The sequence below is a fragment of the Saccopteryx bilineata genome, chromosome 1 (assembly GCF_036850765.1).
Source record: "Saccopteryx bilineata isolate mSacBil1 chromosome 1, mSacBil1_pri_phased_curated, whole genome shotgun sequence".
Lineage (NCBI taxonomy): Eukaryota > Metazoa > Chordata > Mammalia > Chiroptera > Emballonuridae > Saccopteryx > Saccopteryx bilineata.
The window spans coordinates 110,058,569-110,176,079 of record NC_089490.1 but is presented as its reverse complement, the minus strand read 5'-3'; the positions used below and the strand labels follow the sequence as shown (position 1 = coordinate 110,176,079).

At 35.8% G+C, this 117,511-nt stretch overlaps 1 protein-coding gene, 1 long non-coding RNA gene and 2 pseudogenes across 2 annotated transcripts; 2 read left to right on the top strand and 2 right to left on the bottom strand.

Moving 5' to 3' along the window:
* The first annotated feature begins 11,103 nt into the window (after positions 1 to 11,103).
* Positions 11,104 to 19,349, top strand: LOC136320017 (NKG2-A/NKG2-B type II integral membrane protein-like). The gene is made up of 6 exons (XM_066253169.1): positions 11,104 to 11,290; positions 11,641 to 11,736; positions 12,255 to 12,320; positions 12,809 to 12,960; positions 17,689 to 17,792; positions 18,023 to 19,349. Exons 1-6 carry the CDS (start codon positions 11,104 to 11,106, stop codon positions 18,150 to 18,152), a joined length of 735 nt encoding a protein of 244 aa, XP_066109266.1. The 3' UTR covers positions 18,153 to 19,349.
* A 19,833-nt stretch (positions 19,350 to 39,182) lies between these two features.
* Positions 39,183 to 54,498, bottom strand: LOC136319294 (syntaxin-7 pseudogene; annotated as a pseudogene).
* An 18,482-nt stretch (positions 54,499 to 72,980) lies between these two features.
* Positions 72,981 to 85,958, bottom strand: LOC136319293 (syntaxin-7 pseudogene; annotated as a pseudogene).
* A 1,727-nt stretch (positions 85,959 to 87,685) lies between these two features.
* LOC136320019 (uncharacterized) lies at positions 87,686 to 89,794 on the top strand. The gene is made up of 4 exons (XR_010728251.1): positions 87,686 to 87,787; positions 88,475 to 88,573; positions 89,118 to 89,171; positions 89,672 to 89,794. It is a non-coding gene; the product is annotated as an uncharacterized lncRNA (long non-coding RNA).
* The last annotated feature ends 27,717 nt before the right edge of the window (positions 89,795 to 117,511 follow it).

Sequence of the window (117,511 nt, the reverse complement as noted above, 5' to 3'; positions counted from 1 at the left end):
GGGTCGGAAATCTATGCAGATATGGCTCTTTTGATGGCTGCATTTGGCTCGCAGACAAATCTTTAATAAAAAAAATAACGTTAAAAATATAAAACATTCTCACGTATTACAATCCATTCATTTTCTACTGCTCAGGTTCATGGTTGTGGGTGGCTGGAGCCAATCACAGCTGTCCTATGGGACAATACCAAATTTTTATTGTATAATACGTAACATATATGGGTTGTTGTATAATTTTCACAGAATTACATTTAAAAATATGTGGCGTTCATGGCTCTCTCAGCCAAAAAGTTTCCTGACTCCTGTTTTACACCAATATGACCTCATATCAACTTGATTACATTAACAAAAGTCTTATATTCAATTAAGGTCATATTCACTGGATCTAGTAGATATTAATTTGAGTTTTGGAGGAGTGTGGGCATGTGATACTAGAAAATGACTAAAAATAGCAAGTTAATGTCTATAGCTTTTGCCTGAGTATCACTGGAACTGGAAATAATATTTGGTTTGGTGTATGTTTTAAGTTTTTCAACATTCTAAACACTTTTAATTATAACAACCAAAAAAACCCCCCACAAATAAACTGGTTTTATTAGAGAATAATGATAATCATTTTAAAATAATTACCTTCTGCACAGGCACAGTTATATATATATAACATTTTGTGTGACACTTCAATTTCTTAATATTACCAACATTGCATTTTTTATTCTTTCCACAATTTAAACTCTTCCATCCCTTCCAGTGTCATTAAACAGAGTGCATAAAATTTAAATGACACAAATTAATATATAAAGTATCAAAAAATAAATGGTAATAGAGACCAGTTAACTGGATTTTCTACTATAGAGTGGTGAGAAAATTTCCAATCCAAAGGATATTTGATAATGAAAAATTGCGGGATCTCATCTGCACGTAGGTTATCTGGTTGTTTTACGGTTAACACAAAAACTGCAGTATTGTTTCCTTATGCATACTGTATTTACTTAACCAACATCAATATCAGATTAGAAATTGTCAAAATCTTAACTTGATTTAGAGGCAAATCTTATCTTTAATATACTTCATTTTTCAAAGACACAGACTCATAATTTTTATAGTTGACAATGTGTTTGTTTTATTATCTACCTAAGATGACTAAATACTCTTTTTGTAGTTTCTTCAGAACACTCAGCACCCGTCAATTCTAAGATTTGATAAAAGATACTTTTCTACTATCCCCATAAGTAAAGAGACTAGACTAAATGATGACTTATCACCTATTTATGCTTCAGAGGATAAAACACCATGTTTTCAGTATTCTGACAGTCTAAGGACAGAGTAAAAGAGCAGACAGAAAAAAATAATTACACAAAGATGGCAATATGTGTGATACCTGAAACTAGAAAAATTTTTGAGTGAATATTTCTAGTATAATTTACTTTAGACTAATTTACACAGTTAAGCCAAATTATTTCATAGTAAAAACATGTAAAGCCAGTAGCCACAGCCACCGTCACAGCCACCTGGCCTGTGCAGGTCCACATTTGATTCAAAAAGATGGTAATAACACAACAGAGCCAAAAACTGGTGAGCCATCATCTTTAATCCTAGCTTGCACCTGGTGGGCAAGAAATACACACAGTGGGAAAACATTTCACTTTCCATTCAGGGCTCCCAAAACCACTGACTTATCTGAGTTTTCTAGAATCAAAGGTTTTACCCCACCAGCCTTATTCACCTCTGTTCCCCATCTCCTTCTCTCTGCACAAACTGTGCACAAACTGGTTTCTCCTTTAGCATTCCACCATCTTGGCTGCTTCTCCTCCCCTCCACATCACCTCTCTCTGCTCTCTCTTCTCTGCTTTCTTCCTGCCTGGGCTCCTCTGCCCTATATTATAGTGTAGAAATCAAAACATTTACTCCAATAGACAAACAAGGAAGTCTCTGATACAAAGTCACTTATCTAAGGCATAGTGAAATTCCTCATGAGACAGCACCACCCTCTATCATGCAACAGTAAAGGGTGTGGGGAGACACTTAGTGTTGAGAAGATCTTAGTATTAAAAGGGTAGGAAAGGCTTAGTCTTAAAACTTAGCCTTAGGATATAGGGACCCTGACTGCTTACAGCTTGTCCCTCACATTCAATGCAAACTATAAGTGAGCAAACTTATATATTATATTTACAAACTTATTTGACCAACAGTTGGCCATTACCTTTAATCCTATCCCACACCCAGTGGGCAAGAAAATACACACAGTGGGAAAACATTTTCCTTTCTATTCAGGGCTCCCAAAGCCACTGACTTATCTGAGTTTCCTAGAATCAAAGGCTCCTACCTCACCAGCCTTATTCACCTCTATTTCCCATCTCCTTCTCTCTGCACAAACTCTGCACAAACTGGCTTCTCCTTCAGCACTCTGCCATCTTGGCTGGCCTCTCCTCTGCAATGTTAATTTCAGGAACCATGGAAAGAGCTCCTGTTCTCCCTTATTTTATATTGTAGAAATTAAAGCCTTTAAGCCAATGTACAAATAAGGAAGTCTCTGATACAAAGCCACCTATCTGAGGCATAAATAGGGTTCCTTATAAGAGTGTGCCACCCTACATCATGCAACAGTTAAGGGTGTGGGGAAAAGCTTAGTGTTGAAAAAATCTTAGTATTAAAAGAGTGAGAATGGCTTAGTCTTAAAACTAAGCCTTAGGCTATAAAGACCTGCTGATTTACAACCTGTCTCCCACACCCAATGCAAAGTATAAGCAAGCAAATTTATACATCTTATTTACAAACTTATTTGACTGATAGATGGCATAAAAATTAAGCTCAAAACTTTAAATAATTTAGCCAAGAAAGGCAAAGAAGACCTCCTCAATTTCTTTCTCTCTTAACTATTATTGATCAGAAGCAGAATAGAGAAAACAGGATTACAAGGAAGGGAGGCCCGGGGATACAGGGAAAGAATGACTAACGGCCATTTTACTGACATGAAGAAAGGGCTAATTTGAGTCAGTACATTCTTTTGCTAATTAACAAGCACAAAGGAAGGGCAATCTAAAACCTCTAGACTAATTTTTTAAAGCCTGTTCACATGCATTCCTTTCTGTCTGCACAAAGGTTACTCACTCACACAGTTTCTTGGATATTTATATTCAAGAGATATTCAGTCAGGCTTTTAACTAAAGTTCCCCAATCCAAGTCATAGAGGGTTCAAGGTTAGATGGATGATTCCCTACAGTATTCTATATTCTGATGATTGATGCTTCTCATCTCTCTCTGTTCCTGTCTGTCCATATCTATCCCTCCTTCTGACTCTCTCTATGTCTCTGTAAAAAAAAAAAAAAAAGTATTCTATATTCTTATATCACTAATGCACATTTGCTAATTTCAGTTTTGCTTTACATAGAAAATTTGTGCTTCTCTAAATACTTGGTTTTTAAAATAAATTTTTCTATATAATTTTACCTTTTGGTAAGGAAACCACACATACTGTAATTGGGCAGATTGATTACAAGAGGAATGAGATAATCCAATGACAAATCTGGTCACAGATAGAGTTTCCTGTCCTCCATGGCCTGCTACTGTGTATTCTCTCACCACACCTCCTTCCTTATCACTTTCCACTGTGCGGACTTTTAATATTACAGTCTATTTGTATTTTGAACCTCACATAAATAAAAATATGCAGTATTCCTTTTCCTTTCTGTCTCATCCTGATGTGCAGATATTGCTAGTTGATCCTCAATCAGAGCACATGTCAATAAATGCCCACATTAAAAAGAAAGAAAGATCCCAAACAAACAACCTAACTATGTCTTAAGAAAGCAAAACAACAAACTGAACCCAAAGTCAGCAGAAGAAAAAAATACAGATTAGAGCAGATATAAATGAAATAAAGAACTGAAAAAAAATAGATAGGATTAAGCAAAATAAGAGCTGGTTCTTTGAAAAAATAAACAAAATTGACAAATTCTTAACTAGACTAACCAAGTTAAAAAAGGTAGGACCCAAATCAACAAAATTTTAAAGGAAAAAGGGAAACCACAGAAATTCAAAAAATTTAAAACAGGCTACTACGAACAATTATATGTCAACAAACTGGAAAACTTAGAAGAAATGGAAATATTTTAGAAATATTCAACTTACTAAGACTTAAGAAAAAACAGAAAGTCTAAATAGGCCAATTATTATTATGGAGATTGAAACAGTAATCAAAAACTACCAATGAAGGAAAACCCAGGACCATATGGCTTCACTGAAAATTTTACCAAATATTTTTAAAGTTATTTATATTCTTTACAACTGAATTGATTGGGATGACATTGGGTCCCCAAAACACATAGATTCCAAGCGTACAACTCAAAAAACTATCATCTACACACAACATTGTGCACTCATCACCCAAAGTAGTCTCCAACTACAGCTCTGCCAATAACATTGTGCACTTGGTTTAGGTTGGGTGCAGCCAGCAGACCCTCCAACCCCCCGCACGAGTAACATTTGGGCAGATCTGCAGGTCTCAGGAGGACAAATCAAAAGAGTCTTTCATCGGGGGTTGTGCTTGCCAAGCCTATAGGAGGTGTTCAATCTCTTTATTCCAGGACCATAAAATATAATAGATTCAAGGGACACACATTCTGAATACTGCAGTTCCGAGCAAAACTCCCTTCCCCATGCTGAGCTCAGCTCCATAAAGAAGCGTATCTGGGAATTGGAAGGGCAGATCCAAACAGCCTCCTGCTGTGGGTGGTGGCCACAGGTCTGTAGGAGCAGGGCACACACTTCTTCCATTTCCCAGGGTAGTACAAGCTGAGCTCACAGGGAAATATGAGTGTTCCCCCACACTCGTGACATGTAGCCACACAACCCAGCACCTGCTCACCAGATTCCCAGACAAAACTCTTCCCAGGAGACATTCTTCAAATTCTGAGCTCTGTGTGACACTCTGATTTCCCTACCTGACTGAACTCAGCAGGACAGGCTGCCCAAGTGATTCAGCAGGAGAGAGGAGGGTACTTACTGGCTGTGCACTCAAGGTGAGGAAGACCGGTCCCCTTCCTAAAGCCACATGGTTCAGTCATTGTCTGAGTCTCTTCCAAGACCCCAAAGGTCATTGCTGGGTACATCCAGCAGACCACTCTGCAGCACCCGAGCATGGCAGAGTGGCATCACCAGCAGTCAGGCAGTGCACTCCCCAGGCTGGTGCTGTAACAATAGGAGTGCTCATCTTTGGGAAGGTGGTGTCTGGGTCTCTGGTAGGCTCTCTTCTCTCCCAGGCAGGATGGATGTCCACTGATTTTCATCACCAGATGCTATGTGGGCTCCTCCTCATATCTCTGTTGCTCTGAGTTGGGGATCCCTGTGAGCTTGAGACCCCACACCCTGACCAGAGGAAGTTTTGCAACCCAATAGTCCTCCAGCTTCTCAGATATTGCATGTGGGTGTGGAGCCAGCTCTTTCTGTGTCTCCACCCTTCTTATCAGACTCTTTGCAGGCTTCTTCTGCAAATCCTTGGTTATATCAGTTAACCATAATCAAATAGAACTTAAACCTGGGATGCAAGAATGGTTTAACACAGTGGTCCCCAACCTTTTTTGGGCCATGGACCGGTTTAATGTCAGAAAATATTTTCACGGACTGGCCTTTAAGGTGGGATAGATAAATGTATCACATGACCGAGACAAGCATCAGGAGTGAATCTTAGACGGATGTAACAGAGGGAATCTGGTCATTTTTTAAAAATAAAACATTGTTCAGACTTAAATATAAATAAAATGGAAATAATGTAAGTTATTTATTCTTTCTCTGTGGACTGGTACCAAATGAACCATGGACCGGTACTGGTCCGTGGCCCAGGAGTTGGGGACCACTGGTTTAACATACACAAATCAATCAATGTAATACATCAAATTAACAGAATGAAAGGAAAAACAACTAATTATCTCAATAAATGTAAAGGATTTAATGAAATTGCCATGATAAAAACTCCAAAAATTGGTCATAGAAGTAACATATCTCAACAAAATCTGTAGGATTTCTACACACTAACAACAAAACTTCTGATACAGAAGTAAAAAATTAACCCAATTTACAATAACAAGAACAATAAAATACTTAGAAATACATTTAACTGAGGAGATAAAAGATCTCTATGCAGAAAACTACAAGACACTGTTGAACAAAACTGAAGACATATAAAGGGAAAGGTATTTCAAGTTCATGTATTGGAAGAATTAATATTGCTAAATTGCCAATACTACCAAAAACCATTACATAGTCAATGTAATAACTATCAAGATTCCAACAGTATATTTTTTAGAAGTAGAAAAAACACTCTTACATATATACAACCATGAAAAGCCTTGAAATGTCAAAGAAATCTGAGAAAGAAGAATAAAGCAGGAGGTATCACATGTCCTAATTACAATTAACACTATACAGCTTGAGTCATCAAATACTGTATGATCTCATATGTAGAATCTAAAAACAGTAACAATAACAAAAACAAATTTATAGAAAAAAGTTCAGACTTGTGGTTGTAGAAGATGAGGGGTTGGGAGAGAGAACAAATGAAAGGAAGATGGTGAAAAAGTACAAAGTTAGCTGTAAGATAAAGAAGTATTAGGGATGTAATGTACAACATGACTACAGATGTATAGATAACACTTCTATAGGATGTATAGTAGTTTTCCCTGTGTCTGCAGGGGACACATTGCAACAATCCCAGTGGATGACTGAAACCATAAATAGTATCATACTCTGCATATACTATGTTTTTTCCCAACATACTTATGATAAAATTTCATTTATAAATTAGACACAGTAAGAGATTAACAACATTAACAAGTAATAAAATAGAACAATTATAACAATATACTGTCATATAAGTTTTGTGATTATGGTCTCTTTTTCTCTCACACACACAATATCTTACTGCACTGTACCCACTCTCTTTTTCGTTGATGATGTGAGATAATAAAATACGTATGTAGTTACATGAAGTGATGTGAAAGACATAGGTATTGTGACATTGCAGTAAGCTACGGTTAACTTTCTATCAATATGTCAGATAAAATTCTCTGTCCAGGATGATGCTGGATCATCAAGTTATGACAATGTCAATGGTTCAAAGTCAGGAGCAGACCAATCAATAGTTAGGAATCAATAGATGAAGGAGTTATTTTGCTGAATAATTTTGGGAGAACACTGTTACTGGAAGTGGTGTTGTCTTTCTTTTTGACTCATCATTGTGTTGCTGCAAAGGTTATAATTCTTGGTGATCATATGGATAACTTTAAGGCTGCATTCCATTTGATCAGGGGAGTCAAGTTTTTTATACCTATCACCCACTTTTGTATCTCTGTTAGTAGTAAAATTTTCTAACCGCCCACCAGTTCCACAGTAATGCTGTTTTATAAAGTAGGGAAGTAACTTTACTTTATAAAATTTATAAAGCAGAGTTGCAGCAAGTTAAAGCATATAATAATAATTACTTACCAAGTACTTTATGTCAGATTTTTGCTAAGTTTAGCAGAATAAATCTTTATAGAACAACTTACTATAATTAAATCTATCTTTTTATTTATACTTTGGTTGCTCTGCTACCGCCCACCATGAAAGTTGGAATGCCCACTAGTGGGCGGTAGGGAGCAGGTTGACTACCATTGCATTAGATAATCTTACTCCATAAATTTTGTAAAATTGGGGTTACTTAAACACAAACACTGTGATGCCACCATGGTCTATCTAATAACCTGGGTAGCTACTATGTGATTAATAGACTGGTAACATTTATTGTGTTAATATGCTGTATCCTATTTATTTTCTTTTAGTGTATCTGTATGAGAATATGGATGTTAGCTCAGCGTATTGTGGTAATCATTTAGCAATATATGTAAATAATAGCATTATGGAGTAAAGTTATGTTTGTTTTGATGCTCATGTATATATAATATAACGAGTCTTTTATAAGTCTACATTTTCAGCCTTTCTATGTTTTTAAATAAGAGAGAACATATTAAGTTACTTTTGTTTTCCATTACATGAATAGGGCTTGTCATTTACAACAAATATTTCTATAAAAATACAATGAGTTATGACTGAAAAATAAATCAACAAAAATATAATTAGTAGTTATGTAATAATTTAATCTTTGTCATAGTGATAATAGTTCAATATTGTTTAATGTTTTATCCTTCTCAGAGACATTTTTTTACCAAGGGAAATCTAAATAACATTTAACAATAATAAAATAAATGAAAACATTTTAAGAACTAAGGCAGAGAAATTAAGGAGACAAGTTAGGAAATTAATGATTGGTATGAGTGTTACCATAAAGGTGAATATGTAGTAATTCTTCAGACTACTGGTGACAAATACCACTAAATACAGAGTGTGATGGGATTATGATTTTTGAAGTTTTCCATGATAGTATAAATGACATAATTGCAATATAAGAAAAAGTGGTATGTAATTCCAAGTTTAGAAACCCTGCCTAAGAGTAGAATTTTAACATCTAAGATACTTTGAACAGGCCTAAGATTTCAGAGTTTGTGAATAAGATGAAAGTAAATTAACAATATGGATGGTCAAGTCTCTTATCCCCTGATATCCTTTGGAATAAGAAAACAATATTTCAGGGCATTTACCAAAAAACAGAGTAAATGGCACACTACCAGTGCAACATATACTGTATCCTGGAGGTGTTTGATGAGGTAAACAGTCTTTAAATAGTCCAAGTGCAAGAATTTCCTGTTCAAACTTTAAGTGACACATTAATGAGAAATCTACATTTTCCACTCATACTTCACTCTGAGCCTTCACGGGCAGCCTGTGAACCACAGATATTGTTTGTTTACAAGGGTAACCTGGTCTCCCACTAAAGGATGCACGGCTTTCTGGCTACAGAAGGTATGTGTCTCTACTCTCCTGTCTGTTAGCCTATCTCATGTGGTAGGAGATTACAGATGTTAGATGTGATGCAGGAGAGGTACAATTAATATACAACAAAGTCAAGGAGATGCTGTTATCTTTATTGAAATAATTCAAGTGAGAAAAATATAAAATATGAAGTGTTTTCTAGAATATTTAAAATTTCACATTCATGCCTGTGGAGAATTATTCTATCTAGTTCACACACACATGTATAATTGAGTGTGTTAATCAAAACAATTTAAAGTAAAATTCTATAAGAATTATGACAAGGAAGATTTATTCTTTTATTTTATAATCAATATAGGTATAATTATATATGTTATTTCATTTTAGCCCAACCTTTAAAATAGATTCAAAAAAATAAATTCTTTGAATTATGGAGTTCAAATATAATACCTTTTAAATTTACTTAAATTAAATTTTAGGCAGGTGACTTTTAATAAAATCAGAATAAAGTCATTCTTATAAAATGCTAATGTAATCTTAATTATAAAAAATTAAAGACTTTAAAAATTTTTTTACAAACATTGCAAGTAAAGGAACCACACTGATAAAGAGACTCTTGCTTAATGAATTATGTTATAGCATTTAACTGATATAAATTAATTAGAAATAACATGGAAAATGTGTTCATATAAGAATTAGCATAACATATTCTTGAGCACTTATAAAAACAATATTAAATGTTCTATATATATTATATCTACATATTTTATTATATCTACATATTTTATTAATATATATAGTTCTATATATATTATATCTTCATATTAGTAAGTTAAGCTGCGAGATATGATACTAAGTACCTTTTGTAAAGATCAATTTTAAATTTCAAATCCAGAATATTAATTCTGTATTTCGCTGGCCACAGAGTCCATTTACTAAATTATTGTTACATTATTTGATTACTGTTGCTTACACAACTAAAAGTACCCTCACTGACAGCCATAGAAACTTTTTGGAAGTTTGAGAAAAATAGTGTTCTAATATAAATGATCTACACATTTGTTTATCATATTATGTGTTTTATATCTCTTCCATTAACTCAATTGCCAATTTCTTAGTGTTACATTATTATTTTAAAAAATTTCATTGTTTTTTTGTTGCAATATCGTTTAGGTGTTTAATAAGTTCAATGTGATTGTAAGATGTTTCAAAATATAAAACATTTTTTAATTGTAATAATTTTTTTAAACACCATAACCATTAAAAATAAAATATTATTTGATAACAACTTATCACCTGAAATGCTGAGATCACCATTCAAAACCCCAGACTTGCCTGGTCAAGGCACATACAGGACTTGATAGTAATTTATCACCTTTTATAAATAAATGTATATCACTAAATTAAATTGTCTTTTAATTATTTTTATTTATTTATTCATTTTAGAAGAGAGAGAGGGAGAGGGAGAGAGAGCGAGAAGTGGGGGGGGGGAGCAGAAAGCATCAACTCCCATATGTGCCTTGACCGGGCAAGCCCAGGGTTTCGAACCGGCGACCTCAGCATTTCCAGGTCGACGCTTTATCCACTGCGCCACCACAGGTCAAGCAAATTGTCTTAGTTTAGAAAATTACTATATGTGCCAATACAACTAATGCCCCACCATAAGAACATTCAGTCTGTAATAATTTTATGACCTCATATTTATTATAAATATTGTGTCTCTTTTTCCAAGATAGCAGATTAATTTTTTAGTGAGAGAGAGAGTAGTTTAATTTTTTAGCGAGAGAAAGAGAGAGAGAGATAAGAAAGGAGAGAGATGAGATGCAACATCTCGTAGTTGCAGCCCTTTGGTTGTTCATTGATTGCTTCTCATAAGTAGCCCTTTTAGTTTTTAATACAAACATAGTAAGGGTGTTAAAATACTTCTGTGGAATCCGACTTTAAATTAACACAGATATTATTATTTATGATATACTTTATTCCTCAATAATTTATTGCTTTCTTTTTTTCTCCAATAAATTATATATAGACTATCTTAAAAATTGCATCTATCATGAAGTACTTTTTAAAGATCTAAGAAATTTAAAACCAGAACTTTAGTTTCCTCAACTGGGAAATAAGCCCTAATATCCTCTAACCCGCCCAGTTTTTCTGCACTAGGATCTCTTTACTGCATATGTCATTTACTTGTAAGCACAGTTATCTTCAACCACAGTCTCCAGACACTGCTCAGCTACAGAGATGAACAACCAAGGAGTAACCTATGCAGACCTGAATCTGGTTAAATATTCAAAGAGACAGCAAGTACAACGTAAGGGCACCAGACGCTCCATTTCAGTAACTGAGCAGGAAATAACCTATGCAGACTTAAATCTTCAAAATGCTTCTCAGGATCTTCAAGGGAATGACAAGAATGACCACTGCAAAGGTAACACATTTAATAGACATACAGTATAATATACAGATGTGCAGCTGGGCTGCAGACATGTGGGGAACAGTAGAAAATGAACTCACTTATTTTTCATCTTTACGAATCAGAACTAGAAGTTGGAATATGGTATTCAAGATGAAAACTGAAGGCTAATTATATTCAGGCATTGTTGTAGGTTTGACCAATAATTTATGGAGTATTATATTTTCTGAAAATGCTTTGGTATATTCTAAAAGATTACAGTGGTAGGTGTGAATTTGAGGTCTGGTGTCTGTATGTGATTCTCTGTGTGTAAACTAACATTTGTCTTCTCTCCTTTCCTGGTGTTTCCTTTTCTCTCCCTGCAGATTCCCCATCACCTCCAGAGAAGCTCATTGCTGGGGTGCTGGGAGTCATCTGCCTTGTCTTGATGTCCACTGTGGTAACTGTAGCTGTTATTCCCTGTAAGTAAATTTTTGTAAGATTATACAAAACTTTTCACTTTAATGATCATCAGTGCTTCTAAACACTTCTAATATTATAGAATAGAACTTGTTTTATGATATGCATTTAGACTAAGTGAGTAATAGTTATTCTGAATTTATCTAAGGTATAAATATTAGAATAATTTTAGAGAATAGTTTATGCATACATGTCCATATATATCCACATATATCTATCTATATATATTTATTGATTTTATAACTCAAGGCATGCTTTAAGACACATTATTAGAAATACAAATTAATTCTTGAAATTGGTTAATCCAAATGCTGTAAGAGAAGGTAAAATTAGTTGGGTTTTTTCTTTTTTGCTTTTGTATTAATTTTTTTCTAAATTACATTGCTTCATTCATTTTTTATAAAAACCATTTTATTCCAAGTTATTCTAATCCTAAACAATACATCATATTTCAATGTAGAAAAAAGTATTATGATTTTATTTAGATCAATATTTTTTATAAGAATTATTTTTTTTCTAGCTAATGAAAACCAGAAGAATAACTCTTCCTTGATAACCACGACCCAGACAGGGACAACAGTAGTTTGTAAGTTGCGATATTAGTACAATTCAAACCTTATATCTGATATAAAAGAAGTAAAAAGCTCATAGTTTTTGAGGAGATCATTAATTATAATACTGGGCAATAAATGTTCATAATTAGTGAGTATAGAAAAGTGTTTTCTTATGCAGCACTATGAGGAAACATTTATTTTAAATAGTCATAACTACTGTTGCCTATTTGCTCAAAATAATTTTTGTATTCTACAAAAGTGGTTTTGTTCATTGACATTCAGGTTATGTAGACAGTGGACATTTTTTGTGTCTGTTTGCTTCACATGGGCACATAGATTAGAGAAGAAAAGGCTGACCCTTCTCTGTGAGTGATTGTGAATGTGTTTTCTTTTATATGGACCAGCCGATGAGGGTGTATACATATGTTCTGTATACTAATGTATCTATATATATGCAAATTAATTTAAATATTTTAAAATTTGACATGTTTTTAGATAATAACTCATAATCTTTCTTCAGCATATCACTGTGGTCGATGTCCAAAGGAGTGGTTACTGTATTCCAACAACTGCTATTACATTAGTTTTGAAAAAAAGGACTGGAATGAGAGTCTGACGGCCTGTGCTTCTAAGAACTCTAGCCTGCTCTACATAGATAGTGAAGAAGAAGTGGTAAGATTTTAAATGTTTCCAACATTTAACTTAGCAGCTTAACTTGCAATATTTTTGTAGAATTCATTCTTATTTCATATATATTTGTAGTTGATTTCTTTCTCTCTCTCTCTCTCTCTGTCTTTTTTTTTTTTTTTTTTTGTATTTTTCTGAAGTGAAAAGTGGGAAGGCAGAGAGACAGACTTGCACCTCACACATGCTCCCGACTGGGATGCCAGCATGCCTACTAGGGGGTGATGCTCTGCCCATCTGAGGCATTGCTCTGTTATAACCGGAGCTATTCTAGCACCTGGGGTGATGGCTATAGAGCAATCCTCAGCACCCAGGCTAACATTGCTCCAATGGATCCTTGGCTGCGGGAAGGGAAGAGAGAGATAAAGTGAAAGGAGAGGGGGAGGTGTGGAGAAGCAGATGGGTGCTTCTCCTGTGTGCCCTTACTGGGAATCAAACCTAGATATCCACACATGAGGCCAATGCTCTACTACTGAGCCAACTGGCCAGGCTAGTTGGTTTCTTTTAAAGGCTGCTAATATTACATTGTTTGACTCTCATATTTTATTCATATTTTATGCTATTAATACTCATTTGGTAATTTTCAATTCTCGCTTTTCAGAGACAACCATGCTTCTATGTTTTTTTTATTTCTAACATAAACATTGCTACTTAATTTTGTGATATCTCATGGAAAGTAAATATATCATGGTTATGCAGATTAAGTACAAACTACAAAGCCCCATGTAATTACAAATCAGATCATGAAGTAGAAGTTGCCAGTCCACAGTGGCCCCACTTCTATGCACCTCATAGCTTCTCCTCCTCCTCGCTTAACAATTATTCTGATTTTTTATATTACAAATTGTTTTTTTATTAACCTTCTCATAACTTCACCCCTCCTCACTTAACAATTATTCTGATTTTTTATATTACAAATTATCTTTGCTTAATGTTGAACTTTATATAAAAGGAGTCACTCATTATGCATTTTATATGTCTCCTTTAACTCCCATATGATATTTTTTTAATTTATCTATATTACTGTATTTCTCTTTATTTATTTTCACTGCTGTATTGTAGATACATGACATTTTAAATCTATTGTACTTAAAATATACATTTCATTTAATGTGTAGGTATTATAAGTATTTTATAAAAATTTTGTGTATGTTTTTTCCAAATATATTACATTTAAAATAATTTATATATGATATATAAATGTTACATAAGACATATCTATTTATATAAGATAAATATTATATTGGTAACTATATAATAATTTATAAACACGATTATATTATTATAATTGTATATGTGTATAATTATAATTTATTATCCTCTATGTGTCAGAATGAAATAGCAGCATCATAAATATTGGTTTATCCCAGCATTTTCTAGTTTACTGTTGAAATACACATTTTACCCAATAATTTCATGATCCAAAACTTAGGCATTATCATGCCATAAATTCTGATCATTATATAAAACTGTCATTATGACATTAATAGGCATTTTACTGATTACTGATAGATTGAATACAACTTTCTAGGCAGTAATCATAAAGAAATTCTCTACAGTAAAAATGAGAAGTGACTGTTCAAGTTTCTTGAGCATTTCTCTTTTATGTTACCTATTTTTTTCTTCCAGGAAGTTGTTATATTTTGAATATGAGCTCTTTTTTAATTTATAAGATGGAAATTGCTATATTTACCATTAATTACACTTCTATTCTCTTATTGAAATCTTTTTTTTATTTTGTCAAGATAGAGAACTTTAGAGAGACACAGAGAGAGAGAGACAGAGGTAGACAAGAAGAAAGAGAGAAGAGATCATCAACTCATAGTTGCAGCACTTTAGTTGTTTATTGATTGCTTTATCATATGTGCCTTGACTAGGGGGCTTCAGCAGAGCCAGTGACTTCTTGCTCAAACCAGCAACCATGGGTCACGTCTATGCTCTTAATTCAAGCTGGCAACCCCGTTCTCAAGCTGGATGAGCCTGCTCTCGAGCCAATGAACTCAGAGTTTCAAATCTGGGTCCTCAGCATCCCAGGTCAATACTTATTTTACTGCACCAGCAATGGGTTAGGGTCATATTGAAGTCTTTTAATGATCAGAATTTATTAATGTTACCATAGTCCAATATCTCATTTTGGTTTTTAGTGATAAATTTGGACCTATTTCAGAAATTAGTTTAAGTTCATGAAGATAATCTCCTACATTACTCCTTAGTGTTTATCTTTTTATTTATTGATTAACTTATACATTTAAATCTATAATACAGAAAGAATTTATATCCTGCGCAGGTATATTTGTGATGCTCTTAGCAGAAATGAAGTTCATACTTTTCTACATAACATCTAATTAATTCAACTTAATTTATAGCAGGTGGTCTTTTCTTCATAACTAACTTAATATACATGACTATATATTTTTAACATAAAGTTTAATAATTTGCTCATTTATTATTTCTTTCAAGTTATTTTTCTGGCCTTTTTTATCACTCTTCATATTCTCATACAAATATTACACTAATGTAGATTCCCTGATAGAGTTTCTAAAAGTCCCTGAGGCTACATTAATTTTTCGCGTCTTTTCTCTCTAGCTTCAGAAGTGAATAATTTCTTTACTCCATCTTTAATTTCATCAATTCTTTCTTCTGAATCTCAAATTTTATGTAAATGTAGTGAATGTTTCAATGCTGGTAATGTTCTTTCAAACCCGAATTTTTATTTGATTTATTTATATAGTTTTGATTTTTCTAATCATTCTGTCACTGCCATCGTATTTTTATATACAGTAGTTATTTAAACATAGTTTTTATAATTCATGTATAAATACAAATTTATAATGATTATTTAAAAATATTTTTCTAATAAAACCAACATCTTATCCTAGTAATATACTGCTCACAAGAGTTAAGGGATATTTCAAAATGAATATGAAGCTATAAAAATTCCCCTAATTTTTCTTAGCAGTGTAGTAAGATTCTGTTGACTGATTTTCCCCCTGAAAGTATGAAAAACATTTTCCAAGTTCTTTACATGTTTCTTAATTTTCTGTATGTACATATTGTTTAAAATGTGGTATAGTATAAATTCTCCTACAACCTTAGTAGTTTTCTTCTTTTGTAACTTGAATAAGTTTTTAATGTAGAATGTTCCATTTTTAGTGTGTTTATTCCATTTTTAAAATTCTTGTTTGTTTTTTTAGCCTGGCTTACCCAGAATTTCCCTTGAGTATACCTTGCTTGACAAGCAAAGTTTTTTTTTTTTTTAATGTATTCAAATGCCTCATGTCAGTATAACTTCCGCCTTCTGCTATTTTATGTACTTTTGTGAGTGTGTGTGTAAAGGAGTATTAATAACTTTAAAATCAGTCCTCAAAGTCTCCTTTGGCTTTTATTTTTTACTGGATCATCATCTACACATGAGCACAAATTTTTCCATTAGCCAAACATGTAGAAAGCTGGTATCATCTCTCCTATTGTACCCTCATTTTCAGTATCTCCTGTTATATTTCTGGCTGGTACTGTGCTTGACACCATGGAGAGCACAAGTTCAGACTAGGAAATGAATGGTTTTCCTCATTTATAACCTAGTGCATTAAGCACTCAACAGAAAATGTAGCAGGCAATATACCAACCTCTTCCACTGCTAATCAAGTCTACCCTGTGGCAACAACATCATTAATATTTGCAGCTTCCTCAAACTGTACAAATTGCAATTCTTACTCTCTGAGCTAAGCTAGGGATTGGAGGAGACATGGGAGCATCCTAGACAAGAAGACTCATATATGCTCTTGAATCCTTAGCAGCTTTTCCCATAATAAATCTTATAAGTTTTTATTAGTTTCTGATCACCTTTCAGAGCTGTGAAATTGCTAATGTTGTCCATTTGTCCTTCCTACTTAATCATACCAATACATTTTCTTAATGTGTCCAATGTATAAAAATATAAATTGAAAGACTATAAATTAGAAAGAATTAGCTTTATTTGTTTTTCTTATTTTTATAATTATCTTTATTTTGGCTGCTAATACATGATTTACATAGCTACTTAATATTTTATTTGTTCACCTATGAATTCTTGAGATTGTCATATACAACATTACCTTTGTTATGAAACTGCTAATAAGAATATTATTAGCAACAACCAGTTTTCTTTTTTCAGCAACTTGTTCTGGAACTTTGGAAAGTTTGTCAGTGATTTGATCTCAGCTACTTAGTGACACTTTTGTATTTTTAATTGACTCTATTTAGTAGGGTGGAGGGCAGTGATCCAAACCCTTTTATGTATTGAATACTTATGTGTTTCTTTGGAAACTGGTTAAGACACTGCTGTTTATGTGGCAGCTGTGGATTCCATTCCAGTGAACCTTGAGGTATTCATGTATCTTCAGAGTCCTCTGTTTTTCTACAGAAGATTGTGTGATCATCTGGACTTTGAATATGCTGGGCGAGCTGGGTGGGTCACCAACAATTCTTGGATGTAAGACTTGAATGATTTGATAACTCACCAACTTAATCAGATGTGGCTTGATTTTCCTTTTTTAAAACTTTTTATTTTTTACTAATTTCACAAGATGCTGATAGATTGTGTGCAGTTTGTTTAGCAATCACCCTGACCTCATGGGTTTCCTCCGCCGCATCCATTTTAGGCCTATTTTTTGTTTGCAAATTCAAATCCATATGCAAGCGTTTACTTAATTTCTCATAAAATTTGTTTTCTCATAGAATTTTTTGAGCATTTTCAGAATATTACCATGGCTTGGACTCTCCCAGAGAAACAATAATAATTTGTGGGTACAGGCAAATGACTCAACTCTCTCTTCCAAACTGTAAGTTTCTTGAGACTCATGTTTTATGCCTACATGCTTTCTAGGTTAGGAATTAATCTTAGAAAGAAAAAAACAATGTGGGAAAAATTATGTAAATAAACTAAGCTTTTCTGTAGAGAAATTGTGAGAAATATTCAGATTTAGATATGTAACTATTTCTCTAAATAAATTTATTAATTACATTAAGTTATATTTTACCAGGTTAATGATATATTATCTCTGTATTTCAGATTCTCAAAAACTTCACATTTGAATAAGAATTGTACATATATGGGATTTCAGAGACCCATGCTCTCTTCTAAACCTTGTTCAGAAAAAGGAAAATACATTTGTAAGCATCAAGCACGTTATATTACGTAAAGTTGGTACAATGATATTCTCACCAGCTCTGAATAGCAGTGTTAGTTTCTTCAAAAACTATGTGATTATTTTTGTAAAACTATTTTTAAGACATCACTTTGAGATGATTTTCAGGTTCACAACAAAACTAAAAGAAACTATTGTGATTTCCTGTGTTCCCTGTCACCACACAGGCAGAGCCTCCCTGTTATCAGCATCACTCACCTGAGTGGTATATTTGTTCCTGAGAATGAATCTACTTGAAACATCATCATCACTTAAAGCTCATAGTTTGTCTCATTCTTCACCCTTGACATTGTAGAATATTATTAAATCTATATTTATATTACTTTTAAAAAAATATCTATCCTGGTACATGTTATACATTTCTAAAACTTCTGCTAAAAATTAAAATTAATCATGTATAAATTATGAATTATAACATCAAGAACTTTTATTTTTTTAGTATATAATAACTGAATAATATTACATATATTTCCAAATTAATTGATTTGACCTAGCCCTTATGTGTTGAAAATGAGGACGGAACATTCCAAAGTGATAATGTGTATAAATTCATAGAGTGAAGAGAGAAACCAAGAAATATTTGATTTAAAGAAGTATTAACTATTTCTGAGGATAACCTACAAAGAAGGCATAGTAGAAAATTATAAAATGTACCATAGGTCAATAAGTGTACAAAAAGTGGAGTCACATGGAAGCCAGGTCCACTTCTTCAGCATGGGTGTTAGACTTCACAGAAGACAGTTCACTATGGAAAACTATACAGTAGACCTGTTTTCTTGGAGCAGTTCCAAGTCTGTGGCCGATATTGGAAGGATGGATCTGAAGCTGTGCTTGACAAACAGGAAGACCTCCTGCTAATGTCAGAAGGCAGGGGTGGAGGAGAAGGAGCTCTGACTGTGACTAGCTGCAGAAACTTGGTGAGGGGTGGACACCACAAGCACTTCCTGCATGCAGGCAGCTGTCCACCACCCCACTGTAGCCACAGGAGAGAAAACTCTTTGAAACAAGGAAGAAGAGCCCTTTATCTGACATGTCTCTCCATTGCCATTGCCTTTTACTGGTAAAATGTAAAGTGAGCAGACAGAGGAAAAAGTTTATAGGACCCACATTGTTGTCTCAAAAAAGGAAATAAAGATATCTTTGGAGCTGACAGTAATAAATTCTTAATTGACATTTAAGTTACTATGCAAAGAATCCCAAAGCTTCTATAAAAATCTATTTGAATATGTCTCACTCAGAGAAAGGAACTATCATATATAGCTTCTGAGTCTATTTGGGTGCAGCTTTATCAATGATTGGATTCATTGTTTTAACTCTATTGGATATGAGACATTTTGATGTTACTTTATTAATATTTCTGCCTCCTCCTTAGTCACTATGCTTAGAGACATACTTTGATAGAAAAATATATTTAAATTATAAATAAAATAAAAATTAAACAGATAAACTATTTGTGAGGGTTAAATAGTTAATTATTGACATATTTTGGGATAACTTTAGTAATTAGGCAATCATTCAGAGATATTTTTACCATAATTCAATTTCAATTGGGAGAAATGCTACACTTGCTTAAAATCTGAAAAATACATTAATAGTTCATATATATTTATCTCTTTGAATACAGTTCTTACCTTTGTACTTTATATAAAATATATTCCTTATGTTCACAGTAAGAAAATATGTCAGTATTCAAAATTACTTTCATATAATAGGTACATATAGCTATATCTAATTGCCGAAGCTGTGTTATAAGCAATAGAGTTGCATTGACATATAAAACCAAACATTTATTTTGTTCATTTTTCTGATTTACCCATTTGTGGTTTGGTTGGTTACCAGGCATGTGTGTGCTTAGTTCAAAACCGCAGATTTAGAACCAGTCATTTTTATGTATTTCATTCTCTGAACAGTGGGTTACTTGGAACATGACATTCTAGTAGCAGAGATTAGCAACTCTCAGTGGGTCTAAAGAAATGTGCTTCTTAATGCTTGAGCTCAGACCTCAAAAACTGTTACTTTCCTGATCACATGATTTTATCAGAGAAGTCACATAGCCAACCTTATTGATGGTCTGCAAAGTGTACTCTTCTCATAGTAGTCAAAGGGAAGAAATGTGGATTCACTACCAAAATACCTAAGCTACTATTATAGCAATAGGAACATGTGGCAAGGAAGGTAGTGTACCTGGAGTTAGGACCATCTTATATAAGATAATTTATAATTCCAAAATTCAATATATAAAATATCCACATTTGTTTTACATTCACATGATTTCTCACACAATTACACCTTTTCCAGACATAATTTTTTTGTATTTAATTGTATTAACAAGTTAATAAAAATATTATAAAGATTTCCTCAATATTATAAAACCAGTTATCATTATAGAGAAACAAAAAAGAACCATCAAACTTTGGAGAAGTCACCAAATTAAATGATCAGGAGAATAAATCTGAATAAGTTATTAGTAAACCGAAGCCAATATTTCTAATAAGAGTAATTAAACTTTCTGAGATGGATTTGGGAAAGGGTAATTTTTGTGCATATAAGTATATCTCTGTTCATCTCAACAGCTACTTCTCTGATGTAAAATAACTATGACAAGCAGCATCATAGTGATTGAAGAGTTTGTCTGATCTGCTCTACCCTTCACAGATATTCAGCATAAATAACAAAAAGAGAAATAAAAATAAGGTGTGAAAAATGGGAAATCTCCTTGAGACCATAACAAAGACTGATATTGTAATGATTAGGAGCAAATTTGTAGACATTGCTGGTTTACACAACAACTTTATGTCTCTGTCCTAATATACCATTTGCAATGGATCCCAGTGAAATTAAAGTTTCCTGTAACAGTAGATTATAATCCGAACTTCTCATACTTTATTCAAAATGTCTTTATGCAACATTTATTACCTCCTAACATGATTTAGTTTAGATTTTTTGGTGTACACCAAAAATATTTACTCTATTACAGTTCTGGAGGCTTGAAGTCTAAAAGGAAGGTATGAACAGGGCTGGCTTCACTTTGAAGACTCCAGGGGAAACTGTCTCATGCATTTCTCTTAGTTTGGGATGTAGCTCTGTGTCCTTGGCATTCCTTGGCTTATAGACATATTGCTTCACTCTTTGCCTCTATCATCTCATTCTTCTCCCTGTGTTTCTCTGTCTCTGTGTCCAAATGTCCCTCTTCTGGACATCATAGGTATTCATTAAAGCCCAACTTCAACAGTATGAGCTCATCTTAACTTGATTACATTTGCAAAGGTCCAATTCCTAATTAATGTCATATTCACTGGCTATAGTAGACATTAATTTGGGGTTTTTAGGGTTATGGGTATGTGATTCTAGAAAATGAGTTAAAAAAAGAGGCTAATGTCCAAATCTTTTGTCTGAGTATCATTGTAACTGGAAATAATGCACTTGGGTGTTTGTGAAAACTCACTTCCAAACATATACATGTTAAATTTTGGCAGTGTGATGTGAAAGCTCTCAAAGAGACAGAAAAAATGTCCTGACATAAAATCAAAAGCAACCTAGAATTCATCTCTCCATGAGATTTCAAGTATTTCATCATTCTTAACACTTTACATTATAACTATCAAAATACCCAAGTAAACGTGTTATATCAGAGATTAATGATAATTATTTTTGAATACTTACCTCATACACAGTTACACGTATATCACTTTTTGCATGATACTTAAATTTGATCGACATTGAATATTTTATTCTTTCCAAAATTTAAAGTCTTTCATTCTTTTAGGTGTTAGTAAGACAGAGTTATAAAATTTAAACAACACAAACCGAGATATACAAGTATCAAAAAAGATGAATGATAAAGACGCCTGTTAACTGAAATTTCTACCATTAAAGGAATAGAAAAGTCCACAAACCATGTAAAAATCCACAAGGTATCTGATGATGTAAAATAATAGGATCTCATCTACATGTAGGTTATCCAATTGTTTTACAGTTAATACAGAGACTACAGTATGAATTTCCATAGTCAGACTGTGATTTCCTTAACCTGAGTCAGCATCAAATTTGGTAATGTCAAGATTTTAATTTGATTTAGAAGCAAATCTTACTTTTACCTTATTTTTCAAGACATAGACTCACAATTTACATAGTTGACAATGTGTTTGCTTTATAACTTGCTTAAAACTGGCCCAAAATGCTTTTCACAGTTACTTCACAACAATCAGCACTTGTCAATAACATTTGTTAAAAAAAAACAAAACCCAAACCACTGCTGTTTATTTTCATAAGAAGTGGAGACCAGACTGAATGATGAGGTTCAATTATTAAAAGGCCAAGGTTTTCTTTTTTTTTTTTTACTTTTTATTGAGTTTATTGGGGTCACATTGGTTAATAAAATTATGTAGGTTTCAGGTGTACAGCCCTATAACACATCATGTGCACATTGTATTGTGTGTTCACCAGTCAAGTCTCTTTCCCTCACCATTTCACCTCTTTACCCTCTTCTGCCTCACCCCACCCCCTTTCCCTGTTATAATCCCCATACTGCTATTTTTGTCCATGAGGTTTTTCTATGCTTTATCCTTTCAATTGTTTTTACCCAGCCTCCCAAACTCCGATCTCTCTGACAGCTGTCGATTTTTTCTTCATTTCTAAGAGTCTGTATCTATATTGTTGTATTTTGTACATTTGATACCACCTATAATGGGACATGTAGGGACAGACAGACAGGAAGTTAGAGAGATGAGAAGCATCAGTTATTTATTGTGTCACCTTAGATATTCATTGATTGCCTTCTCATATGTGCCTTGACCGGGGGGCTACAGCAGACCAGGTGACCCCTTGCTCAAGCCAGTGACCTTAGGCTCAAGCTGCTGAGCCTTGCTCAAACCAGATGAGCCTGTGCTCAAGCTGGTGACCTTAGAGTCTTGAACCTGGGTCCTGCACATCCCAATCCGATGTTCTATCCACTGTGCCACCGCCAGGCCAGGTCTCTCTTTCACTCTTGTAATCAACATATTGTTGTCTGTGTCTGTGAGTTGTTGTATTTTTTTTCCTTAAGTAATTTACCTTTTTCATCCAGCCACCAGCATCTTTCCTCTCTGACAGCTGTCAGTCTGTTCTCTGCATATATGAATCTGTTTCTATTTTATTTTATTTTTTAAATTTTTTTTATTTATTCATTTTTAGAGAGGAGAAAGGAAGATAGAGAGAGAGCCAGAGAGGGAGAGAGAGGAGAGAGAGACAGAGAGAGAGAGAGAAGGGGGGAGGAGCTAGAAGCATCAACTCCCATATGTGCCTTGACCAGGCAAGCCCAGGGTTTCAAACCGGCAACCTCAGCATTTCCAGGTTGACGCTTTATCCACTGCGCCACCACAGGTCAGGCTTCTGTTTCTATTTTAGTTCTTAGTTTATTTTATTCATTTGTCACCACATATTGTGACCCAGCCATGATAAGTATATACCAGGGTTCTGAACAGAAAAGGGTATGGAATTGAAATAAATAATAGACAGGTACTTAAAGATACACACACACACACACACACACACACACACACACACACACACACGGGTTCTGGAGGATGCCACGGCAAACAGTCTCTACTGTTCCTGAGCCATAATGTGGCTGCTCCCAGAAGCACATCCACTTTTATTCATACAACAAAATGTGGTCCATCAGCAATTCAATTAAGTTCCCAAGGCAACTCAAAGACAACCCCACCATACCATCCAAATCTACTTTACACTGATAAGAAACTAGCTTCCAGCCTCCTCCAGAGAGTATAGGTGAGGCAGATGGGAATCAGCTATAGCTCTTTGTTAACTAGGCAAATGAGGTGGAGTTTGAGCCTAGCACCTCTTTCCAGGTTGTAATACTACCCTGTTTATTTATTTGGTCCCCAACATAACCCCCTTTTTGTTTTTTTTATTTTTTTTAAAAAAATTTCAATTGTATGTTGTTGAGTTTTATGAGTTCTTTGTATATTTTGGATATTTGGCCCTTATTTGAGCTATTGTTTAAAATTTTCATCTCCCATTTAGTTGGCTGTCTGTTTGTTTTTGTTGTCAATTTCTCTGGCTGTGCAAAAACTTCTTAGTCTGATGTGGTCCCATTCATTTATCTTTTTAGGTATTTGATCTATGGGGGGGGGTGGGGAGGAAAGGGAGGGAGAGGGGGGAGAGGGGAGGGGCACAGAAAACTAGGTAGAAGCTGACAGAAGACAATTTGACTTTTGAGAGGGGTATGCAACATAATTAAATGTCAAAATAACCTGGAGATGTTTTCTCTGAACATATATACCCTGATTTATTAATGTCACCCCATTAAAATTAATAAAAAAGAAAAAAAAACCTTCAATTGGTGTGCTGTGATTTATACGTATATGAATTCCCATGTTCTGATTTGGAGGCAAACTGGAAAACTATAAAATAAACAACAAAATTGAAATAGACAATACTAACAGACACTATAACAAGTGTCCCAATACAATGAAGTGATTAAAGCCTATTAGATTATCAAGCAAAGTCTTAATTAATACAACAGGATCTAAAATAAAATTCTTATAGTCTTAAATGTCCTTAAAATATTTATATAATTTCTAACCCAAACCCACTTCAGTTTGAGAACTGTCCCAAGAAACAGGAGTCACAAACATTCAGGAAAAGCCCACAGGCACTGGAGTTGTGGTCACATTTTCACACTTTGCAGCTAGAATCCAAGTCCCAATGACCACTGCTTCTAGCTGATAATGATTGAGATAGACTGGTAAAGCCCTCTGCAGCATGTATGGAGACAGGACTTCCATTTCCTTTAAACTGGAGAGATGAACCCAGGGGGGCTTTCCTTGGAGCTCTGCAACCATGACGTGGTGAGGAGAACCTTTGGATACACTATGCTGGATGGCAGAGGTAAATTTGTCTGAATTAGGAGCAGGTCCCAGCCTAAAATAGGTATGGAGCATTAAAGTAGGAGAAATTAAAAACAAAAAAACAAAACACTATATATAAGGTCTACTGAAAAGTTCTGTCCGTTTATATCATAACAAGTTTTGACACGTAAACACATGTTTATTTGGCGCATGTGTGCCTCTCTATTTTTATCACTTAATGTATACATACTGACATAGCAAATTAACTAAAACAAAGTTGATTCACATTAGTCTTATGTGTGAAGCCATAGTGTACCCATGGCTACTGATAAAGTTTATTTATGCCACTGTAATTTTTACAAATTTCAACAAGGAAGAAATACCACAGAAGAATGTCTGTCACATCCACCATATTCTTTGGACTTAGCACCCTCCAACTATCACTTGTTTTTGTCCTTACAAAATTTTTTGAAGGGCAAAAAAATTCAAAAATGAAGAAGATATCAAACAAGCACTGGTTCAATTTTTTGTATCAAAAGATAAAACATTTATCAAAAATGGGATATACAAATTGCCCTCACACTGGCAAGAAATCATTAATAAAATGGCAATTATATTATTTAATAAAGTTTATTGACGGTAAGAAAAATTTGTATTTTGTTTCATTCAAAAAATGGACAGAACTTTCCAGTAGACCTTATATTAAACAAAGCAGCAGAAAATAAGACAATTAACACCCACAACAGAGATCTTCCAGGGATGAATAAAAACCCTCAAAGGGTATATTCAGGCAAGGCATAGTGAGTGGCCCTCATGTCCACAAGAAACAAGATCAGTTTACCTGCTACTTGGAAGAAATACCCTAGGCTTGTCCACAGTGACGTGAGATGAGGCTAACGGCTTTGGGCACCTTTAGCCTTCAGTGGCAAGACTCAGCAGGTTGGGCAAGGCCAGTTCACAGGTGGCTGGAGCAGGGCTGGAAGAGACTGAACACTCCCTTAGAGGAGTGAGGGGGCAGCTTACCTTCCAGTGTCCCTTCTTCTCACAGTAAAGGTATGGCCCTGGTGGGGGCTGAGAAGCTTATCAGGCTTTAGCTCAATGACCTTTCTTTCCACTCTTAAAGCAGGGCCCTGTTGGAGTCCTATGAAGCCCCTTTGGGGTGTTGGAGCCTTTAAGGGTATATGCCAAGTGCTAGCATTTTGCCTGATCTCTGTTGGGCTTTGTCTGACTTTTCTGTTCCTCTTTGTCATTATAGACCTTAAAAGCCATGCTCAGAAGATCTTGCTGAGGGGTTTGAGGGTCATCAACTGCCTATATAAACTTTTTCTCTGTATCTGGAACTATTTAGAAAAAGACAAAACAGTGTTATTAGCTGAATCAAATAAAAGAGGGTAGAAGTTTGCAAAAGAAAGAGGCCTTGTGTCTCCTGTACATCAGCATTCAAAAGAAATTCTTCAAAGTAAATAGATTTGCAAGAGTTCCAAAACATGACTCCCCCCACCTTTTTATATTATTTACAATTAACACTTAAGCATTTGTTGAGTATATGCCACAACACCTTGACCTCAAAAACTGCAAGAAACACCCATCTCATTGCCAACCTCCAACAAAATACAGCAAATGCACTTTCGAGCAACATTCCCACACCCATCAAAACACTTCTACCCAGGCAATTCAAAGAGTAAAAAAAAAATTTATACATTTGTTAAGCAAATCCACCTGCTTCAGACTTTGCAGCTGTAGAAACTTTAGCTTGGAGCAGTTTGGCCAAATTAGGCAGTCCTCAGGATCCACACTTCACTTCATCCAAATTTCAATGAGCATGCTTTACTTGTTCCAATTAAATTTTTTAATTTGTAGGGATGATATTTTATTTTTACAATATTAGAGCCAGCATTTCTAATTTTTGAATGCATAAACTTAATTTAGGCCTTGAAGACAGACACATTTAGACATTAAACAAAGGTTCACGTACAATTACACAAATCAAGAGTGAAACACAGGATTTTAGAGACTAAAATGTGGCCTGATTGATCTTACATAGGGCTATTTTAATAGGAACATGACAGGGATAAATGCTAAATGGAAATCCCTCTTGAAAAATCTCGAGAACGGCTATATGAGATTTTTGTTTAGACATATCCAAACAGGCTCTCTCTTCGCCGTCTTTCCAGGCATGGAACAGGAAAGAAATAAAATGATCCAAAACATAAAAGAAAATTAGATAATAATAAGAAAAAGCTGTAAATTTAAAGAGCATCTGAGTCTTCTAATCATTCTCAAATTCTATTAGCTGCTGCAACCGGCAGCCTAAATCTCTCCATTTCAATCCCAATCTAATGATAGATCTAGTTTACCTGAGAGGGCAATGCTTCTCTGCCACCACTTCCGGGGCTGGTCCTCCCAAGCCAGGCCACTCATATGAGGGTCAGCCTGACTTAGGGGCCTCTGGGGCACTTCCTCTGCTGCTGGGCCTTGAGCTTGCAGGGAGCGGCTCATTCCAGCACAGGAGATGCGCTGAGCACCTTTTGTATGCAGATTCCGAGCACCAGCCATAGCTCTCTACAGCCGCATCTGTGTCTTTTTCGCCATGCTGACCTGGAAAGCCACCGCTTCTGCCTCCACCATCACCTGCTCTCTTTACCTTGGAAGTATGGGGCAGGGCAAGTCGTGAGATTAGCTCAAACCCTAGTCCCTGCTGCTTTACTGGCTCTCGGCTCATGGCCCCTGCCTGGGGAGGCCAGCCTTTCGCTCTTTGGAGCCGGGATTTCCAAGGGCCTGAGACAAAGACTTTGGGATCAGAGGGCTACAGAGCCACAAAGTTTAAAATAGCCACAGCCGTTATATTCTGATCTCTCAAATTACTCTCAGACTCCAAGCTCTCATATCTACTGTTGAGCAGATATATTATGCTCACTTTGTTAAAGATGGCGCTGCCCACATGGAAGCTGTCTCCCAGGTGATATTAATGTGTGTTGGGGGCGGGCTGTGGGCAGGCAGGATCTTTGTAGCCTGGGGCTTGGTTTTAGGACTAAGCCTTTCCCACCCTTTTTGGTGTGTGGTGGTACAATCCCATCATGCTCAGATAAGTGATTTTGTATTAGAGACTTCCCTATTTTGTATATTGAATTAAAGGTTTTGATTTCTACACTATAAAATGGGGGCAGAATGGGAGCTTGCTCTCTCGGTTCCTGAGATTATCATTAGAGGAGAGAGTAGAGAGGAAAGCAGGGAAAGGCCACATGGAGAAGGTCAGAAGAAGCAGCCAAAATGGCGGAGTGTTGAGTGAGAAGCCAGTTTGTGCAGAGTTTGTGCAGGGAGAAGGAAGGAGATAGGGAACAGAGGTGAATAAGGCTGGTGAGCTAGAAGCCTTTGAGTCTAGGAAAACTCGATAAGTCAGTAGCTTTGTGAGCCCTGAATGAGTGGGTTTTGGAGCCCAGTGTGTGTTTTTACTTGCTCGCTGGGTGCAAGCTAGGATTAAAGATGATGGCCCACCAGTTTTTGGCTCCACTGTTTCTTTATCAACTGTCCGAATCCAATGCGAACCTGCATGGGGCAGGCTGCTGTGATGGTGGCCTTGGATACTGGCTTCACATCTACATTCCTCAATTTCTATCTCCTCAAACAAAAATATTTGTACAAAAAGAAAAATGTCCCTCACTTTTGATCCTAGAACTTCCATATTAATTTTCTCACGAATTATTTTTTATTATACTTTCCCTCCACATTCTACTTAAAAGCTTCACTCTCTACAAGCCTTATACTTACTTTGTGAACTCTACTTAAAAATTTCACTCTCAAAAAGCTTTATACTTACTTTGTGTGCACACTTCTGGGGGGTTCCATTACCTCTCTTCTTTCCCTTTGACGAGAGTGCAACACTTATGAGCACCAACTATCGAGGTCCAGCCACGACAAGTACATGTATACCGGGGTCCCAAAGGGAAAAGGTATGGAATTAAAATAAATAATAGACAGGGACTTAAAGATAAAGGTAACTAACTTCCAGCCTCCTCCGGAGAACATGAGTGAGACAGATGAAAATCAGGTGTAGCTCTTTGTTAACTAGGCAAATGAGGTGGGGTTTGGGCCCAGCACCTCTGTCCAGATTGCAAAACTATCCTGTTTATTTATTTGGTCCCCAATATCCACATATAAGTGAAACCACTTGTCTTTCTCTGACTGGCTTAGCGAACATTTTACTTATAATAATAATCTTTAGGTACATTGATACTTTCACAAAAGGTAAGATTTCCTTCTTTTTTATGGCTGAATAGTATTTCATTGTGTAAATGTGCCAAAACTTTGTTATTGATTCATCTACAGATGGGCACATGAGTTGCTTCTATGTCTGGGCTATTATGTATAATAATGCAATAAACATAGGAGTACATAAACTCTTTCAAATTAGAATTTGGGGTTTCTTTGGATATATTCCCAGAACAGGAATTGCTGGGCCATCATGCAACATAGGCAATAAAATATTGGGCATTTCCTTTAGAAATATTTTTCCTGATATCAACTTGTGCAGGGCAAACAAAAAAAATAAATAAACAAATGGGACTAAACCAAAACAAAAATGTTTTTGCACAGCAAAGGAAACTATTAACAAAATGAAAAGACAACCTACTGAATGGGAGAACGTACTTCCTGATATCTCTAAGTGCTTAACATCCAAAATTTATAAGGAACTTATGAAACTGAATACTAAATGTCAAACTGTTATAAAGTAGCATACCTTAATTCCGCAGGTTATGTAGAGACACCAAGGAAGGATATAGAAGAATTTTTAGGACAAGATTTATTAATAAACCAGCTACATATGACTTACATGGGGTATAGCTAACCCAAATAGTGTACTCCTCAAAATAGTCCTCAGACTACTTATGTAGACTTGATCACATACAGGTTGGGGGGAAAAGGAGGGAGAGCATGACACAATAATCAATCATTAACAACCTTACAACATAGGATCTATAAAAAATATTCCTACATATTAAAACTTACAAGGTAAGACAATAGGGATGTCCTTTTACATATCAAAGACACTCACAAATCTTTTAGTGTCTACCCCCCCATCCCTTTGTCTACAGGTATATTTTATTCTCAGGACTAGGGGGAGAAGAAGAGTTAAAATCAGTGTAGGATATGCAAACATTGTCTCCCAAAGGATCCCATCGAAGGGGAAAGGAAGTTCTTCAAATAACTTTTACTCTTTCAGAGAAATATATTTAAACTATGACTAGATGAACCAGTTGTCCTTGTAGCCAGCATGCTCCCACATTCTTCTCCCTCCATTCTCTAAAGAAAGGAGGGGGCAAGAAGCCTGACTTTTCCTCTTTAAAATGGTGTTGTCAATACTAAGTTTTACAGTTGTTGGGCACCTTATCACAAAACAACCTAATTAGAAAATGGATAAAAAACCGGAATAGACACTTCTCCAAAGAAAACATACAGATGGACAAGAGACATATGAAAAGATGTTCAATGTCACTAATCACCAGTGAAATACAAATTAAAATAACAATGAAATATCACCTCAAACCCATTAGAATGGCTATCATCAAAAAATCCACAAACAAGTGCTGGTGGGGATGTTGACAAGAAAGCTCTCATGCACTGCTGGTGGGAATGCAGATCTGTGAAGCCACTGTGGAAAGCAGTGTGGAGTTACCTCCCAAATTGAAAAGGGGAACTATCTAATTATCTAAAATACTCTAAACGAGGCCTAACTTTTCAGTGTGTGTGATTTGAAGATGGAAGTAAGTTAACAACAGTGGTTATGTCTTTTGTCCCAGGTAGCTTTCAGAATATAAAAATAATTTTTTCAGAGGCTATTATCAATGGACTAAATGATGCACTAGAACAGGGGTTGTCAACCTTTTTATACCTACTGCCCACTTTTGTATTTCTGTTAGCAGTAAAATTTTCTAACCATCTACCGATTCCACAGTAATGGTGAATTATAAAGTAGAGAAGTAACTTTACTTTATAAAATTTATAAAGCAGAGTTACAGGAAGTTAAGCATATAATAATAATTACTTACCAAGTACTTTATGTCATATTTTCACTAAGTTTGGCAGAATAAATCTTTAAAAGAAATTACTATAGTTAAATCTATCTTTTTATTTATATTTTGGTTGCTCTGCTATCACCCACCATGAAAGCAGGAACGCCCACTAGTGGGCGGTAGGGACCAGGTTGACTACCACTGCACTAGAAGCTCAAAGTTTCCTATATTCTGAAGGTGTGTATCAGATAAGCCAACTTCAAAATTGCCCAAGTGTAAGAATTTCCTGTCCAAACTTTAAATAAAACAGTAATGAGAAATCAACTTTTTTCTACTTTTGCTTCACTGTCAGTCTTCACAGGGCAGCCTCTGAACCACAGATTCTGATTTTTCACAGGAGCACCCTGGTCTCCCAGTAAAGGATGCCTGAGTTTCTGAATCTGTGTCTCTCCTCTCCTCTCTCACTGGCCCAATTCATTCAATGGGAAATTGCAAATGATAGATGTGATCCAACTGAAGTACTATTAATATACAATCAAACCAAATCAAATATTGGTGTCCTTATTTGTACAACTCACGGTTAAAAGAGTAAAATATGAAATATCTTGGAGGATATCTTAAAATATTTAAATATTTGCCTGTAAAATTACTAAAAAGCATGCACACAGGTGTTATTTGGGTTTGAGTATCAGTATAATTTAAATGAAATCCTGTAAGCATCAAGACAAGGAACAGGTAACTTTGGATTTTGTAGTTAATGGATATAATTATAAATGTGTACTATTTTATATTTAACCAGACTTTAAAAATAGATTCTTAACATGAATTCATTGAATAATGAAAGTCAAACATAATTCCTTATGCACACACTCTGATTAAATAAAGCTGTTCAATTGGTAATAAAAATCAGGATTTAGTAGTCTTTGTAAAATGTTTATTTAAACTTGAACATAAACAGTCAGGAGGTGTTTTAGATATTGAATAAACATTGTAGAAAGAGATGCCACACTGATAAGAGACTTTTGTGGAATGAATTATGTTGCATTGTCTCATGTGAATCAGAAATGGCAATTGTGTTAGAATAATACAAATGAGTAACATATTGATAGTTTATAAATGTCAGATTGTGAACAGTTTTATAGTCATGTATGTATTTTACATATTTTTATTTCCACTTTTGATTGGTAAACTAGGTTTCTGGAACTAAATAATACTAAAGGTCATACATTAAAAATTTTAAAGCCAGAATTTAATATAGATCTCACAGACTGCAGACCATTGATTAAATCTTTAAATTACGTTATCTAAAAATATATATCAACTTTAAAATTCCATTATCTGATTTATTACATCTTTCTACATACCAAAGTTACCTTTACTGACTTTGAAAGCCATAGGATCTTTCTGGAAGCTTATACTCACAGTGCTCCTCCATAAATGTTCCACACATTTATCATTTTATGGTTTCATATCTTAACCACTAAATAATTTACAAGTTACTTGTGTAAAATAAGTACTTTAAAAAATTCTTTCATGTTCTATTGCTTTTATTATTTATTCAGTTTTGGATGACTACTGCATCATGTAACATTTTTCAACATATAAAATACTTCATTAAATTTTAATGATTTCTCAGAACTCCACAATCATTCAAAATAAATATCATTTGATGACACCTCATCTGCTCTATTAAAAATAAGTGTAAGTGACTAAACAGAATTAGTTTATTGCATGAAATGACTATACAGTCCCCAGGTTACAAAACATAGTTTCCGTAGTTTGTTCTTCATTCGTATTTGTATGTAAGTTGGAACAGGTACTTTTTCTATTAAATTAAACTTGGACAGATGTTTGCCATAACATAGACTTTATTTTGACCTTTCATTGCATATATGTACCTAAATATTTTTAAACCTATAGAATCTATATTGTCCATAACTTGGGGAGCCTATTTGTGCTAAAACTACTATTCCTTGCTACTGTGGAACACTCAATCTTTAACCATTAGTGGATACCTAAATTGGTGGATTTTTTTTTATTTAATAGCATTGTAATTTTTGCAGTTATTATAACAGTGTTAAAATCTTTCAGTGGAATCTGACTTCAATAATGATATTATTATAATTATTTTGGCCTTTTTTATTATTTACTAACTTAAACTTCTCACTTCTTCAACCTCTAATTACATGTGAAACATAGAATATCATTATAAGAACAATTATTCTGTCATGAAACACTTATTTAAATCTCTAAAATACCAAACTTCACATTGGTCAGATGCGAAGCGAATACAGTTGCATATCTCAGACTCCACCCACATCGAATAGTCTAGACATAGTCATTATTCACATCATTTGTTAACTACTCTAAGTATTGTAATCATAGGCACCCTCCCTGATACTATTCAGCTGCAGAAATGGTAACTTTCTTTATTCAATGAGAAAACTACTCAGGACTAAATCTGGCTAAGAACACAAGGAGACAGCAAATGAAAGGTAAGGACATGAAAATTTTCATTTTACTAACTTTACACCAAATATCCTATGTGGGAATCCAGAATTCAGGATTCTGTTATGAAATCTAAGGACTAATTCTTTTCTTTTTCTTTTTTTGTCTTTTGAGAAAGAGAAAGAGCAAGAGAGAGAAAGACAGGAAGGGAGACAGATGAGAAACATCAACTCATAGTTGCGCCATTTTAGTTGTTCATTATTGCTTCTCATACGTGCCTTGACTGGGGTGCTCAAGCCAAGCTAGTGACCCTTTGCTTGAGCTGCAAGCCAGCGACCTTTGGGCTTTAGCCAGTGACCTTGGGACCATATTGATGATTTAATGCTCAAACCAGTGACCTTGGGGTTTTGCCCTGAGACCTCAGTGTCCTTGGTCGATGCTCTATCCACTGCACCAACACCAGCCTAGCTGTGGGAAATGACTTTCAAAATGTTCTCAAAATCTTCAATGGAGTGACAAGAATGACCACTGTAAATGTGAAACATTTAATAGACACACAGTATAATTGTTTTATGATATGCAGATGGTGTGAAGAGATGTGAGGAAAGAGTAGGGAATTAGCTCACATATTTTCATTTGTGAGGTTCAGAGGTTAAAGTCAGAATACAGGATTCTATTATGAAATCTAAGGACTAATTTTACTCAGGCATTATTGTAAGGTGCAGTCTTTGACCAGCAAGTCATGGAGCATTATATTTCCTGAAAATGTAATGGTATATTCCAGGAAAAGATTACAGTGGTAGGTAGTGTTTGAGATTCAAGATTATGTACAATATATGATTCCCTGTGCATGTGGGTTCTCTTGTACATAAACTGTCTAAACAATGTCTCCATCACCTCTCTTTCTCTCCCTGCAGGTTCACCATCGCCTCCAGAGAAGCTCATTGCTGGGATCCTGGGAGTTGTCTGCCTTGTCTTGTACACTATAGTAAGAATGATGCACTTTATGCCCTGTAAGTTTTCAAAAGATTTAACGAATATAGATTTAATTTATCTTAGTACCACTAAATTTCATAATATTATGGAACATAACTCTCATTTTGAAGTGTGCATTTAAATAAATGTAGAATGTTATTTAGACTTTATTTTAGGTATAAATATCAGGACAATAGTTAGAAAATAGTTTAAAAACATTATATCAGTATATATATTTACATATATTACAACTGTATAACTAAAGGCATGCTTTAGGCAAAGTATTGAGAAATATAAATTAATTCTTGAGATTGGTTAATTTAAATACTGTAAGAGAATATGAAGTTTGATTTTTTAGACTTTGAAGTATTTCCTCCCAAATTTTTGTTATTTCATTAATTTTTCTTGGCAAAATACATTTTATTCCAGATGATCTAATCCTAGACAATACACTGCATTTTAAAGAAACAAAAGTTATGATTTATTTAGATCATTATTAAATTTTTTATTAAAATTACTTTTTTTCTAGTTAATTTAATACTGGAGCAGAATAACTCTTCTTTGATAACCGGGATACACAAAGGTACATCATTATTTTTTAAGTTCTGATGTTAGTATAGTTTGTATTTCTCTTTAACATAGGGCAGTCAAAAATAATATTTTATTTTGGGGACATAATTATAATACCAGTCAATAAATGTTTGTAATTAGCCAGTATAGAAAAGTGTTTTCTTAAGCAGCAATATGAAGAAACATTTATTTAAAATCATTATAACCATTGTGGCCAATAGGCTTCAAGATAATTTTGGTATTCTACAAAGTGGTTTTGTTCATTGACGTTCAGGACATACTGAGAGTGGATATTCTTGTTTGTGCATTTGCTTCATATGGACACATTGATTAAGAACTGAAAGGCTGACCCTTCTCTGGAGTGTGTGTAAGTGTGTTTACTTTTACATGGACCAACTGGTGAGGGTGTATACATACGTTCTGCACAAATGTGTCTATGCCTGTGCAAATGTGGAGATTTATTTTCAACTCATTAGAATTTAAATGGTTTTTGGATAGTAACTCATAATCTTTCTTCAGCATATCACTGTGGTCGTTGTCCAAAGGAGTGGTTACGGTATTCCAACTGCTATTACATTAGTTCTGAAAAAAAACCCTGGACTGAGATTCTGATGGCCTGTGCTCCTGTGCACACTCTCATAGCTTCTTCCCCTCCTCACTTAGGCATGGTTCTGATTGTTTTATTACAAACTGTCTTTGTTTTATTTTGAACTTTATATAATGGAAATTATTCATTATAATTTTATGTATCTTCTTCAACTCTCATATGACATTTTTGCATTTTGTTTATAATACTGCATTTATCTTTAGTCATTAATTTTCACTGCTGTGCTGTATACACATGACATTTTAATCTATTCTACTCAGAATATAGTTGTTTTTTAATGTGTGGCATTAAAAATAATTATTTTATAAAAATCTATGTGTGTCTTTTTTACAAGTATTGTATTGTATTTTAAATAATTTACACTGTATATAAATGTCTCATATGTCTTATTTATATAGTATAAAGTAATATTTATAATAATATAATAATAATTACTAAATACAATTATGTTGTATATGTGTACCATTCTAATTTATTGTCTTCTATGCACAATGAAATTGTGTGGACATAAATATATGCATATGCCAAATTTATTAGATTATCGCAACATTTTTTACTTAATTGTGTAAATACACATTTTATCCAATAGTTTTATGATTTAAAACTCAGTACTCTCAGGAATTTTAATGCTATAAGTTCTGATCATTATATAAAAGTATCATTATCACACTAATGGACATTTTCCCGATTACTGATAGATGGAACACATCTTTCTCAGAACTCATCATTATGAAATTCTCTACTGTGAGACTCAGAAGTGACTATCTGTGTCTCTCAACCATTTCTCCTGTATGTGGCCTGTCATTTTTCTTCCTAGATGTAATTATATTTTGTGAATGAGCTCTTTTTTAATTTATAAGATGGAAATAACTCATTTGACTGTTACTTACATTTTTATTCTTATATTAGAGTCTTTAATCATCAAAATACATTAATGTTGTCATAGTACAATATTTTATTTTGTGTGTTAGTGATTACTTTGGACCTATTTCAAGAGTTAACCAAAGTTCATGAAGATAATCTCCTACCTTGCATTAGAGTTTATCTTTTCTCTTTATTGACTAACTTTCACACTGAGAACTATAATACATTGAAAATTTAAATTTTTGTGACACTGTATTTGTGTTGCTGTGTGGTAAAAGTGAAGGTTACATTTTCCTACATCATTGTTTAATTGATATATATATATAATTTATAACAGATGATCTTCTTTATAAATAAATTTATATGCATAGGTTTTTACATTTTTAACATAAAATTAAAACATTGTTCATTCATTGTCTCTCAAAATTATTTTTCTGTTTTTCTCTGTATTCTCAGAGAGTATTTACACCAATGTTGGTTTTCCTGACAGTGTACTGAAGGTCTCTAAGCCTTCATTAATATCCCTCTCTTTCCTCAGGAATTAATCATTCTATTATTCATTTTTAATTTCATTTTCCTTCTAAATCTCAAAACTTAAGTACATATAGTAAATTTTTCAGTGTATTTTCCAATTCAGAAATTTTATTTAAATCTTTCATATAAGTTTTAGTTCTCTAGTTGTTGTCACTATCAGATTTTCATATAGTTATTTAACATAATTTTTATAATTTATATATAAATACATAAATAAATATTTATAACAATTACTTTAAGATATTTTTCAAATAAATCTAACCTCTTATCCCAATAAAATTTAGATTCTATTGACAAATTTCCCCCCTGATTATGGAAGATTTTTTCAGTTACTTTGCATGTTTTTTTAATATTTTATATGTATATATTTTTCATAATATAGTATAGGTAATATGTAATCTACATCTTTCTTAGATTTATTTTTTTGTAACTTGAATAAACTTTTACTGAGAATCTTCTGTTTTGAGATTATACCTACCGTTTTATTTTTTTTTTAATCTGGTTTACCTGGGATTCTCATTGTTTATGTTTTTTAATCTGGTTTACCTGAGATGTCCCATGTATAAGCATAGCTTAGTTGACAACCAATGATTTTTAAAATGTATTCTATACCTCCTACTGTCAGTATGGCTTCTGCCTCTGCTATTTGATGTACTTATGTGTGTGTTTGTATAAGGAAGTACTAAAACAATGAAATCATTTTTTAAAGTCTACTTGGCTCTTTTTTTTCCTGAATCATCTTACTTTCTTTTACACATGTGCACATTTCTTTCTTTCATTTGAGCGTATGTAGAGAGCTGATGTCACCTCTCTTATTGTACTCTCATTTCTGGTACCTTCTTGTTATATTTATGGCTGACACTATGCCTGACACCATGGAGAGCACAACCTTGGACTAGGAAACGGATCATTCTCCTCATTTACTATGTACTGCATACAGCACTCTGAGCTGAAAAAGTAGTGGACAATTTAACAACCCCCTCCACTGCTAACCATGTCTGCCCCTGTGACTATAACACCATTAATATTTACAGCTTTCCCCAAATTATAAATAAAATTAGAATTAAAGTTATAATTAAAAATTATAATTATCACTCAGTGAGTTCAGATGGGGATTGAGGGAGACATGGAAGCATCCTAGACAAGAAGACACAAATTTGCTCTATTCTTACTTGAATCCCTAGCAGCTTTTCCAATAATAAGTAATCATAAATTATTGTTAATCTTTCATCAGAGCTGTGAAATTGTCTGCTTCACTTAATCATACCAATATATTTTCTTCATGTGTCCAATTGAAAGACTATAAATTAGGGAGAAGTAACTTTATTTGCTTTTCTCATTCTTAAATTGATTTAACTTTAAATATTTTAATTGAAAATACACAATTTACATAGTTACTTAATATTTCATTTGTTCCCTTTTAAAGTCTTATAGCTTGCCATTAAAATGTTACCTTTGCTATCAAACTGCTAATAAGAATATAATTAAATACAAAATATAAACAGAGATAATACTTTCTACAGTATGGAGAACAGTGCATTAAAACAAAATTTTTAAAAATCGGTGAGTTAATTGGCAAATATTTAATTCTTTGTTTAATAAAGAATGATACAGAATGATTACCTATGTATGAAAGTGAAGAACAAATTATAGCTTTTAGGTTTTGAAACTTTTATTGAAAAGTTGTGTTTAAATTGCCAAGACAATGCAAAGCACACCATAGAGAAGATAGTGAACAATATTTTAATAGCCATGCATGGTGTCCGATGCACACCAGATTTATTGATGTGAGCACCTCTCAGGTTATACAAACATCCATTCAACATGCTGTATACCCAAAACCAAAACTAAATTTTAGCCAACTACCAAAAAAAGATTTTTTAAAAAGTTGATTTTCAAAATACGGTAGCTGAAAATACTAATTTGGCCTCTTTTCTGAAGTAAATTTATAAGTTTCTGAAATCATTCTCACTGTTTAATATGAATAAAAACCACATTCAAAATTTTACATACAATTAAAACCCAGAAAAAAATAATTATAATATAGTCATTTAAAATGCAAAAGTTAAAAGTTTTGTTTGGTTTTTCATTGTTAACTCTGTTGTAGATTTCCATATTTTTTTAATAGCTTGTGCAACTCAAAACTACATTCAGAAAACTTTTCTCAGGTATTTGACAGTAGTTGGTTGGCTTGTTGGATATGCACCCCTACATTTTCAACTTTGGTTCCTATGCTGTCATATCTCCTTGATCATAAATTATCATTCCCAGATTTTTAAATAGTTCATTAACATCCATAATGTCAGTTTCAAGTTGCCTAACAGAAGACTCTCTCTTGAATAAAGCAAAGGTCGTTCTCTGTCATTTCCTCATCCCACACCTGCATTTCAGGATGAGTGTGGCTTTCCCAGGATACAAGATGTCTGTTTGAGCTCTCCTCAGGAAAACACCAGATTCTCTGAAACAGGCTCCCACTCAAGCAACAACCAGCTTCTCTTTTTTCAGCAGCTTATTCTTGACCTATGGAAAGTTTGTCAGTGATGTGATCTCAGCCACTAAGTGATCATCCTGTATTTTCTGTTGATGTTGTTTAATGGGAGTGGTGGGCAGAGGTCCAAACTCTTTAATGTACTTATCTGTTTCTTTGGCAAGTTGGTTAGGATACTGCTGCTTATGTGACAGCTGTTGACTCAGTTCACTTAAATCTTGTGGTGTCCCATGTTGCTTTGAAGTCCTCTGTATTGCAACAAAAGATTGTGTGATCATCTGGATGTTGGATATACTGGGTCAGCTGGGTGGGTCACCAACAATTCATGGAGTGTAAGACTTGATTGATTTGATAAGTCACCAATTTCATCAGATGTGGGTTGATTTATTTTTTTCTCTTACTAATTTCATCAGATGCTGGTGGGCTGTGTGCAGTTTGTTTAGCAGTCACCCTGACCTCGTGGGATTCCTCCTCCTCCTCCATCTGCAGGCTTACTTTGTGCTTCCAAATTCAAATTCCAAATTCAAATTACTTAATTTCTCATAAAATTTGTTTTCTCATAAACTTTTTTTTGAGTATTTTGAATATATTTCCATAGATTGCACTCTCCCACAGAAACAATAATAATTTGTGGCTACGGTCAAATGGCTCAACTTTCTCTTCCAAACTGTAAGTTTCTTGGAACTCATATATTTTATGCCTTCATGCTTCCTAGGTTAAGAATTAATCTTAGAAAGAAAAAGCAATGTGTGAAAAATTATATAAATAAATTAAGCGTTTCTGTAGAGAAATTAGAGAAATATTCTGATTTACATATGCAATTATTACTCTAAATAAATGTTCAATACAATATTAAGTTATATATTACCAGATTAATGATACATTATCTCTGTATTTCAGATTCTCAAAAACTTCACATTTGAACAAGAATTGTACATGTGTGACATTTCAGAGACCCATGCTCTCTTCTCAACCCTGTTCAGAAAAAGGAACATATGTTTGTAAGCACCAACCACGTTAGATTACCTAAATTTGGTATAATGATATTCTCACCATCACTAACTAGCATGGTTTTAGTTTCTTCATACACTACATGTTTATTTAGGTAAAACTATATATAAGGTATTATTTTCAGACCATTTTCAGATTCACAGCAATATTAATAGGAAGGTGCTGTGATGCATACAGAGCCTCCCCATGATCAACATCACTCATCACAGTGCTACAATGTTACTGAGAATAAATCTGCTTTGAAACATCATAGTCACTTAAAGTGTACTGTTTATCTGATATTTTACCCTTGGTATTGTAAAATACTTTCAAATCTATATCTATATTATTTTATATAATATTTATTTAGGTACATGTTAAATATTTATAAAATTGCTAGAAGTGAAAATAAATCATGTAAAAATAATTATGAATTATAATATCAAGAATTTTTATTTCTTAGTCTATAATAAAATGAATAATATTACACATACTTTCAAGTTAATTGAGTTGTCTTAGTTTTTATGTGCTGAATGTTCTAAAGCAGCAAAGTATATAAATCAGTCAACTCAGGTAGGAGACACCATGAGATATTTGATTTAAAGAAGTATTAACTATTTGTTGGGGATAACCTACAAAGAGGACATAAAAGATAATTATAAAATATACCATAGGGTGAAATAAGAGTACAAAGGGTGGAATCACAGGGAACACAGGTCCATTTCTTCAAGATGGGTGTTAGACTTCACTGAAGACAGTTCACTATGGAAAACCATACAGCAGACTGTTTTCTTGGAGCAGTTCCAAGTCTGTGGCCAATATTGGAGAGGATGGATCTCAAGCTGTGCTGACAAGCAGGAAGACCTCCCTGCCAATGTCAGCAGGCAGGGTCTGGAGGAGAAAGAACTCTGACTCTGACTAGCTGAAGAATCTTGTGAGGGGTGGACACCACAAGCACTGCCTGCATGCATGCAGCTGTCCACAACCCCCCCCCCACAGCCAAAGGAGAGAAAACACTGTGAAAGCCAGAAGAAGAGCCCTTTCTCTGAAATTTCTCTTCATTGCCTTTATTGGCAAAACATCAAATGAGCTGAGGAAAAAATGGTTATGAGATCTAGCACAATTGTCTCTGAAAGGGCAATGAAGATAGAATTGGAGCTGAGAGTAAGTACTAAATTCTTTTTTTTCTTTTTTTTTCTTTTTTTATTTTTATTTTTCTGAAGTGAGAAGCTGTAAGACAGATAGACTTCGCATGTGCCTGACTGGGATCCGCTGGCATGCCCACTAGGGGGCGATGCTTCACTCATCTGGGCACTTGCTCAATTGCAACTGGAGCCATTCTACCATGTAAGGGGGAAGCCATGGAGCCATCCTCAGCACCAAGGCCAACTTTGCTCCAATGGAGCCTTGGCTGCCTGAGGAGAAGAGAGAGACAGAGAAAAAGAGAAGTGAGGATGGTGGAGAATCTGATGGGCCTTTCTCCTGTGTGCCCTGACTGGCAATTGAACCCAGGACTCCCATGCCGGGCCAATTCTCTATCATTTAGCCAACCATCCAGACTCTGAGATTACTAAATTCTTAACTGGCAATCATGGTTATCATGCAACAAACCAAGGTTTGTATATAAAAGCTATTTTAGTATGTCTCACTTTCTCAAAGAATGGATCCAATACATACATTTTCAGAATCTATTTTGGTGCAACATTATCAATGATTAAATTCATTATCGATACAAACGAGTGGTTTCATTGGGAAATAATCAGCGTCCTTTCATAGTTTTTACATGTCCATGTTTCTTCTTCTGGAGTTTATATACTTTGGAAGTACCTTGTTTATTAAATTATCTGCCTCGCCCTTTTGACACTCTAAATTATTATGCTTAAGAGCAATCTCTGATAGAATAAATAAAGTATTCAATAATGAAAAGAATAAAAAATAAAAAGAAAATATTCATGTGAGTCAAACTGTCAGTTACTAAGAATTGGAGATAAACTTTCATAAATTGACAAAGATACTTTCACTATAATTCAATTATATGTGGGTGCACTTTGTTTGCAAAGTAAAATAATTGTCATATACATTTATCTTTTTGAAAGTAGATGTAGTCTCTACATTCTCTATAGTTATTATTTATATTCACAAAAATTCAACATTGTTTTCTTACAATCTGCACTCTGTAGCTATATGTAATTGCTGAAGTTGAGTTACAAACAACAGTTACATTGACATTTAAGAACAAACATTTATTTCATTCAATTATTTCTCATTTGTAGTATGGTTGGTTTTCAGTTGACAAGGCTGGGCAAATGTGTGCTTAGCTGCAAACCACAAATTCAGTTCAGGTCTTTTTCATTATTTTATTCTCTGAACAGTGAGCTAGCTGGCACATGACCTTCTCATTGCAGTAATTAGCCACTCTCAGTGGGTCTAGCAGAAATGTGTTCTTCCATGCTTTTGCTCAAAACTTATAAACTGTTATTTTCACAATCACATTATATTTTTAAAACAGGACACGTAGCCAACCTTATTAATTATCTTCTAAGTGTACTTTTCTCTAAATTGTCAGAGAGAATAAATGTATGTTCACCAAAATCTCATCTAAGCAATATTAATAGCCATGGAATCAGGTGGATAGAGTCGCGTATCAGTAGTTATGACCATATGTATAAATTATAAAAATTCTAGAAGCCAAAATATAAAATCCCCACATACTTTGTTTAGCCACATTGCTCCTTACATAATTTCAATATTACTATATTTTTCTTTGTATTTTAACTAAATTACTTAACAAATCAATAGAAATATTATATCATGATAGAAAATATTTTTTTCAAATTTAAAGGACCAGTTATCATTATGGAGAGACAGAAATCATCATACTTCTGAGGAGAAGTCACTAAACTAAATGATCAGAAGGAGAAGTCTGAATGGGTAATTAATTAACCAAAGCCAGTATTTACAAATTAAAATAATCATACTTTCTGGGACACTGTTGGGGAAATGGTGACTTCTGTGTAGATAGTTAAATTCTTGTTTATTTCAACAGCTGTGTCTCTGATAGAAAATGACTCTGACAAGCAGCATCACAGTGACTGAAATGTTTGTCTGAACCATTCTACCCTTCACATATATTCAGCATAAGTAGCAAAAAGAGAAGAAACAAGGTATGGGAAATGGAGAATCTTCTTGGAACCATGAGGAAGACAGATATTTTGTGATTGTTAGGAGCAAATTTGTCAACACTGCTGGTTTTCACACCAACTTAATGTCTGTATCTAAATATAATATTCTGCATGATCCCAATAGAATTGCAATTCCCTTTGACAGATGTTATTCCCAACTCCTCCATACTTTGTTCAAAGTGTTTTCATGCATTATTCATTACTTCCTAAAATCTTATATTTTAATGTTTCTTGGCTTACACCAGAAATACTTATTTTATTTCTTTATCTTTCTTCCTTTCCCACAACCATGGCTCAATTGGTTCAAGCACATTGGCCTGGGTTCTTAGGATGGTTTTATGGAGCCTCTGCTTCAGGTGCTAAAAATAGCTTAGTTGCAAGCATAGTCCCAAATGAGTAGAGCATTGGCCCCAGATGGGGTCACTAGGTGGATTCTGGTCAGGGCACAATTGAGAATCTGTCTTTCTCTCTCCCCTCTTCTCATTTGGAAAAGAGGGGGAAAAAAAGCAAAAAGTAAATGGGATAAAACTATATTATAAAATTTCTTTTTTAATTTTTGCAAATATGATTTTATTTCTTTTACAGTGGATATTCAATGTCATTTTATATTAGTGTCAGATATACAGCATTGTGGTTATATATTCATATAACTCATGAAATGATTCCCAAATAAGTCTAGCACCAACATACCATATATAGTTATTTCAATATTATTGGCTATATTTCCTGTTTTACATCCCTATCACAACTTCGTAACTAATAATTTATAGAATGTTTTAGAACTTTTTCTGTTCAGCAGGGGTGCATATCAATTTAAATTTTTATAATCTGGTGTTTATTTTGTTACTTTTCCCCTTTTTTGGGAAAACATTAAAGTTGTATTTCTTAGTATATTTCAATTACAAAATACAATATTATTAACTGTAGTCACTATGTAATACATTATATCCTTAGGCCTTACTCCTCTCATAATTGAAAGATTGTACTCTACTACCAGCCTCTCCTATTTTCGCCACCAGCAGGCCCCAGCAACTGTTTTCCAACAAATCTGATAGTTTTAAATTCTTTATATAACTGATACCATACAGTTCTTGTCTTTCTCTGTCCCACTTATTTCACTATGCAAAATGTCTTCAGGTTTATCCTGGTCACAAATGACAGAAATTTCTTTTTCTCATGACACAATAATATTCCATTGTGTGTGTGTGTGTGACTTTTTTATGCACTCATCCATGAAGATACTTGGGCTGCTTTTATACATTAATTATGGTGACTAATGCTTCAATAAACATGGGGGTACATATATCTCTTCAAAAATAATTGTGTCACTTTCTTTGGATGTATACCCAAATCATATTTTGCTGGATCCTGTGATATTTTTATTTTATTTTATGTATCAATATTATATAAACATTTCCTCTTTTCTTGATACAGTATGACAAGATGAAAAAAATTTCTCTTATATGCACTAGACAATTTAGATTTAAAGTTTGATTTCTCCTTATATTCATGTGTCATTTAACCTGTGTTTTCAATGTTTACCTTTTCTGCTCTTTCTAGTTTAGGTTCAGTGAAATTTTTTTAAATTACATTTGTTTTTTTTCTACACAGTTAGACTTGGGCTTTTATAATTTACAACAGATATTTCTATTGAAACACAGGTAACTAATTATAATGAGAAAATGAATTAATGAATAAAATCATGAGTAAAAATGTAATACTTCAATCTCTTACCCTATGGTATAGTTAAATGCTGTTTAATGGTTTCTCATTCACAGAATTGTGATGGGTTTTTTTTTCTTTTTTTTTAATGAGAGAAACAGTGAGAGGGACAGTTAGGGATAGACAGACAGGAAGGAAGAGAGATGAGAAGAATCAATTCTTTGTCTTAGCACCTTATTTTACATTGATTGCTTTTTCACATGTGCTTAGATTGAGGGGCAGGGGGCTCCAGTCGAGCCAGTGACCCCTTGCTCAAGCCAGCAACCTTGAACTCAAGTCAGTCACCTTGGGCTTCAAGACAGTGACCTTTGCGCTCAAGCCAGCAACCATAGAGTCATGTCTATAATCCCACACTCAAGCCAGTGACCCCGCACTCAAGCTGATGAGCCCCTCTTCAAGCAGGTTACCTCGGGGTTTTGAATCTAGGTCCCTGTATTCCAGGTATACACTTTTTCCACTGTGCCACCACCTGGTTAAGAAGAAACATTTATTTTTATCATGGAGATATAAATAACATATAAAAATAATAAAATTAAATGTTACAATTTTAAAAACTAGGGCAGAAAGATTGAAAAGATGAGTTTTGGAATTAATATTTGTGGCAGTTACCATCAGTTGAAAATATAGTTATGCAGACTATCAGTGACAAATATAATTATTGTTAATAAAATTATGACTTTAAATATTTTCCATTCTAATAAAAATAACAATGAGAGTAAAAATAAAATTTGGTAATGTTAGTACTATTTAGCAACCTTGTCTAAGATAGTAGTTTAACATCTAAGATACTCTGAATAAAGCCTAAATTTTCAGTGTGTCATTTTAAGATGGAATTAAATAAACCACATGGGTGTTCATATCTTTTGTCCCAGAAATCTTTCACAATATGAAAAGATTTCTCAGAGGCACTTACTAATAGATGAACTAAATGACAGTCTCCTATATTCTGAAGATGTGATGAGATAAACCATCTTCAAAATTACCCAAGTGTGAGAATATCCTGTCGAAACTTTAAGTGACACAGTGATGAGAAATGAACATTTTTCTACTTGTGCTTCTCTCTGTCTTCACAGGGCAGCCTCTGAACCACAGATACTGTTTGTTTACAGGAGAAACCTAGTTTCCCAGTAAAGGATGCACGACTTTCTGACTCCCAGAGGTATGTGTCTATGCTCCTCTCTCTCTCTCTGGCTAAATTCATTTAATGGGAAATTATAAATGCTAGATGTGTTACAACTGAAGTTCAATTAATATACAATCAAATCAAAGACAACATTGTTTCCTTTCCTTATTTGTGCAATTTATAGAGTAAAAAGATTAAAACATAAAATATGTTGAAGGAGATCTTAAAATATTCAAATATTTGCCTGACCTGTGGTGGCACAGTGGATAAAGCGTCGACCTGGAAATGCTGAGGTCGTCGGTTTGAAACCCTGGGCTTGCCTGGTCAAGGCACATATGGGAGTTGATGCTTCCAGCTCCTCCCCCCTTCTCTCTCTCTATCTCTCTCTCCTCTGTCTCTCTCCTCTCTAAAAATAAATAAATAAAATAAAAAAAACACCTTTACAGAATCATGAAATATATTTAAAAAAAAATTCAAATATTTGCTTGTACTAAACTACTGACGAGCACACATACATAGATATTCTGATATGAAAATCAATGTAATTTAAATGAAATTTCATAAGCATCAATAAGAGAAAGAATTAACTTTGAATTTTGTAATTAATGGATATAATTATTTATGTATATTATTTTATATTTACCCAGATTTAAAAATAGATTCTTAAAATAAATTCATCAGATCATGAAGGTCAAACATAATTTCTCATACATGCACTTCAATTAAATAAGAGCAGTTTTACTTGTAATAAAACTCAGGAATTAGTAGCCTCTGTAAACTGCTAGTTTAAACTAACCATATACAATCTAAAACTTTGTAGAAATTGAACAAAACTGCAAAATGAAATGCCACACTGTAAGATATTTCTATAGACTGAATTATGTTACATTGATATGAATCAGAAATAGTAACATGGCAATCGTGTTAAAATAATTAAAATGAGTTTCATATTGAAAGATTATAAATGCCATATTGAGGATCATGTTTTACATGCTTTGCAACTTAAGTATTTTTATTACCACTTTAGATTAGTAAACCAGGTTGCTAAACACCAAATAACTTTAAGGGTCATATACTGTAAATATCAAAGCCAAAATTTATTTTTGATCTCACTGTCTATGGAGCCCATTGATTAAGTTATTGAATTGCATTATCTGATACACAGTTAAGCTACCATCTTTGACTTTGACAGCCATAAGCTCTTACTATAAGTTTTTACCAATGTTTCTCCATAAATGATCTATGTGTTTGTTTATTATATTATGGATTCATAACTTAACCATTAAATAAATTACAAGTTGCTTGTGTAAAAAAGTTTTTAGAATCCATTAAATCTATTGCTTTTATTATTTATTAAGTTTGGGGTATAATTAACTTAAGTGTGTCATATATCATTTTTCAACATCTAGAATATTTCATTAAAATTTAGTAATTTCTCAGAATCCAACAATCACTCAAGATAAAATATCATTTGCTACCATCTTATCTGATCTTTTAATAAATAAATGCAAGTGACTAAAATAAAATTAATTTATTGCAGGAAATTACTATGTATGCTAACACTGTTATGCCCCCAAGATTAGAACACTTGACCTTTAACCATTAGTGGATTTAAAAATTGTCATAAAAATTAGTGCATCACTTTTTTTCTGTACAGCATTTTAATTTTTACAGTTATCATAACAATGTTAAAATGTTTCAGTGGACTCTGACTTTAATAAAGATATTATTATTCTGACCTTATTCCTCACCTACTCATTACTTTTGATTGCTTCAAAGAATATCAAGTCAAACACAGAATATCATTTTAAGAGCTATTATTCTAACATTAAACACTATTTTAAATCTCTAAGCAAATTAGAATAAGCTTTACATGGGTTACATGTAAAATGAGTCCTACTTATCTCACACTCCACCCACATCAACTATCCTATGGATCTTGTAATTATTCACATCATGTATTTACTACACAAGTCCTGTAATCGTAAGAATCTATCCTGATAATACTCAGCTGCAGAGATAGATATACAACAAGAAAACTACTCTGAACTAAATCTGACTAAGTACTCAAGAAGACAGCAAGTGAAAGGTAAGAGCTTAGAAAGCTCCATTATTATTACCTAAACAGTAAATATCCTATGTGGGAATAAACTTTCAAATACTTCTCAAGATCTTCAATGGAATGACAAAAATGACCACTGTAAAAAGTGACACATTCAATACACACATGGTATAACTTTCTAAGATGAACAGTTAACATTCAGAGGTTTAGGAAAAATAGTATTGAATTAGCTCACATTTATTCAGGAGGATCCGAGCTTAAAGTTGGAATACCATATTCTAACATGAAATGTGAAGACTAATTTCTTTCAGGTGTAGTCTATGACCAAAAGCTCATGTGGCACTATATTTATAAAAATGCAATAATGTATTTTTGAGAGGAAGATTACAGTGGTAGATATGGATTTGGAGTGCAAGATTATGTATAGGAGTCGCTGTGCATGTAGGTTCTCTTGTATGTAAACTGTTAAAACAATGTTTTCTTTCTCTACTGGCAGGTTTATCATCACCTCCAGAGAAGTTCATTGCTGTGATACTAGGAGTCCTCTGCTTTATCTTGATGTATAGTATAATAATAGTGTTACAGTTTATTCCTTGTAAGTCTATAAAATATTTTTTCTTACATTTGTCCAGTTTTTATAGACAGATAATTTCATAATGAATATGCTTATAAGTTTTTTCATGCATCCCAAGACATATTTCTTTTTTTTTATAAATATATTTTTATTTTAATGGGGTGACATCAATAAATCAGGGTACATATATTCAAAGAAAACATGTCCAAGTTATCTTGACATTCAATTCTGTTGCATACCCATCACCTGAAGTCAGATTGTCCTCCATCACCTTCTATCTAGTTTTCTTTGTGCCCCTTGCCCACCCCCTCCTCTCTCCCTCTATCCCTCCCCCTGCCCCCCCATAACCACCACACTCTTCTCCATGTCTCTTAGTCTCATTTGTATGTCCCACCAATGTATGGAATCCTGCAGTTCTTGTTTTTTTCTGATTTACTTATTTCACTCCGTATAATGTTATCAAGATCCCACCATTTTGTTGTAAGTGATCTGATGTCATCATTTCTTATGGCTGAATAGTAAACCATGGTGTATATGTGCCACATCTTCTTTATCCAGCCTTCTATTTTTGTTTTACAGTGAATAAAGCCTTTAAGCAAACTCTTGGCCAATACAGCAAGAATCCATAAAAGAGTAGTGTCCTTAACATGTTCACCAAGTCCAAGTTGGCCCCAACACCATGCCAAATCCCTGAAAAATGCAACCCAACCCCAGTTCAGTCTGTTAGGAGCTGTCACAAGGAGCAGGAGTCCAGGAAATTTCCACATCCAGGAAAAGTCCGCAGGGCACTGTAATTGTTGTCGCAATTCTATACTTTGCAGCTCACGTCCAAGTCCCAATGACCGCTGCTTCTAGCTGGTAATGATTCAAGTAGACTGAAAAAGCCATCTGAAGCATGTGTAGAGATGGAGCTTCTGTTCTCCTCTGCCTGGAGAGATGTGACCAGGTTGCTTTTTCCTGGAGCTCTGCGACTGTGGCTTGGTAAAAGAACCTTGGGATACACTAAGCTGGGTGGCAAAGGTAGATTCATAATAGAAGTTGGAAAAAGGGGGAAAGAGAGCTCTAAATTAGGAGTAGGTCCCAGCCCGAAATATGAGTACATTGAGGTAGGAGGAATAAATGAAACACTATATATTAAACAAAGCAGCAGAAAATAGGACTATCAACACCCACAACAGAGATCTTCGAGGGAAGAATAAAATACCTGACTATTCAGGCAAGACATAGTTAAGTGGCCCTTGTGCAAATAAGATCAGTTTACCACTTCTTGGAAGAAATACCCTAGACTCGTCCACAGTGTTGTAGATGGGGCTGATGGCCCTGGGCACCTTCAGCCTTTAGTGGCAAACCCCAGCATTCTGGGCAAGGTTACATCATAGGTGGCTGGAGCAGGGCTGGAAGAGACTGAACCCTCTCTGAGAGGAGCGAGGGAGAAGCCTACCTTCCAGTGTCTCTGCTTCCTCACAGCAGAGGCGTGTAAGCCTGGCAGGCTTTAGCTCAATGACCTTCCTTTCCACTATTGAAGCAGGACCCCGATGGCATCCTATGAGACCCCTTTGGAGTGTTGGAGCATTTAAGGGCATATCCTAAAAGCTGGAAGTTCCCCTGATCTCTATTGGGCTTTTTCTGCTTCTTGGTATCTTAAAGGCCATGCTCAGAAGATCTCGCTGAGGGGTTTGAGGATCCCCATCCACCTATATAAATCTTTTCCATATATCTGGAGCTATTTGGAAAAAGACAAAACAGTGTTATTAGCTGGATCAAATAAAGAAGGTAGTAGTTTGCAGGAGAAAAAGATTTGGCATCTCCTGTTCATCAGCATTCAAAAACAATTTAAACTTTTTTAAGTAAAAAGCATGATATGGTAGACCCGTAGGAGTTCCAGGATATGACTCCCCCTTTTAAATTTTTTTAAATTGACCTTAAAATATTTGCTGGGTACACTTTAATAATACCTTGACTTTAAAAATTGTAAGAATGACAAAATATAGTAAATGCTTTCGCTCCATATGCAGGAGCATTGTCAGTTTAACCAGTTTAGGAAATTCAATAATAGAATAGTGCATGCAGACAATGAGCTATAACATGCTTAGCAGCCTCTCCTGTTCTGACAGAGGTTACTATAAATCCAGAATATGTATCAACTATAACATGGACATAGGATTGTTTGCCAAATGAAGGTATATGAGTAACATCCATTTGCCAAAGTTGTCCTGGCATGGGTCCTTGAGGGTTAACTCCAAATGAAGGGGCAGATTGTAGTATAGGACCCCTTGGACAGGATTTCCCAATCTATTGTGCTGCTTCCTGAGAAAGTTGAAACTGTTTACACAGGGCTGCAGCGTTCTGGTGATGAAAAGTATGAGACTGAATTGCTCGATCTGTCATGGTTGCTCCAAATAATTTTCCTTTCGGTAGCTGATCAACAAGGGCATTCCTATTCCCTGGCCAGTTGGCTCAGTGGTAGAGCATTGGCCTGGCATGCAGGAGTCCTGGGTTCGATTCCTGGCCAGGGCATACAGGAGAAGCACCCATCTGCTTCTATACCCCTCCCCCTCTCCTTCCCCACTGTCTCTCTCCTCCCCTCCTGCAGCCAAGGCTCCATTGGAGCAAAGTTGGCCTGGGTGCTGAGGATGGTTCTGCAGCCTCTGCCTCAGGTGCTAGAATGGTTCTGGTTGCAATAGAGCAACACCCCAGAGGGGCAGAGCATCCCCCCTGGTAGGTGTGCTGGGTGGATCCCAGTCGGGCGCATGCGGGGAGTTTGTCTGACTGCCTCCCCGTTTCCAAATTCAAAAAAATACAAAAAAAGGGGGGGGCATTCCTTTGTGCTAAAGCTCCAGGGAACATGGAGTGAGCTCGAGTATGTCCTATAAAACATGGAGCTTTATGTTGACATACAAGTTTTTGAAGAAGGAGAAACTGCAGAAATAGTTCATCAGCATTGGTCTGTAAGAGAGCAGTCTTTATAGTGGAAACACCATAAGTAAATATTTGCTGTCTGTATATAGATTAAAGGGGGAATATGGCAAATACTGAAAAGCCATGATCATGGCATACAATTCTAGTATTTGAGCTGGTTTTAAGTTGACAGTTTCAGTATAAACTTGTCCATTGATTTGCAAGAGCGATTTGCCATTTAGTGGAAGTTTCCCAGAGCCATTGTTGTTGATCCTTTGAAAAAAGGAACAACCATAATTTTGAGGCTCAAAACCTATAAGCTGTAAGGGTCGCCTATGCCCCTTGATAATCCAGGAGGCAACAAGATCAAAATATGGAAGTGTATTCCATGGGCTATTAGATGGTTCAATGTGCCCAAGCTGTAGTTGCTCTTGTACCAATTGAGCAGCTGCCCTAAGTTTCTCCTGAGAAAGGGGCCATTGATCTACCCATACAGGATTATCTGATTTCCAAGTAATTGGGTCTGCACAATGCATTATTGAGGTAGCAGGAGCTACCAAGGCCCCTATGCTAAATTTTGATATCCTAATCCACACCTTCTGGTATTGGGTGCTTTTTCTATGGTGGTGAGAATTCCTCGCTATTTTTTCCCTAGTCCCTTGGTGGGCAAAAATCCCCGATCAAGCATCTGAGTACTGACTAAACCATTAGGACTGACAAGCAACGCTCCCATATTTTTCAAAACATCTCTACCCCACAAATTAAGTGGCCATCCAGGGAGCACATAAGGCTTAAAAAATCCAGAATGACCATCTTAATCTTCCCAATGTAGAAAACTAGAACTTTGTTGAGGAGATTTACACTGTCCTATACCTTGTAATTCTGTGGCTGCTGCATGAGGGGGCCAGGAAGGAGGCCAATGTAGCTTAGCAATAACAGATACATCAGCTCCAGTATCTAAAAGTCCTTTAAATTTATGCTCATGTATTGTTAGTTCCATTTCAGGGCATTCCTGACCTATTTTTTAAAATCCAATTGGCAAAATCAGAGGAGCCAAATCACCAATTTGCTTGGGGCCCCTTTAGCAGAATGTGGCCTGAGAAGCAGAATTAACATCCTTATACTATTCTTCTAAATGCCTGAATTAGCTGTGAGACACATTCTTTTTTGTTGTTGTTGTTTTGATTAATTTTGATGGGGTGACATTGATAAAGTTGTCTTCTGTCACCTTCTAACAGGTTTTCTTTGTGCCCAACCCCCTCTCTCTCCTCACCCCCACCCTGTAACCCCAACACTGTTGTCCATGTCTCTGAGTCTCATTTTTATGTCCCACCTATATATGGAATCATATAGTTCTTAGTTTTTTCTGATTTACTTATTTCGCTCAGTATGGTGTTTTCAAGGTCCATCCATGTTGTTGTAAAAGATCCAATGTCATCATTTCTTATGGCTGAGTAGTATTCCATAGTATATATATACCAAAGCTTTTTAATCTACTCATCCTCTGATGGACATTTGGGCTGTTTCCAGATCTTCGCTATTGTGAACAATGCTGCCATAAACATGGGGGTGCATTTCTTCTTTTCAAACAGTGCTATATAGTGTTCTTGGGGTATATTCCTAACAGTGGTATAGCTGGGTCAAAAGGCAGTTTGATTTTTAATTTCTTGAGGAATCTCCATACTGTTTTCCACAGTGGCTGCACCAGTCTGCATTCCCACCAGCAGTGCAGGAGGGTTCCCTTTTCTCCACATCCTTGCCAGCACTTATTCTGTGTTGTTTTATTGATGAGTGCCATTCTGACTGGTGTGAGGTGATATCTCATTGTGGTTTTAATTTGCATTTCTCTAATCATTAGTGATGTTGAGCATTTTTTCATATGCCTATTGGCCATCTGTGTGTCCTCTTTGGAGAAGTGTCTATTCATTTTTTTTGCCCATTTTTGGATTGAATTGTTTGTCTTCCTAGTATTAAGTTTTACAAGTTCTTTATAAATTTTGGTTTTTAACCCCTTATCAGACGTATTGTCAAATATATTCTCCCATTGTGTAGTATTTCTTTTTATTCTGTTCTTATTGTCTTTAGCTGTGCAGAAGTTTTTAGTTTGATAAAGTCCCATTTGTTTATCCTGTCTTTTATTTCACTTGCCTGTGGAGACAAGTCAGCAAATATATTGCTGTGAGAGATGTCAGAGAGCTTACTGCCTATGTTTTCTTCTAAAATGCTTATAGTTTTACAGCTTACATTTAAGTCTTTTATCCATTTTGAGTTTATTTTTGTGAGTGGTGTAAGTTGGTGGTCTAGTTTTGTTTTTTTGCAGGTAGCCCTGGCTTCTGGCTTTACATTTGGTGCAGTGAGCAGGGTTTGCTACAGATCAGCAAGGAGCCAAAACCACCTTTGAGTGGTGGAGTAGAGGACTGGCTGCTGTTATGGTTCCCCATGGCTGTCCTTTTGGGGGCTATAGGCTGGCTGACTTTTATAGCCATGCGTGAGGAAATGGAGAACTCTGTGGAAGAGGCTGCCCAGGACCTGCAGACCGAGCAGTGGAAGGAGCTGGAGCAAACATGGAAGAAACAAATGCTGACCCTGGAGCTGGAGGAAGTGCTGGAGGAGGAGGCTGACCAGGTTCGTGAGATTCACCTGGAAGTGGAGCAGCCATTGGAGAAGGAATCACAGGTTTGTGAGTTGCAGATTTCCCTGTGTAAAGCCAGAAGCCATGGCCACTATCACAGCAGCCCAGCCCATGCAGGTTCGCATTGGATTCAGACAGTTGGTAAGGAAACAACGGAGCCAAAAACTGATGGGCCATCTTTTTTAATTCTAGCTTGCACCTGGCGGGCAAGTAAAAACACACACTGGGCTCCAAAACCCACTCACATTCAGTGCTCACAAAGCTATTGACTTATCTGAGTTTCCTAGAATCAAAGGTTTCTAGCTCACCAGACTTTATTCACCTCTGTTCCCCATCTCCTTCCTTCTCCCTGCACAAACTCTGCACAAACTGACTTCTCACTCAACACTCTGCCATCTTGGCTGCTTCCCCTGGCCACATGGCCTCTTTCTGCTCTCCTCTCTGCTCTCTCCTCTAATGATAATCTCGGGAACCATGAGAGCAAGCTCCTGTTCTGCCCCTATTTTATAGTGTAGAAATCCAAACCTTTAATCCAATATACAAAATAGGGAAGTCTAATACAAAGTCACTTATCTGGGGCATGATGGGATTGTACCATCCCACATCAAAAAGGGTAGGAAAGGCTTAATCCCAAAACCAAGCCCCAGGCTACAAGGATTCTGCCTGCCCACAGCCCGCCCCCAACACACATTAATATCACCTGGGTGACGGGCTCCACGTGGGCAGTACCATCTTTAACAAAGTGAGCATAATATATTTTATCTGCCCAGCACACTAGATGTTGTGGAGAGCCAGCAGCGGCAGGAGGCCAGGGCTGTGGTTGATGCTGAGGCTGAAGCTGGGTCCAGAGCTGCAAGGTCTGCAGAACAGAAGGCGACAGCGGCCCCGGGCTTGAGCCCGGCAGCCAGAGATGGCGTTTTTAGTTCCTCTTTGGAGAATGAGGAGAATTGGGGTGGAGTTGCAATCCGCAGTCTCCATAAAATGAGAGCCCCGCTGGAAGCAGCACCTACTATGGCCCTGGTAGGTCTGCGATTTTGGAACATAGGACTGGACGCTATCATGCTTTCCAGAGCAGAGATGGAAATGCTGACTGCCATTGCCACATGCTCCTCTTTGGGACAGTGTAAGACCTGCCAGGATGCAGGGATGAGGGGTGTGGCTGAGATCTCCTGTGCATGGACTGATTTCCTGGACTACGATCGGAGTGGGCATTGGCTCCTTTGTTGGATGGACTTACGGATTCTGGACAATGTGAAATACCCTGATGGGGGTGGGGGTGGCTTTGCTGGAAGCACTCCCCTGCCCTGGGAAGCTTTTCCCATGGCTAGAAAGAAGGCCGAGGACATTTTGTGCTTTGGGCTAAGTGCTCAGAGAGTGGTGAAATGTACCTTTGTAATTGTTGAAACTATGATTTTTTCTGTTGTAATTTATATAATGTGCCTAATTTCCTTGCACAGAGATGCCAGTGATATAGATTGTGGGTAGTAAAGTGAGCATAGGGGTGGATTGCATGGGTCAGGCTGCTGTGATGGTAGCCCTGGCTTCTGGCTTTACATTCTTCAACAAATGGTGCTGGGAAAACGGGAAGGCCATATGCAAAAGAACAAAACTTGACTACAGTTTTTTCCCTTGTACTAAAATTAATTCAAAATAGATCAAAGACCTAAATATGAGACCTGAAACAATAAAGTACATAGAAAAAAAACATACGTACTAAACTCATGGACATTGGTTTAAAGAGTATTTTATGAATTTGACTCAAAAAGCTACAGAAGTAAAGGCAAAGATAAATGAATGGAATCACATCAGACTAAGAAATTTTGCACAGCAAGAGAAACTGACAACAAAATAAACAGACAGCCAATTAAATGGGAGGTGATATTTTTAAACAACAGCTCAGATAAGGGTCTAATAACCAAAATATACAAAGAACTCATAAAACTCAACAACAAACAAACAAACAATCCAATAAAAAAATGGGAAGAGGACATGAACAGGTACTTCTTCCAGGAAGAAATACAAATGGCCAACAGATATATGAAAAGATGCTCATCTTCATTAGCTATTAGAAAAATGCAAATTAAAAGTGCAATGAGATACCACCTCACATCTGTTAGATTAGGTATTATCAACAAAACAGGTAATAACAAGTGTTGGAGAGGCTGTGGAGAAATAGGAACCCTCATCCACTGTTGGTGGGAATGTAAAGTAGTACAACCACTGTGGAAGAAAATATGGTTGTTCCTAAAAAATTGAAACTAGAACTACCATATTACCCAGCATTTTCTCTACTGGGAATATACCCCCAAACTCAAAAACACTGGTACGTAAAGACATATGCAGCCCCATGTTCATTGCAGCATTGTTCACAGTGGCCAAGACATGCAAACAACCAAAAAGCCCTTCAACAGATGACTGGATAAAGAAGATGTGGTACATATATACTATGAAATACTACTCAGCCATAAGAAATGATGACATCAGATCATTTACAACAAAATGAATGGATCTTGATAACATTATATGGAGTGAAATAGGTAAATCAGAAATAACTAAGAACTGCATGATTCCATACTTACGTGGGACATAAAAATGAGACTAAGAGACATGGAGAAGGGTGTGGTGGTTACTGGAGTGGGGGGGAGGATGGGCAGGGAGAGGGTGGAGGGGAGGGGCACAAAGATAACCAAATAGAAGGTAACGGATGACAATTTGACTTTCAGTAACAGGTATTCAACATAATTGAATGACAAGATAACCTGGAGATGTTTTTTTTGAACATATGTACCCTGATTTATTAAAGTCACCCCATTAAAATTAATTAAAAAAATGAAGAAACTTGCTTCTCTAAGAGCTTTCATCTCTTTCTCACAGACAGAAACCTTGGCTCTTTATACCACTAAATGCTGTCTGGGCGCCTCTTCTAGGCTCTGGGGTCTAGGTTGGGGCTCCGTGTCTAGGGCTGAGCACCCACACCTTTAGGGTGACCTTCCCTGCAGTGAGAGTCCCTCCAGACTCTCAGCCAACACTTGCTTTTGTGAACGGCACAGCCCTTTCTGTGTCTCTGTGTGGACAAGTCCCGCTGGGGGTGAGGACAACGAAGACACAGAGACCCGACTCCGGTGACCAGGTTCTGTGATGCAGATTCACTTTATTCAGGAAGTAAGCTAGCTTATATACACAGGTTCAGCATATAGGGTGTTACAGCGTGTTCCTCAAAGCCAATGGCTGAAAAGATCAGGGAGCTGCGTGGTTGGCACTGAGTCACTTTCGTATAGCAGGTAAGCTCCCTTTCTGAGTATGCCCAGGAAGGTTCTGGGAGCTGGAGTATTGTCACAGCATTGCAGCAGCCACAGCTGCTAGGAATGCACTCTGCACTCCACCCACATCTCTGCCCTTCCAAACAGTCTTGGTGTGACTTCTTCTGTGATTCTTGGTTATAGATTCCTCTTTGTTTAGTCTAAAGTTGGTTTATCAAGATGATTGTTACTAAATTAAGTTTTAATCTAATTTGGTCTTGGGAGGTGGCAATTGAAACTTCCATGTACTCTGTCACTATCTTGGAATTGATAAATTAAAATTATTTTAAAAACATACAATTTACCAAGAATTAATCAGGAAGAAATAGAAAATCAAAATGCCTTACAAAGATAAGCTCAGAACCATATGCCTTCACTGAAAAGTTTTACAAAACATTTTTTTTTCTCTTTTTTATTTTTTTATATATATATATTTAATTGAATTTATTGAGGTGACATTGGTTTACAAGACCATACAAACTAAAAAGGTTTAATTTTATGTTTCAAGTATAAAATTCAACAAAACATTCTGTGCACACTGCATTGTGTGCCCATCACCATTTCAGACTGTCACCACACTGTATCAATGTGTCTCTGTATCAATGTGTCTCATATATATAATAGATTTTTCTCATTTTTAGAAATTCATTCTTTTTGGTGTTCTATTTGGATGCTTCCTGGTATCTTTTCTTTTAAATCACTGATTCAATTCCTTGAATCATATAACTTGCTGTTGATTTCCTACAATATATTTTTCATTTTAGATATTGTAGTCTTTATTTCTGAGCGGTCCTTTTTGTGGTTTCTATGTTCCCTCTAATGCTTAATATTTCTTTAAGTTTTCACTGAGACTATCCATCTTCCTCGAAAGTCCTTTAGCAGCCTTATGAACATTGTTTCAAACTCAGCATTGGGATTTTGGTTGATTCTATTATATTTAATTATTTTTCTGAGGATACCTCTTGTTCCTCCATTTTGTTGTTTTCTTATTTTGTCTCTGTGAACTACATATATCTGTTATTATCTAGACTTGTCATGATGGCTTTATAATGTAGATGTCTTGCTGGTCTCATTGTCACAATTTTCTAGATCACTTGACCTAAGTACTTCAAAAAGGAATGTTTTTTCTAGCTTATAAACACCATTTTATTACATTTGAGTCTTGAATGCTGTTAGCACTTTTATGGGTAGTGTGAACCCTTCTGGCTGGCTGACTATAGGATAAACTTTGGTCACTGTGTATGAGTCATTGTGAAGGAGCTTCCTCCCCCTGAGGTCAAGTTGTTCCCAAGCAGGGTCTGGTGCCTGCCTGAAGCCCTTTTAAGCTGTGCCACTTATATGGCTAGTTGGATTGAGCTCTGGTGTATTCTGAAGCCTACCACCTGTTGTGATGTTTCTGGGTCCATAAGGAAGGCATTCAAGTACAAGTACAATATTATGTGTAAATGGCTTTGGGTTTCCTGTCTGGAGCCACCACGTTGTTCACTGTTTGTGTCTGTGTAAGCTAGGACCAGGTTTTACATGGGAGGGGACGAGCTGTGTATCAGAATTGACTTCCTGAAACTCTCAGCTGGGGGTAGATCAATAAAGGGCCAAGGCTCCTTCAGGTCTATCTCTGCCTGTCAATCACTCATCTTCACCCTGATGTTGATTAGTCTTCCTCCAGGGCCATCCCAAGAAAAATTGTGAGTGAGCCAAGCTGGCATTACCCACAAACCCTTTCACAGGTCTCAAGCTTGGTACGGTGAGGCTACCAGGGTTAAGTAGACAGGGTTAGTGGTTCTCACTGAGAGGTCATGCAGTCAGTTACTCAGTGAGGTAAAAGTGGCACCTACTCCAGAGACAAACAGCTTAGTATCTGACAGAATTTCACACTCCATCACCCACAGAAGGAGTGTCCTGCATGTTCAGGTTCGGTGCAGCCAACCATCCTCTCTGCAGAGGAAGTTCAGTTGGGCAGAGCGACAGGGCTCAGGATGACAGGTCAAAAGAGTCCCTTATTTTGGCTGGTTCTTGATGAGCCCACAGGATGTGGCCTAATGTTTTATACCAGTCCCTGACAATAACCACCAGGAGACACACATAGTTAATGTCCCAGCTCTGTGTACCACTCCCTTCTTCCTGAGGAACTGAACTCAGCAGGACAGAGTATACAGACTTATAAGAGCAGATACAGTCTTCCACTGGGAGAGGTGCCTGCAAGCCTGTAGGAGGGGCATGAGCATTTATTCCTTTTTCTGGGATAGCACAGATTGACCTTGCAAGAAGGGCAAGAGTGGTTTCCCACAACTGCATTGTAGTTACACAACCCAGCACCTGCCTGTTTGATTCCTTGACAAAAACTCCCTAGGGGACATGTGCTTAAAGTCTCCCTCTGTTCAGCACTCTGATTTCCCTGTGCAACTGAACTCAGCAAGGCAAGGCCAGCATAGTGATTCAGCTCTTTAGGAGCAGAGGTTGGCACTAACTGTGCATTGAGGTGAAAAAGTCAGTCCCCTTTCCAAAGCCACACCATTCAGTCACTGTCTGAGTCTCTTCCAAGAGCTTCCTCAGAAAAACAGTGCCCAAATGTCAGTGCTGGTGCAGCCAGCAGATCACTACCCTAGAAAATGGCAGACCCGAGCATGGCAGACTGGCGTCACCAACAATTGGGGGACCAGGCAGTGCACTGCCCAGGCTGGAACTGTAACAATGAGAGTGCTTATTGCTGGGAAGCTGGTGTCTGTTTCTCTCGCAGAATCCTTTCTCTTTCAGGTGAACTGAATCCCCACTGATTTTCACCACCAGATGCTTTATGGACTTTTCTTCCTATCTTTGTTGTTTTGGGTTGTGGATTCTCACATGGGGTTGAGACCTCATGATCCTGGGGGAAAAGGGTTTTGCAGCACAGATATTCCCAGAGCTTCTCAACCACTAGACGTGGGTGTGGAAACAAGCCTTTCCGAGTCTCCACCCTTCTTTCCAGTCTCTATGTAGCTTCTTCTGTAAATGATTATAATATTTCAGTTCAGCTGGGCTTTAGTTGGTTATTCTGGTTAGTTTCTCTATAATTTACCTGTAAATCCAGTAAGGTGCCAAGAACAAGGGAGTGTAGCTTCTACCTACTCTGCAACCATCTTGAAATCTCTTTACCAAACATTAAAAAAATAAAGCAAAAAATAACACCATTTCATCTCAAACTTTCCAAAAAAATTAGAGTAGTGAGCACTCCCAAACTTATTTTATGGGGCCAGCATTATCCTGAAACCATATAAAGGAATTACCAAAAAACTATAAAAAATAAATAAATAAGCTAAAGGGCAATACCCCTGATTAGTATAAATACAAAAGTTCTCAAAAAAAAATACTAACAAATGAAATTCAGTAATAAATTAAAAGGATAATTCACCATGATCAAATAAGATTTATGCCTGGATTCAAGGATGGTTTAACCATACAAATTAATGAATGTAATGCATCACAGTAAACAATGGAAGAATAAATTACATGATTATCTTAATAACTGCAGGAAAAGCATTTTACAAACTTCAACATTTACCATGATAGAAACTCCAACAAAATCAGTAGCATTTCTATAGTAACAACAAAACTTTTGACAAAGAATTAAATTGATTTCATTTACAATAGAATTAAGAACAATAAAATACTTAGGAATACATTTAACTAAGAAGGTGAAAGATCTCTACACAGAAAACTACAAGACGATGATGAAAGTAATCAAATACACTAATTAACTGGTAAAAACAGATACCATGCTTGAACTTAGCCAGAGTCTGAGAAGCAATTGAAGCTTTAAAATAATGGGGAGATATTCCATGTTTTATTTTGGAAACATTTATATTCTTAAAATGTAAATTACTCATGGCATATTTTTTAGAAGTAAAAAAAAAAAAAAAAAAAAACACTCCTACACATATGTGACCACAAAAAAATGTTGAATACTCAAATAAATCTGAGGATAAAAAAACAAAGCAGGAAGTATCATGCATCTTGGTTTCAAGCTATACTATAATGCTTTAGTCATCAAATACTATATGACCTCATATGTAGAATCTAAAAAAAATAAAAACAATAACAACCACAAAAACAAACTCAAAGAAAAAGAGGTTGACTTGTGGTTACCAAACGTGGGAGGTGGAGAGACAGAAGGAATTAAAGAAAGGTGGTCTAAAATCACAATGTTCAGCTAAGAGACAAACAAAAGTACTAGGGATAATATGTACAACATGACTATAGCTAACAGGGTCGTAAGGTACAAAGTGTGTCTGAAGGAAGTACATTACGAGATTCCCAAGGGATGGCTGAAACCATGAATAGTACTGAACCCTGTATATACTATGTTTTTGTCTATGCAGACATTTACATACATATTTTAAAGTTTAATTTATCAATTAGTCACAGTAAGAAATTAACCTCAATAACGAATAATTAATTAGAACAATTTTAACAATATATTGTAAAAAAAAGTTTTGTGAATGTGGTCTCTCTCTTTCTCCTAAAATATCTGGTACTGTGTGCCTTCTTTTTCTTGTGATGATGTAAAGTGAGATAAATAATGTAGATATTATGATATAGCATTCAGCTACTGTTGCCTTCTGTCATATATCACATGGAGAATCATCTGTTCAGGAAGTTGATGAATCATGTCATGATGATGTCAATAGTTTAATTTCAGGAGAAGACCATGTCAATGGTTAGGGATCGATATTTGAAGGGTTCTTTGGCAAATACTTTTGGAAGAACACTGTTTCTGGAGGTTGCTGTGTATTTTTTCAACTCATCTATGTATTACTGCAAAGATATTATACTTTGGTGATCATATGGGTGACTTTAAGGCTGCATTCCATCTGATGATCTCATTCCATAAGTTTGTAAAATAAGGGTAAGTTGAGCACAGGCATTGCAAAACCACAACAGTCTATCTAATAACCTAGATGGCTAATATGATTAATAAACAAGTACCATATACAGTGTGAATACTCTGTGTCTTATTTATTTTCTTTTTATTGTATCTATATGAAAAGATGCATGTTAGTTGAATTTATTGTGGTAACCGTTTCACAATATATCTAAATCAAACTATCATGTGGTAAAATTTTGTTTCATTTTGATGTTCATGTGTTTTTTAACTTGTCTTTTAAAAACCTACATTTTCTGCCTTTTGTATCTTTTTAATACAGAGAAAAATTATTTATCCATTTATTTTTAAGAATTTATTTGTTTATTTTAGAGAAGAGAGAGAAAGAAGGAGAGGGAGAGAAAGAGAGAAAAGGGAGGAGGAGCAGAAAGCATTAACTTCCATATGTGCCTTGATTAGGCAAGCCCTAGGATTTGAACCAGTGACCTCAGCATTCGGGTTGATGCTTTATCCACTGTGCCACTATAGGTCAGGTTTAAAATAAAAATTACCTTTGTTTCCCCCTACATATTTTGCCATTTGCAGTGATTTTCAACCTTTTTTTTTCATGGCACAAACACACACTAATTACTAAGGTCAGTGCCCCTGACTAAATACAACCATTTTCATCTCATGGCACAAATAAATTAGTTACTAAGAAAGAAGAGGTCAGGGCCCCTTTTTCTTTAGTAATTAGTTATGAGTGCGTGAGAAACAAAGGTTGAAAATCACTGAATAGTCCTATTAAAATACAATGAGTTATGATTGAAAAATAAATCAATAAAAATATAATTAGTAGATATGTAATAATCTCAGTCATAATAATATAGTCTAATATTGTTTGTTTTTTCCATATGGAAATATTATTTTTACTGAGGAAAATCTAAATAATATTTAAGAATTACAAAATAAAAAAGGAATTTTAAAAACTCGGGCAGATGCCCTGGCTGGTTGGCTCAGTGGTAGAGCCTCAGCCTGGCATGCAGGAGTCCTGGGTTCAATTCCCGGCCAGGGCACACAGGAGAAGCACCCATCTGCTTCTCCACCCCTCCTCCTGTCCTTCCTCTATGTCTCTCTCTTCCCCTCCCGCAGCCAAGGCTCCATTGGAGCAAAGTTGGCCTGGGTGCTGAGATGGCTCCACCGCTTCTGCCTTGGGGGCTAGAATGGCTCTGGTTGCAACAGAGCAACACCCCAGATGGGCAGAGCATCGCCTCCTGGTGGGCATGCCGGGTGGATCCCAGTAGGGTGCATGCAGGAGTCTGTCTGACTGCCTCCCCATTTCCAACTTCAGAAAATCAAGAAAACAAAACAAAAAAACAAAACAAAACAAAAAAACTCGGGCAGAGAAATTGAGAAGACTCTGAATTAATGATTATTGTGACAGTTACCATAAAAGTAAAATTGTTGTGATCCTTCAGACAAATATCAAATCTTTGGTAACAAATATCATTAAATGCCTATTGTTAATGAGATTACAATTTTAAATTGTTTCTTATTATATTAGAAATGCTGGCCCTGGCCAGTTGGCTCAGTGGATAGAGCCTTGGCACAGTTTATGCATGTCCCGGGTCTGACTCCCTGTCAGAGCACATGAGAAAAGTAATCATCTGCTTCTCTACTTCTCCCAGTCCCCCTTCTCAATTTTTTCCACTCACAGGCAGTGACAGCTTTAGTTCGAGCCTCGCCTGGAGTGCTGAGCACAGCTCTGTCAGAGAAAATAGCTTGGTTGATTCAAACATCAGCCCCAGACAGGGGTTGCTAGGTGGATCCTGGTCAGGCACATGTGAAAGTCTCTTACTATTTCCCATATTCTCACTTAAAGAAACAAAAACAAACAAACAAAAAAACAAAAGAAATGCCATAATGAGAGTATAAGAAAGATAAGTTTGTAATGGCAAGATTTAGAAACTCTATCTAAGAGTAGAATTTAAACATCTAAAATCCTCTTGACAAGGCCTAAGTTTTCAGAGTTTGTGAATAAAATCAAAATAAGTTAACAGCATCGATGGCCAAGTCTTTTGTTCCCTGATATCTTCTGGAAGAAGAAAACAATTTCTTAGAGTCATTTGCCAATACCAAACTAAATGGCACACTACCAGCACAAAATATCCTATATTCTGGAGGTGTTTAATAAGATAAACTGTATCAAAAATAGCCCAAGTGCAAGAATATCCTGTTCAAACTTTAAGTGACACGTTAATGAGAAATCGACATTTTCCACTCATGCTTCACTCTGAGCCTTAACAGGGCAGCCTGTGAACCACAGAGATTGTTTGTTTACAAGAGTAACCTGGTCTCCCACTAAAGGATGCATGACTTTCTAGCCTACAGAAGATATGTGTTTCTACTCTCCCGTCAATCTGTTAGTCTATTTTATGTGATGGGAGATTACAGATGCCAGATGTGTGCAAGTACAATTAATAGACAACAAAATCAAAGAAAACATATGCCTCTGTATTTAAATAATACAGGGTATAAAAACAATTATGAAATATGAAAGATATTGGAGGAGACCTTGCCTGTGGAGAGTTACTGAAGCTCATACATACATAAATGAGTGTGTTAATCAAAACAGTTTAAAGTAAAATCCTGTCAGAATCATGACAAGAAAGAATAATTTTTTCATTTTATAATCAATATAGGTATAATTATATATATTCTTTTATATTTACCCCAGCCTTTATATAGAGATCCTAAATATGAATTCTTTGAATTATGGAGATCATGCATAATATTTACTTAGATAAAATAAAAGTATTTGGCTTTAAATAACAATTAGGATGAAGTAGTTTCAACAAAAAGCTAACTTAAGTTTAATTATAAATAATCAAAAGACTTTAAGAAATTAAGAAACATGACAAGTAAAGGTATCACACTGATAAAGAGCCTCTTGCTTAATGAATTATGGTACAGCATTTAATTGATAACAATCAGAAATAACGTGGAAATGTGTTTAAATAAGAATTAGTATAATTGACATTAAGAGCTTATAAAACAAGATTGAATATTAAATGTTTTACAGCCATTACATCTATATAGATATTTGTATCTTATTTCATATTAGTAAATTAAGGTGCTAAATACTAAGTAACTTTGTGAAAGTCTTACATTGTACATTTCAAGGCCAGAATTCATTGCAGAACTCATTGGCCCTAGCGCCCATTAACTGAACTATTAAGTTACATTATTTGATTTATTACTATTGCTTATACAACTAAAAGTATCCTTACTGACTTTGACAACCATTGGACCTTTTTGGAAGTTTGAAATAACAGCGTTGTAATATAAATGATCTCTACTTTTATTGTTCATTCTATGGTTTTATATCTTTGTCATTAACTCAATTGCCAATTTCTTGTGTTACATAAGTATTTAAAAAATGTATTGTTGTGTTGTTGTAGATTGTTTAGATTTTGAAAATGTTTAGTGTGACTAAAAGATTTTTCAATATATAAGACATTTTTTCAATTGTAATAATTTCTCATAACTCCACATTCAAAGTAAAAGATCTTTTGATAATAATTTATGCCCTTTTATAAATAAATATATGTCACTAAATAATAGTTCAGAAAATTACTGTATCTGCCAACATGACTAATGTTCATTTTTACAGCAAACAGTCCTTAATCATTATTTCATTTCAAATTTGAAACAAATATTCTCTTTTCTAATATAATATTTTGATTTTTGTTAGAAGCAATCTAATGGCATTAAAAGAGTTCTGTGAAACATGACATTAAATTAATAAGGATGTTATTACAGTATTCTTTAGTCCTCACTGATTTATTGTTATGTATGCTCCAATAAATTATATATTGTCAAATGTAGAATATCTCAAATATTACATCTACCATGAGACACTTGTTTAAAGATCTAAGAATTTTAAAACCAGAAGTTTAGCTTCTTCAGCTGGGAAGCCCTAGCCTTCCCAGCTGCCTGTTTTACTGCACTAGGATCTCGTTACCACATATACCATTTACTTATAAGCACAGTTCTCTTGTAGCACAGTCCTGGACATCACTCACCTACAGAGATGAATAACCAGGGAGTAATTTACACAGAAGTGAATCTGGTTAACGACTCAAAGGACATCAAGCAAAACCGAAGGGCACTAAGTGCTTCATTGCAGTAACTGAGAAGGAAATAACCTATTCAGAATTAAATATTCAAAGTGCTTCTCAGGATTTTCATGGGAATGACAAGAATGACCATGGCAAAGGTAACGCACTTGATAGAAATATAGTTAACCAATCTAGGATGTGCAGTTAGGGTGCAGAAGTGTGACAGAACAGTAGGAAATATGATCATATGTTTTACCAAACCTAAGGATCAGAATTTGAAGTTGGAATATAATACTCAAGATGAAAGCCGAGGACTAATTATTTAGGCATTATATTAAGGAATAGTCTGACTACTCATGGAGCATTGTATTTACTGAAAGTTCACTGGTATATACTAAGAGAAAGATTACAGCGGGAGATATAGGCTTAGGGTCCAAGTTTATGTATATGATTCTCTGTATAAACTTTCTAACAGCTGTCTCTTCCTCTTCGTTCTTGGTGTTTCCTTTTCTCCCGTTGCACACTCCCAATCACCTCCAGGGAAGCTCATTGCCGGGGTCCTAGGAGATGACTGCCTTGTCTTGATGTCCACTGTGGTAACAACGATAGTGGTTATTCCTCGTATGTAAATTTTTCAAGATTATACGGAAATTTTCACTTAAATAATTATCAGTGCCTCTAAACACTTCATAATATTAAAATGTGTGCATTAGACTAAGTGCAAAATGGTTATTTTGAATTAATCTAAGGTATAACTTAGTATGATTTCAGAGATTAGTTTCTATATATATATGACCATATATATACATGTATATCTATATATATTTTGATTTTATAACTCAAGACATGTATTAAGGCACATTATTGAGGAAAACTAATAATTTTTTAGATTGGCTAATTGAGAGGCTGTAAGAGAAGACAAAGTTTTGTTTTCTTGACTTTTGCATTACTTTACCTCTGAATTATTATTGCTTCATTAAGGGTTTTGTAAAATCAATTTTATTCCAAAATATTCTAATCTTAGATAATACATCATATTTATTTCAATGTAGAAACAACAGTATTATAATTTTATTTATATCAATATTGGTTTTTTATAAAAATTTCTTTTTTTTCCAACTAATGAAAACAAGGAGAAAAATAATTCCTCCTTGACAATCAAGAACCAGACAGGTAAAACATTATTTTGTAAGTTGTGATACTAGAACAGTTCATACTTTGTATCTGAAATAATCAACAAAATCATAGGTTTTTGGGAGACAGGGAAACATAAATTATAATACCGAGAAATGAATGTTTATAAATGAGTACAGAAGAGTGTTTTTTATATCTTGATGTCCAGCAACAGAAAAAATATTTATTCTAATTATTATACCCATGATTACCAATTGTCTCAAAATAATTTTTGTATTCTACAAAAGTGGCTTCATTCACTGACATTCAGTACATGTTGAGAGCAGATACTTTTGTTTGTGTGTTTGCTTCATAGGAGCACATAGATTAGGGAATGAGAGGCTGACCCTTCCCTGTGAGTGTATGTGAGTGCGTTTGCTTTTACATGGACCAGCCGGTGAGGGTGTATACATATGTTCTGCACAAATGTGTCTATGCCTGTGTAAATATGTAAATTATTTTTTTAATTTAAATAGCTTTTGGATAATAAGTCATGATCTTTCTTCAGCATATCACTGTGGTTGTTGTCCAAAGGAGTGGGTACTGAATTCCAACAACTGCTATTATATTAGTACTGAAAGAAAAGCCTGGAATGAGAGTCTGATGGCCTGTGCTTCTAAGAACTCTAGCCAGCTCTACATAGATAGTGAAGAAGAAGTGGTAAGATTTAATTGTTTCCAACATTTTGCTCACCAGGTTAATTTACTATATTTGTAGAATTCATGTCTATTTTGCATATATTTGTGGTTTATTTTTTATAGGCTATTAATATTACATTGTTTGACTATAATATTTTATTTATATTTTATTCCATTAATGCTCATTTCATAATTTGCAGTTATTGCTTATCAGAAACATCCATGCTTCTATAAATCCTTTATTTCTAATGTAAACTTTGCTACTTAATTTTGCTGTACTTCATGTAAAGTAAAGATGTCATAACTGCAGATTAATTCCAAGCTGCGAAGTCCCATGTAATTACAAATCAAATCATGAAGTAGAAATTGCCGGTCCGCAGTAACCCTGCTCCTGTGCACCTTCTCATAGCTTCTCCACTTTCTCACTGAACCATTATTTTCATTCTTTATATTAAAAATGATCTTTTCTTAATGTTGAACTTTATATAAAGGGAGTCATTCATTATGTATTTGATGTCTCCTGAAACTCCCATATGATATATTTGCAATTTATCTATATTATTGCCTTAATCTTTAGTTCGTTGATTTTTCCTGCTATATTGTATACACTTGACATTTTTTTCTACAAGAATATAGTTGATTTTTAATGTGCCAGCATTATAAATAATGATTTTATAAAAATCTTGTGTATTTTTCTTAAATATGTTGTGTTTAAAATAATGTTCATTACATACAAATGCTACATGTATCATATTTATATATCATAAATATTATATTTAAAATATAATAATAATTTATAAATAAAACTTTATTATTATAATTGTATAAGTATATAATTATAATTTACTATTCTTTATGTATCAAATAGAAATAGCAGGTTCATCCACATATGCATATGACAAATTTATTAGATTATCCCAGCACTTTCTAGTTTATTATGTTAATACACATTTTATCCAATAATTTTTTATCCAAAACTTAGTACTGTCAGGAATTTTAATGCTATAAGTTTCTATCACTATATGAAAGTGTCATTATGACATTAATAGGCATTTTCCTGATTTCTGAGAGATTGAACACATCATCTAGGCAGTAATCATTATGAGATTCTCTGTTCTGAGAATGAGAAGTGACTGTTCATATCTCTTGCTGGTTTCCCCTGTATGCCTGATATTTTCCTTCCTAGAAATTGTTATATTTGGGGCATGAGACCTTTTTTGTTTTATAAGACAAAAATAGCTCTTTTGACTGTTATTTACATTATTATTCTCATATTGTTATCTTTTCATGACCTAAATATATTAATGTTACCCTGATCCAATATCTTATTTTATGTGTTAATGATTATAGGAGGCCCATCAAAATTTAGTCAATATTCATAAAGGTAATCTGCTATATTACTCTTAGGGTTTATCTTCTTTATTAATGATTAACTTATACATTTAGAACTATAATACACTGAAAATTTATTTTTTGTGCGCTGTCTTTATTTTGCTGTGTGGTAGAAATGAAGTTTATACTTTTCTCATTATCTAATTGATGGAGTATAATATTTAACAGATGATCCTTTCTTCATGAATAAGTTTATACACATGAGTTTATATATACTTTAACATAAAATTTAAGAGGCTGTTCATTTATCTTAAAAACTATTTTTCTGTTTCTTTTTATATTCTCAGACAATATTCACACCTATGCCAGTTTTCCTAATATTGTTCTAATGGATTCTGAGTCCATTAATATTTGAGTTTTTTTCTCTTTAGCCTCAGGAATTAATCATTTCTTTATTCCTGCTTTAATGTCATCAGTTCCTCTTACATATGTCAAAATTTATGTAAAGTAGTAAATTTTTCAATGGAGGTAATATATTTTTCAACTTTGAATTTTTATTTGATTTATTCATAGTTTTTATTTCTTTAATTATTCCATCACTGCCGCTATATTTTTGTATTATTATTTGAACATAGTTTTTTTTATTTTTTTTTATTTTTAATGGGGTGACATCAGTAAATCAAGATACATATATTCAAAGATAACATGTCCAGGTTATCTTGTCGTTCAATTATGTTGCATACCCATCACCCAAAGTCAGACTGTCCTCTGTCACCTTCTATCTAGTTCTCTTTGTGCCCCTCCCCCTCCCCCTTCCTTCTCCCTCTCCCCCCTCCCCCCGTAACCACCACACTCTTATCAATGTCTCTTGGTCTCACTTTTATGTCCCATCTACGTATGAACATAGTTTTTATAATTTATATTACATTTATATTTAAAACGATTTAAAAATATTTTTCTAATGACTCCAACATCTTCTCTGTAAAAGTTAGATTCTATTGACTGATTTTCCCCCTAAGAGTAAGGAAGACATTTCTCAGGTTCTTAGCATGTTTTCTAATATTGTATAAGTACATATTTTTGATAATATAATATAGTAAGTATAAAATCTCCTTCCCTCTTCTTAGATTTATAAATTTTTTTGTATGCTGAAAAAGCATTTACTGTAGAATCTTCTCTTTGGAAGTGTATATATACTTGTTTATTTGTATATTTATCCTGGCTTACCCAGGATTCTCCTTGTGTATGCATAGCTTAGTTGACAACCAAAGATTTTTATAAAATGTATTCAAATACCTGAAGTCGGTATGGTTTCTAACCTCTACTGTTTGATATCTGTGTGTGTGTGTGTGTGTGTGTGTGTGTGTGTGTGTGTGTGTGTGTAGGAGAGTGCTTATTTGATATCAATTTTCAAAGTCCCCATTAGCTTTATTTTTACTGAATTATCTTTCAGTAAAAAGATATTGTGGTTTCTTCTACACTTGTGCCCATTTTTTTTTCAAAAGCCAGAATGTGTAGAGAGCTGATGTCCCCTCTCCAATTGTTCCCTCATTTCTAGTACCTTCCTGTTATATTTCTGGCTGGCAGTTCTGGCTGGCACTGTGCTTGACAAAATGTGGAGCACAACTTCAGATGGCAAGAAGGATGGTCTTCCTTGTATATCAACTGGTATATTCAGCACTCTGAACTGAATATGTAGTTGGCTATTTACCAACCTCTTTCACTGCTAATCAAGTCTGCCCCTGTAGCGACACCACTGATATTTGCCGCCTTCCTCAAATTGTAAAAATCATCATTCTTACTCACGAGGTAACACAGGTATTAGAGAGGGAGACATGGGAGCACCCTAGAAGGGAAGACTTACATTTGCTGTATTCTTTGTCCAATCTCTAGCAATCTATCAATGATAAATAATCACAAGCTATTATTAGTCTTTGATCAGCTTTCAGAGCTGTGAATTTGTTAATTTTGTCCATTTGTCCTTTTCATTTTAACTTACCAATACATTTCCCTAATGTTTTCATTGTGTAAAAAGATTCTGTAAATTGCAGGAGTGTAAGTTCAAAATAATTAACTTTATGTTTTTTTAAATCATCTTCATGTTGGTTGCAAATATAAAATTAACAAAATTACTTAATATTTTATTTGTTCCCATTTGAAGTCTTATAGTTTGGCATATAAAGCATTACCTTCACTATCACACTGTTAATTAAGAATACTGTAAAATACAGACTATAAGATAAAATAATCCTTTTTACAGTATTCATTTAGAGCATTAAAAAATTAATTTAAAGAGGCAAGTGAGTTAATTGACAATCATCTAATACTTCTTCAATGAAGAGTTGTAAAAAATGGTTACCTATGTATGAAAATGAAGAACAGCTTAAGACCTTATACATTATGAACTTTTATCCAAAAGCAGTTCTTTAAATTTCCCGTTATAAAAACCATCATGACTATGAAAACTACAACACAGAGAACATAGTGAACAATTTTCTAATAACCATGCATGGTGTCTGATGGTCTCCACATCCATTAGGGTGATCACCTTTTAACATAGACAAATGTCCATTCAACATGCTGTGCACTTGAACTCAAACAAAATTAAAAACCAAATGCAACTAAATTCCTACATTTTTATAATTATTTGTTCTTCAACATGAGTTCTCTGAAAATATCATTTTGGCAATTTTTCTAAAGTAAATTTTATTAGTTACCAAAATCATTCTCTGTTTAATTTTAACAAAACCTGCATTCAAAATTTCAACATACAAATCGAAACCAGAGTCAAAATAATGATAACATAGTCATTTAAATAATAAAGGTTAAGAGTTTTGTTCTTCATTGCTAGCCTCTTGTAGATTTCTATATTTTTTTAACAGCTTGTGCAGCTACATGCAGAAATGCTTTCTCTCATACTCTCTTGTCCTTGGCAGGTGCTGGTTGGCTTGTTGGACATGCACTGCTGCATTTTCAACTTTGGCTCCTATGCTGTTTGTCATAGGTCCTTGATCATGAATTGTCATTCACAAATTTTTAAATAGATAATAATATTGATCATATTAGCTACAAGTTGCCTAATCGATGACTCTCTCTTGAACAAGGCAGAGGACACCCTCTGTCATTTACTCATTCTGCACTTGCACTTGAGGTTGATTTTGGCTCTCCCAGGTTACAAGATTCCTGTGTATGAGCTCTCCTCGGGAAAACCACCTGATTCTTTGGAAAAGGCTCCCACTGGAGCCATAAACTTACCTTTTCAACTGCTTACATTTTGTCCTTTGGAAAGTTTGTCAGTGATGTGATCTCAGTCACTAGCAATCCTTCTGTATTTTCTTTTGATGTGTTCACTGGTGGTGGTGGGCAGATATCCAAACCCTTTAATGAACTTATCTGTTTCTTTGGCAAGTTGGTTAGGATTCTGCTGCTTTTGTTGCAGATGTTGAGTCAATTTTGGTGCATCTTGAGGTGTTGTATATTGTTTCAGGGTCCTCTGTATTTCCACAGAACATGTGTGAACCTCAGGGAGTTGGATATGCTGGGCTAGCTGGGAGGATCACCAACAATTGCTGGACCATACAATGCGGTTGACTTGCTTAGTCACTAATTTCATCGGATGCTGGTGGGCTGTGTGCAGTGTACTGAGCAGTCAGTCACCCTGACCTCCTCTGCTTCCTCCCCCCTCCCTCTGCAGGCCTACTTTGTGTTTACAAATTCAAATCAGTACACAAGCTTTTACTTAATTTCTCGTAAAATATGTGTTCTTACAGACTTTTTTGACCATTTTCAATATATATTCATGGATTGAACTCTTCCACAGAAACAATATTAAGTAGTCGTTTTGGCGAAATGGCTCAGTTCTGTCTTCAGAACAGTAAGTCTCCTGCGAACTCATATAAATTATGCCTTTATGCTTGCTAAGTCAGGAATTAATATTTTATATAAAAAGCAATGTGTGGACATTTATATAAAGAAACAGTTTTCTAGTAATATTATGAGAAATATTTAGATTTACATATGTAACTTACTCTGAAGAGTTTATTTATTACAATATTATGTTATATATTACTAGATTAATGATGCATTATCACTGTATTTCAGATTTTCAACAAGTGCAGATTTAGACAAGATTTTTACATTTGCCAAATTTCAGTGGCCCCAGACGCTCCATTCTGCATCCTGCTCAGAACCAATAACATATGTCTGTAAGCGCCAGGCACTTTAGCTTACCTATATTTGGTAAAATGATTGTCTCAGCATCTGTAAATGACACAGTTTTAATTTCTTCCAAAACACTTCAGTTATATTTATAGAACTATTTGTTAAGATATTATTTTGACACCATTATCAAGTTCACAACAAAATTAAGCAACGAATATTGAGATATTCTATATTCCCCGTCTCCACCCTTGTAGAGCCTCCCAGAGATCAGCATCACTGAAAAGAGTGGGCCTTTTTTTTTTTTTTTTTTTTTTTTTTTTTTGTATTTTTCTGAAGCTGGAAATGGGGAGAGACAGTCAGACAGACTCCCGCAGGCGCCCGACCGGGATCCACCCGGCATGCCCACCAGGGGCGATGCTCTGCCCACCAGGGGGCGTCGCCCTGCCGCGACCAGTGCCACTCTAGCGCCTGGGGCAGAGGTCAATGAGCCATCCCCAGCGCCCGGGCCATCCTTGCTCCAATGGAGCCTTGGCTGCGGGAGGGGAAGAGAGAGACAGAGAGGAAGGAGGGGGTGGGGGTAGAGAAGCAAATCGGCGCTTCTCCTATGTGCCCTGGCCGGGAATCGAACCCGGGTCCCCCGCACGCCAGGCCGAAGCTCTACCGCTGAGCCAACCGGCCAGAGCCGAGTGGTACTTTTGTTACTGAGAATGAATCGACTTTGCTACATCATAGTCTCTTAAAGTGACTCGTTACCTCACTCTCCGTTCTTGGTATTCTACAATCATTTTTAAACCATATTTATATTAATTTTCAAAAAATGTATTCAGGTACATATTATACATTTCTAAGACTTCAGGTATTTATTGAAATAAATCATGGTTTGATAATGAATTATAACAAAAGCATTATTTCTAGGTCTATAATACTGTAAATAATATATCACTCATTTTCAAATCAATTAATTTGATCTAACCCTTGAGTGTTGAAAATGAGAATGAATGGCCCAGAGTATGTCAGTCAGTGTGTATGTGTGTGTGTGTATGTATGTGTGTGTGTGTGTGTGTATATACACATATATAAATAAATAATGAAACAGACTCCCACAAGCATCCTTACCTGGATCCAGCCAGCAACCTCATCTTAGGCCAATCAATACTCTAGTATCTACCTACCTTTAGTGCCTGATGCTGATGCGCTCAAACAGAGTTATCCTCAGTGCATGGAGCCACACTGGAACCAATCTAGTTGCGAGAGTAGAAAAGGGGGAGAAGCTTGTGGAAAGCTGATGGTCACTTTTCCTGTGTGCCTTGACAAGGAGTCAATCCCTGGACGTCTATAGGCCGGGCCAGTGCTCCATGCACTGAACAACTAACCAGGACCCAATATGTGCTTCTTAATGCTTATACTTGACTTCATAAACTGGTATTTTCCCAATCACATTATGTTATCAAAATAAATTACATAGTCAACCTTATTAATTTTGTGAAAAGTACACTTTTCTCATAGTGGTCAATGGAATGAAATGTGGATTCACTAAGAATAAACTAAACTACAATAATAGTCATCAGAACATGTAGAAGTAAGAGTGGTGTACCAGAAGTTATGACCACCCATAGGAGTTATGGAAATCCCAGAAGCCAGAATATAAAATACTAACGTATTTTCTACACTGACATAGTTCCTCACATAATTTCAATATTTCCAGATATGTTTAATTGTATTTTAACTAAATTCATAAAAAATTAATAGAAATATAATTTCATTATATAAAATATTTTCTCAAAATTACAGTGCCAGTTTTCAATATAGAGAGGCAAACAGAGATCATCAAACTCTTCAGGTGATGTCCCCAAACCAAATGATCAGGAGAATAAGCCTGAATAGGTAATTAATTCATCAAAGCCAATATTTTAATAAAAGTATTCAGACTTTCTGGGATGGTGTTGGGGAAATGGTGACTTTCGTGTATACAGTTAAATTCCTGTTCATCTCAACAGCTACTTCTCTGACGTAAAATGTCTCTGACAAACAGCATCAGAGTGACTGAAGCATTTGCTTCAATTGCTCTACCTTTCACAGATATTCAGCATAAAAAAAGAAAAGAGAAATAAAAAAACAAGGTATGAGAGATGGAGACTTTCCTTGAGACCAGAAGGAAGACATATTTTGTGATGTTTAAGGACAAATTTGTAGATCAGTACTTTTCACACCAAATTCCTGTTTTCAAGTATGGTATTCCCAGTGGATCCAGGTAAAATCAAAGTTTCTTCTGACAAGTGATATTCTCAGATGGTTCAAAGTATTTTCATGCATCATTAATTACTTTGTAACTTTTTATATTCTAATTGACTTTTGCTTACACCAGAAAGATTTATTCTATCATAGTTCTGTATGTTTAAAGTCTGAAATGAAGGAATGAACAGGACTATCTTAACTATGAAAACTCCGGGGCTGACTCTGTACTATACATTTCTTTTAGTTTTGGGTGTAGCTCTGAGTCCTAGGCATTCCTTGGCTTACAAACATATTACTTCAGTCTCTGTCTCTGTTTATCATTCTTTTGCCTGTGAACCTCTATCTTTTTGTCCTAATGTTTCTCTTTTTCTGGGACATCATATGTATTATATAAGGCCCATCTTACACCAGTATAACCTCATCTTAACTTGATTGCATTTGCAAAGACCCTATATCCAATTCAGGACATATTCACTGGCTCTAGTAGACATTAATTTGGGGGTTGGAGGTGTGTGAGAATGTGATACTAGAAAATGACTAAAAATAACAAGTTATTTTCACAACTTTTGTCTGGACATCATTGTAACAGGAAATAATATTTGGTTTAGTATTTGTGAAAACTGACTTCCAGCCATGTATATGTTAAAGGTTGGCAGTGTGGTGTGAAGGCTCTCAGAACAGAAGGGAAAATTTTCTGACATAAAATCAGAAGCAGCAGTTCCCCTAGAATTCATCTCTTCATAACAAACAAGTCTTTTATAATTCTTAATACTCTAAAATATAACAACCTGAAAACAACCTCCCCAAAACTGATTTTATTAGATAATATGAAAATTATTTTAGAATAATTACCTTATACACTGTTACAGATATATTACATTGTATAACACTTAAATTCCTTAATTTTATCAACATGATATATTTTATTTTTTTCACAACTTAAACGTTTCCATTCTTTTAGGCATCAATAAAAGAGGGTACATAAAATTTAAATGGCACAAACTAATATATATTAACACATGATAAATGTTAATTGAGACCATTTAATTGGTATTTCTACTCCAAAGGGGTGAGAAAATTTATAAGATATATAAAAATCCACTAGATATTTAATATGTAAAATTGCAGGATCTCATCTGCACATACGGTTAATACAAAAGACTGCAGTATGAACTTCTATAAACAAACTGTGATGTTCTTAACCTGAGTCAATCTCAAATTAAAAATTGTCAAAATCTTAATTTGATTTAAAGGCAAAACTAAGCTTTAATAGACCTCTTTTTTTTTTAAAGAATTAGTCTCACAATTTATATAGGTGACAATGTTTTATTACTTGTTTAAGATAACCTACTACTCATTTCATCGTTCTTCATAACAGTCAGTGCCTGTTAAAGATAAGATTTGTTTAAAGAATTCTTTTGTAGGTCCTGGCTGGGTTGTTCAGTGGATAGAGCAGTGACCTGGTGCATGGAGATCGCAGGTAAGATCTGAGATCTATACACATACTAGAAGCAACTAATGAGGGCATACTAAAAATGGAACAACTAAAAGGAACAACAAGTTGATGCTTTTTTCTCTCTCTAGCTCTCCCTTCCCCATTCTCTTTCTTGAATCAATGAAAAAATGAAACAAGAATTCTATTGTACTATTCCCAGAAGAAGTAGGGAGACCAGAACAAATAGTGATTCTTTGCCTATTTACGCTTCATAATTTAAAAGACTATGTTTTCTTTTTTAAAAAGTTATTGAATTTATTGAGGTGACATTGATTAATAAAATTACATAGACTTTTACCTGTACAATTCTATAATATATCATCTGTATATTATATTGTGTGTTTACCACCCCAAGTCAAGTCTCATTTCATCCCCATTTATCTCCTTTTTACCGTCTCCTCCTTCCCCCACCCCATTTCCCTCATGTAATCCCCATACTGTTGTCTATGATTTTTTTCTCAGCTTAATTCCTTCACTTTTTTCACCCAGCCTCCCTTTCACCCCAACCTCTCTGACAGCTGTCAATCTGTTCTCTGTGTCTAGGAGTCTGTTTCTATTATGTTTGTTGTTAGTTTATTTTGTACAATTGATGGCATATGTAAGTAAAATCATATGGTATTTGTATTTTTACAATCACCTAAAATTTACGGATTCTGACATTTTAAGGATACAGTGAAAATTAGAGAGAAAAATAATGACAAAAGAATGGCAATATATGTGATATCTGAGACTAAATAATTTTCTTTTTATTTCTTCTTTTTTTAAGTGAGAGGAGGGGGGATATACAGACAGGTTCCTACATGAAGTCCAACCCGGATCCACCTGGCGACCCCCATCTTGTGCTGAAGCTCTGCCCATCTGGGGTCATCTCTCAACTGAGCTATTTTTAACGCTGAGTCAGAAGCTCCTCAGAGCTCCCCTCAGCTCCTGGGGTTTTAGAGCTCAAATCAACAGAGCCGTAGCTCTGGGAGAGAAAGAGAGATAGAGAGAAAAGGGAGAGAGGGACAGTGGAGAAGCAGAGGGTCACTTCTCCTGTGTGCCCTGTCCAAGAATCAAACCTGGTATATGCACACGCTAGGCCAAAAATCTACCACTGAGCCAATCAGCCAGGGCCGATAAGTTTCTTTGAATATTTCTCTGTTAACACATTTTAGACTAAATTTCACAAATAAGTCAATTGGTTGCAAAATAAATACGTTGGTCATTATTGTTTCCCTCTACAATGGTGTAATAAAAACATCTCCTTGGTGCCATAAACAGTGATTTATTATACTAGTTAAGGAAATTAAAAACTGATGGTATAAAAATTAAGCTTAAAACTTTAAATAAATTAGCCCTTTTTTTCCTAAAAAAGGAAAACTTCTGTTAACCTTTTCTTTTTTTTTAATGAACGTGTATATCATATTCTTAGGGAAAGTTTGTCTGTGTTGTCATTTCTCTTCTGTGGTAATGAAGTGCATGCTTTTAACACCATACTTTCATCCCATAAGTTTCTGACCTCCATTATGCTTCTCAGAATATAACAGGTAATAACTAATGTCATTATTCACAGGGCTTTTAAAAGTTTTACTAAGAGAATAGAATAAAACCATATTATAAACTTTTATTTTATTTTTTATTCTGCTATTACACTTGAGATTTAATATATTTTATATTAGTTTCAGATGTACATCATAGTGGAGAGACATTTATATAACTTTTGAAATAATTCGTAAATAAGTCTGGTACCCACCTGGCTTCATATATAATCATTACAGTATTACTGGCTATATTCCCTATGTTTTATGTCCCCATGACAATTTTGTAATGAACAATTTAAAGAATTTTCTTTCTAGAACTTTTCATATTCAACAGCGTTGCATATCAGTTGTAACTTTTATAATCTGGGGTTTATTTCGTTACCTTTCTTCTCCTTAGGAGAGAACATCTAAATTCCCGTTGCATCCCTTAGTAAGTTTTAATTATACATTCCGGTGTTATTGACTATAGTCATCATGTAATACGTGACATCCTTGGGCTGTATTTGTGTTTTTTGTTTATACCCTTTACCAACCTCCTTCATTATCTCCACCCCAGACCTTGCCAATCACTTTTCTACAAATTAGATATTTTTAAATTTCACATATAAATAATACCATGAAATATTTGTCTTCCTCTGTGTAGCTTATTTCAGGAAGCAAATGCCTTCAGGTTCATCCCTGTCTCAAATGACAGAAAATTTTTTCCCTCATGGCTGAATGACAGTCCATTCTGTGTGGGATATGTGCCTGTGTGTGTATGTGCATAAAATTTTCTTTATCCATTCATCCAGTGAAGACACTAAGGTTGCTTTTAAAAAAAAATTTTTTTAATTTTTTTTTATAGGGATAGAGAGAGAGTCAGAGAGAGGGATAGATAGGGACAGACAGACAGGAATGGAGAGAGATGAGAAGCATCAATCATCAGTTTTTTGTTGGGACACCGTAGTTGTTCATTGATTGCTTTCTCATATGTGCCATGGGGCCTTCAGCAGACTGAGTAACTCCCCGCTCAAGCCAGTGACCTTGGGTCCATGCTAGTGAGCTTTTTGCTCAAGCCAGATGAGCCCGCGCTCAAGCTGGTAACCCCGGGGTCTCGAACCTGAGTCCTTCCGCATCCCAGCCCGACGCTCTATCCATTGCGCCACCGCCTGGTCAGGCTGAGGTTGCTTTTAAACCTCAACTAAGATGCAGAATATTTCAATGAATGCAAAAGTATGCAAATGTCTTCAAAACAATTATGTAATTTTCTTTGATAACATACCTAGAAGTATGATTGCTGAAATACATGGTACCTTCAATTTAAATTTACTTACCAATGATATATAAACATTTCCACTTTTTATGATACAATATGACAAGGAAGAAAAGAATTCCATCTGAAATACAATAGATAATTCAGATTTAATGTTTTATTTCTTCTGATATTTATGTCTCAACTTGTAGTTTCAAAGTCTACCTTTTCTGCCCTCCCCAATTTTAGACAGATAAAAATTTTTTAAATTGCATTTGTTTTCTTCTTACATTGTTAGATGAGCTTTTGACATTCAGAACAAATATATGTATTAAAATACAAACAACTAATTGTAATGGGAATAGCTAATAAATAGTATAATGAGTGGTAATTTAATATTTTAATTTATTAAATTATGGAATGGTTTACTGTTGTTTAATATTTAGTCTTTAGAAGAGGTGTTTATTTTTCTTAGGAGAAATATAACTGATTTATGTAAACATAATAAAAAGTAGGGCAGAGTAGGTAAGTTTGGGAAGTAATATTTGTGACAGCTAAAATAAAGCAGTTCTTTAGAATATTAATGACAACTACCATTATATACCTGTTGTTAATGGGATTACTATTTTTTATTACTTCCATTATAATATAAATAACATAATGAGGGTATAAATAAAATTAAGTAAGGCCATTATTTAGCAACATTGCTTAAAAGTACTGAAGAGTAGAACTTAAACTTCTAAGATAGCTTTTCTTTTGCACTCTATTTTTTAATTGTATTTGTGTAATAAAATTCTGTGTTTAATAAAAGTATGTGTTTCAGGAGTACAATTTCACAATACATATCTGTATATTGTATTATGTATTCAACAACCCAAGTCAAGTCTCCCTTCATCACCATCTATCCTCCCCTTTACCATCCTCCACCGCCCCTCACCACCTTTTTGTCTTGAAATCCCTATAGTGTTGTCTGTCTCTATGAGTTTTTCCTCTTTTTTAATCCTTTTACCTTTTTCACGCAGTCTCCAAACACTTTCCCCTTCAACATCTGTCAGTTTGTTATCCGTATCAATGAGTCTGTTTCTACTGTTTTAAGTTTATTTTGTTCATTAGTTTCCACATATAAGTAAAGTCATATAGTATTTGTCTTTCTCTGACAGGCTTATTGAACTTAACATAATAATCCCCAAGTCCATTTATGGTGTTGCAGGAGGTAAGATCTCTTTCTTTTTTATGGCTAAGTAGTATTCCATTGTGTAAATATACCACAGCTTTCTTATTCACTCACCTACTGATGGACATCTGGGTCATTCCATATTCTGGCTATTGTAAATATTGGTGCAATGAAGAGTAATGCATATATTCATGTGAATTCGTGTTTTGGATTTCCTTGGCTATATTCCCAGATGTGGAATTGCTGATTCATAAAGCAAAAGCAATAAAATCTCATATACTTCTCATAGCAATAGTTTTTCTGATATATTACTTCAGGCAAGGGAAACAAAGAATGGTAAATAATTGTGATGACATCAAACCAAAAAGTTCTTGCACTGCAAAAGAAACTGTAAACAAAATGAAAAGACAATCAACAGAATGGGAGAAAATACTTGCCAGTTCATCTGATAAGGGCTTAATATCTACAATTTATAAAAACTTGTAACACTCAAAACAAACAAACACTCCAATGAAAAAAATGGACAAAAACCTGACTAAACACTTCTCCAAAGAAGCCACAGACATATGAAAAGATGTTCAACATCACTAACACTGGGGAATAAAATTTTTGTTGCATCATCAAAAACACTTGTTCTTACCTAATTCAAGTGTGATCTCAAATCTGACATTAGTTTTTCTCTGTAAGCTACAGTTTTTTTGCAATCCAAGATTTTAGGTTTTCATCTTATTGTGAAATTTTCACATTTAGTTTAACATAATGAAGTAGAATGTCTTCTTGGGCATCATCTTTGTGAAAATATAATAATTCTTATATTGCAGTAAATACACTAATACACTAAAAGACATGATTGCATCAGAATTTGTCTACAGTTTCAAAATAGAACATATTAAAACACTTATTTTAATAAAATTTGCTCAAAACTTATTTACATTCTGTTCAGGCAAAAGTTTGTTTGTGTAGCTCTTGCGTATGTGTACTTGTTGAGGACAATCTTGTTTGATGCTCCAGCAGTAGTCTGCAATCACTAACAACTCCAAGATTTTCAGGAAACTTATCAAGGTGACTGTTCAGGAAGTGAATCTTAACACTCATGTTACATCCATGCCTTGGAAAGTCAACAGCATCCTTGGCACCAGAAGTTCAGAGTTTTATGCTATGTTTTGGTTTGATGTGATTACAATTATACTATTTACCATCCTTTGTTTCCCTTGCCTGAAGTAATATATCATAAAAACTATTGCTATGAGAAATATGTGAGATTTTATTGCTGTTGCTTTATGAATCAGGAATTCCACATCTGGGAATATAACCAAAGAAACTTCTTGTTGCCAAGGAAGTTCTTTGTAACTGCCACAAAAGACTGCCATGCTGCTTTCTTTTCCTTATTCATCTTCCTAGGAAATTCTTTGTCATGTATGAGGGTTCGAACTTGAAGTTCATCGAATATACCTGCTTTTATTTTCTCAAAAGACAAGGCAGGAAAAGCAGAAATAATATATTGAAAGCATTCACTTTCCCTATTTAAAGCCAGAACAAACTGATTCATTAAGCCAAGTTTGATTAAGCCAAGTGAAGTGGGGGAAAAATGATCTTGTCTCCATTAACTACAGGTTCATTCACAATATTTTTCATCCCTACTTTCAGAGCTTCACGTTTTGGCCACTCCTTTTGTGTCCAGTGTTTCTCCCGAGCTCGGCTGTCCCACAAACACAGAAAGCAAGGATACTTTGTGAAACCTCTCTGTTGTTCTAGCAGTAAATTTACCATTTTAAGATCCACACAAAAGATCCAGTTATGCTATTCATACTTCAGAAAGTCGAGGACAATTTTTATGTCATTATAATCTTCTCACAGATAAGTTGAATAACAAATTGGAACCACTGCATAAACATTACTTTTATGTAGGAGAACATATTTGAGACTCCATTTAGAGCTGTCAAGAAATAGCCACCGTTCTGTTGGACTCTAAGTGGTAACACCTAGCTGGCTGAGAAGACTACTGATATCATGACAGTAAACAAAGTGTTTGACTTTGGAAAGAAAGTCCACAAAAATCTGTTCACGCTTCCTGAAATGGGATACTTTAGCTTGCCGGTGAAGTACATTCTTTTCTCAAAGCCTGGAGGCTAATAACTCAGCTGCTTTCTTTGATAAGCCCAAATTTCTTACTAAGTCATTCAATTCGGGTTGGCTAAACTGCTGAGGGGTTAATGACTGCTTGGCATCAGAAGAAGACCCTTCAGATTCTACAATCATTTCCTCATGCATCTTATCAAAATACTATTGATCACCATGTTCATTTTCTTCATCCTTAGAAGAAATAAAACCATTGAAAACTGGAACCAGGAGTGTCTCAGAGTGTGAGATAGGTCGTTTTGCTGAAGGAATATTAGAATATGTGATCATATGCTTTTTTTTATTGCTGGTGCCCTTTGTATAAATCCGACAGAAATAGCAGTCACTGCTGTGGTCCTTAGGTTCACGCCAAACCATGGGAATACCAAAAGGCATTCTTTTGTGTTTTCCTTTTGTCCAGTCATGAAGCATTTCCTCACAATTATGACACACAATATGAGGAGCCCAATTCTTGTCTTGATTGCCAAGGGTAACTTGAAAATAGGCAATATATGCACGTGTCACAAATGATGAAATATTGCACATTTGACGTTAAAGTAACAGACACATATATAACAGAAGGTGTCAAGACTATTCTTACATTTATACCTACTCAAAGAAGCCATGATTCAATCTTAAAACAAAATAAAAGGGTGTTTGTATCAGATAATAATTTTTTACATTTAAAAACAACTACAATTATGTCAAAGTGATGTTTGTAAAACATTAATTGCCTTGTGGTTATGTTCAATCCAAAAATAGTTGCCCTTTAACTCCATTTTAAAAACCAATGCATGTCATTAACTGTAACAAAAAGAAATGAAAATTGCATGAAAACTAGAGCATGCATCAAAAAACAGATTTTAGATTTGGAATCAGTGATGCAGATATATATAGAAACAGTTCTTAAACAGTTCTATATGCAACAGAAAATGGGAAAAAATATTGTCCCCCAGTGTCATCAGAGAAATACAAATTAAAACCACAATGACGGCCCTGGCCGGTTGGCTCAGCGGTAGAGCGTCGGCCTAGCATGCAGAGGACCTGGGTTCGATTCCCGGCCAGGGCACATAGGAGAAGCGCCCATTTGCTTCTCCACCCCTCCGCCGCGACTTCCTCTCTGTCTCTCTCTTCCCCTCCCACAGCCAAGGCTCCATTGGAGCAAAAATGGCCCGGGCGCTGGGGATGGCTCTGTGGCCTCTGCCTCAAGCGCTAGAGTGGCTCTGGTCGCAACATGGCGACGCCCAGGATGGGCAGAGCATCGCCCCCTGGTGGGCAGAGCGTCGCCCCTGGTGGGCGTGCCGGGTGGATCCCGGTCGGGCGCATGCGGGAGTCTGTCTGACTGTCTCTCCCTGTTTCCAGCTTCAGAAAAATGCAAAAAAAAAAAAAAAACCACAATGACATACCCCTTCATACCTGTTAGAAAGGTTATCATCAGTAAGTCCACAAACAAATTTTAATGAGGATGTGGAGAAAAGGGAATCCTCATGTACTGTTGATGGGAATGCAAGTGGGGGCAGTCACTGTGGATAGCAGAATGGAGTTATCTCAGAAGATTAACAGAACTGCCCTCTCAGATACTCTGAACAAGGCCTAAGTTTTCAGTGTGTGTGATTTTAGAACAGAAATAAGTTAACAACGTGAGTGGTCAAATCTTTTGTCCCAGTAATAAAAATTTCTTAGTGGCACTTACCAATAGACAAATTAATGAGGCACCTCAAGCTCAAAGTGTCCTATATTCTGAGGGTGTGATGATTTAAATCAGCTTCAAAATTGCCCAAGTGTAAGAACTTCCTGTCCAAACATTAAGTGATGCAGTGATGAGCAATCAACCTTTTTTTCCGTAGTCTCACCGTCAGTCTTCACAGAGCAGCCTCTGAACCGCAGATACTGTTTGGTTACAGGAGCACCCTGGTCTCCCTGTAGGGGATGCATGACTTTCTGACTCCCAAGGTATGTGTCTCTACTCCTCTCTCTCTCAATGGCCCAATTCATTTAATGGGAAAATACACAGGCTAGATGTGATACAACTGAAGTATTATTAATATAGAAACAAATCTATGAAAATATTGGTGTCCTTATTCGTAAAAATTAGGGTGAAGTGAGTAAAATATGAAATATGTTGGAAGATATCTTAAAATATTTAAATTTTTGGCTGTGGAAAATTATTAAAGAGCATGCATCTGGGTGTATTTGGGTTTGAAATCCAATATAACTTAAAATGACTTTCCATAGCATGAAGAGAAAGAACTGGAAAATTTGGATTTTGTAATTAATAAATATACTTCTATATGTATGTTATTTTTATTTACCCCAGACTTTAAAAATGGATTCTTGAAATGAATTGACCAAATTGTGAAGGTCAAACATAATTCCTCCTAAATGCAATTCTATTAAATAAAAGCTGTTTGGTAATACAAATCTCTATTTAAGAACCTCTGAAAAATGCTTATTTAAACTTAGTTATAAACGATCAAAAGAGTTTAGAAGTTGGACAAAATGTTACAAAAAGAGATGCCACACTGATAAGAGACTTCTGTAGAATGAATTATATTACATTATCTGATATGATCAGAAATAGTAGCACAGCAACTGTTAAAATAATTACAATGAGTTACATTTTGAAAGGTTATAAATGTTAGCTTGAGATCTAAGTGCTTTATGTACATTGAATTGTACAAATTTTGATTCTCACTTTAGATGAATGAGTTCAATTCTATACACTAAATAAATTTGAAAAGTCATACATTACAAATTTCAAAGCCAAAATTTTTCTAGATCTCTCAGACTGCAAAGCCCAGTGACTGAATTACTAAATTACAGTGTCTGATTTATTTCATTTGCTTAAACGCTGAAGTTACCTACTGACTTTGAAAGCCAAAAGATGTTTCGGGAAGTTTGCACCAAGATGTTTTTTCATAATTGACTAGATATTTATTTATTATTTTATGATATCATATTTTAACCATTAAATAAATTGCAAATTACTTGTGTGAACTACTAAGTATTTTTTAAAATCCTTTATTGTTCTATTGCTTTATTATTTATTAATTTTTGGTGAACTTTAGTGTGTCATGTAACATTTTATAGCATATATAATATTTCATTAAATTTTAATTTTTCAAGACCACAATTATTCAAATTTAATATTATTTGATGGTTTGTCATCTGTCTGTAAAAAACAAATTTTACTAAATAAAAACTTTATATACAGGAAATTGTTATATATATTAACACCACTACTCCCCAAACTTTAGAACACTCAATCTTTAACCATTGATGCATTTAAAAATTGTCATAGAAATTGTATTTTTTTCTATACAGCCTTTTAATTTTCACTGTTATTCTAATAATGTTAAAATTATTTAGTGAACTCTGACTTTTATAAACATATTATTCTGACTTTCTCTATTCTTCACTAAGTTATTACTTTTTATTGCTTCAAACAATAGTATCATGCTAAATATAAGACAACATTTTAAGAGCCATTATTCTATTATGAAATACTTATTTAATTCTTTAAGTAAATTAGAATAAGACTTCACATTGGCCAAAGGCAGAGTGAGTCCTCTTACTTATCTCAGACTCCACCCACAGTGACTATCGTAGGGATCTTGTCATTATTCATATCATTTATTTACCACTCAGGTATTGTTATCATAGGCACCATCCCTGGTCTGACTCAGCTGCAAAGATGGAGATCCAACAGGACAACTACTCAGAAATGAATCTGGCCAGAGACACAAGGGGACAGCAAGTAAGAGGTAAGGGTATAAAAAAACTCCATTTAAAAAAAAAAATATTTTATGAGGGAATAAAATTTCAAAATACATCACCAGGTCTTCAATGGAATGAGAAGAATGACCACTGCAAAAATGACACATTTAATAGACACACAGTATAACTATTCTACTATGTGCAGATGGCATGCAGAGGTGTGGGGGAATGAGTAGGCCATTAGCTCGCCTACTTTTCCTTTGTGAAGATCAGAACTTAAGGTTGGGATACAGTGTAATAATATGAAATCTGAGAATGAATTTTATTCTGACTGGTCAAAGACTACAAAGGTGTAGTCTTTGACCAGCACCTCATGAAGTATTATATTTACTGAAAATGCAGCGGAGTATTCTAAGAGAAAGATTACAGTGGAAGATAATTTGTTCTGTAACCGAGCTTGTAAGTCAGTCAACTCATATATCAAATTGCTGATACTGGACCCATGCACCAATGGGCAAACTAGCGGCAGCTTCCCGAATCACTATTTGATCTCGGAATTCCGCTAGGATCTCGAACAACAAGACGGACCGAGTCACAGCTCATATCTTAAAAAATTCGTATGTTGGTCTGTTTGTATCTCAAGGTACCACTGTATATGATTCCCTGTGCATATGGGTTCTCTTTTATATAAACTATCTAAGTAACTTCTCCATCCCACTTTTCTCTCCCTGCAGGTTCACCATTGCCTCCAGAGAAGCTCATTGCTGGAATCCTGGGAGTCATCTGCCTCATCTTGAGTTATGCTGTAGTAAGAGTGTTATATTTCTTTCTCTGTAAGTTATTACTATATTTTAAGAGAAATTCTCACTGGAATGAATCTTAGTGACCCTAAAATTTCATAATATTATGGAATAGAACTCTGATTTTAACGTATGCATTTAGAATAAGTGTAAAATAATTATTCTGTATTTATCCAGGGTATGTATGTATATATATATATATATATATATATATATATATATATCTTAAAATGATTTTAGAGAGTAGTTTATCCATATCTGTTTATATATATCCACATATATATCCATATATAATTTGATTTTAAAACTCAAGACATGCTTTAGTCACATTATTGAGAAATAAAAATTAATTTTTAAGATTGGTTAATCCAAATGCAAAAGAGATGAAGTTTGGTTTACTAGGCTTTTGAATTATTTTTTACCTCAAATCATCATTGTTTCAACATTTTTTTACTAAAATCAATTTTATTCTAAATTATTCTAGTCCTAGACAATATATCATATTTAATGTAAAAACAAACATATTATGATTTTATTTATATCAATATTGGTTATTTTATAATTTTTTTTGTCCTAGTTAATTAAAACCGGGAGAAAAATAATTCCTCCTTGACAACCAAGAACCAGACAGGTATAACATTACTTTGTAAGTTGTGATACTAGAACAGTTCATACTTTGTATCTGAAATAATCAACAAAATCATAGTTTTTTGGGAGGGACGGGAACATAAATTATAATACCAAGCAATAAATGTTTATAAATGAGTACAGAAGAGTGTTTTTTATGCAACAGTAGAAAAATATATTCACTCTAATTATACCCATGATTACTCAAAATAATTATTGTGTTCTACAAAAGTGGATTTATTCACTGACATTCAGTACATGTTGAGAGCAGATACTTTCGTGTGTGTGTTTGCTTCATACGGGCACGTACATTAGGGAATGAGAGGCTGACCCTTCCCTGTGAGTGTGTGTGAGTGTGTTTGCCTAGTTTACATGGACCAGCCGGTGAGGGTGTATAGATATGTTCTGCACAAATGTGTCTATGCCTGTGTAAATATGAAATTAATTTTTATTTTTTTTTAAATTTAAATGGTTCTTGGATAATAAGTCATGATCTTTCTTCAGCATATTACTGTGGTTGTTGTCAAAAGGAGTGGTTACTGTATTCCAAAGACTGCTATTACATTAGTACTGAAAGAAAAGCCTGGGATGAGAGTTTGACGACCTGTGCTTTTAAGAACTCTAGCCTGCTCTACATAGATAATGAAGAAAAAATGGTAAGATTTTAATTGTTTTCAACGTTTTGTTTACCAGGTTAATTTAGTCTATATTTGTAAAATTCATTCCTATTTTGTATATATTTGTGGTTTATTTCTTTTAAAAGCTGATAATATTACATTCTATGAGTATAATATTTTATTTATATTTATGCCATTAATGCTCATTTGATTATTTCCAGTTCTTGCTTATCAGAAACATCCATGCTTCTATAAATCCTTTATTTCTAATGTAAACTTTGCTGCTTAATTTTACTGTATGTCATGGAAAGTAAAGATATCATGACTGTGCAGATTAATTCCGAGCTGCAAAGCTCCATGTAATTACTAATCAGATCATGAAGTAGGAGTTGCCAGTCTGCAGTAGCCCTGCTCCTGTGCACCTTCTCATAGCTTCTCCACTTTCTCACTGAACAATTATTTTGATTTTTTATGTTAAAAATTATCTTTGCTTTATGTTAAACTTTATATAAAGGTAGTCGTTCATTATATATTTGATGTCTTTTTAAACTCCCATATGATATTTTTTGCAATTTATCTGTATTATTGCCTTAATCTTTAGTTTGTTGATTTTTCCTGCTATATTGTATACACATGACATTTTATTCTTTTCTACTAAGAATATAGTTGCTTTTTAATGCATCAGTGTTATAAATAATTATTTTATGAAAATTCTTCTGTATTTTTCTCAAATATATTGTAATTAAAATAATGTACAATACATATAAATACTACATATATTGCATTTATACAGCATAAATATTATATTTATAATATAATAATAATTTATTAATATAACTTTATTATAATTGTATAAGTGTATAGTTATAATTTACTATCCTCTGTATCAAATAGAAATAGCAAGTTCATCAATATATGTATATGACAAATTTATTAGATTATCTCACCACTTTCTAGTTTATTATGTTAATACACATTTTATCCAATAATTTTTTTATCCAACACTAAGTACTAGAAATTTTAATGTTATAAGTTTTGATCATTATATAAAAGTATCATTATGACATTAAGAAACATTTTCCTGCCCTGGCTGGTTGGCTCAGCGGTAGAGCGTCGGCCTAGCGTGCGGAGGACCCGGGTTCGATTCCCGGCCAAGGCACACAGGAGAAGCGCGCATTTGCTTCTCCACTCCTCCGCCGCGCTTTCCTCTCTGTCTCTCTCTTCCCCTCCCGCAGCCAAGGCTCCATTGGAGCAAAGATGGCCCCGGGCGCTGGGGATGGCTCTGTGGCCTCTGCCTCAGGCGCTAGAGTGGCTCTGGTCGCAACATGGCGATGCCCAGGATGGGCAGAGCATCGCCCCCTGGTGGGCAGAGCGTCGCCCCACGGTGGGCGTGCCGGGTGGATCCTGGTCGGGCGCATGCGGGAGTCTGTCTGACTGTCTCTCCCTGTTTCCAGCTTCAGAAAAAAAATGGAAAAAAAAAAGAAACATTTTCCTGATTACTGAGAGATTAAACATATCATTTTGGCAGTAATCATTATGATATTCTTTATTACAAGAATGAGAAGTGACTGTTCATGTCTCTTGACCGTTCCTCCTGTATGTTGCTCAATATTTTTCTTTCTAGAAGTTGTTATATTTGGGGCATGAGACCTTTTTTTGATATATAAAACAGAAATAGCTCTTTTGACTGTTATTTACATTATTATTCTCATATTGGAATCTTTTCATGACCTAAATATATTAATGTTACCCTGATCCAATATCTTATTTTGGCTGTTAGTGATTATAGGGGGCCCATCAAAACTTAGTCAATATTCATAAATGTAATCTGCTATATTAGTCTTAGGATTTATCTTTATTATTAATGATTAATGTATACATTTAGAACACTAAAAATTTATTCTTTGTGCTGCTTTCTTTGTCATGCTGAGTGGTAGAAATGAAGTTTATACTTCTCTCATTATCTAATTGATGGAGTATAATATTTAACAGATGATCCTTTCTTCATGATTAAGTTTATACACATGGGTCTATATATACTTTAACATAAAATTTAAGAGGCTGTTCATTTGTCTTTAAAACTATTTTCTGTCTCTTTTTTTTTTAATAATTTTATTTTTTTAATGGGGTGACATCAATAAATCAGCATACATATATTCAAAGATAACAAGTCCAGGTTATCTTGTCGTTCAATTATGTTGCATACCCATCACCCAAAGTCAGATTGTCCTCTGTCACTTTCTATCTTGTTTTCTTTGTGCCCCTCCCCCTCCCCCTTTCCATCTCCCATTCCCCCCTCCCCCCCGTAACCACCACACTCTTATCAATGTCTCTTAGTTTCACTTTTATGTCCCAACTACGTATGGAATAATGCAGTTCCTGGTTTTTTCTGATTTACTTATTTCGCTTCGTATCATTTTATCAAGATCCCACCATTTTGCTGTAAATGATCCGATGTCATCATTTCTTATGGCTGAGTAGTATTCCATAGTGTATATGTGCCACATCTTCTTTATCCAGTCATCTATTGTAATTTATACATTCTTTTTTTTTTAATTTTTTTATTTTATTTATTATTCATTTTTAGAAAGGAGAGAGAGGGAGAGAGACAGAGAGGGAGAGAGAGGAGAGAGAGACAGAGAGAGAGAAGGGGGGAGGAGCTGGAAGCATCAACTCCCATATGTGCCTTGACCAGGCAAGCCCAGGGTTTCGAACTGGCGACCTCAGCATTTCCAGGTCAACGCTTTATCCACTGCGCCACCACAGGTCTTTTCTGTCTCTTTTATATTCTCAGACAATATTCACACCTATGCCAGTTTTCCTAATATTGTTCTAAAGGATTCTGAGTCTCCATTAATATTTGACTTTTTTTCTCTTTAGCCTCAGAAATTAATCATGTCTTTACTCCTTCTTTAATGTCATCAGTTCCTCTTTCACAAGTCAAAATTGATGTAAAAGTAGTAAATTTTTCAATGAAGGTAATGTATTTTTCAACTTTGAATTTTTATTTGATTTATTCATACAGTTTTTATTTCTTTCATTATTCCATCACTGCTGTTATATTTTTGTATTATTATTTGAACATAGTTTTTATAATTTAAATATACATTTCAATTTAAAATGATTATTTAAAAATATTTTTCTAATGATTCCAACATCTTCTCAGTAAAATTTAGATTCTGTTGACTGATTTTTCCCCTAAGAGTATGAAAGACATTTCTCAGGTTCTTAGCATGTTTTCTAATTTTGTATAAGTACATATTTTTGATAACATAATATAGTAAGTATAAAATCTGCTTCCCTTCTCTTAGATTTATTAATATTTTTGTAGGCTGAAAAAGCATTTACTGTAGAATCTTCTCTTAGGAAGTGTATATATTCTTGTTTATTTGTATATTTATCCTGGCTTACCCAGGATTCTCCTTATGTATACATAGCTTAGTTGACATCCAAAGATTTTTATAAAATGTATTCAAATACTTCAAGTCGGTTTGGCTTCTATCCTCTGTTGTTTGATGTCCGTGTGTGTGTGTGTGTGTGTGTGTGTGTGTGGTGTGTGTGTGTGTGTGTGTAGGAGAGTGCTTATTACTTTGATATCAATTTTCAAAGTCCCCATTGGCTTTTATTTTTATTGAATTATCTTTGTTTCTTCTACACTTGCACTCATTATTATTTTCAAAAGCCGTAATGTGTAGAGAGCTGATGTCACCTCTCTAATTGTTCCCTCAATTTTAGTACCTTCCTGTTATATTTCTAGCCGGCAGTTCTGGCTGGCACTGTGCTTGACACCATGCAAAGCACAACTTCAGACTGGAAAAAGGATGGTCTTTCTCGTTTATCACATGGTGCATTTAGCACTCTGAACTGAATATGTAGTCGGCTATTTGCCAACCTTTTCCACTGCTAATCTAGTCTGCTCCTCTAGCAACATCACTAATATTTGCAGCCCTCTTTAAATTGTAAAAATCATCATTCTTACTCACAGAGGTATCACATGTATTGGAGGGGGAGACATGGGAGCATCCTAGATGGGAAGATTTACATTTGCTGTATTCTTTGTCGAATCTCTAGCAATCTATTAATAATAAATAATCACAAGTTATTATTAGTCTTTGATAAGCTTTCAGAGCTGTGAAATTTTTAATTTTGTCCATTTGTCCTTTTCATTTTAACTTACCAATACATTTCCCTAATATTTTCATTGTGTAAAAAGATTCTGTAAAAAAAAAAAAGAGAGATTCTGTAAATTGAAGGACTGTAAATTCAAAATAATTAACTTATGTATTTCATTTTAAAATCATCTTCATGTTGGTTGCAAATATAAAATTAATGTAGTTACTTAATATTTTCTTTGTTTCCCTTTGAAGTCTTATATCTTATAGCTTGGCATATAAAGCATTACCTTCACTATCAAACTGTTAAATAAGAATACTATAAAATAGAGACTATTAAATGAAAGAATCCTTTTTCCAGTATTCATATTACTGCATTAAAACAAAATTAATTTATAGAGGCAAGTGAGTTTATGGACAAGCATCTAATTACTTCTTCAATGAAGAGTGCTACAAAACAGTTACCTATGTATGAAAATGAAGAACACCTTAAAAATTTATACATTATGAACTTTTATTGAAAAGCAGTTCTTTAAATTGCCAATTATAAAATCATCATGAGGGTGAAAAGCACAACACAGAGAACAGAGTGAACAATTTTCTAATAACCATGCATGAGTAGGATTGTCTCTACATCCATCAGTGTGATCACTTTTTACCATAGATAAACATTCATTCAACATGCTGTACACTTGAACTCAAACAAAATAAAAAAGCCAAATGCAATTAAATACCAAAATTTTTATAACTATTTCTTATAACACTTTTATAACATGATTCTTCAAAATGTGTTCTCTGAAAATATCAATTTGGCATTTTTTTCTAAAGTAAATTTTATTAGTTACCAAAATTAGTTCCACAGAACATGTGTGAACCTCAGGGTGCTGGATATGCTTTACCAGCTGGGTGGGTTACCAACTATTGCTGGACCATACAATGCGGTTGACTTGCTTAGTCACTAATTTCATCAGATGCTGGTGGGCTGTGTGCAGTGTACTGAGCTGTCACCCTGTCCTCCTCTGCTTCCTCCCGACCTCCCTCTGTGGGCCTACTTTGTGTTTATAAATTTAAATCAGAACACAAGCTTTAACTTAATTTCTTATAAAATACATGTTCTTACAGACTTTTTTGACCATTTTTAATATATTTTCATAGATTGAACTCTCTCACTGAAACAAAATTTAAAGTATTTAAAGTTTTTCTATGTTAGTTTTGTCAACATGGGTAACTACTAAATAGTATAAATCAAAATTTTCTTTATTAACCTAAGAAGAAGAACTAAAATGCTAAATAAAAATGTTTCAGTTAATTTAAAATCATACATGCAAAATTACTGACAGTATTTTAACTAAATTAAAAGTGATTTATATATATGTATAAATATATATATAGTAACTGACTCTTACTAATATTATATAAAAATTTCATTACCAATTTTCAAAATATTCTTTTATTACAGTTACATGGAAAATGCTACTTATTGTTTCATGGATTGCCCCCATGCAATGTAACAACAAAATTATGCATTTTTCTCCCTTACAGTGTAGCAGAATTATCATCTGGTGAAGGTAACTGTGCTGTGCTAACCAAATATGGCCTCACATCATGGAGTTGTGGATCCCCAAAACATATATTTGCAAGCATAAACTTTAGCGTTAAGACACTTGAGTTTGGATTCTGTTGGGTAACTTTATTATTCAAGAAATGTAAATAAAATTATGATTGCATAAGTATTCAAATGAATTATGTTATTTTTTTAATAATAAAAAACTTCATGAAAATTATTGGAAATAATGTACATATCCTAAAGTTTATTACTTATAATGTCTGGTGTTCTTTTTTTGTGAATACCAGTGTAAGGCCAGGAGCCACCATTGTGGCCATTCACATGCAGGTTCCCATTGGATTCGGACAGACAGTACAGAAATGGTGGAGTCGGAAAATGGTGTGCCATTCTGTTTATTGGTGTCTCACCAAGAAAGGCAAACCACAAGAGAAGACAAGGGAAAAGCAGAAAACCAGCTTTTCCCATGAAGGTCAACGGATCAGGGAGGCCTCTGCAATGGTGATAGCAGGAGCCAAGAGAGAGCAAGCTCTCGGTCCACCGCACTTTATAGTATAGAAATCAAAACCTTTAATCCAATATAAAAACAAGGAAATCTCTGATACAAAGTCACTTATCTGAGGCATAATGAGATTCCTCATGAGAGTGGACCACCCCACATCATGCAACAGTCAAGGGTGTAGGGAAAAGCTTAGTCTTAAAACTAAGCCTTAGGCTATAACCACCCTGCCTGCTTATACCCTGTCCCCCACACAGAATTCAAACTATAAGTGAGCAAACATATGTATCATATTTACAAACTTATTTGACCAATGTTGGGCAGATAAAATATATTATGCTCACTTTGTTAAAGATGGCATTGTCCACATGGAAGCCTGTTACCCAAGTGATATAAATGTGTGTTGGAGTCAGGCTGTGGACAGGCAGGATCCTTGTAGCCTGGAGTTTGGTTTTAGGACTAAGCTTTTCCCACCCTTTCTGATGTGGGGTGGTACAATCCCGTCATGCCTCAGATAAGTGACTTTGTATTAGAGACTTCCCTATTTTATATATTGGATTAAAGGTTTTGATTTCTACACTACAAAATGGATGCAGAACGGGAGCTTGCTCTCTCGGTTACTGAGATTATCATTAGAGGAGAAAGCAGAGCAGAGAAAGGCCACGTGGAGGAGGCCAGGAGAAGCAGACAAGATGTTGGAGTGCTAAGTGAGAAGCCAATTTGTGCAGAGTTTCTGCAGGGAGAAGGAAGGAGATGAGGAACAGAGGTGAACAAGTTTGGTGAGTGTTGGGCAGATAAAATATATTATGCTCACTTTGTTAAAGATGGCGCTGCCCATGAGGAGGCCATTGCCCAGGTGATATTAATGTGTGTTGGGGGCAGGCTGTGGGCAGGCAGAATCCTTGTAGCCTGGGGTTTGGTTTTGGGATTAAGCCTTTCCCACCCTTTTTGATGTGGGGTGGTACAATTCATCATGACTCAGATAAGTGACTTTGTATTAGAGACTTCCCTATTTTGTATATTGGATTAAAGGTTTTGAATCTACACTATAAAATGGGGGCAGAATGAGAGCTTGCTCACTTGGTTCCTGAGATTATCATTAGAGAGGAGAGCAGAGAAAGGCCATGTGGAAGAGGCCAGGAGAGGCAGCCAAGATGGCGGAGTGTTGAGTGAGAGGCCAGTTTGTGCAGTTTATGCAGGGAGAAGGAAGGAGATGGGGAACAGAGGTGAATAAGTCTGGTGAGCTAGAAACCTTTGATTCTAGGAAAGTCGGATAAGTCAGTAGCTTTGTGAGCACTGAATGTGAATGGGTTTTGGAGCCCAGTGTGTGTTTTTACTTGCCCACCGGGTGCAAGCTAGAATTAAAGATGACAGCCCATCAGTTTTTGGCTCCGTGGTTTCTTTACCGACTGTCCGAATCCAATGCAAACCTACATGGGCCGGGCTGCTGTGTTGGCGGCCCTGGCTACTGGCTTTACATTTGGCGTAGTCTGTGGCAGGATTCGATACAGTTCAGTATGGAGCAACCACCACCTTTGAGCGGTGGAGTAGAAGACTGGCTGCTGTTATGGTTCCCCATGGCTGTCCTTTTGGGGACCGTAGGCTGGCTGACTTTTACAGCCATGTGTGAGGAAACTTAGAGCTCTGTGGAAGAGGTTGCCCGGGACCTGCCAACCAAGCAGTGGAAGGAGCTGGAGCAAACAAGGGAGAAACAGATGCTGATCCTGGAGCTGGAGGAAGCTCTGGAGGAGGAGGCCGACCAGGTTTGCGAGATTCGCCTGGAAATGGAGCAGCTGCTGGAGGAGGATTCACAGGTTCGTGAGTTGCTGATTGCCCTGGAGGTTGTGGAGAGCCAGCAGCGGCAGGAGGCCAGGGCTGAAGCTGAGGCCAGGTCTGGAGCTGCTGGGTCTGCGGAGCAGAGGGCGTCAGCGGCCCGGGACTCGAGCCCGGCAGTGCGAGCTGGTGTTTTCAGGTCCTCTTTGGAGGATGAGGAGAATTGGGCTGGAGTTGTGATCTGCAGTCTCCAGAAGATGGAAGCCCAGCTGGAAGGAGCACCTACTGCGGCCCCGGTAGGTCTGCGATTTTGGGACATAGGGCTGGACATGCTCTCCGGAGGAGAGATGGAAATGCTGACTGCCTTTGCCATGTGCCCCTCTTTGGGACAGTGTAAGACCTGCGAGGATGGCAGGGATGAGGGGGGTGGCTGACGCTCTATGTGCATGGACTGATTTCCTGGACTACGACCGCAGTGGGCATTGGCTCCTTTGTTGGATGGATTTACGGATTACAGATTTTGGACAATGTGAAATACCATGATGGGGGTGGAGGGTGGCTTTGCTGGAGGCCCTTCCCCTGCCCCGGGAAGCTTTTCCTGTGGCTAGAAAGAAGGCCGAGGACATTTTGCACTTTGGGCAAAATGCTCAGAGACTGGTGAAGTGTACCTTTGTGATTGTTGAAACTGTATGATTTGTCATGTTGTAATTTGTGTAATGTGCCTAATTTCCTTGCATGGGGATGCTGGTGATGTAAATTGTGGGTAGTAAAGTGAGCATAGGGGTGGATTGTTGGGCAGATAAAATATATTATGCTCACTTTGTTAAAGATGGTGCTGCCCATGAGGAGGCCGTCGCCCAGGTGATATTAATGTGTGTTGGGGGCAGGCTGTGGGCAGGCAGAATCCTTGTAGCCTGGGGTTTGGTTTTGGGATTAAGCCTTTCCCACCCTTTTTGATGTGGGGTGGTACAATCCAATCATGCCTCAGAGAAGTGACTTTGTATTAGAGACTTCCCTATTTTGTATATTGGATTAAAGGTTTTGAATCTACACAATAAAATGGGGGCAGAACGAGAGCTTGCTCACTTGGTTCTTGAGATTATCATTAGAGAGGAGAGCAGAGAAAGGCCATGTGGAAGAGGCCAAGAGAGGCAGCCAAGATGGCGGAGTGTTGAGTGAGAGGCCAGTTTGTGCAGTTTATGCAGGGAGAAGAAAGGAGATGGGGAACAGAGGTGAATAAGTCTGGTGAGCTAGAAACCTTTGATTCTAGGAAAGTCAGATAAGTCAGTAGCTTTGTGAGCACTGAATGTGAATGGGTTTTGGAGCCCAGTGTGTGTTTTTACTTGCCCACCAGGTGCAAGCTAGAATTAAAGATGACAGCCCATCAGTTTTTGGCTCCGTTGTTTCTTTATCGACTGTCCGAATCCAATGCAAACCTGCATGGACCGGGCTGCTGTGATGATGGCCATGGCTTCTGGCTTTACAGTGAGCTAGAAACCTTTGATTCTAGGAAACTCGGATAAGTCAGTAGCTTTGTGAACACTGAACGTGAATGGGATTTGGAGCCCAGTGTGTGTTTTTACTTGCCTGCCGGGTGCAAGCTAGGATTAAAGATGATGGCCCACCCGTTTTTGACTCCGTTCTTTCTTTACCGACTGTCCAAATCTAATGCGAACCTGCATGGGCCAGGCCACTATGATGGTGGCTGTGGATACTGGCTTCACAACCAACAACCTGTATTACATTTGTGGCATTCACCTTCTACAAGATCACATGTTGCATGAGTCGATTTAAATGAAATATCAAGAATAGGCAAACCCACAGAGGGAGAAAGTGGATTGATTCGTGATTGTCAAAGACTGAGGGTATGTGGAAATAGGAAATGATTGCTAATTGCTACACTGCTTCTTTGGGGGCTGAAAACATTCTAAACTTTGATAGCTGTTGTCACAGAGACAATGACTATTCAGAGACCACATAGTGTGCACCATGGGACCTAGGGGAGACTACTTCACAGTTCCATATACAAGTTTCATGAGACAGCCCTGACACCCAGTCCTTACAGGTATTTACTGATACACACAAAATAGAAGCAGGATCAGGAAGGAGGAAGTCAGAAAGCATAGAAGAGAATGAGGAAGTCACAAATGGGAACATCTTTAGAGCAGATTAAAGGGCAAGCAAAGTAGTTCAAATATTCCCACCCAACTGAATAATCAGATTTGGTAGTTCTATTTCTATTGTGCTGCATTCAGCACAGTGTTGTGTTCAATACTTTTGTCAGTAAGGTCACTGTGGCATTTCCCTCAGGGCACTGATCTTTGTGCCTATTTTATTTTTCTATTCAGGGCCTCTACAAGCTGAAATGGTGGCAAATTCTGTAAATGTAATAAAAATCAGCAATATACACACTCTAAATACATAAACTTTATGCTTTGTAAATTATACCTCAGTAAAACTTGGGGTTATGCTTGGAACTTCATTTTAACTTAAAGTAACATATTATTTAAATCCCCATTTATGATTATTTACTTCAACTTTTTACTTAACGTTGAACTTATTAGGTACATTCAGAGTTGCAATGCCAGGGGCCACCACCATCATCGTGACCATGCAGGTTTGTTGGGCAGATAAAATGTATTATGCTCACTTTGTAAAAGATAACGCTGCCCACGTGGAGGCCGTTGCCCAGGTGATATTAATGTGTGTTGGGGGGCAGGCAGGATCGTTGTAGCCTGGGGCTTGGTTTTGGGATTAAACCTTTCCCGCCCTTTTTGATGTGGGGCGGTACAATCCAATCATGACTCAGAGAAGTCACTTTGTATTAGAGACTTTCCTATTTTGTATATTGGATTAAAGGTTTGCATTTCTACACTATAAAATGAGGGCAGAACGAGAGCTTTCTCTCTTGGTTCCTGGGATGATTAGCATGAGAGAGCAGAGGGAGCAGAGCAGAAAGAGGCCATGTGGCCAGGAGAAGCAGCCAAAATGGTGGAGTGCTGAGTGAGAGGCCAGTTTGTGTAGAGTTTGTATCTGGGATAAGGAAGGAGATGGGGAACTGAGGAGAATAAGGCGGGTGAGCTAGAAACCTTTGATTCTAGGAAACTCGGATAAGTCATTGGCTTTGTGAGCACTGAATATTAGTGGGTTTTGGAGCCCAGTGTGTGTTTTTACTTGCCTGCCGGGTGCAAGCTAGAATTAAAGAGAATGGCCTATCAGTTTTTGGCTCTGTTGTTTCTTTACCGACTGTCCAAATCCAATGGGAACCTGCATGGGCCAGGTGGCCGTGATAGTGGCCCGCCCTGGCTGTGACTACTGGCTTTACAAGGTTCTCATTGAATTTGGACAAATGGTAAAGAAACAGTGGAGTCAAAAAAGGTGGGCCATTCCGTTTATTAAAGTCTCACACTGGCAGATGATGAAACAGGCAGGGAAACACTTCCTTTCAATCAGAACTCCCAAAGCCCTGATGCATTCTCCAGTTCCACAATCAGGAGAATCTTCTCCTGGTTCCTCTTAGAATCAAAGACCCCAACCAGCCTCAGTAGAGCTCGCAAAGCCCCTCAGCTCTGGTTCTCCATCTGCACTCCTTCTTCTCTTTCAGCAAAACTGATTGACTCAGAGGTAGAGTGTGGGCCCGGTGTGTGGAAGTCCCAGGTTTGATTCCCTGCCAGGGCACACAGTAGAAATGCCCATCTTCTTCTCCACCCTTCTTCTTCTCCTTCCTCTGTCTATCTAATCCTCTCCCACAGCAGAGCTCTATTTGAGCAAAGTGGGACCAGACACTGAGGATGGCTCCATGGCCTCTGCCTCAGGCACTAGAATGGCTCTGGTTGCAGTGGAGCAATGCCCCAGATAGGCCAAGCATCACCCCTGTTATAAAGTACTGTACCCCACATTCTGAAAGGCACTGTACCTCACTTAATTGAGTCCACATAGAGACACCCTGTCCAGATGAATTTTGAAGAGTTTTATTGAAGGAGAAAATTTGTTAAATATGCTGGCCGCATATGGCTGACACAGGGTATAATGAGCCCAAATCGTGTGCCATGAGTGCATTTCAGACACTGGTTACATACCCTTTGACTACATACAGGTGTGTGTGTGGGGGGGTCGACATGACAGCATGACATAATCATTAACAAGATTAATATTTAACAAGATTTACATTACATTAACAAGATTAGCATTTGTCTAAGGCAGTGGTCCCCAACATTTTTTGGGCCACGGACCAGTTTAATGTCAGAAAATATTTTCACAAACCAGCCTTTAGGGTGGGACGGATAAATGCACAAAATAAAATTATGTGACCGGCATAAAAAATGTGGTATTTTTAAATATAATTGTCAAACTTACAAGACAAGCATCAAGAGTGAGTCTTAGATGGATATAACAGAGGGAATCTGGTCATTTTTTAAAAATAAAACATCATTCAGACTTAAATATAAATAAAACAGAAATAATGTAAGTTATTTATTCTTTCTCTGTGTACTGGTACCAAATGGCCCATGGACTGGTACCGGTCCGCGGCCCGGGGATTGGGGACCACTGGTTTAGGGGATTTACAAAGAATGCTAAAACTTTCAAGGTAATATAATCAAAGACATTCACAAATCCTTTTAGTATCTATCTCTCCTCCTTTGCCTAGAGGTACACATTAATCTCAGGGTTCCAGGAAGGGGGGAGAGCTAACATCTATGTAGGGTGATATGTAAATTTTATCTCTTATTGAAATTGAAAGGGAGTTCTTTAAATAACCTTAATCTTTTCAGAGAACTTAAAAACAAGTGATCCTAGTTTTACTTGTAAGTTAGGACACTTCTACATTCCCTTTCCTCCATTTTCCAAAGAAAAGACAGGAAAGCCTACCCTTTTTCTCCTAGAATATCAATATTATTTTTCTGCTTTTTTGTACCTTACAACACTCCCTAGTGGGCATGCAAGGTGGATCCCGGTCTGACGCATGCGAGAGTCTGTCTGTCTGCCATCCTCCCCCATGCTCACTTTGGAAAAATACCAACACAAAAAAACAAAAAATGGAACAAACAAAAAAAAACTGCCTGGACCCACAAAGATCCCTCCTGCAGCAAACATTGGCAAAATAATGGCCCCTCCCAAGCAGGAATGCAATCTGCAATTTGCAATAACTGCCCTGCTCTGTGACCAACCACAAATATGGCTGCCCAGTGCCTATTTTTAACAATAAAAGTGAGCAAACTCAAATAATACTACACATTTTACAAATTTATTTGCCCAACTACATTGAAAAGAAAAACATTGCTAATGGTTTGGACACTCAATCTGTTCTTATGAAATCTGCTCCATCATCTCCACGATGATTACTACCTTATATTGTGACAGTGCTGTAACAGTTCCCTACTTGTGTGGTGTGTAAAGCCAGTGGCCAAGGCCACCATCACAGCAGCCAGTCTCATGCAGGTTTGCATTGGATTCGGACAGTCAGTAAAGAAACAACAGAGCCAAAAACTGATGGGCCATCACCTTTAATCCTAGCTTGCACCCAGCGGGCAAGTAAAAACATACACTCTGGGCTCCAAAACCCACTCACATTCAGTGCTCACAAAGCTACTGACTTATCCGAGTTTCCTAGAATCAAAGGTTTCTAGCTTACCAGACTTATTCACCTCTGTTCCCCATCTCCTTTCTTCTCCCTGCACAAACTGCACAAACTGGCCTCTCACTCAACACTCCACCATCTTGGCTGCTTCTCCTGGCCTACTCCATGTGGCCTCCTTCTGCTCTCTGCTCTGCTCTCTCCTCTAATGATAATCTCAGGAACCAAGAGCGCAAGCTCCCGTTCTGCCCCTATTTTATAGTGTAGAAATCCAAACCTTTTATCCAATATACAAAATAGGGAAGTCTCTAATACAAAGTCACCCATCAGAGACATGATGGGATTGCACCACCCCACATCAAAAAGGGTGGGAAAGGCTTAATCCTATAACCAAGCCCCAGGCTATAAGAATCCTGCCTTCCCACAGCCCACAGAGACAAACATTAATATCACCTGGACAACGGCCTCCACATGGGCAGCGCCATCTTTAACAAAGTGAGCATAATATGTTTTATCCACCCAACATGGTGCATGCTTTATTTTTTCATCTTTTTCCTCTTGTGACTATATGTTTATGTTAAAGAAGTGCCTCATTCAAACAGAAGACAGTTATTTTAAATAAAACATTCTTGAAATTTAAATTAAAAATTATTTTATTTATATTTAATATAATTATTAAATTATATATAATTATTTATATCTTTTATCTATATGTGTAAATATAGTTATAATTAAGAATTACATATTATTTAATTGGGATAAACACTACCATTTATTTAAACTATCTTTTCTTTGTTTTTTAATCTTTCACAAGAAATACATTTATTTTCACTTTTTTTTTACAAAAACTTGTTAATTTATTATGCTTTAAACATTTTTCCCTTAATGGTCTGCATATTAAAAAATACATTCTTTACTCAAAAACTCTCAGCAATTATTGCATTTACACTCTCACAAAAGTAGGTCTACCATTTAAATTTATTTACTGCTTATGTTGTATTGGGCAGATAAAATATATTATGCTCATTTTGTTAAAGATGGTGCTGCCCACGTGGAAGCCCGTTGCCCAGGTGATATTAATGTGTGTTGGGGTGGTCTGTGGGCAGACAGGATCCTTGTAGCCTGGGGCTTGGTTTTAGGACTACGCTTTGACCGCCCTTTTTGATGTAAGATGGTACACTCTCATGAGGAATCCCATTATGCCTCAGATAAGTGCCTTTGTATCAGAGACTTTCTAGTTTGTGTATTAGATTAAAGGTTTGGATTTCTACACTATAAAATGGGGGCAGACCAGGAGCTTGCTCTCTAGCTTGGTTCCTGAGATTAGCATTAGAAAAGAGAGCAGAGCAAAGAGCAGAGAAAGGCCACGTGGAGGAGGCCAGGAGAGGCAGCCAAGATGGTGGAGTGCTGAGTGAGACGCCAGTTTGTGCAGAGTTTGTGCAAGGAGAAGGAAGGAGATGGGGAACAAAGGTGAATAAGTCTGGTGAGCTGGAAACATTTGATTCTAGGAAACTCAGATAAGTTAGTAGTTTTGTGAGCACTGAATGAGTGGGTTTTGGAGCCCAGTGTGTGTTTTTACTTGCCCGCTGGATGCAAGCTAGGAATAAAGATGATGATCCATCAGTTTTTGGCTCTGTTGTTTCTTTACCAACTGTCCAAATCCAATGTGAACCTGCATGGGCCAGGCAGCTGTCATGGTGGCCGTAGATACTGGCTTTACATGTTGTATTTGTTCCCTTGGATTCTAATACAAATATTTATTTATTTATTTATTATTTTAATTTTATCTGAAGTGAGAAGCAGGGAGGCAGAGCAATAGACTCTCACATACGCCCAACTAGGATCTATCCAACATGCCCACCAGGGATTGATGCTCTGCCCATCTGGGGTGTTGCTCCACTGCAATTAGAGCCATTCTAGTGCCTGAGGCAGAGGCCATGGCACCGTCTGCAGTGCCCAGGCCAACTTTGCTCCAATGAAGCCTTGGCAGCAGGAGGGGAAAAGATAGAGGGGAAGGAGAGGGGGAAAGGTGGAGAAGCAGATGGGCACTTCTCCTGTGTGCCCTGGCTGGGAATTGAGTCTGGGACCACCACTAGCCAAGTCAACACTATACCACTGAGCCAGCTGGCCAAGACTCAAATATTTACTTTTAAAATTTAAAACCTTATCATTAATATTCTATCCACCCAAATATCAAGATACTTATATCCACATAATTTATTTTATGCAATACCACTCTTCTTTGTGTACATCATTGCTTTATAAATTTTTAAAAATTCATTGATCCTTAGAGAGAAAGTGGGAAAGAGAGAGAGAGGGAGATAGAGAAACATCAATTTGTTATTCTATTTATTTATACATCCGTTGGTTGATTCTTACATATATCCTGACTGAGGAATCAAACCCACAACTTCAGTATATCAGGATGATGTTTTTTAACTGACTGAACTACCTGGCCAGGTGTGTATCTGTCTCAAAAGAACCTTTGCAGGTTAGAAGGAGAAACAATAAGTATACAAAGTGATGAAAAACAAGGACCTATAACCAATATTACTCTACTTTGAAAAGCTGTCATTTAGAATTGAAAGACTTATAAAGAGCTTCTCAGACAAGAAAAAAGTTGAAGAAATTCATCACCACCAAACCAAAAGTACATAATTTTAAAAAGTTTTCCTTGTTGAGAAGAAAAAATATGAACAATAAAATGGCAATAAATATATATTTATTAACAATTGAGACTAAAAATCAAAATAAACAAACAGAACAGAAACAGACTCATAGATACAGAGAATGATTTAATGGTAGCTAGGCTAATCAAGTAAAAAAGAGGTAGGGTCCAAATCAATCAAATTATAAAGAGAAAGGAGATGTTACAAATGAAATACAGGAATTCAAAGGATCATAAGAGGCTACTATGAACAATCATATACCAACAAACAGGACAATTTAGAAGAATTAAAATTATTTTATTATTTTAATTAGTTGCTTTTTATTTATTTTTATTAATATTGATTTATTGTGTTAACATAAACTAACGTGTCCCACTCAATATAACAACCTCACCCACCCTACGTGTCCCACATTACACCCTCTTTGTTCCCCTCCCCCAAAGCCTTCCCCCGGCCCTCTGGATTTGCTCTGCTGTTATCTGTATCTATGTGTTATGTATATATAATTTCTCTAATCCTTTCCTTTCTCTGATACATCCCCTCATCCTTCTTCCCCCTGAAAGCTGTCCCTATGTTTCCTGTGACACTGCTTCTGCCTCTATTCTGCTAATACGTTTAGTTTGTTCATTAGATTTCACATATAAGTGAGATCATATGATATTTTATTTTTCTCTACTTTATTTATTCCATTTATCATAATAATCTCCAAGTCCATCTCTTCCACCATAAAAGATAAGTTTTCTGTCCTTTTCACAGCCACATAGTATTCCATTGAGTATATGTATCACAACTTTTTAATCTACTCATCCACTGATGGACACTTGAGCTGTTTCCACATCTTGATGATTGTAAACAATGCAATAAACATGGTGGTGCATATTTTCTTTTGAATCAGTGATTTGGTAATCTTAGGATATATTTCTAGAAGTGGGATAGCTGGGTCAAAAGGCAGTTCCATTTTTAATTGTTTGAAGAAATGCCATACTGTTTTCCAAAGTTGCTGCACAAGTCTGCTTTCCAACCAGTAGTGCAGGAGGGTTCCCTTTTCTTCAGACCCTCATCAACACTTATTGTGTGTTGATTAATTAATGAGGGCCATTCTGACAGATGTGAGTTAGTATCCTATTGTGGCTTTAGTTTGCATTTCTCTAATTATTAGTGGCATTGAACATTTTGTCACCTGCCTATTGGCCATTTGTATGTCCTCTTTGAAGTAGTGACAATTCAGTTCCTTTGCCCATTTTTTATTGGACTGTTGACCTTCTTGGTGTTGAGTTTAAGAAACTCTTTATAAATTTTGGTTATTAACCCCTTATCGGATGTATTGGCAAATATGTTCTCCCATTGTGTGGGTTGTCTTTTTATTTTGTTCACGGTACCCATTGCTGTGCAAAAGCATTTTAGTTTGATATAGTCCCATTTGTTCATCCTGTCCTTTATTTCACTTGCCCGTATAGATACATCAGCAAAAATCGTTATGAGTGATAATAGAGAGTTTACACCCAATGTTTTCTTCCAAGATGTTTTCTTCCAAGTATGGTTTTGCAACTTACAGTTAAATTTTTTATACATTTTGAGTTTATTTTTGTGAATGGTGTAAGTGAGTGGTCTAGTTTCCGTTTTTGCATGTACCTGTCCAATATTCCATACACCATTTATTAGATAAACTGTCTTTATTCCCTTGTATGTTCTTACTTTCTTTTTCAAATATCACTTGGCCATAAAGGCATGAGATTATTTCTGGGTTCTCTATTCTGTTTCATTGACCTGTATGCTTGTACTTATGCCAGTACCATGCTGTTTTGATTAAAATCTCCATGTAGTATAATTTGATATCAGGAAGTGTGATACCTCCCACTTTATTTTTTATTCTCAAGATTGCTGAGGCTATTTTTGTTCTTTTCTGGTTCCATATAAAGTTTTAAAATATTTGTGCTGTGTTTTTGATATATGCCATTAGTATTTTTATAGGAATTTTATTGAATATATAAATTTCCTTTGGTAATATTGACAATTTATTGATGTTTATTCTTCCTATCCATGAATATGGTATATGCTTCTATTTGTTTGTATCTTCCTTGATTTTTTTTATCAATGTTTTATAATTTTTCTAGTACAAGTCTTTTACCTCCTTGGTTAAATTTACTCCTAGGTATTTTGTTGTTGTTGTTGCAATTGTGAAGGAGATTGTTTTCTGAATTTTTCTTTCAGACTGTTTATTGTTGGTGTGTAAAATGCCACTGATTTCTTAATATTGATTTTATATCCTGCCACCTTGCTGAATTTATTTACCAGGTTTAGTCATTTATTAACTAAGATTTTAGGGTTTTCTATGTACAGTATCATGTCACAAACAAATAATGTTAGTTTTACTTCTTCTTTTCCAATTTGGATGCCTTTTATTTCTTCTTCTTGTCTGATTGCTGTGGCTAGGACTTCCAGAACTATGTTGAATAAGAGTCATGAAAGAAGGCACCCCTACCTTGTTCTTGATCTCAAGTGATTGCTTTTATTTTTCCCCATTGAATATAACGTTGTCTGTGGGTTTATTATAGATGGCCTTTATTATGTTACAGAGTTCTCCTTGTGTTCCCACTTTTCTGACAGTTTTGATCATAAATCAGTGCTGGATTTTATCAAATGCTTTTTCTGCATCTATTGATATAATCATGTGATTTTTATTCTTAATTTATGTGATGAATCTCATTTATTGATTTGCAAATATTGTACTAGCTTTTCCTCCCTAGAATAAATCCCACTTGATTATGATGTGTGTGATCTTTTTGATGTTGTGTTGGATCTGCTCTGCTAATATTTTGTTAAGAATTTTAGCATTTATGTTCATCAGAAATATTGGCCTATGGTTTTCTTTCTTTATAGTGTCTTTATTTCGTTTTAGAATGAAGATAGTGCTTTCCTCATAAAAGGAATTTGGAAATCTTCTGTCTTCTTGAATTTTTTCAAATAGCTTAAGAAGGATAGCTGTTAGTTTTTTTGAATGTTTGGTAAAATTTGCCTGTGTAGCATTCCCAGTCAAGGAATTTTGTTTGCTGGGAGTTTTTGATAAGTGTTTCAATTTTATTTGTTTTAATTACTTTGTTTAAGTTTTCTGATTCTTACAGATTGAGTTTTAGATAATTGTATGTTTCTAGAAATTTATCCATTTTGCTTAGTCTGCTCAATTTTTTGGAGTATGGATCTTCATAGTATTTTTCTTACAATCTTTTGTATTTCTTCAGTGTCAGTTGTTACTTCTTTACTTTCATTTCTAATTTTATTTGAGTCTTCTCTCTTTTTTTCTTGATGAATTTCATTAAAATTTTGTCAATATTGTTTACTTTTCAAAGAACCAGCTGTTGGTTTTACTGATTTTTTAACCTCTATGTCTTTTAATTCTGCTCTGATCTTCATTATATTTTTTATTCTACCTCCTCTGAGCTTTACTTGTTGTTCTTTATCTAGTACTTTTAGATGAAGGGTTATGATGTTTATTTGAGTTTTTTCTTGCTTGCTAATGTATGTCTGAAATGCTATGAACTTTTCTCTCAGGACTGCTTGTGCTGTGTCTCAGATTTTGAGTTGTTGTATGTTCATTTTCATTTGTTTAAAGGAATCTTTAGATTTATTCCTTGATCTCATTGTTAACCCATTTGTTATTTAATAATATGCTACTTATTCTCAAAGCCTTTGAATGTTTTTCAGTTTTCTTTTTTTAGATCTTTCTCTTTTTTTAACTTTCTTTTTTTTTTAATAATTTTATTTTTTTAATGGGGCAACATCAATAAATCAGGATACATATATTCAAAGATAACAAGTCCAGGTTATCTTGTCGTTCAATTATGTTGCATACCCATCACCCAAAGTCAGATTGTCCTCTGTCACCTTCTATCTAGTTTTCTTTGTGCCCCTCTCCCTCCCCCTTTCCCTCTCCCTTTCCCCCCTCTCCCCGTAACCACCACACTCTTATCAATGTCTCTTAGTTTCACTTTTATGTCCCACCTATGTATGGAATAATGCAGTTCCTGGTTTTTTCTGATTTACTTATTTCATTTCGTATAATGTTATCAAGATCCCACTATTTTGCTGTAAATGATCCAATGTCATCATTTCTTATGGCTGAGTAGTATTCCATAGTGTATATGTGCCACATCTTCTTTATCCAGTCATCTATTGACGGGCTTTTTGGTTGTTTCCATGTCCTGGCCACTGTGAACAATGCTGCAATGAACATGGGGCTACATGTGTCTTTATGTATCAATGTTTCTGAGTTTTGGGGGTATATACCCCTAGAGGGATTGCTGGGTTATAAGGTAGTTCTATTTGCAGTTTTTTGAAGAACCACCATACTTTCTTCCATAATGGTTGTACTACTTTACATTCCCACCAACAGTGAATAAGGGTTCCTTTTTCTCCACAGCCTCTCCAACATTTGCTATTACCTGTCTTGTTAATAATAGCTAATCTAACAGGTGTGAGGTGGTATCTCATTGCAGTTTTGATTTGCATTTCTCTAATAACTAAAGAAGATGAGCATCTTTTCATATATCTGTTGGCCATTTGTATTTCTTCCTGGGAGAAGTGTCTGTTCATGTCCTCTTTCCATTTTTTTATTGGATTGTTTGTTTGTTTGTTGTTGAGTTTTATGAGTTCTTTGTATATTTTGGATATTAGGCCCTTATCTGAGCTGTTGTTTGAAAATATCATTTCCCATTTAGTTGGCTGTCTGTTTATTTTGTTATCAGTTTCTCTTGCTGAGCAAAAACTTCTTAGTCTGATGTAGTTCCATTCATTAATTTTTGCATTCACTTCTCTTGCTTTTCGAGTCAAATTCATAAAATGCTCTTTAAAACCCAGGTCCATGAGTTTAGTACCTATGTCTTCTTCTATGTACTTAATTGTTTCAAGTATTATGTTTAGATCTTTGATCCATTTTGAATTAATTTTAGTACAGGGGGACAAACTGCAGTCCAGTTTTATTCTTTTGCATGTGACTTCAGTTTTTCTATTGTAGTTGATTTCTAGTTTCATGCCATGTGATCAGAGAAGATGCTTGATATGATTTCAATCTTCTTTAATTTATTGAGATTTGTTTTTTGTTCTAAAATGTGACCCATCCTAGAGACTCTACCATAAGCAATTGAAAAGAATATATATTCTGCTGCTTTAGAGTGAAATGTTCTGAAGATTTCAATTAAATCCAGTTGATCTAGTGTGTCAATTAAGGCTGCTGTTTTGTTGTTATATTTCTGTCTCAGGGACCTATCCATTGATACTAGTGGGGTATTAAAATCCCGTAGTATTATAATATTGTTGTCAGTCTTGCTATTTATTTCCATCAAAATCTGCTTTATATATTTAGTTGCTCCTATGTTAGGCACATAAATATTTACAATGGTTATATCCTCCTGTTGGATTGCTCACTTTATCATTATGTAGTGACCTTTTTTACTTCTTACTATATATATATCCTTTGTTTTACAGGCTATTTTGTCAGATATAAGTATTGTTAGCCCAGGTTTTTTTTTATTTATATTAGCATAAAATAATTTTTTTTATCCCTTCACTTTAAGTCTATGTATATCTTTTGTTCTGAAGTTGACCTCTTGTAGACAGTATATGTATGGGTTTTGTTTTCTTATCCATGCACTACCCAGTGTCTTTTGATTGAAGGACAATTTGTTTACATTTAAGGTTATTATTGACACATATTTATTTATTTATTTTTATTTTATTCTTTAAATCTACAATTCTCTTTCACTCGAATTCTCTTTTCTTTGCTCTTTTTATAGCAGGGGCCTAAACATTTTTGGTAGTACTGGTTTGCTTTTAATAAATTTTTAGTCTTTTTTTTTCTGTCTGGGAAGCTTTATGTTTTCCCTTCAATTTTAAACAACAATCTTGCTGGATAAAGTAGTCCAGGTTGTAGGTTCTTGTTTTGCATCACTTTAAATATTTCTTGCCAATCCTTTCTAACCTAAAGTGTTTCTGTTGACAAGTCAGATGTCATCCTTATGGGGGTCTCTCTTTAGGTAATTAACTTCTTTTCTGTTTCAGTTTTTAGAATTTTTTTTTTAGTCTCTAAACTTTGGCATTTTAATTATGATGTGTCTTCATGTAGACCTCCTTGAGTTCATCTTTCATGAGACTCTTTGTGCTTCTTGAACTTGTATAAAATTTTTCCTCATCAATTTCGGAAAATTTTTAGCTATGATATCTTGAAACAGGTTCTCTAGCTCTTGTTCATTCTCTTCTCCTTCAGGAACACCTATGATATGAATGTTGTTGTTTTTTCATGTTGTCTCAGAGGTCTCTTAGAGTTATCCAGACATCTTTATGGACATCTTTTCATTTTGCTGCTTTGCTTCTGTACTTTTATTTATCTTGTTCTTTAAATCACTAATTTGATCTTCTTCTTCAGCCAGGCTGCTACTGATTCCATCTAATGCAGTCTTCATTTCTGATATTGTATCCATTTCTGGCTGCTTATTTTTTATAATTTCAATTTTTTTTGTCTGTTTGTTTGATTGGTTGTTTGTTTTGATGCTTGCTATCTCTTTATTTAGGTACTCATTATGACCAGCCATTGTTGCTTTAATGTCCTTGAGCATCCTAAAAATCATTATTTTAAACTCTGTGTATGTTAGTTTGTTTACTTCCATTTCACTTAGTTCTTCTTACTTGGAATTTCTCTTGTTGATTCATGGGGGTCAAATTCTGTTGTCTACTAATTTAGTCTGTGTATTAGGAGGTGCTGTCTGACTTTGAAATTTGTTGTGGTCTCTGTATGAGAAAATGGGCTCAGTGGTACTGACCTCCAGGCCACCTGCATTCCTTGTTCTAGGAATGCTTCTTGAGGGTACTATTTTTCCTCATATTATATGTGAGTATTAGATGCAGTTGGTCCTTTCATGGGTGCTGTTATCCCTTTGGCTGCCTGGCTCTAAGAGTGAACTTTGGTCATGTATATTAGACACTGTGCAGTGTCTGTCCTATTTGGCATTTTTATTCTCTAGTGTGTGGTGCCTGCAGTAGGCCTCCTTTATGCGAGCTACTTGTGTAGTTAGCTGAGTTTACAGTTGATGCTGTCTGCCATACACTACTGGATGTGTTGGTTATACGTCTTCTTGGGTTGTGATCAGCCATTGTTTGTAATCTTTCATGGGTACCTGTCTGGAGCTACTGTTCTGTTTGCTGTTTATGTTTGTATTTCCTGTGCCTGGGTAGTGTGAGAGGGGCCAACCTGTGTGTAAGGATCAGCATACTCCTGCTTAGAGATGACAACAGCTCCATAAAAGCCCCAAGATGCATAAGATTTGCCTCCACTTTTCAGCTGCTACACCTCCTCCTGCAACTTTCTGGTCTTCCCAAAGAGTCTTCTGCAGAAAGACTGTAGAGTGGGCCCAGAATGACCTCACCCAACCGACCCCTCTACAGGTTGCATGCTTTGTGGATAAGGGCTGTTGAGGTTGGGAGTACAACAGTAGTCAAACCCCTATGTTCAGGGGGTCTCTTGTTAAGGGGATCAGTAGGGGAAACATAGCCTCTTCTCCATAGCCTGATCTCACAGCCACTGCTGAATAATCAAATTTTATATCTCTCCAGCAAGGTAAGCAGCAGCTTCAGATTGAGTGGGGCCAACAGTTCCCTCTATAGAAGTTCTTACAGCTGATGGTACCCTGGATTCAGAAAGGAAGACTGAGAGAATACTCCCCTGGGGCTGACTGTGAACCCTCCTCCAGAAAGTGTCTAAGACCCTTGACCAGATACAACAATAAGCTCACAGGTACCCATACTTTAAATATCCATGCTGCAAGCCTTTTTTCCTTCACACTGTGTAATCTATACCAGCAAGGCAGAATATCCAGCACCCAGGCCAGCTGACTGTGAACCACCACCCTATCCAACATACATGAGCTGCTATGCAAATGCTGATCACAGATAGCAAAACTCAACTCATCTGGGCCGGATGTGAGGAGTCCTTCCTTAAGATACTCCACCTACAAGGGTTGTTAGGTATTGTACCAATGATCTCCACCAACAGCCACTGGATCTGCCAGCACTGTGCCTTCCTGGAGAGAACCCAGCTCAGACCAGTGGGAGACACTGCCTCTGACTGGCCCTCAGCAACCATCTTCAAGCTACAAGCAGTTCAGCATTTGTGGCTGCCTCTGCTAGGCTCAGATGCACATGAAAATACCAAGTTTCACACCGAGGCTAGCTTTTAGCCACACAGAACCTAGTGAAAGGTCTTCATAAAATCTAAGGTTTCCTGAGCCTCATCTCCTGCAGCCTCTGTCTCCTTGTTGGGCCCAGCTATTGAAAAATCCTCTGATAGAGTCTGGATCCTGGGGCAATTCAGGAATTAGGATGGGTGGTGGGTGCGCTTCCCACTGTAAAGCCAGTACCCAAGGCCACCATCACAGCCACCTGGCCCATGCAGGTTCACATTAGATTTGGACAGATGGTAATGAAGCAATGGAGCGAAGAACTGGTGGGCCATTAGCTTAAATCCTAGCTTGCACCCAGCGGGCAAGTAAAAACACACACTGGGCTCCAAAACCCACTCATTCAGTGCTCACAAAGCTACTGACTTATCCAAGTTACCTAGAATCAAAGATATCTAGCTTACTAGCCTTATTCATTTCTGTTCCCCATCTCCTTTTCTCTGCACAAACTCTGCACAAACTGGCTTCTCCTTCAACACTCCGCTATCTTGGCTGCTTCTTCTGGCCTCCTCCACATGTCCTTTTTCTTCTCTCTTTTCTGCTCTCTCCTCTAATGCTAATCTCAGGAACCGTGAGAGCATGGTATCGATCTGCCCCACTTTATAGTGCAGAAATCAAAACCTTTAATCCAATATACAAAATAGGGAAGTCTCTAATACAAAGTCACTTATCTGAGGCATGATGGGATTGCATCAACCCACATCAAAAAGAGTGGGAAAGGCTTAATCCTAAAACCAAGTCTCAGGCTACAAAGATCCTGCCTGCCCACAGACCGCCCCCAATACACATTAATATCACCTGGGTGACGGGCTTCCACATGCACAGAGCCATCTTTAAAGTGAGCATAATATATTTTATCTGCCCAACACCCACTCTTCAGCCCCAGGTGTCCGTCAGTCCAGACTTTTACCACAGACCTCAATAGAATCCCCCAAAAGTTTAGTGGGTATGGCCGCTGAGACCCAGACATGTGGTCCGTCTGCAACCTGGACAGTTTCTACTGAGTTTCCTGTGAAGTAGAAGCAGCATAGGCTTGAGGAAGCTGCAGGGGAAGCTGCAGCCTCAACACAAGAACACTGAGTCTTTGATGCTCCTATTGCCTCCTGGTTTCTCAGCAGAGCCTGGTCTCCTGGGGTGGGGCAGCAGAGGCACATGAGGGTGGGGCAGTTGCTTTGCCCCAGGCTGATGCTGCTCAGAGTGTACTGCTCCACCCAAAAAGATGGTGACTGCAGTTTGGAGAATGACTCAGCACAGGGGTTTTGTTGGCTGCCCCTTACCCAGTCTCTCTTTGGCCCTCCAACTTCACACTCTCCTCATTTAACTCCACACCTCTCAGGTATCCCTTTCCAGAGCCCCAAGTGTCTGGGAATTACTTTTTCTGCATTGACTCTTTAAGAAGAAGCCTGCTTTTCTTTTTTATTATTATTTTTATTTTTTTATTAATTTTACTAGGGTGACATCAATAAATCAGGGTACATATGTTCAAAGAAAACATGTCCAGGCTATTTTGTCAATCAATTATGTTGTATACCCATCACCTAAAGTCACATTGTCCTCCATCACCTTCTATCTAGTTTTCTTTGTGCTCCTCACCCTCCCCTTTTTCTCTCTCTCCCCCACCCCCATAACCACCACATTTTTATCAATGTCTCTTAGTCTCATTTATATGTCCCACCACCTACGTATGGAATAATGCAGTTCTTGGTTTTTTCTGATTTACTTATTTCACTTCGTATAATGTTATCAAGAACACACCATTTTGTTGTAAATGATCCGATGTCATTATTTCTTATGGCTGAGTAGTATTCCATAGTGTTTATGTGCCACATCTTCTTTATACAGTCTTGTAAAGCCAGGAGCCAGGGCCAGGGCCACCATCACGGCAGCCGTCTGGCTCATGCAGGTTCGCATTGGATTCGGACAGTCGGCAAAGAAACAGCAGAGCCAAAAACTGGTGGGCCATAGTCTTTAATTCTAGCTTGCACGTGGCAGGCAAGTAAAAATACACACTGAGCTCCAAAACCCAGTCACATTCAGTGCTCACAAAGCCACTGATTTATCCGAGTTTCCTAGAATCAAAGGTTTCTAGCTCACCAGCCTTATTCTCCTCAGTTCCCCATCTCCTTCCTTATCCCAGCTACAAACTCTACACAAACTGGCATCTCACTCAGCACTCCGCCATCTTGGCTGCTTCTCCTGGCCTCCTCCACGTGGCCTTTCTCTGCTCTCCTCTGCTCTCTCTTCTAATGATAATCTCCGGAACCAAGAGCACAAACTCTGTTCTGCCCCCATTTTATATTGTAGCTTCACAACCTCTAATCCAATATACCAAATAGGGAAATCTCTAATACAAAGTCACTTCTCTGAGGCATGATTGGATTGTACCACCCCACATCAAAAAGGGTGGGAAAGGCTTAATCCCAAAACCAAGCCCCAGGCTACAAGGATTCTCAACACACATTAATATCACCTGGGCGACGGCCTCAAGGGGAGCAGAGCCATCTTAACAAAGTGAGCACAATACATTTTATCAACCCAACAAGTCTTCTATTGAAGGGCTTTTTGGTTGTTTTCATGTCTTGGACACTGTGAACACTGCTGCAATGAACATGGGGCTGCATGTGTCTTTATGTATCAATGTTTCTGAATTTTGGGGGTATATAACCAGTAGAGGGATTTTCGGGTCATAAGGTAGTTCAATTTTCAGTTTTTTGAGGAATCACCATACTATCTTCCATAATGGTTGTACTACTTTACATTCCCACCAACAGTGAATGAGGGTTCCTTTTGCTCCACAGCCTCTCCAACATTTGCTATTACCTGTCTTGTTAATAACAGCTAACCTAACAGGTGTGAGGTGGTATCTCATTGCAGTTTTGATTTGCATTTCTCTAATAACTAAAGAAGATGAGCATCATTTCACATATCTGTTGGCCATTTGAATTTCTTCCTGAAAGAAGTGTCTGTTCATGTCCTCTTCCATTTTTTTATTGGATTGTTTGTTTGTTTGTTGTTGAGATTTATGAGTTCTTTGTATATTTTGGATATTAGGCCCTTATCTGAGCTGTTGTTTGAAAATATCATTTCCCATTTAGTTGGCTGTCTGTTTATTTTGTTGTCAGTTTCTCTTGCTGAGCAAAAACTTCTTAGTCTGATGTAGTCCCATTCATTTATTTTTGCCTTCACTTCTCTTGCCTTTGGAGTCAAATTCATAAAATGCTCTTTAAAACCAAGGTCCATGAATTTAGAACCTATGTCTTCTTCTATGTACTTTATTGTTTCAGGTCTTATATTTAGGTCTTTGATCCAT

Coding starts and splice junctions, on each gene's coding strand:
- LOC136320017 (XM_066253169.1), top strand. CDS start 11,104: ATGAACAACCAAGGAGTAACCTATGCAGACCTGAATCTGGTTAAATAT. Junction 11,737..12,254: donor AACTGTAGCTGTTATTCCCT/GTAAGTAAATTT, acceptor TTTTTTTTCTAG/CTAATGAAAACCAGAAGAAT. Junction 12,321..12,808: donor GACAGGGACAACAGTAGTTT/GTAAGTTGCGAT, acceptor ATCTTTCTTCAG/CATATCACTGTGGTCGATGT.